The sequence below is a fragment of the Carettochelys insculpta genome, chromosome 22, assembly GCF_033958435.1.
Source record: "Carettochelys insculpta isolate YL-2023 chromosome 22, ASM3395843v1, whole genome shotgun sequence".
Taxonomy (NCBI): Eukaryota; Metazoa; Chordata; order Testudines; family Carettochelyidae; genus Carettochelys; species Carettochelys insculpta.
Genome location: NC_134158.1, coordinates 6,838,143 through 6,977,870, shown reverse-complemented (window position 1 = coordinate 6,977,870; position 139,728 = coordinate 6,838,143). Strand labels below are relative to the sequence as shown.

Here is a 139,728-nt window from a genome sequence, read left to right as displayed (position 1 = left end):
GTGAGCTGCCCACGGAACCCCAATGACATGGGAGAGAGAGATGTCTATGAAATGTAAATTGCAGTGGGGCATTGCTGGTGCATCATCGTCATCATCATCAATAACCGTGGGCTCAGTGCCCGTTGGTGTCTGATGCCTCTCTCACTACTTCCTTCCATCTTTCCCTGTCCAGTGCCGAGTGGCTTAGTTTCTGTAGACTAGCTCCGCACCAATCCACTACATTGTCTACCCATTCTCTGTGGGGGCTGCCTCTCCCATTCGAACCGTCCGTTATGCCACATACCAGCGTCTTGATTTTTCATTCGTTGTTCATTCTGCAAATATGCCCAAGCAGTTGTCACCTCCATTTTATAACCTTCTGCAGCAGGTTCTGTTTCGGCTGTATCTTCCTATATAATTCCTCATTGGTGACCTTCTGCATCCATCCTATTCTCAGAATCTTTCATAACAACTCCTTTCAAATGCCAATATTCTTCTTTTTGAATCTTTCATTATCACCCATGCCTCACATCTGTACAATATGCTGCTGAATACACATGTTTTCAAGAGGCCCAGTTTCATTCTTAAGATAATTGCTTTGTTTTTCCAGATCTTATCCATCGCCTTCAAACTTGCTCTTGCTTTCGTTGTTCTAATCGCTACTTCCTTCTTACAGGCTAGATCATATGTTGTGTTGCTCCCCAGATATGTGAACTTCTCTGTTTTCTAGTTCAATACCATCAACACTGATCTTCCTTCCCATTTCCTTATCTCCGAATACCATTGTTTTTGTTTTATCGATGTTCATAATCAGTCCATACCGCTTCCCTTCTTTGTTAACACCTACACCATTTTCGCTAGCTTCTCCTCATCTTCCTCAATGATAACTATATCATCCGCTAGCCTCAAGCTGTTAATTCTTTTCCCGTGCACAGATATCCCTTCTACCTCTTCCTTGATCTTGTCCATCTCTCTCTCCAGATGTGCAATGAAGATACTTGGCGATATTGAATCTCCTTGTCTTGTACCTCTACTTGTTTTAAACCAACTTCCCAACTCCCCACATGTTCTCACCACTGCCTCCGCATTATCACTGATATCCTTCGACAACCGTATCAGTTTGCTATCCAGTCCGTATGACTCCAACACCACCCAAGTCACTTTCTGATCTATATTGTCAAATGCCTTTTGAAAATCAACGAAGGAAGTGTATACATTGCTGTTCTTTTGTTGAGCTTTCTCTGTTATCAGTTTTAGTGCCAATATCTGCTGTATGGTACTTCTATCTTTTCTGAAGCCTGTTTGCTCATCTGCTATATGTTCTTCTACCTGCGATTTTAGTCTCTCCGTCAGTATCATCATCAGCACCTTACCTAGATGACTCGTTAGGGCAATCACTCTGTAGTTCTTGCACTCCAATGTACTTCCTTTCTTGGGTATTGTCACTAGCACAGATCTTGTCCATTCCTTAGACACCTTCCCTTCTTTCCATGCTGTTACATAGTCGGTGTGTTTCCTGAATCATGCTCTCTCCACTGTATTTGATCATCTCTCCCGTGATCTTATTTCCAGGGCTCTTGTTGTTCTTTAGTTGTTTCATTCCTTTTTCTACTTCCTCCTTTGAAATATCGCTCTCGCTTTCAATGCTCGGGGGAGATATTTCTTTCAGTTCTTCAGTCAGTCTCTCTGAGACACTTGGTGCAACTGTGCTTTGTATAGATCGGAGCAATATCTCGTCCATCGCTACACAATCCTCTCCCTGTTCATGAGCACTTCTTCGTTCTCATCTTTGATCGCCATCTGCTTTGGTTGCCATTTCCTATTAACATTCCTAATTGTCTTATACACCTCCCTGCTCTTACACTCGCCGTAATACCTCTTGATATCTTCACATTGCTCCTCTAACCATTTCTCCTTATCCTTTCTGGCTGCTTTCCTTACCTCATTGCATTTTACCCTATATTGCTGTTCTGCCATCTCAGAAATATCTCTTCTGATCATCAACACTCTCTTCTCTTGAACCAACTTCAGTGTCTCCTGGGTAATCCACTTCTTATTGATATTCTCTTCTTCTGGAACAGTCTGCTCAATTGCCTCTTCTTTAGCGACTCTCTTATCTAAGTCTTTCTCTGTGGCAATATTCTTAATTTTCTCTTTGGGCACTGCTCTGTATGCATTCTCTGTTTCTCACGTAGCCTCGCCACATCTCTTCTTTTCTTAAACTGTGTCTTACATTTTCTTTTGAGTTTTAATGTGATGTTTGCGATCACTAGACTTTGGTCTGAGTCTATGTCCGCTGCTTGGAAAGTTTGGCACTGCTGTACTGATGTTATCCATCTTCTTATCACAATATATCTATCATGTTCTTGGACCTCCCGTCATTCGATCACCATGTCCACTTCCTACAGTGCTTTTGTTGGAATCTCATATTGCAGATCACCATCTCATGCTCTGTAGCAAACTCTAACAGTTTCTCACCTCGTTCGTTTCTTTCTCCATATCCAAACCTTCCCATGACTCTCTCCCAACCTTCATTATCTGTTGCAAACGTACCTGGTTCTAATAACAGAAGTTCTAGTCTGTTTGTAAAACTCTGAACTATTTTTCCAGATGCTCGTGGCACACCTGAAAGTTGTTCATGGAATATCAACGGTCCATGAAATATAGTTTAAGAAGTAACACTGCTGTAAGATGATTCGCACACAAATTGTTTCCAGCTGAAATGGAAATCTGCGAGGCCAGAGCTGCCCTTGGGCTGAAATGCATCAAGAAAGCATGAGCCTGAATGGCTGCTACCACTTAGGTATCAGCAAACTGGGAAGGAGGGTGCATGCAAGAAATCAACACCTACAGTAGCTATCAAATTCCAAACTGGCCCAGAGAGATAGAACTGGAGAGAGAAAAATCTTATTCATTGTTCAATGTAAGGCATGGGTCAGCAACCTTTCCGAGGCGGAGTGCAGAAATTTGACCTTTTGACCTCTATGTACAGGTGCAAATGCCAGTGATACTTTTTAAAGTCACTAATAGTCTTACTTACAACAGCTTCATTCAGAAATAAACGACGATGTCGAGCTTTACCACTGGGGTGGTGGTTGGTAGCATTAGCTGGTCTTTTGTTGACCCACAGGCTTTGGGCAAGCTCCCGGCTGCCTAGGGGAGAAGGGACGGGACTGAGCTCCTGCCTGGAGTGCTTAAGCAAATTGGCTCTTGGGAAGTTGTGAGAGGCTGGAGCACTTGAGATTGATATATCAAGTTCTAACACCACCTTGATAGTGTAATATGGTTTCTTTTGTACCTTAAAGATTATATATGGCCCCTTTTCGTCTCGAGAGACAGCGGTTAGCAGTGGCTGTGAGGATCTATGGGCAGTGTTTAACTCTCGTGGCTTATCCGTCCAATATTGGATCTGCACGGCCGATTGCAATCGCCGCAGGCCAGTCTATTTCCAAATTCTTGCGTCTGCGAGCTATTCCTTCTGAGATGAAGTTCTTTCGCGTGGCTTGTGCATACGCTATCGAAGGATGCTGTGCCCTACTGTAGCAATTGTCGCCAGGTATTTCGATCCGATCATGTAGATTCCCAGGACTTTGGGTCAATGTTGAACTTCTTCATGACTTTTTTTGCATGTATCCTTGAATCTTAGCTTTGGTCTTCCTCTTGGTCACGCCCCACATGACAGTTCTTCAAAGAGGATTTCTTTGGGAAGACGTTCGTCACCCATTCTTCTCACACGAGTCAGCCATTGTAGTCTTCTGCTTGTTGAGGATCGCTATGAGGCTGTTTGTTTATTAGGCAATGAGCTTGCGTGGGTAGGACTCCCTGCCTCAGATTTGGTGCAGAGATTGAGAATCCAGGGTCTATATTGTTGGGGGTGGAGAAGGAAGAGGAAAAAAAAAAGTGGGGGTCACCCGTCATTAATAGGACCTTTGATAGGGAGTGAGGGGAGAGGGCACAGTTTGCTGCATTCCTCATTCCAGCTGGGGAGCGCAGGGGGCAGATGAACCTGGACCTGCCCCAGCCGGGGGACACGCACCCCCTCCCCCAGCTGTGCCCACTGTAGCAACAGTGGCCTCTCACCCAGCCCAAGCTACCGCAGCGAGAGACCCTTGCGGCAGGCTTCTCTCCCCTGGACAGCCTCGTCCAGAACCCTGATCCCCAGCCCCGCCCCAAGCGACGACTGAAATGAAGGAAAACAAACACGAATTGAGTTAAGGACCTAAACAACGCTGGGGAGTCTTGTATTATTCTATACAAAAGCCATATGCCCTGTTGGCCAGGGGCTAACGGCCAGCTCAGAGTCCGTCTGTCCTTGCTACCGGCACCGTGCGATTTGCTTTTGGAAAGGGTCGATTCCGTTGGTGAAAATAGCCCTGGCTGAGCTTTGTCTACCCCACAGAGCCCCACTGACCCTCTCTTCGCCAGATCAATGAAAAACCAGCATGAGAATTCATGGGGAGACATTCAGGTCCCCGGAAGCGGGGAAGCAAGCGGAAGGTGGCACGGCTGGAGGGGCGCACCCCCAAGAGGGAGCCACGAGCCGGGGAGCAACTCGGGTCCCCGGGAAGGTGCGCAAGTGGCTGTTAGACGCCGCTAAAGGAAGAGGGCCCCATCTGGGCTGGGGTTTCACCAGCTGCCACCAGGGGTCAGCAATGGGCCTGCGCAAGAGTCGGCAGTGGAAATGGAGGGGCTGGGTTAATTTCTACCACCCCCCAGGTCCCTCACTAAGTGTTGTCAAGTATCAGTTGCACAAGGTGGTGTTAAGTCCTGACTGCTGCATCTGTAGCTCGTAGTCCCTCAACCCTGGGCTTAACCTAGCTCCTTTCCCCCCAGTTTTACCCGTCAGCCCCTCTCCTGCACCTGTTTCCAGCGGTTTGATACCCCTACCACCCACCAGATACACCCCTGGCTCCGGTTCAGACCCTGCCTACCCCTCCTCTGATTGGCTCCTTTTCACCCCAGGTTTTCACCCCAGGTTTTGCTGCTCCTGAGCCAGAGGAATCCAAGCCAGGCAGCAAAGGCTGGCCGATAGCAGGGTGGTGTGGCAAAGGGGGTGCCGAAAGCAAACTTTGGGGTGATTATAACCCCCCCCCCACACAGCGCTGTCTCAGCTACGTATCCCCAGGCACATCCCCCGGGTCACTGCCATCTCTGCCAGCAACACAGCTCTCATGGCACCTTGTCCCCCCCGCTCCAGTCGGCTGGCTTCCCGCAGGCTGTCCCTCCTCAGTCCTGCAGTGGCTCAGCCGTAGCCTGCACGCAGCCGCTCTCCTCCTGAGCCAGCCTGCAATGAGCCCCTGAGCATGTTCTGGGCTGTTTTTGAATGCTCCCTGCAGGCGCCAGCTGGGCGATGGCCAGGCCTGAGTCATCAGAACCACCACAGACAACGCCGGGGGAAGGCAGGGCGCTGAACACCTTTTTTTGTTTTCTAACCACACGCCGAGCTCTGGCCTGTTTCAGGCAGGAAGAGACAGAAACACAGAATGTCCCCTGGAAAGTGAAAGTAACTCTGCAGCACAGGGCAAGACAATCTAGAGAGGAGCCATGTTAGTCTGCAGCGCCACCCAAAACAATAATCCTGTGGCACCTCTCAGGCTCACAGTCGTATTTACTGGGTCACGAGCTGTCGTGGGTCAGACCCCCGGTCTTCAGATCTGCTGACGTGACAAGTTTCACGAGATTTCAGGCCAGAGAACAGAGTCCCCCCACCCCGTCCTAGCTTCCTGCCCACCCGCCCCCAGACGGGACACTAGGAACCCACACCCCAAGGCTGGGCTCCAGGCAGAAGAGGGGAGGACGTGGGGCAGAGACTGAGCTGGAGTGGAACGAGGGAGAACTAAGAAAACGGGTCTGAGAAGAGAAAATAGGAGAAACAGGTGGGGAAGTGGGGGGCTGGGGTAGAAGGAGGAGGAAGTAGGGAAAAAAAGGGGGCAGGAAATCAGAGGGAACAGGGGGCAACCCCCTGTGACTGCTAAAAGACAACCTGGAGCTGGGAATGAAACCTTCAGCCCCGTTCCCTGGGATCTAGGCAGCTCTGAGAGGCAAATCACTGATGAGATTGCTCCACTCAACCTCTCTCCTGGCCCTGTGCGCCACAGAACCTGGACACCAGTTCCCCCCTCAGCCTGGAACCAGCAGGCATTTGCTGCCAGGCAGAAGCACCCCGGTGGGAGATGCCAGCAGGGGTCGGGATGAGGTGTGGCCTGTGTTTGTACCAGGTTAATACCCACCCCAGAGTGAGTGACGCATGGGGTCGGGGTGGGCAGCAGAACGGGCAGAGGCTGGGGTGAGATACAGGAGCACTGACTGCCCCCAGGAGCTGGGAAGTGGGGGGCCAGGCACCCCAAAGCAACTGCATGCTGGGTAAATGGGGGGGATGCACCCTGCAGGGACTGTGCTCAGGGATCAGTGCAGGGGGGTTACAGCCCCCCAAGGTCACTGTGTAACCCGGCTGGGGCTTATCAAATGTGGACATGAGCAGTGGAGTGTAACCGGGGGCGGGGGGGAGAAGGCTCTGCCCACAGCTGGTGCCCTTATCAGCGAACACTCCCGCAAACAGCCTTCTGGTTATCATCAACAGAGCCAACGACCTATGAGGACGCAGCAGCAGGAAATCCACCACACTACCCCAGCTCCACCCCGCTCCACCATGTCCCCCCACCCTGCCCTGGGCATGGGGCAGTCATGTGGCTGGTGCTCCCCTTGTGTCCCTGCCCGGCAGTGGAGAAAAGAGAAGGGGGAGCAGAGGAAAACCAGACAGGGAAGGCAGGTGGGAGCAGCCCCCTGCGCCTGCAAACAGGAAGTACAGAGCTGGGAACTGGGGATGGGACCAGTAAACATGACCCTTAGCCACAGCCCAGCTGGGCTGGCCTGGCCTGGCCCCCCGCCATGCGCTATGGAACCTAAAACCAGCTCCCACCACCACCCCAGCCTGGAACCGGGGAGGTGCACCCCCTGCCCCCTCCTCCGCCCCACTGCCTGTCACCCTGTGCCAGCAGATAATGCTGCCAAAAGAGGGGGGGGGTGCAGGCCCCATAGGGCAGGAGCTGGTCCTTAGGTAATAGATTTATTTAAAATATTTTACCCCCCCACCTCTCTACTTCGAACGTTTGAGGCGGCTTACAAAAATTTTAAAGATATAAAAAATTAAAATACAAGACCCCCAAAGGGACGTAAAACCTCCTACGACCAGGAGCTGCTGCCCAGTTTGTGTCTGTGCCAGGAGACCTGCCTTTCCTGGCAGCTACAAAGCACGCGGCGGGGAACCGGCAGGTCCTTCGGGGGGAAGGGCACCGGGGGCCCTCAGCACACGCTGCTGTTAGCAGAGCCGGCCCAGCAGTGCCACAGCCATGCTGAGAGTTGCTGCTCACAAGAGCTGGGGAACGTCCTGTAAAACACACGTAGTGTAATCCACAGGGTGAGTCAGAGCTTCCTGTTTCCAGCCAGGCTGGTTATTTTCTACCCATCCGGGCAGCAGCCGAGTAGCTAGCACTGAACTTCTCCCCCAAGACAGTTGCACAGTGACACAGCTGCTCGGTGCTACTCTAGTAATTTTCCTTTGCTTCATTTCTTCTAACCCTCCGGCCAGAGCGCACGATTCCACCTGCCTGGCCTGCCGTTCACCCCAGCTGCCCTCCCCTCGTCTTCCTACAGAGCACAGTGGGGGTGGGGGCAGGGCTGCCCCCAGTCGGGATGGGGCAGATGAGCCCGGCAGGGATAGTACGGTGACTGTACAGAAATTCACCCTGCGGGCTCTGACCCACCCCAGATCAGTGTGGAGTGGGAAGGGGGATGCTTTGCAGAGACGGCCGGGTGGGATCCTGTCCTCCCTGCAGATGGCAGAGGTGACTAATGCCCCCCCCGAGAGCCAGCGCTGGCCATGGCAGGAGAATGGGCCCTGCCTGCGGTGGGGGTGATACACAACAGCGCGGGCAGAGCTGAGGGCAGGAGAGACACCGGAGCCAGGGAGCACAGAGCCCAGGCGGAGCCTGGAGGCAGCTGATCCCTGAATTCCATGTCGGGCGAGTGACTCACATCCCCGGCCTGAGCCCGGCTGAGCTCTTCGCTGGCTGTGCCCATAACAACATTGGTCGAGAGCTAGAGAAATTTCACTGCCCCTTCCCCAGCCCCAGCTCTGCCCATTCACCCCCCCAACCCCATAGGTTCCTTCCCCTGCTCAGTGCATTCATCTCCCCAGGCCCCTGCTCACCTCACCCGCCCCACCCCCTCAGCCCTGTGCACCCAGCGCCCCACGTCCTGACTCTCCAGTGCCACCCAAACTGGGCACTCGGCAGGCAGGCAGGTGCTGCTCTGTGTCCTTTGTGCTGCAGGGAAGGGACCAGGTGTCTGACGGGCACAGCCCCGGAGCTGGAGACCAGAATCGTTCGCGGGAACTGACTTGATCCTACACGTTAGTGACTAACCCAGAGGAGCCAGCCAGGCCCCGAGGAGCTGGAGGCCTCTGAGCACAGCCTGGCACCCAGGGAGCAGCTGCCGGTGACTGGCTGCTAGCCAGGGGCAGGGAGCCAGGGCCGGAGAGCAAAGGTGGATCTCAGGGAACGAGAACAGGTTCTGCAGGGCTCCGATTTCAGCCAATCGTCCCTGAACCCCAAGGACGATTTATTTATCCCTTTGCGCTGCCTCGCCCCAGGGAGGAAAAGCCTCAGGCAGCCGCTCTGTGCCTGACTCGCTGGGCACAGCTGTGGCGACGAGCAGCTGCTGGAGCCCACAAGCCTGGCTGAGCTCATGAGGCTCTGAGGTCTGCCCAGGGGAACAGCCTGGGCCCTGCCCGCGGGGGCTGGCAGACTGAGGGGTTACACCAGGGGAATGTTCAAAAGCCAGGGCAGAGCCAGGCTGGGACACCCCCAGGCCAGGTACACCCAGTCTCTCTCCTCCTGGGGTTCTATGCATCCCCCATTCACCCCTCAGGGGCTGTGTGTGCCCATCCCCCTGCCAGCCCCCCAATTTCCCTCCAGCAGGGGATCCACCCGCTACCTCCTCTCCTTAGACCAGGTTCCTCCCTCCTTTCTCCCATGGCAGGGGCTGGGTGTGACCCTCTCTGCTCCTCCCTTGCCTGCCCCATCTTTGTTTCCTCTTTCCAACTTCTCCCCCATGCTGTGTGGTTTCCTTTCCCCATTTCATGCTTCCTCGTTCTCCCCCCGAGCTCTGTGCGCGCTTCCCTGCCACATACCCTTCCCCTCCCCACAAAGCAGGGCCCTGCACCCTTCACTTTCTTTTCTAACAGGGGCTCTGCTCCCCCCACCCCCTGGGTTTATAAGGCGCACAGTTCTCTGGGACTACACCTGTGCGCACCGCCCCCCATGGGCTCATGCCGTACACAAAGGCGGATTGGTCTCGCCGACTCCTAGTTTGGCCTCCAAAAATGCCTGTTCCTCCAAAGAATCCCAACCAGCCGCCTTCCCCTTTTTTCAAGGCTGGAAGCATTCATGGCTCGCCTGGAATCCTGTGTTGGAGAGTGCAGAAGGATCAGGAGAAATGTGCCCTCAAGTCCAAGACTCCCAGTGATAGGCACTGTGGCCCCAAAACCCCACATTCTCCTCCTCTGAGGTCCCTGGCACCCCCTGTGCCTGGTGCCCCGTCTGGACAGGAAATAGGGGTGCATACAGGGCCCTGGGCTGAGGGGAAATGGAGGCCCAGGGTGTAGGGGCGAGATGGGTATGGAGCTCCCAGTGTGCAGAGGAAGGCAGGAGTGAAGCAAACAGCCGGGGAAGGAATTTACTCCAGCAGAGTTGGGTCTCAGCAGTCTGAGAAATCCCCCGCCCTGACTGAGGCAGGCAAAGCCAGGGGAACCCCCGGTGCAGCCAGGGCTAGGCAGACCCGAGATGTTTTCCCCTCCACAGAGCCACTGCCTCTGGTGGAAGCCAAACAGCAGAACTTCTGTAGCTGGGCTGGGCAGCCACAGCACTTCCCGCATAGAGGTTTGTGGTTATTGCACCCAGGTCCCAAAAGCAACAAACTCAGAGCGGGGAGGGAGGAGACCAGACTGCCCCTCCCACCCCGCAGGGACTGAGCGCAGACACACCCCAGGGGTTGTCACTGTTGCTAATCCACCTCCCCACAGCCTCGCCTCACTGTCTGGGCTGCTGAGGGGTTGGTTTAACTCAGAGGTTCCCAAACTTTTCAGTCTTACGCCCCTTTGAAAAACCCTCACCCGCCCCCGCCACCTCTTCTTTACCATCATCCCACCTCCTGAACAAAAAATTCACTTCACCCTTTAAAATAAAACACAAACTCGATACCAAAGTGCGATTTCAAATTACAAAAATAAGCACAAGTAGTTTTTCTTGGCTCCTTGCAGGTGCCTGAACCCCATTCCAGCCGCCAGAGCCGACCACAACAGCCACCTGCCTGCCTGAGATCTGTGCCGCTAGAACTGCCCACCCTAACCCCAGCTAGCTGATCCCCCTGCCACCTGCCCGCCAGCTGCCTTGAGCCCTGCACTTCCGGGACCAGCTACCTGCCTACCAGCCGACTGCCCCAGCCACGGGCCAGCTGCTCAAGCTGCCTGCCCAAGCCCCATTCTGCTGCCAGGTCCAGCCGCTTGCCTGCCAACCTGAGCTGCACAAGCCCCACGCTGCCGGGGCCGGCCACCAGCCCAAGTTGCCTGAACCCCCAAGATGCCAGAGCCAGCAGCCCAAGCGCTGCGATTCCCACAAGCCAGCTGCCCCACCCCCGAGCCCTGTGAGCCACCTGCCCAAGCCCCTCCCATCCCACAAAGCCAAGCACCACCAGCCCCTCTGCTCTTACCCCATCTTCCTCACCTAAGCCAGGCACCCCAGTCTCTCATCTAATCCCATCCTCCTCCCCTCCAGCCCACACTCACTCATCTTTGCAGGAGGCAGCTAGCTCCACATGGGTCTTTGCCAGATGCCTGCTTCTTACAGCGGCTGTGCCAGGTCATCCACATAAAATGACAGGGGCCGAGAGCCAGAAGCAAAGGCCGGCTCTTTCTTCAGGTGGAAGGGGATGGGGCCAGAAATTTCCAGCAGAATTTCTTCAGGGCCCCCAGTTTGGGAAACTGTGGTTTAACTAGATCAGCATTTCCCAAACTAACTGGGTTATGGGACACTACTGGGATTGGAATATATTCACACACACACCCCTTCATACTGAAAAATTGCTGTAGATAATGCTCAAAAGCTGATTTAAAATAGGTTTAGATTTTTTTTGTTCTTTGTAAAATATGAGAAAAATCATCTGAATGAACAGCTAGTTCCTTCTGATAGGAGGATGGTTAGCAACCCTGTCACTAAGTGTAAAAATTAAATACATACCCCAAACCAAACCTCACTTGAACAGCTGAAAGAAGGATGGTTAGTGTCATTCTTGTGTATAAGAATAGAAAGCAGGATATTGTTTATCTATAAAAATAAAAAAAACCCTGTCTTTCCTTCAAAAACATTTTTAATGGAGAAAAAGCAAAACAAATTAAGTATGGAAAAATATTTTTGAATGTGTTAGTTTTAAAGAAAACATCTAGAAAATAAAAATAAGTCACTTTTCCATGGGAAGAGGGTTTTTGCATCTCTGTTTTGGCATGAGTCACATAACTACGCTATTACGAATGTATCAGAAATATTAATATGCCTGCAGTCTAAACACATTCAAGTACACAATTTCTTATTCATTCTTCTAAAAACATTAAAAATCACTAGCATTGAAATATTTTCACAGACCACCTAGTAACACACAGTTTGGTAAACACTGAACTAGGTCACTCAGGGGTCCCCTGACCAGCGTTCCCTTTAAGCAGCTGCTCAGGAGAGATTCAGATGCTGCCCAGGTGATTAGCAGAGTGCCCACAGCCAGCAGTGTGTGTTTCTACCGGTGGTGCACATCACACATGCCTCAGTGCAGACAACAAAATTTATTCTGCCCTCAGATGGAAAAAATTAGAGGGAGCCCTGACTCACCAGGCACCTCCTTTAAGCAGCCACAAAAGCATTTAGTGGTTCTCTCTGTTTGTCAGCAGTCGTGCAGCGCTTCAAAAATAATTCTCTTTCAGCTACAAGACCACCTGTGGCACCTTGTAGGCTAACATATTTTGGAGCCTCAGCTTGCATGGGCAAAGACCCGCTTGGCCAGATGCTCTCTCTGATACATCTCTTTCGGCTGTGTCTTCCTATATCATTCCTCCTGGGTGACCTTCTGCATCCATCCCCTTCTCAGGATCTCTCTCTAACAGCTCCCTTCCAAAGCTCATACCCTTCCCTCAGCATAACCCGCACCCCAGGAAATACAGCCACACCTGATGCGGAATTTGCAGCCTGGCCCATCCCCAGTGTGACTCCTGCAGGCCAATTCCAGCCCCTCGTCTCTGTTTCTCCCCCCACCCCTGGATTTGGCTGCACGCGGAGTCACCCGGAGCTGGAAGGGGGCGGAGCAGGGCAGGGGCGGAGATCAGCTGGCGCCTCCCCATTCATGCTGGCACCGGCGGCGGCGTGAGTGCGCCAGGCAGGAGCCGCTTGGGGCTGGTCTGTGCTGGAGGATGCGCGGGGCTTGCAGCAGGCGGGGGCGGGTTCTCTTCATGCCCCCCAGCACGTGGCGGGGACCGCTGCTTCCCCGGCACCGGTGAGTGAAATCCCTGGAGCTCTGGGGTCTGACCCTGGCAGTGGGGCGGGGGAGACCAGCTGGGCAGGATTTAACCCCCACCTCCCCGCCTTGCAGTGCAAACGTGCTGGGGAGGGGGGGTGGATCTCCTGAGGCTGCCGCTCTTTTCTCCCCCTTCCTCGCAAAGCAGCAAGCTGCTCCCCCAGGGTACCTGCTCCTCCCCTGCCTTTGGGGTTGGGAAGGGAATCGGGGGGGGGGGGGGGAGAACAGAGCGATAGCAGCCAGGGATCCCCAAAGCTGCCCAGCAGCCCAGCTAGCACCAAACAAACAGTCTGGCTTGCAACAGGGGAGTCCCCGGGCTTTGCAAAGGGGCAGGCGCCAGACACTGCCCTGCAAAGCAGCAAGTGGCTGGCTCCATTCACGGGCCTTCCCCACACAGCCACCTTCCCTGCGCAGGCGTGTGGAGCATCCTCCTTTTCTGTTACCAGGAGGGTTTTTTCCTCCCTCCCACACCATGTGCTTTCACGCAGCGCAAGCTGAGTCTAAGCTTTGCAAGCAGCTGGGCAAGTCCCCTTGCACTGCAACACTGCAATGCAGCCAATGTCTCATTTCAGACCTGAAAGTGGTAAAGCCTGTGTCCTGGCTGCTTGGCAAATCTGGAGGATAGAATCAGACCTTCATTGGGTCCTAATTCCAGGGGGCTGGAACCATTTTCCTAGTGGGGTGCTCAGAGCTTTTGAGCCAAACTGGTGATCCTGCCACCCCTCATTCCAGCACCTGTACCCAGTCCTGGCTTTTTAACTCTTTATCTTGGCACTGAGCCAACTGTCCTCAAAAGGCTGTAGGTGCAGTGGCAATTAAAAACCAAGTCAAAAGTGCTGCACCAAACACAGATTAATTACAAAGGGAAATATACAAAGTTAGAGCCCTGGCAAGAATGCATTCATTTTAGTCTGGTATTGCTAGTTCTCCTGATTTCATTGCAGGTCTCATGGTAGTTGGTGTTTTTCTTGAAGGCCCATGGTCTAGAATCAGCAGATAGGAATAAGGGGCTTTTGAAGTTGGTAGAGTCCTTTAGAAAAAGGACTCCTGTCTGGGCGAGCTGTGTGGTAGCAAAAAGTGACAATTTCAAAGAGCAGTGGCTGGTGGCGTGCTAATGAGGTGCTAAATATTCATTTCAGTGCCTCCTTAGTAATCTTCAAAATAGCCATTTCAGAGATTTGGGCTAGTGTACACACAGCCATTATGTTAGAAAATGATGCAATATAAAAACTATAAATGTAGTTTAACCTCTGTGACTGCTTAAAAATGTGTCTAGGTACAACATATCCTCCTGATGAGCCTTGCCCCTTGACACTACAATGGATGCTGCTTTGTTGTTATCTGTAGTTGCAAATCAGTATATTTTACTGGTTACTAAACCATGAGAGCCCATCTTTCTTTGGGAAAATGACTAAAAAGTACAAACACCCAACAATTAAAACTTATTGTTTTCATCAAGGTCTGCTGTGATTTTTAAGTTGCTTTGATTTACATCAGTCCACCCTAATCCTACACCCTCTGCAATTTCTAGTCCAGCTCTTCCCCTTTCCTCTTGCACTTCACATTTTCCTTCTCTTCATTTTAAGGGGCAGATTTTGAAATGCGAGAGCCATGAGGGCCTGTGTTCACATTCGGAGCCCTGCATCGGTGCATCTAAATATTGCGTGGAGCATTTCCACAGCACCCCACAAATTATCTTGAAAGGACACTTATCTTTAAGGACAGACCTAAGGCCCCTTTGCTTCACACCAGGGTTAACACAGTCTCACTTAGGCACATGAATGTCAGTAGATTATTTTTCCCGAGTGTTCCCATGTAGATTGGTAAATGTTACCACTCAAGTACTTCACTTGCCCACTAGAGCCTAGTTCTGTCTCCAGTCCACACCCACCATGCTCTTCCCTTAGAGCAACCCCACAAGCATTCCATGGTTCTCTCAGGTTATCAGCAGACTCTCCAGTCCAGGAAATGCAGCCACAGGTGGAGTTCAGTTTGCAATCTTACTCATCAGCAGCACGACTCCAGCAGGCAAGTTCCAGCCTCTCTAATCTCTGCTTCTCACTCGTGTGACGCTGTCAGTCGTACACATTCTGCTCCTATCTGCACTCCAGATCCCCCATGGCTTTAAGCAGGACACTACACCCACTCCCCCTTTGTGTGGCTTGCACTCCTTATTGTGACATGGGAGTCCTCAGCCAGAAACCTGGGCTCACAGGCAGTTTCATCTCCACCACCAGCTCTTAAGAAGCTGGGTAACCTTGTCTGCAGAGCAGCCCCTCCTGACTGCTGCCTCAGCCCCAGGCAGAGCTCCCCCCCTCCAGGCAAGGCGGAGCAGTGACCCCAATGGGCACTGCTTTCTTATCCAAGCTGGACACTGATCAGGGTTCAAGCAGGGCTAAAGGGAGAATTTTAACTCTCTCCCTGTGAAGGGCTTTTAAAGGCCTCTTATGAGGCCTGCCTTGGACTCAGCGGGCCCCAGTTAGCCTGAGCCCTGTCCCACCAGCCCAGCTGCCCTGTGATTGCCCTGCAGGTGATCCGCAGGCCCTTCTGCTTCTTTGGGCTCCCTCTGAGGGGGCCCCTCTGCCCTGCCCCCCCCCACACCTCATGGTGTTAACTGGCACTGGTGGCGCAGACCTGGAGGTGATGGCCAGAGGGCTGGTGGCTCACGCTAGCCAACATGAGCATATCAGGGCAGCGTTTTGGGAGGGGGCTGGTGGCCACTGGGCACTTGTGGGGAGTATTTAGCAGCTGCCTGGAAGACCAGGGATTAGTTCTTGGGCTCAGGCCCTCCAATGGGGGAGAGGGGGACAGTCGCCCCAGGGCCCACCATGGCAATGGGGCCAGAGCTCTGGCTGCTGCCAGCGCCACGACTTCAGCAGCGATGGCAGCACAGGGTCCGGTCCAGGCCCCTTTGAAATGCTGGCGGTGACGCTGCGCCGACCCACGCAGCTCTGAGGGAATCTAGGCCACAGATGCAGGTTTGCCTCCCACCTTGCCCTGGCGCCTGCGGTTGGGCTGACTGGAACGTGAGCACCGCAGTGATCTGTAGTGAGAGGTGGAGTCAAACACCTCCTGCTGCCGGGCTCCTTCCAGAGCAGGAGACGGCAGCTATGGGGCAGCGGAGGAGACCTTGGGAACCGAACAAACTCGGGTCCAGAGGCTCCCAGAAATGAGCCGGCTTCTTTTAATACCATCAGAGTCCAGCTCCCCCCCCACCGCCACCTCCTTCCCAGGAGCTTGTCGAGGGCCCAGCTGGGCTGGCCGATCTTTTCTGGGGCATTTCAGATTTCAAATGTTCTGCAGCTCATACAGAATTTGGCAGTGCCAGTAGCAGCTGCTCCTGGTAGGTCCTCTAAGGCGGTGCAGAAACCAGCCACAGGAGGCTGTGTGTATATTTATCACCACTAACCTCAGTGCCCAGAAATAGAAAGGGGGACTGCCACGTTCTACAGGGGCGCCAGTGGTCTTCGGGAAATGCCTTGTACCGGCATGCTCTCTCTCTAGTCTCAGCTTCTTCACCTCCTCAGCTGAGGTGTGAAAAAATCATTAAGGTAGCACTTAGAGACCTCTGCTGAGATCAGGGCCCCGTTGTGCTGGGCGCTGCACAGACACACAGCGAGCAATGGGCCTTCCCCGAGGAACTTACATGCTAAGGCGTTGCCTAAACATAGGGGCAGAACAACAGCTGTGCTTAAAAATATCCGAGCCTGTAGTTTAGAAAGGGTTGAATACGCTTTAAAAGGGGCTGATGGGACACAGTCAAGACTAGTGGGGAAGCAGAGGTCTAAATAAGGCCTAAAGGTGGGAGGGTAAACTGAGCACAAAGAAGGGCAAGGGACGTGCCCAGGGTTAACCAGCAGGCTAATGGCACATCCAGGGATCCATCCCAGACACCAGTCTAGTGCCCTTTCAGCTAGACTGGGCTGCCTCACTGCTGCCAGGTGCTGAGGTGTGACCACACCAGCTGGCGCCGGGAGCTGGGCTGGGCTCCCTGGTAAAAGTTGCTCTTTATCAGCAGTCCAAGCAAACTGGAGCCAGAGCCAGACCCACGGCTCTCCCCTCAGTGCCTCCCTGGCTGGGATGGACACTCAGCAGGGAGCGGTGAGAGAACCGCACGGCTGCTTCTGTAACCACAGCAGCCTGGGCCCGGCAGTGGCTGGCAGGGCTGGAATCAGGCTGGGCTCATCCACGTGGCTGGGAAGGCGGCAGTGAATGAGACACACATACCACCCTGGTTAGAGCCCTAGATGGGTGAATCCCCCTCTGTAGGGCCTGGCCAGCTGAGGTCTCCTCCGACCCCTGTGTGCCCCTGAGAAGTGAGGCAGAGGGTTTCCCACTGACGGTGGGGGGAGGCTTCCTTCCCACTCAGCCTCATGGGTGGCACCTGACTCAGGCTGTGGGAGGCATTGGACTGGTTCCCTCTGAGCATGAGGACAGAAGGATCAGAAGCGCAGCAATGGCTGTGTGACAGGCGCCTGCCTCCAGGCGACGAGTGATATTGTCTGTATCATTTTGATCCAATAAAAGCTATTTTCTCACCTGCTTTGTCTCTCTCCTGTCCTAGGACCAACACTACTACAGCCCCACCGCACACAACACAGGAACAGTCTGCTTGGGCCCAATGGATATTTATTGATAGAAACCAGCAGAGCTCTGACAGGAGAGATACCGGACTGCCACTTGGGCACAGCTGGGACGTGGAAAGAGGTTCTACATCACAGTGGGGTTTCAGAACCACCGGGACATGGGGTGGGAGGGGGGAGATGAGGGAACAGCTGCAGCTTTCGGAAGGAAATCGAATTTCGAGTTTGTTTCAACAAAAGGAATAATTGTTTTCCAGTCAGCCCTCGTGCCAGGCCAGGGGAGCGGGCAGGCCAGCTTTGTCCTCCGCCGTTTCTCATCTAGCTCTTCATCCAACGCAGCGCCAAGTCTTCTCTGACTTCCTGCCCGACTCCAAACATCCTGCTCCAGAGGCTGTGACAATGGGGCAGCTCAGGGACCCCAGCAGGCCCCTGACATCAAGGGACAGGCCCAAGCGACCCTGTGTCAGTGGATGGGAGTTACACTAGGGTAACCAAGCGCTGCATTTCCCAAACCCTACAGCTGCGTGAACCAGGGACTCGCCCTAGGTGCTGCAGCACCGGCCTGTCTGCCACATGGGGCTGAGAAACTTGGACTCGGGGTGGCTGAACCCCTGAACTAACCGGACCTGGTGGGCAAGGAACCCCTGGCTCTGCTGGGCGAGAGCAGCAGCATTAGGTGAGGTCTCGGGGGAGGGGCGGTGCAGGGATGTGGACGAGGGGGCTAGATGGGGAGGGACAGCCAAGGCAGTGGGCGGGGGACGGCTGCAGGGAACAGGGCACAGCAGGGGCGGGGAGGTGCTGGCGGGGCGCTGCGCTGCAGCAGAGGGCGGGCGGGGAGCGGGGCTCCAGGAGGGCGCTGCGCAGCGGGCGGCGCCGCAAAGGGGGGGCGGGGGGCTCTGGGCTGTTACTCCGGCTGTGCCCCCCCCCTCGGGGGGGCGGACCCCCCGCGCTTGTCCCACACGCTGGCTCGGGATGAGGGGCCACAAATCCCTTCCCCCCCCCCCACCCTCGCGGCTCCTCCCTGGGAGTCTGGGCGCGGGTGGGCGCCAGGCGCTGCGGGGGCGCGGGACGGTGCTCAGCGCACGGAGCCGCCCCGCCCCGTCACGTGGTTTCCAGGAAGGGCGAGAGTTCCTTCCCCACTCGCGCCGCTGCCGCCCGCGCTCGGGCCGGGCCGGGCCGGGCCGAGCCGAGCCCCGGACGCGCCGCCCGCAGCCCGCTCGGGTAAGGGGCGTTCGGCGCGCGGCCGCCTGGGGGTGGGGGTGGGGGAGGGGGAGCGGAGGCGAGCAGCGCCCCCACCCCCAGCACTGTTTATAACAAAGGAGAAGGGGAGGGCGCAGCCTGTCTCCTTCCTGGCCCCGCCCCCCCCAGCGAGTGTGCGCCCCCGTGTGGCTGCTCGGGTCCCTGAAGCGGGGGAGGGGGATGCGAGGGGGCGTGTCGGGGGTGAACCCCCCCTCTCCCGCCCCCGGTGCTGCCTCCAGGCTGGGGTGCGAGACCCCCGCAAATCACCCCCCACCCTCCGGGGCTCCCGGTGAGCTGGACACGTGGGCGGCCGGTGCTGCCCCGCTGATGAGCCCCCCGCCTCCGGCAGCGGGGGGTGCGATGGGGGGTGCGCATCCGCTCACGCCTCGGCGGGGAGCAGCGTTTATTCTGCACCTGGGTGGGGGAAGAAATTGTGGGGTAGTTCGTGCCCGGTGCGCAAAGCTAATTCATCACACCGAGAGTAGAAGAGGAATCGTTATTTCGCGTGCCAGGTAAGGCGCAGGGGGGTCTCTCCTCAAAGCCTGCGCACCCAGCAGCTGGGTGATAGCACAGGTATGCAGCTGTTCAGTGAAAGTCACGCCCCACGCAGGTAATACACTCCGCCTTCCCATTATACAAGCTCCTTGTACTACGCAGGCGCGGGGGTCTCAGGGGGTCCTCTGGTGGTCGTTTTAGACAGGAGACCCAGGCCCTGAAATTTAAAGGTTACCCTTGGTTACATCTGGTTTGTTTCATAGCAATGAAGCGAAGCCGGGGGCCGTTTGTTTCATAGCAATGAAGCAAAGCTGGATGTGGGTTGTATGTTCCGCATTCTTGTTCTACTCACTTAACTCCCTTTTTTCTGGTTACAAAATTGAAAAGAACTTTGGCCCTGACCTGTCCTGTTAGGCCCTTCTCCGCTGTCAGCTCGGCCGGGGCGTCTGGAGCAGTAGGGAGCCAGGACAGGATCCCACCCAGCTGGGATCCCAGCCCAGCTCAGTGCCTGCAGCAGTGTCTGTAGCCTGGATATCACTAAGGAAGAGGAACAATGGGGAATGTTTCTGAGAGGAATGAAAAGTCAGTGGAGGCTCTTCATGGGAGCTGATACCAGCACAGAAAAGGAAATCGAGGTAATGGGCTGTCTGCCTGGGAACAGGCTGGCAAGAGACCTTGAGGCTGAACCACATGGATCCATGGTCTTAGTGGCAACAGCAGCAGCTGCCTAGGAAACCAGGGTGAATTTTTTTTTAAAGTGATTTAAAAAAAATAAAAACCAGTTTTTTTTATTTAAATCAGAGTTTTAATTTTTTTTAAAAAATAATCCATAAAATGCTAAATGTCTCATTTAAAATCATAGTTACAGTTAGATCTCATGCTACACAGACACTTACAGTCTCATAAAAATGAATTCATGTCTCTAGTCTGTACAAGCTAAATTACAGGCTGAACCTCTCTAGTCAGGCACGATCTCCTCTGATCGCATCTGTAATCTGGCATGACATTAGTTAACCGGATGACCACTTCTCATGGGTGTGGCCAAGTGTCCTGTGGTCCCATAAAGTTTGTTTGAAGCCACCAGTCCAGGCCCTCAGTGTTCTGTGCTGTTCTTTAGTTGTAATTTACCCTGAAACATCTTCTCAGGGCCCAGTAAGCAGTGAGAATGTTGGTAATGCTGCTAGACAATAGTGACCTCCCATGGTCTGGGAAATTCTGCCTTTCAGCACCAGTCAGGTCTTGAAGGTGCCAGATGAGAGAGGTTCAGCCTGTCCTACATCTTCTTGCTTGAAAGTTCTGGGCTTTTAATTTCTGTTTTTCAGCAAACAAAATGCAACATATTGGATAGTAACAGAGAGGGAGCCGTGCTAGTCTATATACTATCAAAACAAAAAACCAGTCAAGTAGCACTTCAAAGACCAACACAATCATTATACCTCCAGATTAGTGGAACTGCTATGGGCACCCGCATGGCCCCACAATATGCTAATATATTTATGGCTGACCTGGAACAACAATTCCTCAGCTCTTGTCCCCTATTACCCTCCTCTACTTAAGATACATTGATGACATCTTTATGATTTGGAGCCATGGTATAGAGACTCTAGAAGAATTCCACAGAGACTTTAACAATCTACATCCCACCATCAACTTATGCCTCAATTACTCCACACAAGAGATACATTCCCTGGGCACTACAGAACAGATCAAGGATGGCCTGATTGGTACCACACTCTCCTGGAAACCCACTGATCGCTATACTTACCTACACCCTTCTAGCTTCCATTCTGCACACATAACTAGATCCATTGTTTACAGTTAAGCCCGTAGGTACAATCACATTTGCTCTGATCCAACTGACAGAGACCAAAAACTACAAGATCTCTACCAAATATTCATAAACTTGAATTACCCACCAGGAGAAATAAAAAAACAAATTGACAGGGCCAGACGTATACCCAGAGACCAGCTACGCCAAGATAGGCCCAAAAAGCCAGTAACAGAACACCACTGGTCATTACCTACAGCCCCCAACTCAAACCACTGCAACGAATTATTAAAGACCTACAACCGATCCTTAATCAGGATGCCACACTCCAGAAGGTCCTAGCTGACAGGCCTGTTCTCTCCTACAGACAGACAACCTCCCAACCTTATGAGGATTCTAACCAATAGTCACAGTATATACCCCAGGAATACCAGTCCTGGGACGTTTCCTTGCAACAAAGCCCACTGCCAGCTTTGTCCACATATCTATTCTGGCGATACCATCACTGCACCTAACTAGGTTAGTCACAGAATCACGGGCACATTCTCATGTTCCTCAACTAATATCATATATGCCATCATGTGCCAACAATGCCCAGATGCTTTGTATATTGGACAGACTTCTAACTCTCTCAGACAAGAGTCAATAGGCACAAAACAGACATCAAAACATTCCTGATCCACAACCAGTTAGTCTACATTTTAATGGAGTGGGCCATTCTGTTCATGAGTTAAGAGTTTGTGTCTTATTGAAGAAGAATTTTCAGTCTGCTTTAGAAAGAGAACTCTCTGCTGAACTCTCTTTCATATTCAAATTTGACACATTAACACGTGGTTTGAACTGGGATGCAAATTTCCTGGGACACTATAGGGGCTCTTTGGCATACTTGGCTTAATCTAATTCTTGACTCTTCCCCCCGCCCCTCTGCTCTCTGATTTGCTCACCTTGATATTTTTGATAATTTTTTTCTGATTTGTCAACTTTGATTACTGTTTTTGTTCTCTGTGCCTTTAATACTGAGTCTGTTCTGGCGTGGCTATGATCTGAAGAAGTGGGTCTGTCCCACAAAAGCTCATCACCTAGTAAATTATTTTGTTAGTCTTTAAAGTGCTACTTGACTGCTTTTTTGTTTTGATAAAATGCAACATGTGCAAAGAAATACAGAAGTCAGGTAGGTTTGTTATTCTGGGCTTGGTGGACCTTGGCCAAACATGGCAGAGCAGTTAATTAAGACATTGTCTTAAGACAGAGACACAATATATAGCAGTGGTGTCCAAAAGAAATTGAATGGATTTCCACATGCTCCCACTCTGAGCCAGATGTTTCTCCACCTTCCCTCCACCCAAGATTACTCTCTGGAGCTGCTGTTTGAGCTGCCCCACAGCTGGGGCTGCCTTCACCGCTGCCACCACACACTTGTCCCACCAAGTGTGCACAGAGCAGCAGGAGGGGTGTCCCACATGAGCAGCTCTCCCGAGCCACATTTTCCACATCGCACATATTGGATACTATGGATATCTAGGAAAGAACAGAGACAGCATAGAAAAAAGCAGTGGCATGGACTAGAAAGAGAAAGGGAGCTCTTTCAGCGCACATATAGGTTCCTATATTCCCCCATATTGTTTTACAGTAGAGAAACTGCCCTGGTTTCTGGGCATGAGAGAAACCTTAACTGAGAATAGTTTGAAGAAGTGCATTCCCTAAGTGCAAAAGGAAACCATCAGGTATAAGCAGCGCACGAAGATGATGCAGGGCTTAGTTACAAGAATGAAACATCGTAAGGAAAATGGCTTATTGGGAGAAAATGATATGGATGAAGATGTGGATATGGCTGAGTGGCTCAGCTGTTTAGGAACTTGAAGACTGACTTATTGCCAAGTAAATTATTAAAAACTCTCTGGCCATTTCTGCACAGGCCACTTCCTTCGGAAGTGGCGTGCTCATACACGGAGTGAAAGGTGTTAATGAGGCAAGGATGCAAATTCCCTGTGCCTCATTAGCATAATGTCATGTGATTTGGAGTCCAGAAGACCGTTCTCCCGGCCTCCAAAATGCTGTGTAGAAGGGCGGCCCCGGGGGGGGGCAGGAGGGGGCTTCTGAAAGGAAGTCCTTCTTCCAGAGCCCCCTTCTTCCCAAAAAATTTTGGGAAGAAGGAGCCTCCAGAAGGAGGACTTCCTTCCAGAAACTCCCCCGGGGCCGTGCTTCTACACAGCATTTTGGAGTCCGGAAGAACACCCTTCCGGACTCCAAATCACATGACATTATGCTAATGAGGCATGGGGAATTTGCATCCTCGCCTCATTAGCATCTTTTGCTCCATGTATTATTAGCATGCCACTTCCAATGGAGGTGGCCTGTATAGAAACAGCCTCTGTGTGCCTTTTAATGCAAGTGTGTAAATCGCCGAGCTGTTTGCTGATTGGATGTTGCTTGCAAAAACAGTTTAACTAATCCTTATGGCTTATTGAATGAGTTAACTAAGTTTGGAGTCTACCACTCAAGTATGCAATACAGAAAGAGAAATCTAGAGTTGGCAGTTGCCACTGTTATTCAGTATTATACAATACACGTCCCGTATTTGGGCACACCCTGTCCACAGCCCATAATGGTGATGTCATCAATCCACTCCCTATTTCAGCATAACTCAGCTTTTACAAGAGAACCCCAATAGGGGTGTAAAGTCCCATTTAATCAGTTAACCCATTAAATGTTAAGTTTTACAAGTCACCTGGGATGGCCAGCGCTGCTCTAGCCAGCACCCACTCCACCCCCAGTGCTCCTGGGCTGGGCCCATCATGGAGAAGGGCAGCTCCGGCGGTGCTGGAGTGCTCCCACCAGTGGTGGGCCCTGTCAGACTGAAGCAGCCCCCACGTCCGAGGCAGGCAGGGGTCTGCTCCAGCCTCCCATCAGTTAGTAAGTCTCACCCATTTAGGGTGGGGCTGCCAGTCCATCATCAACGTTCCTAAGCCCCCTATTATACTTGCGTTCTCGAAAAACAGACATGCCCGTGACTTCAGTGGGGCTGACTCCAAATCGAGTGCACTCTAGGCACAGTCAGTCTTAGCTTCTACGGTGGCTGTGGGGCCCTGGGCTGCAGGGAGAGAGGGACGGTTCCACCAGCCCCAGCCTGCTTGGGCCTCTGGGCACCTCTCTGAGAGTGTCTGACAGGAGGAGCCTGGGAGACGAGGGACGCAATGGCGCCTGTCCTCGAGCAGCCCCAGCCCTGGTGCTGTCAGTGAGACGTGGCCTCACAGTCCTGGATGACAGGTGTCTCTGTTTCAGGTGATCACTGGTACTACGAGAAACATCCATTCACCCTCGGAGTCACCCTCGGAGTCACCCTCAGCATGATCTGCGGTGTCATCATCACTGTTATTGTGCTGCCAAGTGAGTTCTCAGCCCTCCTGCCCCCTCCCTGTACATCCCATCCCTGGAGCTGCCCCAGTCACAGTGTCTCCTCCTGGCCTGTCTGGTGTCTGCCCCTAGGACAGAGGGTCCCTGGGGGATGTTCCTCCACAACCCCTCTCCTGCTCCCTCCCGGCCCCTGCCCTGGGCCCTGGCTGTGGGGAGGGTCAGACTGACATCAGCTCCCCCAGCCCATCTCTGAGCACTGTGGGCCCCAGTGACTATTGCCGGGCCCCAGAGACAGTCGCTGACACCCGTGCAGAGGGGGGTGACTGACAGGGCCGGGTGCAGGTCAGCGGTGAGCTGGGCCTTCTGCCTGCAGTGTGTTGCCCTGAAGTACCCACCTGGCCTCCTGCATTGTGCCCAGGCCTGGGCTGGCAGGTGCTGCCCCATCACTGAAATGAGCCGTGGGATGCAGTACAGACGCCACTGTGCAGGGAGCTGGTTTGTCGAGTGTGGTTAAAGTTTACAGTGCGGTCTGTTGGGGGTTGTGTGTTGTGGGGGCCTGCTAGAAGTGTGTGCACTACCAAGGCACTGGTCTCCTGCCCTGGCGTCCTTGAGGTCGCCCTTCCCTTCTTTGTGAACGTGGGGCGGGCCTGACTTGGCAGAGAAAGGCTTAAAAGCCGGACACCCCGGCTGCGTCTGCACAGCACTAAAAGCCTCCGGTAGGGCAGCGGCTGGCCCAGGTCCGCTAGTTCAGGCTTGTGGGGTCAGACTGCAGAGCTAAAAACGGCAGCGTAGACCTTTGAGCTGAGACTGCCTTGTTCCAGGCTCTCCACTGAGCCAGAACAGCCACATGGGGGCTTTTCAGCCCCACGAGTCTGAGTCAGGTTACCCGGCCAATCACGGGTTCCTTCGCACCATGGAAGTGACCAAAGGGAGCTAGCAAACCGGGGAGTCTGGGAGGGACTTTGTAGGAGGGAGAAGGAATAAAATTAGCCCAGCTAAATTAGCATATGGGGATGTGCACCACCAGTGGGACTATTTGCTACCGGCGGGGAGCACTCTGCTAATCAGCTGGGCAGCAGCTGAATGTCTCCTGGACAGCCGCCCCAGTGCTCAGTTTACAGGGAATGCTGCAGACGACCTTTGTAACTGGTTCCATTTCTAATGACCTCTTGGCTACCTCACGTCTTTTGGCGCAGCTGCCAGAAGCTTAAGGAGTCTGAAACATGGATCTAATCAGATTGTTTCTGGTGGCTCTTCTGTGTGTCTCCAACCTCTTAACCCTGTGGTGTTTTGTTTTCAGTGTTTGTCACCAGAACGTCTTCATCTGATCAACGCTTTTCTGCTGGCCCTGGTCCAGATCCCACTGTTTCCCTCTCCTCTGGCCCCCCTTTTTGCTTCTGCCCGGGCTCCCATATTGTCCCCTACTGCCCAGACGAGTGGGTCGGATACCGAGGGAAGTGCTACTATTTCTCAGAGGAAGAAAAGGACTGGGATTCTAGCCAGCATTTCTGCTCTTCGTTCAATGCTTCCCTGGCCACGATTGACACCCGCAAGGAACAGGTGAGACGCAAGCTGATTGGAGACTACAGCTTTATAACTTCCTGCCAAGTTTTGAGTTTTCTTGGCAACCAGCCAGGGTGATTGGCACTTGTCTGCGAGACCCGGAGGATGCTGAGGGAGGGGAGAAGCATCAGCAAAGCCCTGGTGTGATGGAGCTAGGAGGATAGTTGTGGGCGGCAGCTGCTGTTGCAGAGGGGAGCCTGGGAGATAAGGAACCTCTGGGGTACTGCAGGACAGGGCAGAGTCTGAAAGAAGAGATGAAAGCCATTCTCTTTGGGGGTGCACATGCAGTATGGATTCTCTGGGCTCAGAGTAGAAGGGATAAACCCCACCCAAAAAGGAGAGAGAAGCTGAGCGTAGTCTGTACCAGAGGGTGCACCTTCTTGTAAGGGTGCTGCTTCTGGTTTCGTACCAGAATAGTTACATTGACGTACGCCATAGCGGAGGTGCGGTTATGCCAATGTGAAGGTGTCTGGGAGTGGTCTAGCATATTCCCTTTCCTGCATCCCCACAGTCACTTCTCTGTACCCATTTGTGTGCAGCCTGGCTCCTGGGGATTGTGATGCTGTCACTATACTGGTGTAACTCAAGCACTGTAACGCTTACATGGAGACAAGTCCTTAGTTATACAGCTCAGATTTCCTGCCGCACAGTGCAGCGTGCGGCAGGATCTGAGCAGCCTGGCAAAGCCTGATGTGTGCTGTCCTGTTGTTAAGGAGTTCATTAGGCGCTACGCCGGCCTTGTCGAGCACTGGATTGGCCTCCGAAGAGAACCCGGCCAGCCCTGGACGTGGGTGAACGGAACCCCGATAAGCCAGAAGCTGTGAGTCCATTCTTCCCTTTGCATTCCCGGGGATGAGTCACAAGTGAGGGAAATGCTCATTTGAGACAGGCCTGCAGCTTAGGCCAGGTTGATATAGAATACGCAACGCCAGCTACGTTCGTGATTTAGCTGGAGTCCACCTACCACAATTTGAGCTTTTTCTTTGTCTCCGCTGCAGGAGGTCAGTGGGAGCGAAGCTCCCGTCAACTTCCCTTAAACATGGTCAAAAGTAGGCAGATAAGTTGATTCTAGCTACGCAATTAGAACGCAATTAGAATACGCTAGAACTGTGTGTCTGTAATCTGCTTATTTGCCACCAGCTTACCTGGCCATCCTCACTATGCCCAGGGATCGCTTAAAACGTTTTCTTCAGTTCTGATCCCTGCGTCACCATCCACACACATGCAGGTGGTGGTGACTGACGCGGGTGGTGGCAGAAACATTCTGCTCCTGACCAGCTCCGTGATTTACATGGCAGGTTTAAAGTCCTAGGCGAAGGGGGCTGCGCATATGTGAGCGACGTCTTCGTGAGCTCTTCGAGATGCTACTCTGTGAGAAACTGGATCTGCAGCAAGCCTGATGCATATACGAAGGCACAGGAAAATGGATCATCATCAATAATCGTGGCCTCAGTGCCTCCTGGTGTCTGATGCCTCTCACGCTATTCCTTTCCATCTTTCCCTGTCCAGTGTGGAGTGGCTTAGTTTCTGTAGACTAGCTCTGCACCAATCTACTACATCGTCTATCCATTCTCTGTGGGGTCTGCCTCTCCTATTCGAACCGTCCATTATGTGAATACCAGGGTCTTGATTTTTTGTTCCTTTGTCATTCTGCAAATAGGCCCATATAGTTGTCGGTTCCATTTTATAACCTTCTGCGTCAGGTTCTCTTTCGACCGTATATTTCTACATAATTCCTCATTGGTGACCTTCTGCATCCATCCTATTCTCGGAATCTTTCTATAACAACTCCTTTTGAACGCCAATATTCCTCTCTTCAAATCTTTCGTTATCACCCGTGTCTCACATCTGTACAACATGCTGCTGAACACACACATTTTCCAGACGCTGTGCTTTGTTCCTAAGCTAATCGCTTTGCTTTTCCAGATCTTATCCATCGCCTTCAAACTCGCTCTTGCTTTCGCTATTGCAGTCGCTATTTCTTTCTTACAGTCTAGATCATACGTTTTGTTGCTCCACAGATATGTGAACTTCTCTACATTTTCTAGTTCAATCTCATCTACTCTAATCTTCCTTCCTATTTCCTTATCTCCAAATACCACTATTTTTGTTTTATCGATGTTCGTAATCAGTCTGTACCACTTCCCTTCTTCGTTTAACTCCCGCACCATTTTCGCTAGCTTCTCCTCATCTTCCTCAATGACAACTACATCATCCACGAACCTCAAGTTAATTCTTTTCCCATGCACAGATATCTCTTCCTTGATCTTGTCCTGTGCTCTCTCCAGATGTGCGATGAAGATACTTGGCGATATTGGATCTTGTCTTGTACCTCTACTTGTTTTAAACCAACTTCCCAACTCCCCGCATGTTCTCACCGCTGCCTCTGTGTTGTCACTGATATCCTTCAACAACCGTATCACTCTGCTATCCACAGGGAAATGCAATGGAGAGGAAGTAGAATCTCACTATGGATAGGATTGCCAGACATCCCACAGTCTGTGGGACAATCCCAAGTTTCCCTGACAAGTCCTGTGTCCCACATTAATGCAAAAACGTTCCATGCTGCCCAGCATTGCCCTATCTCAGATAGTAACAGTGATAGCCGTGCTAGTCTATGTACTTTCAAATCAAAAAAGCAGGCTAGTAGCTCTTTAAAGACTAACAACATAATTTATTAGGCAGTGAGCTTTTGTGGGACAGACCCACTTCTTCAGACCATAGCCAGACCAGAACAGACTCAATATTTAAGGCGCAGAGAACCAAAAATAGTTACCAAGGTTGACAAATCAGAAACATTGTAATTAAGGTGGGCAAATCGGAAGAGCAGAGGGGTAGTCGGGGCGGGGAAGGGGGAGAGTCAAGAGTCACATAAAACAACGTGTGTAAAAGAGTCCTTATAATGACCCAGGTAATTGGTGTCCGGGTTCAAACCATGTGTTAATGTGTTGAATTTTAATACAAAAGGGACCTCAGCACTCTCTCTTTGCAGGAGATTCTTTAAGTGCCTTTTCAATAACACACAGACTTTCAGGTCATTAACAGAATGCCCCACTCCATTAAAGTGCTGGCTGAGAAGTTTGAGAGTTACGAGCTGTTTGATGTCTGCTTTGCGTCCATTCTGTCTTTGTCAAAGTGTGTTTACCATTTGTCCTATAAACAAAGCCTCTGGGTATTGTTGGCACATATGATGTTAGTTGAGGAACATGAGAATGTGCCCGTGATTCTGTGAATAACCTGGTTAGGTCCAGTGATGGTATCTCCAGAGTAGATATGTGGACAAAGTTGGCAAAGTTCCCTGAGACTTTTGCCGCCCTCAACAACACAGGGGTTGTCTGAACTGAGGTGGAGCAGTTCAATAGTGTCATGGAAAGCCTCATCTACCTACCTCCGTACTGTCCATAACTCTCCCAGTTCATCCACCCTGGCCTCCAAAGCCTGTACGTGCTTTCTGAGGGCCAGGAGCTTCTTGCATTGAATGCACACGTACATCACCTGTCCATAGGGCAGGTAATCATTAATGCTGCATTGGGGACAACAAACAGGCTAATCTCCACTCTGCTGCTTGGTGTCTGTCTGCCTGCATTTCCTTCAGCAATCATTAGACTTTTGATAGGGTTTTTATTTGAATCAGGTAGTTTTGGTTTTAGTTTTGTTTAAAAGCCATTTTAAAGAATGCCAAGTGTGTGTAACCCCATTCAAAACTCCCCCACAAAACACTGTTTGCAGACTACCAAGCTTTATATAGCCCTGGGTGTCTTGATAGCCCCACTCCCCCAAGTTAAGGTTTGCCCAATTGCGGGGGGTGGTGTCTAGATTTCAAATCCTTGTGAAGAAGCTCCGCTTCCAACCGCCTGTGTCAACACACAGTCCTTCAAACAAAAAGCTAAGCACATGGCTCTCCAAGCAAATGCAAGCTCAGCACACAGTATCTTTAAGGCAACCAGCAAGTAGCCCCCAGCGCACACACCACAGACAAGACAGACAGAAATCACAGTGGATTGTGTGCAAAGAGGAATGTAGTATGTGTGTATGGTGTATATAGTTACACACAATCTATAGCTATAGTACACAAAATATAGTAGTAAAAATAATATTGCAGTGCATACACATAATAGTGTAAACCAGGTATATGCTGATTCTTCCCCAGAACCAGGCACCTGCCTGCTCCCTGCTCTAACCCAATCCTTGACCTCTGCCCCCCAGAGCCAGGTACCACCAACTCCCCACTTTAACCCAATCCCTCTCCTTCGCACAGAGCCAGGCACCCACTGCCCTGCCCTTCTACCCCCCCCCGCACTCTAACCCAATGACTGGGTCTCTCTGGAGGTGCCACTGCAGTCACAAGCTTCTCCCTCCAGCACATGCACAGAGCCACCAGGAGCAGTCTGGGTGCATGGCTCCGAACTAGCAGGAGCCACTTTTCTTTGAGCAAAACACCCAAGCCGTGGGTTGGCCACCCCTGCTGTACAGAGTCCCATAACATCCAAACGACTTACAGCTGAATTTTCAGGGACTAGTGCCCCTAAACATATACAGCTGATTTCTTTGGGTAGCACAGAATCTCACGCGGGGGTAAACAAACGGCATTTGTTTACCAAAATGGTTCATCTGAAGACACAGACACAGACCTGAGAAACTAAGTCACATGTTGGGCAAACAGATTTAGAGGCTAGTAATACAATTTTAGCTCACGAGCAAGAGTTCTTAAACAACTCTGCTTGTTTAAGCAAACCAAAACAGTACTGAGGTGTCTGAGCCTGGCTCTGCTATAGGCTTTGAAACAGTTTTTTAAACTGGGCCTCTGTCACCTAATAAAAAGGATGACCCCTGGGGCTGTAACCTAAGCTGGCAGGTAACACCTCTGCCCTGAACAAATAGCAGGAAGGAGCCAAGGGGGGTTTGAATCAGGACAGCAGTTAGAAGCTGCGGGGAGAGGGAGCTGGAAGGCAGCCAGCCTGGTGAGGGGGGAAGCTACACCCCTGAGGGCACCCCCTTGGGCTCCTTTCCCCAGGACAGGTTGGAATGACTGTATCTGATTGCTGCACTGACTCTTCTGTAAGAAACTGCCTCTGTCGCCTAATAAACTTCCTGTTCTACCTGCTCAGTGAGAGTCATTCCTGCCTGCGGATGGGGGTGCAGTGCTTGGGGACCCCCGAACCCCATCACACAAAAGAAGCAGAAACTTGCTGGCTTTTCAGGGCTTCCAAACAGCATCTCTTAACAACTAAGAAACTAAAGCACAGACAATGTTTTGAAAGCAACAAATCCTCAAAATTAAAAGAAACACAGACCCACTTAAAATCACGTTAGACTATCAATGCAGATGCTTTCGTCTTCAGTTCCATCACCACATGCACATAAAGGCACCGTTTATATTGGGAAAGTTTCTTTTTGGCAAATCCAGGTGAGTGGAGCACCACACATTTCAGAACGAATCTGATCCTTTATGATCACCCCACAGATGTTCTGTTCAACACGGCTGGCTATTGGGAATCTGTGGAATGAAAACAATTGTGTTATCAGTGGTTTAATTGTATGCCACAAATTCTATGACAGTTATTCATCTGTATTTGTGTGCCATGGATACACACATGTGGAACCTGTGTGGAGAAATTTAACAGGGTGGCCTCATGCTTTGTGAACTTGCCTTATCAGCAGTTAGGCAGAATATATGGGATAACTGCCTTGACTCCCTATCACAGGGCCGCCTGGGAAGTTGGACTGTGGTTTCAGTTCAAAAACTGAACAGGGGCTTTCCCCTTCGCCATGTTGTAATAAAAGTTTTGATTGCTACTAACCCACACAAACCTTGTGGCCTTCATATCCCAGTTCAGGTTTTTCCAGATGGAGTCCTCCAAGATTTTACACTCAGCATGTGTTGTTTACCTGCCCTGATAATCAGGAGCAGGAGGCCAGGAGCTTCTGACATTTGAATTGTCCCAGGGGATAGTCTCATTCTTCCCTACTCTCTCCTGACCCCACAAATTAATCTGCTGTGCCCTGCCCTGTGATAAGGAGCAGGGATTCCCTGCTCAGAATGCTCAGGTTACCAAGTTAATGCTTTGATTCTCTGATGAGTGTGGTATAGAAAAATCCAACGTATACCATAAGCCAAGTTACATGTGAAAGCCAAGCTCGTAAGGGAAATTACTTTTCTCATGACATAAAACAAAAAGCAGTCAAGTAGCACTTTAAAGACTAGCAAAATAGTCATGACATAAGTGATGGCTTTCAATTTCCAATAGGGCATGGCGCATTATCTTTTGTACATTTTAAATAAGGGTAAGGACTGTGGTGACTAATTTTAAGCACTCAGATTTGCAAGTGAGGGACTCCTATTTTCTGCCAACATTAGAAAATGAACATTAAATGTCAAGCGACACTCACAGGGTTTGATTTAATCGGGAGCCATCCACCCACATCCAGGTCCTCTCAGGGGATGGAACACTAAGTCCAATCCAGACACGTGTTTTTCCTCCTGTAACATGCTGTATGAAATCCTGTGAAGCACAGAGCAGAGGGAACTGGGTAAAAATCACTAAAACCTGCTGGAATTCCCTGTGTGCACCTGCACAGATACACCCTGTTTACCTTCAGGGCCTCAGGGCAAAATCTGCAAGCCTGCTCTGGGAACATGAGCCAGACATGCATCTCCTGCTCGTGGGGAAATGAAATCTCCATGTAGGAGTAAGGGATTTGCACAGTTGTTACAAGAAAAATCCATTTGTGCCTGAACTATCACTGTAAGAAATTTTTATTCCACGTACAAAACCAATATCTTAGGCACCCATCCCTTAAGACTGGGAAGTTGCATTGGTTATAATTCTCCCTGTCTGGTCCGAAGTGTAAAGAATGGCTTTTTTTTTAGCCTTAATACAAATGTTACATAATAGAACCTGCTCCAATGTGTGCAGCCATACGTTTACATATGGCTGATGCAAAAGCTTGTATTATATTATACTATAGGCCAGTTGATCCCAAACTTTTTGGCATCATGCCCCACCTTTTGATTTTTGAGAAATCCTCATGCCTCCACCCCCCCATCTTCTTTACCATCATCCCATCCCCTCTTTAACAAAAAATTCAATTCGTAATTTAAAATAAACACAAAAGCGTGATATAAACCTGTCATCTAAAATCAAAAGCAAGCACAAATAGTTTTTCTTGGCCCCTTGCGGACCACCAGAGCTGACCGTGACAGCTGCCTGCCTGCCTAAGACCTATGCTGCCAGAGCCACCCTCCCAAGCCCCGCGCCGCTGGGGCCTGCCACCCACTAGCCGCCCAGGCCAGCTGCCAGCCCACCTACTGTCTGCCTGAACCCCACCCTGCTGGGACCAGCTGCTCACCCACCAGCCATCTGCCTCAGGCATGGGCCAGCTGCCTGAGCCGCCCACCCAAACCCCATGCTGCCAGGTCCAGCCGCCTGCCCGCCACCCCGAGCCACCAGAGCCCCACACTGCTGGGGCCAGCTGCCTGAGTCCCACATTGCTGGGGCCAGCCACCTGCCTGCCAGTCCAAGCTGCCTGAGCCCTGTGTTGCTGGGGCCAGCCACCCACCCACCAGCCTGAGCCGCCCAAGCCCCACACTGCCAGGACCAGCCGCCAGCCCAAGATGCCTGAACCCTGCGATGCCGGGGCCAGCTTCCCAAGCACCGCGAGTTCCACAAGCCAGCCGGCCAGGTGAGCCCCATGAGCTGCCCGCTTGAGCCCCTCCCATCCCACAAAGCCAGGCACCACGAGCCCCCTGCTCTTACACCATCCCCATCCCCCTCACCTGAGCCAGGCACCCCCAGGCTCTCACCTAATCCCATCCTCTTCCTCCCCCCACCCAGCCCACACTCACTCATCTTAGCAGCAGGCAGCTAGTTCCACATGGGGCTTCACTGGCTGCCTGCTTTTACAGCAGCTGTGCCAGGTCACCCACGTAAAATGACGGGCTGAGAGCCGGAAGCAAAAGCCGGCTCTTTCTTCAGGTGGGGGGGAATGATGGGGGGGGGCTGGGTTGCTTTGCGCCCCTCCTGTAATTTCTTCACGCCCCCTCCCACCAGTTTGGGAAACTATGCTATAGACCCACCCCTCCAGCTGAAGAGTCAACCTGATATTATCTTTACCATCTCTTCTTGGTCCTGGATCATCAGCATTTGAGACGACTTCTCTCTACAGTCTTCAAAGCTCTCATTCCAGTGTTTCCTTTCCTTAGAGACCCAATAGCACTTTCCTCTATGCGACACCCAATCCCTGGGGCAGAGTTTGCACTCAGAGCCCTCTGGGGGAGGGGTGGGGGGAAGGGAAAGGAGGTGTCAGTAATGGTTTTGAAGATTTTAAATACCACTGAGTCTGTAGCCTTCGGACTCAGTATCCCTCCCAGGGTATCCCTCTCGCTGCTTTGTGTTTGTTGAGGAAAAGCTGGGTTCTTAGCAAGGCAAGACTGAGGTTCTTTGCAGAGCCAGGATGGGCAGGAGTGAGCTCTGGTATTTAGGTGTTTGAGTGTCTTGGCAGTTCCCTTGGGAACTGGACTAACACTGGCCAGGTGTCACTGTCCTCTGCCAGATTGCTGTGAGGGGCATCCAACCCCCCCCAGGTCCCTAAAACTCCCTAAAACTCCAAGGCTACGTCTACACGTTCACGCTACATCGAAATAGCTTATTTTGATGTAGAGACATCGAAATAGGCTATTTCGATGAATAACGTCTACACGTCCTCCAGGGCTGGCAACGTCGACGTTCAACTTCGACGTTGCGCAGCACCACATCGAAATAGGCGCTGCGAGGGAACGTCTACGCGCCAAAGTAGCACACATCAAAATAAGGGTGCCAGGCACAGCTGCAGACAGGGTCACAGGGCGGACTCAACAGCAAGCCGCTCCCTTAAAGGGCCCCTCCCAGACACAGTTGCACTAAACAACACAAGATCCACAGAGCCGACAACTGGTTGCAGACCCTGTGCATGCAGCATGGATCCCCAGCTGCCGCAGCAGCAGCCAGAAGCCCTGGGCTAAGGGCCCATAGACCATAGACCATGGGCTAAGGGCCCATAAGTGACCATAGAGCCCCGCAGGGGCTGGAGAGAGAGCGTCTCTCAACCCCTCAGCTGATGGCCACTATGGCGGACCCCGCAATTTCGATGTTGCGGGACGCAGATCGCCTACACGTGCCCTACTTCGACGTTCAACTTCGAAGTAGGGCGCTATTCCTATCCCCTCATGGGGTTAGCGACTTCGACGTGTCGTCGGCTAACGTCGATTTCAACTTCGAAATAGCGCCCAACAAGTGTAGCCTTTGTTGTGTTCGCGCTGCTACTTCAAAGTAGCGTGCACATGTAGACACAACCCAAGTGTTTAAGCCTCTCAGACCTGAACTAAGACCAGCCATTGCCCTGATCTTGGACACCCACTTCAGTTACAGTTAAATGCTCTCTGGAAGCTCACAGTAGCTATAAAGCATTAAATACACAAACTCTTTGTTAGAGGTGTGGAGTCTAGCAGAACTGCTCTGTTACGGAGTCCTACACCTGCTGGACGAATTCTGCGCTACTGCACATGCACATAATTAATGAGCTGTGCATATTTTTAAAGGTAGTTTTGTGCAGAAAACTTCTGATGAAATGTCGCTGCAGTTCCACTTTTTGCACACGAGAGGGCGATGGGACACAAGAACAAGCAAACCGCCACGTTATAATGGGCCACATCCACCCTGACTGAATAGACCTTGTCAGCTCTGGCCCTCCCCTTTACTGAGATTCCTCTTTAAATCCTCCTGTGAAACCCCCCACTCATGCATGTGGCTAAGCGGGTCTTTGCCCATGAATGCTCATGTTCCAAAATATCTGTTAAGCTATAAGGTGGCACAGGGCTGCTTCTTCTGTTTGCAGAAGAGCAAAACTTCCCAGCAGAAAATAATTCCTGTGGTTCCACCTTTTGCCCATCACCAGGGGGAGCTGCAGTGATAGACCTGCAGCTCCTGTCCAGCAAAGGAGCAGAAGGAGCCTGCAGAAGGTTCTTCATTGTGCCTGTTGGGCTAGGTCAGGAGACGAGGCCTATGGGAAGACAGACAGAGTAGAGCTGCTGAGGGGGCCACATGGACTCATAAGGAGAAGAGGCAGAAGTAAATTGGAGCGGGGGCTGAATGGGAGGGAGGCGCAGGGCCAAAGGGGGGTGCAAAGCTGCACAGGGATCGGAGAATGGCTGGTGGGGGGGGCACAGATACACATGGGCAGAGGTGGGGTGTGTATAGAACCACCTGGGGGTGGAGGTATTTGAGTGGAAGGGCATATGGACAGTAGTTGCAAGGATTCACAGGGGTGCAGGGACACATGGGGACAGGGGCAGATGTGCCGGACAGAATGGGAGAGGCTAGGGCTCAGCTAGAGTCTGGATGGGGGATGCTCTCTAAAAATCCCTTTCCGCCCTTGAAAACCTGTCCCGTGCTTTTCCCACCCACACCCACTAATGCTTCACGCCCAGGCTCCTTTCCAGCAGGTACTTCCAGCTCCCTCAGCTTTGCCCTGCTTCTAGCAACTACAGTCCTGTGTTGCAGTTTAAATGAATTATTACTGAGGTTCTGTGTTAATCTGCCTAGAAAGGAATTTATTTATCCAAAAACACTTCCTGACTCTTTGTTCTCGGTGGTGTTGCAGACATACTTGCTGAACCTTATTATGAAATAAACGACCAAAAATAATTGAAACTGGTGTGATTACATGGTGCTATTTTGGCAAATGTATAGAATTTTGCAGACTTTTAAAATATTATGTACAGGAGTTTTGATTTTTTGTTGCAGGGTTTTTTTTTTTGGTTCAGAATTCTCTCACAAGTGGCTTTCACTACCACTGCTGATGGCACTAGTTGAGGCCACATCTAGAATATGGTGACCAATTCTGCCCCCGCCACTTCATAAAAGGATGTGGATGCATTGGAGAGAGTCCAGCAGAGGACAACAAAAATGCTTAGGATGCTGCAGCACATGACTTATGAGGAGAGGCTGAGGGATTGAGGCTTATTTAGTCTACAGAAGAGAAGTGTGAGGTGGGGAATTGATGGCAGCTTTTAACTACCTGAAGGGGAATTACAAAGAGGATGGAGAGAGACTGTTTTCAGTGGTGACAGGTGAGAAAATGAGGAGCAATGATTTCAAGTTACAGTGTGGGAGATCTAGGTTGGAAACAAGGGAAAACTATTTCACTAGGAGGATAGCTTCACTAAGCTGGAATGTGTTAACTAGAGAGGTGGTGGTATCTCCGTCCCTACAGGTTCTTTGTCCTGCTTTGAATGGAGGGTTGGACCTAATGACCTCCTGAGGTCTCTTCCAACCCTGCAATTCTGAGAGAGTGAGGTTACCTGTAGAGTTGCTGTGTGATGAAACACAAAGCATTTCTTTCAGTTGAGACTGGAAATCCTCCAGGCGGGAGCCTTTGGTTACTACATAAGGATTGCGGGGCGGGGGGGGGGGCGGGGAGGAGGTTAGAAAATAGAAAATCCATTAAATACTGTACTGTCTGCCAAATTTATGATAGGAACAGAGACAATCATTTTCATTACACTTTGTAATGTATATTCATTCCACTTTTGCCTGCACATGTAGTGATGAAGCTGGTTTAGTCCAATCACACACATTTTACATATCAAGTTCTTAACTACATCTCATTAATGTGAAGTTTTGACTTACATGGCCCAAAGCGTCAAGTATTTCATTCACAAACAGACAGGAATCAAAGAGGAGATCTCAGGGGGATTGTGAAATTACAGAAGCATTCAAGGTGCACATTTAAACTGTTAAAACCTTCGCTAAGGGAATGGCTAAAGGATTGACTTACCAGATACATGTACAGAACTCAGTAAAACAGGGGCCTTCGGAGCTAATATAGTAGTAACAACAATAACATAAGGTCTGGAATGACTCACCCCAGACCCCCAGCGCAATCACAGCTCCTGCCAGGATGATGTTCCCAGCCCATCCAACTCCCAGAGCAATCCGATGCCAGTGTGGGCACTGAGGAAGACCTGCAAGAGTCAGTGTTTGGTGAAAATCCTTCAGCATCCCGGTATGTAGAACAGGAAATGATACAGCATATTCCCCTTTGAGCCCATTTAGTAGTATTTTGAGGATTTATTAGAAGGTTGCTTTGGGATAAAAAAAATCATCTTTGGCTCACATTTCCTCCAAAATGGCTGGACCCAGGAATTCCAGAGTTGGTGTCGTCTTGTCTATACCAAAACCAAAGTAGATGCCTCTGCTCCCAGGTTCTTGTAATTTGGGTATTGGGTTCCACGGTACAAGACAACCTGCCTCAGTGGCTGAGCTGTGTTTGTGTGTTCTCCTGTGTGCTGGCCCAGCTCTGCACAGACCGCCGGCATAACAGACCTCTAGTGAACCACCCAATGACCACAATTTCTGTTAAGGGACAAAGGCCACAGTCCAGGTTCATGGCCGACAAAACACAGTACTAGCACCTGACAGGCTCTGCGAGCATTCTGCAACATGCGTGCCTGTGACAATGGCTGCAGCTCACCTTGACAAAGACAATTACATCTTTATACTGTGATGCAGACAAGTTACGTGCTGCCCCCTGCTCGGGGTAGTTATTACCTGTCACCTCGTACCTTCAGTCAACACACCTCTAATACCATCTGTCATCCTGACCTCACCTTTTAGAAGGGGTCGGTGTGTTTCTGTTCTCCTTGGGGGGATATTTTTGTACCATCTTTGCTATCGGGATGTTCTGGTACCCCTGGATATCACGACGCGTTTGTGAAAGTATTTTTGTGCCCAGCACAGGGGTCAGCAACCACAAGAGGAAGGAGAGCTGGTAATTCAAGAGCTGCAGTGCATGCAAATACAAGACGGCCCTTAATAAATAACATGAAACTATACTTGATTAGCGCCTGTTTTAACAACAGCGCACGCATATCCCACAATGCACTGCACATATTAAATGGGGAGTTATCCAGCGTTTCCAGATCACATATCGTTTGCTATTTAAATAGGAGTTGTTTCATGTTGGACTTTTAGATCTTCACCAAAATACTGAAAATAATCAGAGAGGTTTTTGGTTTTGGTATTATAGCATCGGGAGCCAAAAAAAGTCCTTAAAGAGACGCATGTGGTTCCAGAGCTGCAGGTTGCAGGCACCTGGTCTGACACGTCTACAATATTAGCCCGTTTGTTGCCAAAGTCTGCGAGCAGGACTTGCCTCACCCCAGGCCTCTGACTCAAGGGCTTATGTCTCAGGCTGTCCTCCTACTACAGTTACCAGAGAGGTAGCTGAGTTAGTCTGTGTCTTCAGAAACAACAAGAAACTCTGTGGCACCTTATAGACTAACTGATATTTTGGAGCATAAGCTTTCGTGGGCAAAGACCCGCTTCATCAGATGCATCTGACGAAGCGGGTCTTTGCCCATGAAAGCTTATGCTACAAAATATCGGTTAGTCTATAAGGTACCACAGAGCTTCTTGTTGTTCCTACTACAATGTGGGTTTCAAAGACAGCACTTCTTCTTAAAAAGAAAGTGATTTACTTAGTTAAGACAAAACACAGCAAAATGGTGATTTACAGATATATGTTACTTGAGAACAGAATCTGACTCTTAAAATATTTTTTCAAGAGCAGACCATGGAGACCTATGTGAAAGCAATGCCTGAAGAGCATTGGTCTCGTTTGACAAAAGTTTACAGTTTAGAAAGCTAGATAAGAAAGGCCTTACACTAAAACAAAATAAAGTCATGAAAATATAAGCCAGTAATACAAGTCTTAAGGGTACTTCAGTAAGAATAATTTTCAGACCCTGTACAGTAATTTAATTATATTCATCTCTCTCTCTTTGTATGTGTGTAAAAAAGAAGATATTTTTAAATATACAGGGCATGTGTAAGTAGAAAATAATTATTTAAAATATGATTTCGCAAAAGAACATGATGAAGCAAGAATGGTTAAAAAAATCACCGCGATGAACTAGGATGATGTGTAGTACAGCTATGTTACATATCTGGTGTGTAAGTAGCTTGATAAAGAGTTGGGGATGCTATTCACTTAGCAAATTAAATATCAGTACACTGAAAAACATGAAGGCTCAGATCACCAGCTTAGTGTAGTTACTGCTATAGATCAATTACCCAGCTGTACTTACAGAAAATACACTCTGAAGGTATAAAATAACTCTCCTACTTCTATCTTTAACATCATCATCAATAACCGTGGGCTCAGTGCCTGTTGGTGTCTGATGCCTCTCTCACTATTTCCTTCCATATCTTTATCATAGTTTTCCCAAATCCCCAGGGTTTTAAGTTTTCAATTGCCAAAAAAAAGTTTTCAAAAATCTATCCTATGAGTTACATTTTCCAGCTTTTACTGAAACCTCACAAGTCTCCTCTCATCCTTACTTTCCTGCCCGCTCCGTTAATCTCCCCTAACTCACCGCTCCTTACACTCTAGCCAGCTTGCATGACTAGTTTCTCCATGACCATGCTCAGAAATGGGACCATCACCCTGACCTTGGAAACCTACTGTGACTTCCTGATTGTTTCAGAATCCTGTACTAATTTTCCATGTTCACGTTCATCACCCTCAATTGCCAGGTTCTCCTTCATTTCTGCAGCCCAATTTCCAAAGATAATAGACCTCTGCCTCTCTAGTTGCCTGTACCTAAAACCTATTAGACCCTTCTCTACATGCCCCCAGCTTCCAAGACCTTCTGCATCGAGCTGTTTCCATAGCTATTTTCAGCTCCCATCTCTTCTCCCTAACCTATGTTAAACTCCTGCAATAAAACAATGAAAACCTCCTACTTCTCAAGTCTCCAAGATTCCATATGTTCAGTCATTCTTCCCCAGACTTATCCAATGAATTGCTCTTAATGTACTATAGTGGGCAAGTCAGTACCTCAGCTTAAACACTTTAATTGTATCCATCAAATGTACACAAAAGATGTGCTGCTTAAGACCGCATTGCCCTGCGCTTTAATCTGTATGTAAAGAGACTGTCACTGGCTGTGAAGTTTTCTGTGACACCAACTGAAAAAACTAAAATAAAATACACTCTATTTTGATAGAGAGATTTACTTACAAGTTCTGATATTGGCAAAGGAATTCACATTCGCCAAGTCCTGCCACTCATCTGATACATAAAGCACAGACATGCACTTTATCTCTACTAAATGATTCGGAAGGAAAAAATGAGTTGAAAAATAGGCGCCCCCTGAAAGACAGAGAATATTTAGATATAAAACCAATAAATTACGTCCACTTACTGAGGTGCTGCGATGTATGTGGTGGTCTTGAAGAGGCTTCAGCAAAGTTTAAATCAGCATAAACTATATTTGCAGCCATGACCAGAGCAGAGGAAGATGTGAGCGCACAGAAGAGAGACTGTGTCTGAGAGCAACCTCGGAGGTACGCCTTAGCAGGATGACAAACACATCCAAAATCAGGAAGTGTTCTCTATTAGAAATTTGACTTACTTTTCCTGATAACATACCCAAGAAACCTTCGAAATACAGGTAATGGGTGAGTATGTCTCAGCTTGCTACCTGATGCAATTCTACTTGAGATCCAAAGCACAGTGGCTGTGATCTGCAGTACAGATTTTCTAACACACTATTGATCAAAAAGTTCTGTGTTTGCCTGAGCTGCGCTTAAAATGGCAAGAAATGCTTATGACTGCACAAAAACTGGGAAACAGTTTGAAAAATAAAGTTTAATTATGTGCATGATTCCTGAATTTTCCACACGGGGAAGCCAGACACAGACTTTGATGTCTGCCTGCAACTCTTGTCCATGCTGTGAAACAGATGGGTGCTTGCGATTTGAGGACCGAGTGACCTACTCAAGAGAGGGAAAGACCCCCTTCTTCCATATTAGACCCCAAACTTGCAAGATGTGCTGAGCAAGCCCAATTCTTCTTGAAGTCAGTGGGAGGTGAAGGCAATGCGCAACTCACAGGACAGGGCCCTGTGGTTAAAAGCAATCATGGTGCTGTCCTTGTGCCCCCATGAAGATAGTCTTGTTCCCATAATCAGACAAGATGATGTTGTGGTGCATGGACCTTGTTCTGTTCCTCTACATCAGAAATGGGACACCGAGGTTAGTGAGTGGACTGCATGAGTGGCCGTCCTTCATCTCAGTGGGCCACAAGGTTGTCATAACCAAGACAGTCTCTCGGAATAGGGTAGGTGTGCTAATTGCATTTGCTCAGCTAGAATTTGCTGTGGGTGCCAACTGAACTTGATCAGGGCTCTGATTGGATGCCGAGGGAGCACATGGCTCTCACAGGCAGTGTTGTGTGCAGTCAGCACACAGCTCACCTCCCAAGCCCTCGCTTCACATGCATTCACTTTAGTAACACTGGTAGGAAAATGCTACATGGATGGAGACCAGGAGAATCTGGTTGCTTGGGCAGAATGTTCTTGAGCAACGGTAAATGAACTGTCTCATGGGCCACACACAGACCCACGATGGGCCTCTTGCTGCCCACCACTGCTCTACACAGAGATGATTTTTATCCATAATGAGCTAAGCTACGGGAAGAACACCTGGGAGGGATCAGTCATTTACAGGCAGTGCATAGCAGGGGGTAGGGAGGTGCACTACACTATCAGGAGAAGTAATCCCAGTGATGTCACCGAGATGTAGGACCTCGGGTAAGTTATTTCCCCTCTCTGCGCTTCTATTTCCCTTCTCTATCTTCCCTACTTAGGTTGTAAACTTCTGGGGGTGTGGATTGTTACTGACAAGCAGGAAAGAAATGTATCATGCACGTTCCCAGGGAATACAAGGCTGGGACTCAAAACATGACCATTGATGTACATACTACAAGAGTGTCCCACAAGGTGCTTTCCCCTCCCCATACTTCTCCAGCAGATGAAAGAGCCAAGAAAGGACTTTGTTCCTTTAAATGTATTTCTTACCGTTGTATTTACAAATTGGTGTTCCACCTTACTGACCACTAGTGGTAAATTGACCAGTTCTCATCTAACCGGTGACTAGCTGTAGGTGAGGAGGGGGCAGGTGTGTGTGTTGATGGGCCGGGGCCAGGGCGGGGACCAGAGTTTCCTGTGTGGTGTGAGAACAACATTGTTCTGATACCATTAAAGTGACAGAAAAGGTGTTCTTTCCAGTGCTTCTTGTGAAGGCACTCTTCATCTTTTTCCGCAAAGAGAACCACTCGAAACATGACACATGCCCTTTTAGAATCAAAGCATCAAGAATATAAAAATCAGGAGCTGCACAACCAACAAGCCTCCAGGACCCTGATGTATATTTTTTCTGAGTAAATGTGATTATCACATGAATGAAGGTGAACAGTTTGCTAGTGACCACTGAAAACAGCATCACCAGCAGGCCTCCAGGCCTGATGACAAAGGCTAGGGCTGTTTCAGTCCCGGAACTTTGTATATTGTTTTGTAGAAAGCTTGTGACCATTTGCAGTCAGTAGAAATGCTTCTGTAGGAATGAGCTTGAGATAGGAGCTGGGCCCCAAACCCTTTCCTCCTAACCATGCGTGCAGGGCAAAGGCTAACTGGTTTGGGATTGATGGTCAATTCCTGTATTTTTTTGGGGTGGAGGAAGGATATGAAATCTGCTGCTCAGCCTGCTGTGTAGAGGCATCAGGTAAGATAGCTGTAAATTCCACAGCAGGGCCTCTCTATTTAATCTATGATCAAGTTTGGGTGTAACAATACCATTGTCTTTATTTCTCTGTGACGTTTACTATAAACTACCTATATATGGCTGGAGATGGGCAGTTGACTCATGTTAGGTCATGTGGTACCAATGGTACACAGGAAATAGGAGGCTCTAATTCAAAGCCGCAGTGCTTCCCCTGAGGAACACTTGTTGTTAACTGGCTGTTGAGAGGCTGCCAGAGAACTATAAAAATATTCCAGGGACAGGCCCTTTCATCTCAGATCTGCTTAAGTTTCTTCAAGAGTGGTTTGAGTCACAAGACTTGAGTCACCAGCTGGTATCACTTTATATGGAACATGGTCTGTCTATTGTGGACTAAAACCTAATGAACTGATTCACTGACCTGGTCAGTGGTACCAGATAGCAGAATGAGGAGCGATGGTCTGAAGTTACAGAAGGAGAGGAGTAGGTTGGATATTAGGAAAAACAACTTCACCAGGAGGGTGGTGAAGCACCGGAATGTGTTGCCTAGAGAGGTGGTGGATTCTCCATCCCTCAAGGTTTTTAAGTTCCAGCTTGACAAGGTCCTGGCTGGGATGACTTAGTTGTGGTTGATCCTGCATGAAGCAGGGGGCTGGACTTGATGACCTCCTGAGGTCCCTTCCAGCCCTATGATTCTGTGATCCTTTGGGATTAGTACAATTTTTTAAATGATGAACAAGATTTTTGGTGATCCTCATCGTATTTGACTTGGTCATCTGGATGGGTGCCCTACGATGGATTGCAACAGCAGCGCTCAACTTTCCATATGCCTGGGCCCCTCTGTAGATTAGAATTTGTCTTGTGTACCCCCAAATTCCCATCACTTAAGAAGGGTTTGCTTCCAAAATCAGACTTAAAAGCACTAAAGTGTCACAGCCACTAGGACTGAAAAACTGCTGACTTCTTATTTTTGCCACATAAATATAAAATAAACAACTGGAATGTAAATAGTGCACTGACATGTATAAAGTATAAACCGGTCACTGTCTGAAATTTTAGGCTGTACTGACTTTGCTAATGGCTTGCAGGTAACCTGTTGTCAAACTGGGCAAATCTCTACACGAGGCCACAGAGGGGTTCCTAAGATGTGTTGTGAACCAAGCTCCTTACCAGTTTTCACTAGTATTACACCACTGTTCTGTCTGACTACTTACTGCTAGTTGCCTGAGTCTGGAAGAGGTGTTCCACAGAGTGAAGCCAGGAAATTGTTCTGAAGAAGTAACCATTTGATTTTATCTTCCACCTCTGGTCGTACTGAATTCACTGGTCCACCCAGACCCTTCCAGCTGCACAACTGAACACATACATAGATCAGTCTATTCACATTCAGGAGTGTAAGGACATTCAAGGTCATGTATTCTATGCTGCCTGAAAATGACCCCCCTAGTTACTATTAAAATACCATATTTCCTATGCCAATCTCTTGTCTTTGTGCAATTATTAAACAAAATCATATTGTCTGTAAACAAGTCTTCTGTGCCCCTGCCCAGAGCAGTTTGCAAGACAAAGAGTGGTCTGTTTGCTTTGCAAAGGCAAACAGGAAACAAGGAGGAAGCACTGGTGGTTAACAAGTGACACCAGTGCAATGCGGACCACGGAAATTTTTGCTAAGTGTTGGTAGCTGTGACCCTGTTCTAAGACACAGAGAATGCCACGGTGCTTTTCATTGGATTGGGTTTTCTCCGCTAGGCTTTGCGGTTCTGAAGAGGCAGTGAGGCCGGAGGTATCACAGCTTGAAGGCTGAAGCTGTCCATTTCCTTTCTTTAAAAAAGGAAACTAATAGCAGAGAAGTTTGCACATTTATACGTAACTTGCCGTGGGTTGGAACACACATTGTAATGGAAAGTCCCGAATTCAGTAACAGACCTAGAGGAAGAGTTTAGTCCAAAAAGCAAATAATCTTGAAAGTGTTGTGGTCACATCAAGAACCCCAAAATATTCCTAAAAATAAATATGGAGCTTTTAATTCTCCTTTAAAAGTTAGCATTAGTCAGGGCACATAGGATGTACATTATTTGTTCCGATTAATGGATACAAAAAAGAAAAGTCACCTGTCTTTAGAACTGTAGTTACTGTTAGATTATATGTTTCAGTGATGGACAACCTCGGCCAGTGAGAGGTCTGCATAAATGGCCCTCCTTCGTCTCTGCGGATTGCAAGATTGTCAGACCAAGATGGTCTCCCAGGATAGGGCAGTTGGCTAATGTGTAACAGCTAAGTACCTTTGAGCTAAGTACCTCTTTGAGTCGTAGTCCCTCTATAGCCGTGTCTACACGTGCACACTACTTCAAAGTAGCGGCACTAACTTCGAAATAGCGCCCGTCACGGCTACACGTGTTGGGTGCTATTTCAACATTAACATCAACGTTAGGCGGCGAGACATCGAAGCCGCTAACCCCATGAGGGGATGGGAATAGCGCCCTACTTTGAAGATGAACGTTGAAGTAGGGCACATGTAGACGATCCGCGTCCCGCAACATCGAAATAGCAGGGTCCGCCATGGTGGCCATCAGCTGAGGGGTTGAGAGACGCGCTCTCTCGAGCCCTGGCGGGGCTCTATGGTCACCGTGTGCAGCAGCCCTTAGCCCAGGGTTTCTGGCTGCTGCTGCTGCAGCTGGGGATCCATGCTGCATGCACAGGGTCTGCAACCAGTTGTCAGCTCTGTGGATCTTGTGTTGTTTAGTGCAACTGTGTCTGGGAGGGGCCCTTTAAGGGAGTGGCTTGCTGTTGAGTCCGCCCTGTGACCCTGTCTGCAGCTGTGCCTGGCACCCTTATTTCGATGTGTGCTACTTTGGCATGTAGACGTTCCCTCGCAGCGCCTATTTCGATGTGGTGCTGCGCAACGTCGATGTTGAACGTCGACGTTGCCAGCCCTGGAGGACGTGTAGATGTTATTCATCGAAATAGCCTATTTCGATGTCTCCACATCGAAATAGGCTACTTCGAAGTAGGCTTCACGTGTAGACGTAGCTTATGTGTCCCAAAGATGGGTGAGTAGGAAGCAGTGATCACCACCGAGGTGGTTGTGAGGATGCAGTTGGCAGGAGTGCACAGTTCATAGCCACATATTCTAGTGGTCCCTGTGAGATGGCGTAATGGCTGCGAACGTACACCTGGAACACCGGGTTGCTGCTCAGCAGATGTCATGATAGGGTACCTCTGCCAGCATGGAAGAGGTAGTCAAGTGTGCCCATGTGGAGAATGTCATAATCCGGCTGGGGCAGAGTTGGGGGAGAGGGGGTGTTGGACAGTACCTAACACTCTCAGATGCATGCAGAGACCAATTTCAAGATGCATGGGAAGGTGGGGGTGTGTAGCTCAGGACCTGTCTGGGGTGGCCACGCAGAGGCATGGAGAGGTGCAAAAGGCACAGGTTCTGTCAAGGTAAGACATCAAGTAAGTTCAGGTCCTGCCCCCAGCAGGGCCTGCGGCTTAGGATGGAAGATTGGGAGGTGACTGGACTCACTAAGGTGAAAATCCAAGATCATCTCTGAGCGAAATTGGGGGTGAGGTTGTCAGGAAACCTTGTTTTAACCTGCCAAGCAGAAGCGATAGGTGAGAAAGATGAGCTTCTTGAATGGGAGAGAGAGAACATGTGGCTAGGAGCAAAATGGGGAGGAGGGACTGGTGAGGGTGGAGCGTGCATGGCTGAGATTCCAGGGGAGTGTGGCTTTGAGGGCCAACAGGAAACTGCTCATCAGTTAGTTCAGAAAGTGGATGGTGATGGGGTAGTGAACGGCATTCCCTGTAAGCTGAGCGCTTGGGCAGCCACCCAGGAGAGATTCAGATGCCTCCCAGTTGTTCAGCAGAGAGTCCACAGCCACCCACAGTAGGCAACATGTATTTCTACTTGCATGCGCCTTGGCACACATAAAATTTACTCCACCCATGGATGGAGGGAGCCCTGGCGGTCAACCCCTAGGGGCCATCCAGAGATGGCAGGAGGGCACCAAGGGCCACCAGGTAGACCCAAACAGAGCTGAGGGTGAGGCCTGAGGTTCAAGGAGATAATCCATGATGGTAGGGGCAGAGATGTCATCAGTGGGGTGGTGATAATATTGAACCCGGTAGGTGAAATACTTCCACATCGCTGAATAGCAAGCCTGTGTGGAGGCTCCCCTGCATAAGGATGTGTGGCACTGGTATGGAACAGGCATTATTCATGTGCAAGTGCTAGACAAAACCCAGGCCAGTGAAGACCCGCTTCATCGCATTTGGGGCAAATATGATAATACAGGGCATGTAAATAGCAGGAGTTGGGGAAGGAAGAAGGGGGGAGGGAAAGCAGGGGTGGGAGGGAGAATCACCAGTCATTCATAGTATCTGTGAAAGAAATAGCTTAAGTGGGAGGGTGCCATTCCTGCAAATATCAAAGGAGGGGAAACTGTCTGTGTAATGCTTAAAATGACTTAGATCCCTGCTGAGTCCAGTTCAAAAGTATCAAACTTGCAAATGAATTCCAGTTTAGATGTCTCCCTCTGTAATCTGGTGTTTACCCATGAAAGCACATTACCTAATAAATAAAATGGTTAGTCTTTAAGGTGCTATAGGAAGGTTTGCTTTGTTTCGCAAAGATACAGACTAAGAACATAAGAATGGCTAAACTGGGTCAGACCAAAGGTCCATCTAGCCCAGTATCCTGTCTGCTGACAGTAGCCAATGCCAGGTGCCCCAGAGGAGGTGAACCGAAAACAATGATCAAGCAATTTGTCTCCTGCCATCCATCTCCTGCCTTCGACAAAAGGCTAGTCACCATACCTTACCCCTTGCTAACAGCCATCTATGGACCTAACCTCCACATATTTATCGAGCTCTTTTTTAAACTCTGTTAGAGTCCTGGCCTTCACAGCCTCCTCTGGCGAGGAGTTCCACAGGTTGACTGTGCGCTGTGTGAAGAAAAACTTTCTTTTATTAGTTTTGAACCTGCTACCCATTAATTTCATTTGGTGTCCTCTAGTTCTTATATTATGGGAACAAGTAAATAATTTTTCTGTATGCACTTTCTCCACACCATTCATGATTTTATATACCTTTATCATATCACCCCTCAGTCTCCTCTTTTCTAGACTAACACAGTGACCCCCTCTGAGATGATTAAGGCTTTCTAGGATTGAAGCCTAAACTGAATGGTTTTCTTTAGAAAGAAAAGGTCCTGCATCATTGGGCCTCTCCAGGACCTTGGGGCATCTTTCTATAAGTCACAGAAGCACTTGCCTGAAGTGCACTATGAATGCACATACACTTGCAGGATCATAAACTGAACTGAGGCCCTGCTGTAGTATTTACAAGTATCTTACCTGGTGTTTCTACACAGCAGGCTGAGCAGAATCTGAAGAAGTGGGTCTTACCCACGAAAGCTCATCACCTAATAAATAGTATTGTTAGTCTTTAAGGTGCTACAGGATGGCTTCCTTTGTTCTGCAGCTGATTTTCCACCCTGAAAAGCTGCAGGAATTGACCATCAATCCCAAACTAGTTAGCTTTCCCCCTGCATGCACTGCTAGGATGCAAGGGTTTGGAGCCCATCTCTCACCTCAAGCTCATTCCCACCGAAGCATTTCTACTGACTGCAAATGGTCACAAGCTCTCTACAAAACAACATACAAAGTTCCAGGACTGAAGCAAGCTCTAGCCTTTGTCATCAGGCCTGGAGGCCTGTTAGTGAAGCTGTAATTAGTGGTCACTAGCAAACTGTTTACCTTCATTTATGTGAGAATCACACTCGCACTGAATTAGAAAAAATACAAGCCAGAGTCCTGGAGGCTCTCTGCTTTTGAAACTCCTGACTTGTTTTATACACATTTCTGTAGCTGGGTTCTAAAAGGGCTGTTGTCATGTTTCAGAGTGGTTCTCTTTGTGGAAAAAGGAGAAAGTCTCCACAAGAAGCATGGGAAAGAACATATTTTCAATTACTTTGATGCCGCCAGAACAATGTTTTCACACCACACAGGAAGCTTCCTTCCCCCATCACCTCTTCACCCAGACACAACAAGTCACCGATTACATGGGAACTGGTCACTTTGTCACTGTGGCTGTGTCTACGCTTGCAGCCCTCTTTCGAAAGAGGTATGCAAATGAGGTGCAGATTTGCATATCTGACACCTCATTTGTATATTCTTATTTTGAAATAGCTTCTTTCAAATGAAGAGAACCAGTGCGGACACCGCTCTTTCGAAAGTAAGCCCATCTTCGAAAGAATCCTTCTTCCCTTTTTTGTAATGGGAAGAAAGATTCTTTCAAAGGTGGGGTTTACTTTTGAAAGAGCCATGTCTACACTGGTTTTCTTCTTAAGAAAGAAGCTATTTCGAAATAAGAATATGCAAATGAGGTGCCAGATATACAAATCTGCACCTCATTTGCACTTTCAATATACCTCATTTGCATACATATTTCAAAAGAAGAATGCAAGTGTAGGCACAGCCTGTGTGGTCAATATTTCCCCATAAGGTGGACCAACTTACAAATACAACAGTAGGAAATACACTTACAGGAACAAAGTCTTTTCTCTTTCATCTGTTTGAGAAGTGTAGGGAAGGGAGAGCACATAGTGGGACACTCTCGAAGTACTTACATCAGAACAGGTGATGTGAGTCCCAGCTTTGTATTCCCTGGGAGCAGTCATGATCAATTTCTTTCCTGCTTGTCAATAACACACAGCAACGGCTCAAAAAATGCAGTCCTTATTTTCAGTTATACACATCTATTTGTAAATTCCGTTAGTTTCTGCCACTTTCCATTCACATAGTTTTTTTCCCACCAGTGTTGCTTAAGTACCAGAGAGGTGGCTGTGTTAGTCTGTATCTTCGAGAACAACAAGAAGTCCTGTGGCACCTTATAGACTAACAGATAATTTGGAGCATAAGCTTTCGTGGGCAGAGAACTGCTTCATCAGATGCATCTGACCAAGTGGGTCTTTGCCCACAAAAGCTCATGCTCCAAAATATCTGTTAGTCTACAAGGTGCCACAGGACTTAGTGTTGTTTAAGTGACACGCACGTAAAGCAAGAGCATGGGATGTGAGGTGCATGCTGACTGCACACCTGTGAGAGCCGTGTGCTCCCTCTGCATCCATTCAAAGCGCTGGTATGGTTCAACAGGCACACCCAGCAAATTCTAGGTGCACAGACGTAGTTGGTAAAACCGTTCAATCCCAAGAGACCATCCTGCAGCCCACTGAGATGAAGGATGGCCACTTATGCGGTCCACTCACTAGCCTCCACTCGGTTGCCCCTCACTAATGTAGAAGGACAGCAAAAGGCCCATGTACCACAACACTAAATTTTTGATGGACAACACTTCATGATTCTGGATGTGTCTGTCATCCTGCGAAGGCGCACCTCTGAGGCTGTTCTCAGACGCTGCCTCTCTTCTGTATGCACACATCTTCCTCTGCTCTGATCATGGCTGGAAATGTAGTGTCTGCTGATTTAAACATTGCTGGGGCCTCTTCAAGACCACCACATCCATAGCAGCACCTCAGTAAGTGGACTTAATTTATTGGTTTCATATTTAATACCCTCTCTCATTCAGAGGGCTCCTATTTTTCAACTCATTTTTTCTTTCCAGATCATTTAGAGAGATTCAATAGAAATAACGAGTAGGTCTGTGCTTTATATGGCAGCCTTCATATTTTACACTGTATCGATATTTAATTTGCTAAGTAAATAACATCCCCAACTCTTTATCAAGCTACTTACACACCATATACATAACCTAGCTATACTATACATCATCCTAGTTCATAGTGGTAAATTTTTTATCATTCTGGCTTCATCATGTTTTCTTCTTTAATTGTATTTTAAATAATTATTTTGTACTTACACGTGCCCTGTATATTTAAAAATATTTTCATTTTACACACACACACACACACATGAATATAATTAAATTACTGTACAGGATCTGAAATTGATTCTTATTAATGTATCCCTTTAGACTCGTATTAATAATTTATATTATCATCACTTTTTTGGTTCAGTGTAAAACCCTTCTTATCTAACTGCATAAGCTATGAGCTTTTATAAAACTAGACTGATGCTCTTCAGGCATTGCTTTCACATAGGAGTGCATGATCTTCTCTTGAAAAATATTTTAAGAGATGGATTCTGTTCTCAAGTAACATCAGAAGTCACTGGAGTTACTTCCAGCTTGCATCAGTGCAATCAAAAGCTGAATTTGCCCCTCAAATTATTCAATTGTTTCTTAGCTAAAATTAGGCTGCGTTAAGAATTGGCTACGTAAATAATTTGGCACTTACTTTTTCCAGTATCACAACTACTCTGCAAACATTATTGAACAGACAGCTTACTACCATGAGTTGTCCTGGTGGTTTTATTCCCTAAACTTGAAATAAAAATTAACGTCAACTTAATAGTAAGTAATAAACCCAAACGCAGTTTTCAGTGTACGCCTGCTCTAGAATTAGTGTCTGAATTTCTACTAACCATACAAAAATGATTCTTTTTAGTATGACATGTATATGTTAGTCTGTAGCTAGACAAGAATATTCTTAGAAAAGTTTGAAGTAAACTCAACAACCATTTATTTTTTAATGGTTGGAAAGGAGAGAGGGAGACAATTTTTCACATCTTGGAAATTGTTTTACTAATTTTCGGGGTGCGGGGAGGACCTTGCCTTGGACCTTGCCTCGGGGCCCAGCAAGTCTCTCTTCAACCCTCTGTTCAGAAGTGATGAGGGGGGGACTAGTCACTTCTGAACATAGGGCTGAAGAGAGACTTGCTGGGCCCTGGGGCAAGGTGGAATGGGCCCTGGCTCCATATCCCCAGCAAAAGTGGGGCGTCTGGCAGAAGGGGCAGACTAGGGCTAATATTGCCCAGCCAGCCCTTCACGGGTGCCCAAAGTGTCCAGTGTGCACTTTATGGGGCTCTGATGGTGATTTAAGGAGCCTGGGGGTCCACCCACTGCTACAGCAGCAGTGGGGGCCAGGAGATCTGGGCTCTTTTAAATTGCTGGGTCCCAGGACAGCTGCCCCTTTTGCCCATCCCTGTCAGCAGCTCTGCCTAAACAACTTCATTTGCTCAAATTGATAGTATTATGGCCACGATCCTGCCAATGCTCAAGTGCATAATGTGAATAGTATGCAAAGTAAAGCTTGTGTCTCTGTGTTCAGAGGGACATGTTCTTATCAGTGTTCTCTGTAAGTGAAGCACTTGGGTGGCTGCCCAGGACAGAATCAGGTGCAGCCCAGCTGATTAGCAGAGCATCCACAGCCATCCACAGCTGGCAGCATGTGTTCCTGTTGATGGTGCGTATCCACTCTTGCCTTGGTGCACATAACAAAAATTATTCCACTGATGGATGTCAAAAATAGAGGGAACACTGCACATGATCCCAACAATAATGCAAATACAGGTACAATTTCTGAGCAGTGGACTAACATTTTTTTAAAGTTACTCAAAGGGCCAGCATGCAGCTAATACAACTCTAAACCAATTAAGGAGGACTCTGAGGCATACCATAGGCTGTGACCAAAACCAGTCACAGAAGGATTGCTGCTTTTTAAGAGAATGGGAGTTGGTTTGCACCTTTTCCAGAAATTTATGTTTGTTTATAGTCAAGAAGAAGCTGAGAGCAGACATGGGGCTGTTTGTAAATCATCCTTTTGCTACATTTTGTTTTAACTAAGAAAATCACTTTGTTTTTAAGAAAGAAGTGCTGGCCTTGAAACCCACATTGTAGTAGGAAGACAACCTGAGACATAAACCCTTGAAACAGAGGCCGAGTGTGAAGCTGGTACCACTCACAAAATCTGGCAACAGCAGGGTTCATATTACAGGACTGCACAAGAATTGTTAGGCACAAGTACTCACACAAGCACATCCTAATATCAAGTGGTACTAGAACATCCCGATATCCAGGATGGTACCAAAACATCCCCCAAGGATAGCAGGGAACACACTGACCCTCCTGAAAGTTAAGGATGACTATCAAAACAAAAAGCAGTTAAGTAGCACTTTAAAGAGTAGCAAAATAGTTTATTAGGTGAGCTTTCGCGGGACAGACCCACTTCTGAAGACTATTTTGCTAGTCTTTAAAGTGCTACTTGACTGCTTTTTGTTTTGATAGTGTATACACTAGCACGGCTTCCTCTCTGTTACTATTCAAGGATGACTACGTAATAGAGATGTTTTGATTGAATATGTATGAGGGATGGGTGATGAATAGCTCCATCAGCTGGCAGAAACTAACTGTGTCAGAGAGGTAACAGACAGAAAGACATGCTAGTCTATGTATTATCAAAACAAAAAAGCAGTAAAGTATCACTTTAAAGACTAACAAAATAATTTATTAGGTGATGAGCTTTCATGGGACAGACCCACTTCTTCAGATTATAGCCATACCAGAACAGACTCGATATTTCAGGCATAGAGAACCAAAAATAGCAATCAAGGCTGACAAATCAGAAAAAAAATTATCAAGGTGAGCAAATCAGAGAGTAGGGGGGGGGGGGGTAATAAAGAATTAGATTAAGCCAAGTATGCAAAAGAGCCCCTATAATGTCCCAGAAAATTCACATCCCGGTTCAAACCATGTGTTAATGTGTCGAATTTGAATATATTTGTGTCAGAGAGGCAGCACATTAAGTTGTTCGCACCATGGTATAAAGATGTGTCTCAGAGGAACTATCTTTGTCCAGATGAGAGGGAAATGAAAAGTCCTGTCCTTCATTGCGCTGCAACCAATCTGGTGAGCATACATGTCTGAGTAACCTTGTAGCATCTGCCAGGTGCAACTCCCATGCTTTTGTTGGCACGGGAAACGTTATTATATTCTGATCTCATAGAGACATTGTTTTGTAAATGAATGCTTATTGATGTTCTCATAAGGTTCAATATTGAATTTAGCATTGTTAGTGAATCCTCCTTAATTTTCACTATTGTTTTGTTAATGAGATCCTGTTCATGTTCTATACGACCGAATAACTCTACCTTCCTGTAATTTACTTTTTGTTAATAATCTATTGGTACTTGACCTCCTGCTCAATAGGGAATTACCAGAGCGGAATGGCATAAGACCAGTAAGAATTCAGTTTGAGCTGGGGGAGTGGATAAGGGAATTATGAGAGACTCTCCCCTGGTTTGTGGGGAGGGGGTGAACAAAGGAGGAGAGAGGTATAAGTATTGCACACTGCTTGTTGCAAGGTGTGCAGGCTTTGAGGAGAGATCCCCCTGCACCTTACTTGGCATGCCAAATAAAGATTCTTCTTCCACTCTCGGTGTGTTATTGGGCCAGCGTTGCATAATGGGCATGAACTGCCACTGTGCCACCTTAAGAAGGAGGCAACAGTTTTGGCGTCCCTGGGTGGGCACTCTAAATCAAAGCCTTGCCCGGCTCGCCTCTTGGCGGGGGTAGCGGGAGACGGCGTCGGACTTCCAGCGCGCACCGGTAATTTTACCGGGGAACTCGGCGTCTGGGTTCCGCAGCCCCTGCTGGGGACGACACAACGGTGCAACGCAGCAACGTGGAAGAGAGAGAGGAAACAGAGGGTGGAGCGGCAAGAGCCGGACCTCTGGACAGGTAAGACCCAGTCCCTTTTTGTGAAAGGGACTTCTGGGACGCCAGACGGCCAATACAGGGTTGGGGCCATAGGTTGTGATAAGGATGGGACTAGGTCAAAGTAGCCCCAAGGATAATACTCCCTTGGGTTGTGTTTTGAAACATTGGAAAATTATAGCGGGGGACCCCACGATCAAATCTAGACTAAGGAGACTGTGCACAGTAGAGTGGCCACAGTATAACTTAGAAGGGCAGGAGCGGTGGCCACCAGAGGGATCCCTAAATTATAACACCATATTGCAGCTGCTTTTGTTTTTACAACATACCGGTAAATGGGAAGAACATAGTATGGCCAATATTTTGAATATCTTAAAAATAGACAAGACCTGCAGGAAATGTGTGGATTATCATGTGCAGTACAACCAGCTGTAAATAAGCCTAATGTAAACTGTCACCAGGACCCCCCTTCGGCTTCTGCACCCACACCCCCTCCATACAGGGAAAGGGTTTCCCATAATTTGGGAATAGCCCTCTTAGTTAAACTGTATCTATTAGTGACTGAAATAGTGGTTGACAGACCGGGAGCTGCAGATCGGCAGGCTACTACTATGCAGGTGTATTCCCATGTGCCCTTTAATCTGATCGATTTGGCAACTTTTAAAGCCCAAGCCGGGGAGTTTTCCACGGATCCTAGCCGCTTTATTTCAATTTTCAAAGGGTGTTTAGCCAGTCACAAGCCTGATTGGAATGACTGTCAGGTCCTAATGAGAACCCTGTTGTCTGAAGTGGAGCGTAAGCAGGTTGTAACAAAAGCCAGGGAGAAAGCAAGAAAAAGGCATGAACTTGGCAGGAGCGAAAAAAAAAAGCAATTTGTCAAATCCCTAAGCCCAGCAATAGGAAACAACTGCGTGCCTTTTTGGGAACAGCAGGATTTTGCAGATTATGGATACCTGATTTTGGGGTACTGGTTAAGCCTCTGTACGAGTGTGTTAAAGAAAGAGAGACTTGTTCTGTTTTTTTTAAAAAAAAGAGGCTCAACATGCATTTAAAGCTTTAAAATTGCGTGTAATGGAAGCTCCAGCCCTAGGTCTATCAGATATTACTAAACCATTTCAGCTGTATGTGCATGAAAGGAAGGGAGTGGCCCTGGGAATATTAACTCAAAAGGTGGGAAGTTGGAAGCGACCTGTGGCTTACTTCTCTAAACAAATAGATACTGTTGCTAGAGGCTGGCCAGCGTGCCTGCGGGCGGTGGCGGCTGCAGCCATCGTCTTAGAGGAGGCAGAAAAACTCACTTTGGGAGGAGAAGTTGAGGTCAACACCCCACATGCTGTCCAAGCCCTGCTAGAGGCAAAAGGAGGGCTTTGACTCACGCAAGCCCGACTCACAAAGTACCAAGCGTCGTTGCTAGAGAATGCAGAAGTTAAGTTAGTAACCAGTCCAACTTTGAACCCAGCCACCCTTTTACCTGAAAAGGGGGCAGAGGAAATTGAGCATGACTGTTTAGAGACTATTGACACTCAATATTCGAGCCGCCCTGACCTTAAAGACCAACCACTTTTAAATGCGGACTTAGAGTGGTTCACAGATGGCAGTTCCCAGGTGATAAACGGAAAAAGGAGAGCTGGATATGCGATAGTCAGCCTGCACAAAACTATTGAGGCCCGTCCTTTACCAGTGGGTACATCAGCTCAGCTAGCAGAACTTATAGCCCTCATTCGAGCCCTGGAAATGGCTAAGGATCTGCAAGTTACAATTTGGACAGACTCTAAGTATGTATTTGGGGTAGCACACGCCCATGCATGGAATTTGGAGAGAAAGGGGAATGCTCACAGCTCAAGGGGAGCCTGTCAAATATGGAGAACAAATCCAGGCTTTCCTCCAGGCTATACAGGAACCAAAGGAGGTAACTATTGTCCATTGTCGAGCTCACCAAAGGGGGGATGGAGATGTAACTAGAGGTAATGCCCGGGCAGACCGAGAGGCCAAACGGGTAGCGAATACGGAAGATATTGCTCTTTTGCCTCTGATTCCCACTCTCCCAGATCCCCATGAGAAGCCAGAATACTCTGCCCAAGAACAGCAGTTAGCTGAGCAGTTACAGCTAAACCTGCGAGAAGGATGGTATGTAAGTGAAAAAGGACAAGTGTTGCTTCCCGGACCCTTGATAAGGCCAACGGTTCAAGGAACACATGCAGGTCAGAAGGCCCTAATCCAATTATTAGAGAAGTACTTTATAGGAGATGGAATAAGAAATGAAGCCAGACGGGTGGTTAGAGACTGTATGGTATGTCAGAAAAATAATCCCCGAGCAGGAAGACCCGTGGTACCCTCCCCACTACCATCAGCCCCGGGACCGGGACTCGTGTGGCAAATTGACTTTACTGAACTACCTCGCACCAGTGGGTTTCGGTACCTCCTGGTACTTGTGGACTGTTTCACAGGATGGATAGAGGCATTTCCATGTAAAAATTGTATGGCCAACACGGTTATCACTAAAATCGGAGTACCAGAATGGATTGAATCAGACCGAGGAACCCATTTCGCAGCCAGATGTGTGGAGAAAGTAGCAGATGGACTCAATATTCCATGAAATACCACACTCCATATAGACCGCAGGCCAGCGGAGTGGTGAAAAGAGGGAATCAGACTTTGAAAAGACATTTGTCAAAATTGTGCCAGGAAGCTCAGCTTAAGTGGCCAGAGGCCCTCCCCTTAGCCCTCTTAAGGACCCGAATATTACCCAAAGGGAGGTTAGGATTAAGCCCATTCGAAATCTTGTTTGGGCGACCATGGCCAATGAATGGGGTGCCTGGTACAGGTATAGAATGGGGGATAGGGGAGGGGTTTTTAAAGAAATATTTGCTGTCGCTGTCGTCTGTTATGTCTTCAATCCACAGGTTTGTTCATGACAATCAGCCCATTCCGTCGGACCAACCCCTTCACGATATTCAGCCAGGAGACAGCGTGTTGCTTCGGGCGTGGAAAGAGGAATCCCTTCAAGAGAAGTGGAAAGGACCCCACCTCGTTTTATTGACCACAAAAACTGCTGCTAAACTAGAAGGAGTCAAACCGTGGGTCCATTTCACTTGATTAAAGAAGGTCGAACCGGCTGAGGAAAAGGAGTGGACTGTGAGCCGTGTCACCCCAGAAGCTGAAGAGGATTTAGGACTGAAATTGTTGTTTAAGCGAAAGTAATTCTGTATGCTGTAGCAAAATGCGTTATTTGCTAATATGTAACTGTTTGTTAGGATTCAAGTAGGTTTGCCATTATTTAAAGGGTGTGTTGACTTTTTCCACCAATCAGTGGGAATGCATGTATTAAGAGATAACAAAATGGGAATGCTACCTATGAATCAGGTTTTAAGTAAGGAATATGAGAAGACTCAATATGGGACATCTTGAGTGTTCTCAAAGGGGGGAAATGTTGGCACGGGAAACGTTATTATATTCTGATCTCATAGAGACATTGTTTTGTAAATGAATGCTTATTGATGTTCTCATAAGGTTCAATATTGAATTTAGCATTGTTAGTGAATCCTCCTTAATTTTCAGTATTGTTTTGTTAATGAGATCCTGTTCATGTTCTATACGACCGAATAACTCTACCTTCCTGTAATTTACTTTTTGTTAATAATCTATTGGTTCTTGACCTCCTGCTCAATAGGGAATTACCAGAGCGGAATGGCATAAGACCAGTAAGAATTCAGTTTGAGCTGGGGGAGTGGATAAGGGAATTATGAGAGACTCTCCCCTGGTTTGTGGGGAGGGGGTGAACAAAGGAGGAGAGAGGTATAAGTATTGCACACTGCTTGTTGCAAGGTGTGCAGGCTTTGAGGAGAGATCCCCCTGCACCTTACTTGGCATGCCAAATAAAGATTCTTCTTCCACTCTCGGTGTGTTATTGGGCCAGCGTTGCATACCGGGCACGAACTGCCACTGTGCCACCTTAAGAAGGAGGCAACACTTTGCTGACACTCAAACTGGACTGGTGTCTTCATCCCGTAGCGGAAATTGCGGTTATTGGGCAGTTCACTGGAGGTCTGTTGTGCCAGCTGTCTGCGCAGAGCTGCGGCAACACACAGGAGAACACAAGAAAACAGCTGAACCGCTGAGGGTGGTTATCTTCTGCATCAGAGCCCATTAACCAAGTTACAGGAACCCATGAGCAGAAGCATCTACTTTGGTTTTGGATTTCCTGGGTCCAGCCATTTTGGAGGAATTGAGAGCCAAAGATTATTTTTTTCCCAAAAGCAGCCTTCCAGTAAACTTTCAAATTGCAACTGTCCGGGCTCTAAGGAGAACAAGGTGCCTCACTTCTTATTGCACACACTGGATGCTGACGGATTTTCACCAAACACTGACTTTTGCAGGTCTTCCTCAGTGCTTTGGGAGTCGGATGCCCTGGGAACATCATCCTTGCAGGAGCTGTGATTGTGCTGCAGGTCTGGGGTGAGTGATTCCAGGTCTTATAATATTGTTATTCTCGCTCTTCTCTGTACTAGAATTCTGTACATGTATCTGGTAAGGCAATCCATTAACAATACTCTTAGCCAAGGTACTCACAGTCTAAATGTGTACCTGGAATTCCTCTGTTACTTCACAATCCCCGAGATCTCCTTTCCAATTCCTGCGTATTTGTGAATGAAACACTTGACCCCTTGGGTCACACAAGTCAAAGCTTCACTTAAGATGTAGTTCAGAGCTTGGTATATAAAATGTGTGAGATTGGACTAAGCGAACTTAGTCATTAAAGGTGCAGGGAAAAGTGGAATGAATATTCATGACAAAGGAGTAAAGATGATTGCATCTCATAGACTTGGCAGACAGTACAGTATTTAATGGATTTTCTATCCTCTATCTTCCCCCACCCCCCACATGCTGATGTAGTAATCAAAGTCTCAATGGAAACAAATACTTCATGTTTCATCGCACAGCAACTCTACAGGTAACCTCACTCTCACTGAGGTCAGTTCCCCCATTTCACAGCCCCTGGAGACTAACAATCAAATTAGCCAATTCAAATGCTCTTGGTTTTTTTGTAGCAGAGATGTGTCACGCCCACGTGATCCTCTCTGTCTTTAGTTCTCTTATCATCAGTCCCACCTAAGGTTCAAAACAAAAAGCAGTCAAGTAGAACTTTAAAGACTAGCAAAATAGTTTATTAGGTGAGCTTTCGTGGGACAGACCCACTTCTTCACACCATAGCCAGACCAAAACAGGCTCAATATTTAAGGCACAGAGAACCAAAAACAGAAAGCAAGGAGGACAAATCAGAAAAAAATAATCAAGGTGATCAAATCAGAGAGTGGAGGGGTCGGGGGGAAGGTCAAGAATTAGATTGAGCCAAGTATGCAGACAAGCCCCTATAGTGACTCAGAAAGTTCCCATCACGATTTAAACCATGTGTTCATGTGCCAAATTTGAATATAAAAGCGAGCTCGGCTGTTTCCCTTTCCAAAACGGTGCGATAATTCCTTTTCAGTAACACACATACCTTTAGGTCATTGACAGAATGCCCCATTCCATTACAATGTTGACTAACTGGTTTGTGGAATGAGGTATCTTGAAAATGAGGTATCTTGAGGATTAATTTGCAATATGGGGAGAAGGAAAGAGAATCAATAACCAACAGTCAATGGAATAAAACACACGAAGTGGAACAGGGACGTCCCACTGGGCGGGAAGCCCAGACCCAGCCCAGCGCCCCTGCACACCCCATACGGTCAGTCCCCCGACTAGAGAGCCCTGCCCTCAGGCAGCACCGGGTGGCATCCGTCAGGGTGGCAGGTGCTCAGGACCTACAGCCGTTGCACTCCGGGGAGCCCTCAGGGGGCACTGAGGAGTCCCTGGGCGGTGGGACCTGAGGGAGGCAGCAGCTGGGCAGCGCTGGCAGGGGTGCAGATGGGGCATGAGGGGACAGATGGGCAGGTGGGAGGACAATCTCCTTCCCCTCCCTTGGCAGGCAGCAGCCGGCCGGCACTGGGCAGTGTGATGCCTGCACTGGCTCTTGACAGCGCCCGGTGGTTTCCCCCTGCAACGTGGTAGCCAACTGACGTGCGAGTGAGCCGGGGCCAGAACCCAGGGTCCTTGAGGAAGGGGGAGTCCCACCACCCACCGGCAGGAGGAGCAACACAGTCACTAAAGGGCAATGGAACTCCACCTAAAGTCCGCCCACTCCCTAGGAGGCAGGCACCCAGTCAGTGAGAGGGGGAACCGACACAGGTATAAAGGGGACTAGTAACAAGTTTATTAATAAGCAAAACACAAGAGCAACACAAACACGTAAACCAGGTCAACTCCTCTATTTTTGACTATACTTTAACTTACAACAATGGATGTGTGATCCATCCTGGGAACCGGTGGTAGTATATTTATTTCTCTGCAAAAGAAAACGGATTCCTTAAAAGGGGAGAAGTGGAAGGAGGGAAGGGAGACCTGGGCCGGGGCGCTACTCCCAGCCCAGATGGGTAGCGGCCGAGGCTACCAGGTCCTTTTGCTCTTAGATAACCTCCAAACCCCACCCTTTTTCCCAGGACCTTTAGCCCACTCAGGATGAATAAAAAATGGATGGGGAAAGGAACAGGAGAGAGATTATGGGTATCTTCTCATGGAATCTTTTATAGGTTTGTTAGAACTTCTCTTAGTTTAACATCCAAGTTAACAACACTATAAATTGATATATATAACCATAAACGATGTTTAACTACAATAACATATAACAGATCTTAACCAAGTACTCTTAATTAAGTGTGGTGGGCTCAGCAGGTCTGGCCTTGAGGGGTCAGACCCCCAGATGTTACCCTCCCCCCATCGAGAAACGGTACAATAGGAGCTGCATATCTCCTACTCCCCGCTAAGGGGCACTGGTGCCCACCAAGTGCCTTGAATATGTGTAATGGTGTTTATGGCCCGGCTATACCGTAGGTCCAACCAAATTACATGTCCTGTGAGATGGTGTCCAATCCAGTGTTTGGTCAAGTCCGATGAATTGTCCAATCCAGTGTAGTCAGTAAGTACCCCAGTACCAGCGCTGCTTGCATGTGTTGGCGTGGCAGGTGGAGCAACGATGATGTTGGTGGGTCCTAGGTGTCCCTCACCGGGCACGCAGTGCCTGTGGCCAGAGCCATGGGCCAGTTCACCACCCAGTGGGCTGAAGACCCACTTGCCGCTCCTCGATGAAGCATGGTGCTGGGGTGGGTGGAGGCGCTTATTTGGCAGTGCTGCTTCTTGCTTCCTCTTATAGGGGGCTGAAGCAGCAGTGATTAAGCTCTTTTAGCTGTTCTGCTTAGCAGTAGATAGCTCAGTGATTTTAGCAGCTCAAAACAACACCCCCTCTGGAAAACGAGTGTAGCACCAATGCCTCAGCTCTGAGACCAGTGATTATACAGCTCTTAGGCAAGGCCACCCAGAAGATGGCTGCCACAGTGATGTCACAGCTCTCTACCAAAGCCACCCAGAAAGATAGCTGCCACAGTGATTTTATAGCTCTGAAGCAGAGGCAAAACCCCCCTGAGAGAGAATTGCCACAGTGATTCAGCTCTGACAGAGCCACCTAGAGGACTGCTGCCACAATGATTTTCCCCACAGCTCTGCTCACAATACTGCACATGTCTTACTTGGAGTCCTCTCAGGATGAGTGTCCAGTCCAGGAAAGCAAAGCAGAATAACCCCAAATGGGCTGAGAGCCCTGGATTTATAGGGCATTTACATGATTATTCATAAGGTAATTTCCATATTCATGATGTGTGTTATAGGTTTCAATCAGGTCCTCTCTCTTGGCCAAAGGTTCTGGAAGCTGGCAGAAGCCCACTCCCTTTGACCAATCAGAGGGCTCTGTTTGAATCCTTGCTTCATGGATTCAAGTTACGGGGGGGGAGCTAACTGCTCCAAAATGGCCGTAGATGGGCCACAAAATGGTGGCCTATAAGCTTTTAGTTTGTCCATGTCCCTGGATAGATTTTACCTCAGCCAGAGGCTTGTTTCCCCTGACACACGGGGGCGATTATGTCCTAGAGATAAAAATCCCCGACAGCTCTGCCCTGCGCCAGACAGCGCTGCTGCTGCGGGAGTGGGGGCAGTGCTGGACAGCAGCCCGGGGACGTCCGTCCGTCACCGGCTCTGACAGACGCCTTGGGGGGAACCTGCCCCTCGTGCCCTGGGAGTGCAAACAGCTCTGAGGGGATGGAATGCTCAGGGAAAAGGGCGGGAAAAACCGGTTAGTTCCGGTTCCAACCGCCAGCGCCTGACCACCCAGCACAGCTGAGCCCCAGTGGGGTCCCAGTCAGGGGGTCCGACTCCATTGGGAATGAGACTACGGAATGATTAGAACCACAGATTCGATATTTAAGCCACATTTAAAGTGGCCTCTAACAGGGGTGTGGGCAGAGGAGCACTGGGGGTCAGGGCCCCTACACTTTAAAAGTGGTGCTAACCCCAATGCCCGTGGTAAATAGGAGCTCCAAGCCAATGTGAGCAGTAGCCCCTGTGGGTAGTGCAGGGAGGGGTGCTTGGAGCTGGGACCGCCACCACTGCCCAGCTACCAGCGCAGTGTGCAGACCTCCCTTAGGGGCACACAAGGTATAAATCTGGCCCTGTCTGCTCCTCCAAGTCATTTTCCCCAGACAAAGCCACATCTAGTGGGGTTAAGGCCCCGGCAGACAGTCCCAAAGCTGGGACTCTGCAGCGTCTACATTTCAAGGAGTTTGCCCTGGTGCTTAACCCGGCTCTGTCCAACAGGTGCTGTCCCCAGGGCTTCAGGGCTGAAATCCCAGCCCACATTTAAACCCTGGGGGCTTCTGGGGTTTGTATCACTCTGTTCCTTAAACCTGCTCAACACAGGTTGGTTGATTCATCCCCATATGACTCCAGTGTCCTGTTACGTGCTGTGCCACTAGTCACTTCATAAATACCAATAAAGCTGAGTGACAACTGAGATCTCTAATTACTAAAATACCTGAACTTGAACTGCTAACAAGGTGGATTACGACACACTCCCAGTCTGGTTAACAAGGTTTCATCTGCTTGGTGGCCCTGGTATCACAAAGTGCTTGGATCCCAAGTCATCTTGGGATTGGGGTGGGAAAACATCCAGCAGTACCGCCCCCACACATCCAAAATTTTGGGGAAGAAGGGGCTTCAGGAAGGAGGGTTTGCTTCCAGAAGATCCCTGAGGGCTGCGTGTCTGCATGTATACTTTGGAGTCCGGAAGAGCTTCTTCTGGACGCCGAACCATGTGCCAATATGCTAATGAGGTGCAGAAAGTTTGCATCCGTGCCTCACTAGCATTTTCCAGATAGCTCATTACTGTACCTCTTCTGGAAGAAGTGGCATGTGTAGACACAGCCATAGTCCTGAGCCAGCCAAACCCCCAGGGACATGACATCTCTAGGAAATACTTGAAGTCAGACATTTCCAGTGAGTGGAGAATTCCTGCATCTTCTGTGCAAGGGTGGGAACTTCAGGAGGAAGATGATGAGGGACATTTGTAGCTTGTGACTTTCCCCTATCATCTCACTCTAGAGCCCTGGAGAGATTCGGAGCTAACATAATCTGAGTTCTTTCCCAACACTGGGAGGTATGAGGGGGAGCGAGAGAGCCACGTACCTGCTCAAGGTGCTTCTGACATCCTACGGGGGAAGAGGGAAAAGAATCTCAGTCCCATACAACACACACAGGGATCCCAGGGCAGGGATTTTGCAAATATGGGGAGAATTGGCCCTGTCTTGGTCCCAGGGCCATGGATTCCCTGAGCTAATGGGGCTTTGCCATCTCTAACATCTCTGTGTCTGTAACTCTGCAAAGCACAATAGTCACTCACATGTCAGCACTGAACACCCTGAATCACACCCAGACCTCTGAATGCTGGACCCCAGAGCTTTTGATTCAGTAACCTCCCATCCCTGTGTAGGGAGCTGCAATGTTTCTCCCTCAGTCTCAGTCTCACCTGCAGGAATTCACTCGCTGGCCTCTGACACTTCCTCTCCATCTCACCGATCAGCTCACTGAGACGGGAAATCTGGGCAGAGAGTTCACTGACATTGTCATTCTGGATTCTCACAATCACCCCGTCCAGCTTCTCCAATTGGGCCAGCAGGAGTTGCTCTTGTTACTGCCACAGATGCTGAAATTCAGACACAGTTTTCTGCCTCTCAGTTTCTGTATGAAACAGGGAAAGGGCTGGTCAGGGACATGGATGGAGATTTTAATACAGTCTTATAAGAGAGAAAATTCCTGAGATATCTGTGCAGGGAGCAGAGCATGCGCTGTCAGGCTTACAGCCACAGTTGGAAGTCAGAAACTAAGGCCAGAGTCAGGATCTCACTAAAGATTGTGGCCAGAATCAACATCCAGAGTTATGACAAAGGCTGAAACAGAATCAGTGTCTCCATTCATAAGAGGGCAGAACTGGGGTCAGAGTGAGACAGTTGCAGCCAAGTGAAATGTTAATTCAGAATCAGACCCCAGTGCCACAGGTAAAACCTAATATCATTCAGTTGTACATACAACTTCCCTTGACTCCTTCCAATGTCAGCTGTGTATCCGAACATCTGGTCCAACCAGGAGCTTTGCAGGCAGAGCCTGTGGTGGGCCAGAGCTCCACTAGCCCATCCCCTGCTGTTCCAGACAACTGTTGGTTTGCAGTGACAGTCTGGGACCCATGGATTCAAGTTCAGAACCTGTGGTCCTTCAAAGCCTGACACTTCACTGTAGGTCGGGCTAACAAGGGAGAGGGTGTTTTTACAGCTGTGGCCCCAATTGCTCTTAAAGATACGTCTCCATACCTCCTGGGCAATAACAATGAACAGTTTGGGAGTTTTGTGAATGTTACAACGAACAGTAATTAACTCATTAATTAAAATCTTTTGTCCTGCTGAAGATGCTCCTTTCCCTCTACAGGGAAATCCTAGTGATATTTAGGAACAGAGAGATAGCCGTGCTAATCTATATACTATCAAAACAAAAAAGCAGTCCAGTAGCACTTTAAAGACTAACAAAATAATGTATTAGGTGATGAGCTTTCGTGGGACAGACCCACTTTTTCATATGATACATGCACACACATGCACGCGCACACACAGAATATCTTACGAACGCATGAGACCCCATTCACCAAGCCACAGACAAATTTAACAATAAACAACCCTCCAATTCCTTGTCCAAGTTGTTGAAGATCAATCAACACCTACCAGATACTGCTGTCTTCTGTTGTCATGGGTCATGTTAGAATTCCAGCACCTTCTCTCTCTCTCTTCCCTCAAAGTCTTCAGACTGACCTGGAGTGCTCCCGAAAAACCCAGATGATTCAGTGGTTTCATGTTGAGTGATGACTGTCTGTAGCAGGCATTTTTCCCACCCAAAATGCAAGGCAATTGTTGGTATTCCTAGATAGACTAGGTGAGGGGAGGCAATATCTTCGACTGGCCCAGCTCCTCTTGGTGAGAGCGCCAGGCTTTTGTGCTTTGGGAACATACTCTTTCCTGGACCTGAAGAAGAGCTCTGGGTAAGCCGGAAAGCTTGTCACTGACCTACAGCAGTTGGGCCACTAGCAATAGATTTCACCTACCCAGTCTCTCTAACATCCCAGAACCCACATGGTTATAATACTGTACATAGCAATGGGTCTGTTGAATGTAGGGCATCAGAGGCACCAAGGAAATGAAACCTTGTTCTTGGGAACTGGGTGTGTTTTCTATCGCGGCTGTTTGCATTTATATCCTTCACTTTCTCCACGGGTAAAAAGTTGTCCTGAGGCACCTTTGAGACTAAAAATAATTAAGTCATGAGCATTCATGCTTAAAACCCACTTCATGAGTTGGATTTGGAGTGGAAATAGAAAGCCCAGGGTTTATCTAGCAGGGAGCGGGGATGGGGGCATGGGGAGAAAGGAAGTACCTGTTGCTAGTAGAACCAGCTAATGAAATTATTCTGGATGCCTCATTGCTGCAAATGTCAAAGGTGGGGAAATTGTCTTTGTTACTCATACTTTGTTACTCAGAGGGCTCTAATGTTACCAGTAAGCTCCTTCCGGCTCAGCAAACAGACTGCGTCAGATCCAGGAAGAGAAACACCCACTTGCTGTAGCACATGCGCCTGTTCCTGAGCTCAGGAAAGTGAAACTAACCCTGTTCCCAGGCCGGAGGGAGCCATGGCTGCCGAGAACCCCGTGGGAAGTCTCCAGGAAGAAGCCACATGTCCCATCTGTCTGGAGTATTTCACAGCCCCGGTCACTCTGGAGTGTGGGCACAATTTCTGCCGAGCCTGCATCAGCCAGTACTGGGAGGGACCCGACACAGCCGCCTCCTGCCCTGCGTGCAGAGAGTCTGTGCAGCAGAGAAACCTCCGGCCCAACAGGCAGCTGGCCAATGTTGTAGAAATAGCCAAACAGCTGAGTTTGCAGGCAGCGAAGGGAGCAGGCGGGGACGGGGTGTGTGGGGAGCACCAGGAGGCTCTGAAACTGTTCTGTGAAGAGAATCAAACCCCCATCTGTGTGATCTGCAGAGAGTCCCAGGCTCACCGCACTCACACTGTGGTTCCCATCCAGGAAGCTGCCCAGGAGTACAAGGTACAGAGCTGCTGTCCAGGCTAACGGTGATAACTTTGCGTTTTACTAACCAGTTAATGGCATCGTTCCGGTGTGTGCAGCCCTCCTGGCATCAAAGTTGCTGTACAAATTAATGCTGCTCCAGCCTGGCAAAAAGGCAACAAAGGAAGTTGTTAAGTTTGTCTTGTGATGAAACATGCCCACCCCTGATGCTTTCGGGGAAATGAGCGGTGACTATAAATATGCATAACTTAGAGATGTTTGAAACAAAAGGTGTTCTGTAACCGATTATTTCCAACGTTATAACCGGCTGAATGTGTATAGTTTATGTGTGGTTGGAAATATGCAGCTTGTGCTTGTTTAGAGTGTTAAGGGGGCTAATAACAGCCATTACTCAGGTTTCTGGAGCCACCCAAAGGATGGGGTTATATTTCCTAATGACTGATCAATTAACCTGAGGGCTTGTAAATGGCCTTTTTTAGTTCTCTAGGTCTGGGAGGTGATTGGTCTAGAGCTGCAGTGTCCAATACGCTCCCCATTAGCCACTGGAGATTCTGGCGAACGTGGGGCACCTCTGCAGCCACTCCATGCATGTACCCCACCATGTGGCGGCAGGAGTGGAGGTGGCTTTTCCGGTCCCGGGGGGCTTGTGTGGTGCGGGGCGGTTTGCAGGGCGCAGCATGGCTCCATCCTCAGGGCAGCTCCAGTGAGTAGCCTGGCTGGGAGGGGTGCAGTGCTTGTGGGGGCTGAGCCAAGGGGGACTGGTGCAGGGCGGCGAGGGGTGGTGGTGCCTGGGGGGTACCTGGGGAGGCAGTGCCTGGGGTGTGTCTATGGAGTTGAGGGGATTGTGGCAATCTACAATGTTTGTTATATATATTTCTTTTGGACACCACTGATGTAGAAAGACGTGATCCTGCCACCTGGTACGGGTCTACATTTTGGAATCCAGGTTCTTTTCATTAGGGGACGATGTTTAAAGAATGCTTGTGGAGGGAGAGAGAGAGAGGGAGCCTATTGAAGCAACAGGTATTTGTCTGCCTAATGCTTTTTGGCCTTCTTTGCCTTTTGCTTTTTGCCTGCCTTGGAAATTGCCTGACACCCTAACGCTGTGTCTACACTGCAGGTTTTTTCAGAAATAACTTATTTTGACTTTCTAACTTGTAAATAAATTACTTCTGAGAAGAGCGTTCACTCTGCCAGAACATTTTGAAACTGAGCATTCACACTAGAGAGCCCAGTTTCGAAATAAGAGCAGTGATGGGATGTCTCCCCAGAGGCCACTTAAGTTGTAATTTCCTCTGTGTAGTACACACTGAGTCAATTTCAGTATTGAAAGGGGGAGGGGGTTGGTGAAAGTCATTCCTTTTGGTGAAGTTACTATTTCAAGTTAAATGCTCTGTTATTCCAGACTAGTAACCTTTCCAGTGTGGAAGCAAGGTGGTGGGTTTTGTTTTGTTTTTCTTTTTTTTTCTCTCCCCAGGAAAAAAAGGCTTTTTTTTTTTGGGGGCAGGGAAAAAAGAAAAAAAAAAAGGTGTAGAGAAGCCCTAAGAAACACAGACAACTTTCCTGGAGACACAGGTTGGGATAAGATTCTTTTTGACCTAAAGTCTGCATCTACTCTAGCAAGTCTTTTTGGGAAAGTTGGACCTTTTTCGAAAAAACCCATGGAACTTCTACACACAAAATTTGCTCTTTCGATCTGAAATCGAAAGAATGCGGACCTTTTCCCAGCAGCCCTCTTTCTCTCCCAGATGAGGAACAGCATCTTTTGTCCGAAAGATTCTTTTAAAAAAAGCAAGTGTAAACACTCCACAGGCCCTTGTTTTGAAAGAGCAGTACTCATGGTGCCAGATTTTTCGATCCCTGGCCCATTCTTTCGAAAGAACAGGGGCTGTGTGGACTCTCTGTGTCGAAAGTGTGGATTGATCTTTCAATCCGCTTTCTTGTGTCTGGACCCAACCTTTCGAAAGAAGTTTATTTTTGGAAGAGCTCTTTCGAAAGAACGGCTTTTGAAGATCACTGTAGTGTAGATGCAGTCTGGAAGAGGAAGAAGGCTTCCAAAAAAAGGGACTCATTCTTTTGATCTCAGATCAGTAGAGTACGTTTTGTGTGTAGACACTCCATGGGTTTTTTTCCGAAGAATGCATGGCTTTTCCAGAAAAACTTGCTAGTGTAGACACAGCCAAAGATTTTACCTGATCTAAAGGCAGCTGTTTAGATTAAGAACTAGATTTTCAGTTTGGCTGATGTGGGTTTGTTTTTTTTTTTGTGGTTGTTGTTGTTTGATTTGATAACTTACTTTAACTTGCTTTTTTCTATTTATAACCACTTAAATTCTACTGTTTTGTTTAAGAAAAACATTTTTGTTTCTATCAAAACAAAAAGCAGTCAAGTAGCACTTTAAAGACTAGCAAAATAGTTTATTAGATGAGCTTTCGTGGGACAGACCCGGGTCTGTCCCACGAAAGCTCATCTAATAAACTATTTTGCTAGTCTTTAAAGTGCTACTTGCCTGCTTTTTGTTTTGATAGTGTATAGACCAGCACGGCTCCCTCTCTATTTTTGTTTCTAATTAATGCAACTGGTTTTGACCTGCGGAGGATTACCACTGTGCGTATCTCCCTTTCATTGGTAAAGGGGGCTTACCTAATGAGCCCTCCCTATGCATATCTTTGTACAGAGAGATACAGAGTTATTTAGCATTTTAATCCCTTCTGGGGTTGATTCCCTAGGTGCTGTGCCCTAGAACTGCATCCACAGAGAGCTGTGGTAAATCAGTATCTCCACTGCTCCCCAACTCTGAGCCTTGGCTGTGGGAGATCAGAGGATCTGGCTCATCAGAATAGGGTGCTGGGGAGCCCTGGAGAGCAAGGAGGTGGGTGTCAGTGACATGATCAGCACACTGGGGAGCATCCCAAGGGGCCTTCTGTGACCACACCCGTCACATGTCTCTGAGCAGTGGAAGACGTTTCAAACCCTGCTCCCAGCAGTGACCTACGGGAACTCTCTACACACTGGAAGCTCTTAAAAGATTGCTGAGGTTCAACTCAGAAGATCCACAGGCCAGCCTAGGTGAGAGAGCTGCCTTCAGGCTGGAGAAGGGCGAGTTACACGCTGTGGCTGTTATTACCGATTCTGTCACAGGGTTTATTGTTCTTAGTGGCACCCCAGCAGTGCCTACAGGCCCCAGATGAGATTTATGTTTCAATTGTGGGGGACCTGGCACAGAACTTAGTGAGGGACAGTCCCTGCCCTGAGCCATTTACAGTCTAACTCGACAGGACACATAAACGATGAGAGGAGAAACTGAGGCACATGGAGGGGAAGTGACTTGTCCAAGCCCACTCAGCAGGTCAGTGGCAGAGCTGGGTATAAATCCTGATTTCTCCAAGCCCAAGTCCAGTGTCCTAACCACTAGGCTGTACTGTCCCCTCACTAGCACTGAGCAGTCATGAGGTGCAGCCATTAGGAGGGAAAGATGCCTTGCTGACAGCCCCAGGCCCAGCAGGGAGAGGAGGTTTCCACAAGGATGCTGAACTTTGTGGCTCCATGAGGGATTAAACTCAGATGCTGTGGCTGGTACAAGAGGAGGTCACTGGGCATATATTGAGTCTGTTCTGGTCTGGCTATGGTCTGAAGAAGTGGGTCTGTCCTACGAAAGCTCACCTAATAAACTATTTTGCTAGTCTTTAAAGTGCTACTTGACTGCTTTTTGTTTTGGGCAGAACACTGTGTGGGCCTCAGATGCCTTCAGCCCACCCACAACAGGGCTCAGATGGAGCAGTTGATTCATCCCCCTGTGACCCCAATGTCCTGTAATGTGCTGTACCACTAAGCAATTTGGAAGTACCAACAAAGCTTGGTCATAATCCAGATCTCTCAGTAATTACTATAAAGACCTTATGTGAATTTGTAACATGTCTGAATATGACCAGCCCTCAATCTGCATTAATAAGGTTTCACAGCAACCTTGAGGCTTTTTTTTTTTTTGGAGGACAGTGGGATAGGAGAGGGCAGAAGGAAATACCCAGCTCCACACACTCCTCAACCCAAAGCAGAACCTCCCAAATCCTTTCTGTTTCCTCAGGGAAAAATCCAGGCCCGTTTGAAGACTCTGAGAAAAGAAAAAGAAAAGCTTCTGGGACTGAAGGTGACAAGAGCAGGGAAAAGCCAGGAGTATCTGGTGGGTGCCTCTTGTTATGAATGGGCAGAGACTGGCAGGGGGAGGTCTCTTGGGAGGCAGACTCCTGTGTGGCCTTGGCAAAGGTGGGTCTGTGTGTATTTCTCCTTGATCATGATTTGCTGGATTAGATTCATATATATAGACACGCCCTAAGCATCCATTGAAGGGGTCAGTAAATGACCAGCCTTTGTGGCTTCCCCAGAAATCCCCACAAGGGAGCTGAATGTCCCCAAGAAGTGCTGTCTGTCATGTCTAGTCATTTTGTCAAACACATTTGCTTCTTTTTTCTCCACTTGCATCTCTGTGAAACGGTGCTGAGTCTGGCCTCCTGCTGCTCTGAGTCTGAATTCCCAGAGGCCGCAAATAACATGAGTTGAGCATGACAGGCCTGGAAACCTCCCTTTCAGAGATAAGAGGTGCCAGAGGGAAAGCAGAGAGAGAATCAAGGGCCTAGTACCCACAGGGTAGTGTCCAATATCAGAAATTTTACATTTTTCCAAGAAATTCCCCCTCCTGCACACTCAGCTCTCCATGACAGGGCCCCAGGCTTCATCCAAGTCCCTGACCAGCCCTTTCTCTATTTTTATACAGAAACAGATACAAGCCGAGAGGCAGAAGATTGTGGCTGAATTTCAGCAGCTGCAGCAGTTCCTGAAGAAACAAGAGCAACTCCTGCTGGCCCAGCTGGAGAAGCTGGAGGAGGAGATTGTGAGGATCCAGAATGACAATGTCAGTAAACTCTACCCGCAGATTTCCCGTCTCAGTGAGCTGATCGGTGAGATGGAGGGGAAGTGTCAGAAGCCAGCAAGTGAATTCCTGCAGGTGAGAGTGAGGAAGAAACACAGGCGCTGACTCTGTGTGTGCTCCGGAGCAGAAGAATAAGTTGTTGCTTAGCACTCACCAGCCACAGCTCCTCCACTTCTCCCCGCACATCCTGCCTGCCACAATCAGCTGTGGAGGTCGGAGTGGGGAAGGGTCAGGTCCAGGGTGTGCTTGGGACAGGGAGTGGGTAAAGGTGGGGGAGAGGAAGTGTGGGGGCAGGAAGAGGTGGGGCAGAGTGTGGCATTGCCAGAGGGGGTGGAGTCGGAGTGAGGTGCTGCATCCCCTGGGAGAAGTGGAAGCTGGTGCCTATGGTTACAAACATCCCAGCTCCCCACACAGGGAAGGGAGGCTCCTGAATCATAAGCTCTGGGGTCCAGCAGTCAGAGGTCTCGAGTTACAGACACAGAGACGTTAGAGATGGCAAAGCCCCTTTAGCTCAGGGAATCCATGGCCCTGGGGCCGGGGCAGGGCTTCTCTCCCCTATGTTTGCAAACTCCCTTCCCAGGGATCCCCAATGTGTGTTGTGTGGGACTGAGATTCTTTTCTCTCTTTCCCCTGTAGGACGTCAGAAGCACCTTGAGCAGGTACGTGGCTCTCACTCCCCCTCACACTGCACAATGCTGGAAAAGAACTTGGAGATGATGTTAGCACCAAATTCCCCTGATGTTAGGGGCCAGCAGTTACAGGAAGGACACATGCTGGGCACAGATCTCTCTGATCCTCTTCAGGCTGAGGGTCTCTCTGTAATTACCCATTCAGTGGCAAAGTCTGACCTCAAGTATTTCCTAGAGGTGTCACCTCCCTGGGGGACCAGCTGCCTCAGGACTGTGAGGGTGTAATGTGGGCCTGTCCCTGCTGGGCACTGGTTAGCATTCAGCCCAGGGCAGCAGTGCCCATGAGTCTCTCCCAGCTGAGGGCTGTTTAGAGACCTGTGTGGAAGGAGCTGGGGAGGGATGAAATGGCGTCTTGCTCTAGTTCCTTGTGGGAAGATTTCTACAGGAGTTCATCTGGGAGCCTCCCGTCCCTCAGAGCCGCGAGGCCAAGGAGTGAAGTGGCCATGGAGACTCAATTCCCCTTTTATCCCCAGAGTTGGTGTCTCCAGGCCGTATTTCTAGAATATTGACAGGGCCATCCAGGGGAATGTTGTAGGGCCATGGGCTGTGCTGCACCTGCTCTCAGGCTGGGAGAAGCAGAGGAATTCTAACTCCCAGCCCATTAGAGCAACAACTCACTAGCAAGAAGTGAACAAACCAAGTCACTAAATGCCGTATCACCATCTGACGTTGTTTCTGTCCAGGTGTGAGAAAGGGAAGTTCCAGCAGCCAGAGGAGATTTCTCCTGAACTGGAAGAGCAAATCAGGGGTTTCTCCCGGAAAACTCTTCTGATATCAGAGAACCTGAGGAAGTTCAAAGGTACCTAGAAGGGACTAAAGGGGAGAGAATGGCACAACGTTGGGGTCCAAGACATTCGGGTTGATAAATTCAACCACTTCCTTGTTCCAAACGCATGCTTTGTAATTCCAGTGACTGTTAAGTGTGAGAAATGGCAGATGTGCTGAAAGAAATACTGCCCAGTTACCTTCTCCTGGGGCGTAGGTGGCTCATGATGCATTTCTCCCCTGATGCTCCATATGATGTGTGACGTTATGCACAACCAGATTACGTATTGATTAGTTGTCTTCCCATCAGCTTTGTGTGTTACGCATAGGAAGCATCTTTTGTAACTCCAATACTGCACACAGATGAAGTTTTACATTGTCAGAGCTTTTGCTGTCCAAGCAATTTTCAAGTTATTCTCTTTCCTGATTTACTCATTACCACTAAGTACCCACTGATGTGCACAGATCACTTCTCTGCTTGGGGATTTCTGAACTTTGCTGCCTGCTCCTTGGCTGTTTACTTTGGGTGTCTGTTGTCTGAAAGCACCTTGTGTGGTCAAGGGCAACTTAGGAACTCATCACGGAATAACTAGGTCAGTTACAGCAACAGTTTTTCTTACGTCATGTAAACTGCTAGCCAGGCCAGAGCCCAGTCATTCCATATAAATGCACAATCTCAGTTTCTCCAAACTTAAGAGTAAAAATGACACTTGTATGAATTCTCAATACTGCAAAGCACAGAAGTGGAGCCAATGTACCCAGGGCCCAGTGTCCGGATGTCTCACATAAATTGATGAGTTACCAATGATCACAACTTTCAGGTGCAAATTCATCAATATCGCTTCATCTGGGGTCCCTGAGTTTCTGCAGGGCAGGTGCTCCAGAGCTGGGTAACTTCCAGAGCTGCTGGTGGAGTCAGTGGGGGCTGCAGGTGCCCAGCCCCTCTGGAAACCAGGCCCTGGGGCCTAAAGGTTGGCACCTAAAATCTGTACCCTAAATGAAAGGTCAGTTGTTAAAACCGGACCCATCTCATCACTGTGCTCTGGCCTGTACGGCCACTAGTCAGGGCCAGTGGGCATCAGGGAAGGAGAAAGCCACTTCCCCATGACAAGAGATCCCTCCAGCACAGGAACATCTTGTGCCTTCTCCCCAGCAGCTGCAGGCAAAAGGCGTGTTCCTGAAAGGGTTGGGAATGGGGTGGGGCTAGGGAGGGCAGGTGTAAGAGGGAGGGGGTGGAGGAGAGAGAAGAACCTGGGCAATGCTGGGCGTCTGGTACTGTGCTCCCTGGTCAAGGCACATGGGGCCGTTGCGTATGGCAGATGAGTCCCGATCGTGCTGCTCTTTATCGAGGTGCTGAGTAAACAGACCCCACAGCTCACAGTCAGATCCAGGCCTTTTCCAACTCTGAACATCCTATTCAGTGTCCAAGGGACCAAAGTGGGAAAAGAGAATTTTATGCCAAGGTCTTTGCATAATGGGGGTCTAGGTAATGCCAAAAGGAACTAAGTCAATGGACCAAACCAAGGGGAGTGTGAACAGTGAGAGGGGATGAAGAGGGAAAATTAAATCTCACAGCCTGTCTGGCCTGGGATGGGTGTGAGGCTCAGGGATGTTGGTTCCATTGCAGGGAGATGCCGGAATGAGAGAGGAAATGGAGGCATTCAGACCTCTTCATATTATGTATCTGTTTCTCTGTAATAATTAAAACACAGCTCTGTGAGTTCACAGTGAAAGCCTGAAATCTCACCTCTCTTATGCTTACCCCCTCCAGACACTTTGCCGTCTGCACTGGAGACACGAGCAGAGGAACCCCCAGGAGTGCACAGACGGGGTGAGGTTGCAGGTGGAGATTGTCTGAAAATGATGAGATGATCCCAGTGAAATCACTGGCATGGGATTATAGTTAAAGTTACTGGCCAAACCGCCAGCGGCCACAACACACACAGCTGCACAACTAACACACTGAACAGGGAGTGGATCCAGGGGTACTCGAATGGGGGACCAGGAGGCCGTGAACTAAGTTCTGTCTAAGCTGCACCATTGTGCAGATTCCCGTGAAACCCAGGGCAGCAGCAGGGAGAGATACCTTTCCCCAGGCCCCAGCACTGCTGTGGCTGGTGGGGGGAAGGTGTCTCTCCCCTGACCCCAGCAGGGATCTGTGCAGTCAGGAAAGAGGAGCCTCAACCCCTAAACCTGCACCCCCGCCCCAAGCAAGAGCCCCCCCCCCGCCAAGACACCTCCTGCATCCAAATTTGTTCCTAGCCTTGCCTCACACCCCCCTCCTGTACTCCAAAACCCTCACCCATCCTCCAGGCTGGAGCCCCCTTCCGCGCCCAATCCTCTCATCCCCAGGCCCACCCCAGAGCCTGCACCCCTAGCCAGAGCTCTCACATTGTCCTGCACCCCAGCTCACTGCCCGAGCCTCGTGCTTCCACTGAGAGCTGAGCTTCCATTTACAACCTCACCTCAACCCCCTCTGCGCCACCCTGGCCACACACTGTCCACGTTCTGCCACATATCAACTCCACGTCGGCGCACGTAACTGGTCAGCCCACATGTCGACATAACAGTTAGAGGGAGCACTGGCCATGCCCCAGCCTTTTAGAAGTGGGTGGCCAGACCCCTGGGAACAATTTGGGGGCAGAGGGGCACATTTCCCCTCCCAGCTCCAAGCCTGGGGGCGGACATGGACCTTTGCAGGCAGTGACTGTCCTCCCCACGTTAAGCACAGACCCTGCTTGGGGCGCCAGCCTCTTCCGGGTCCTTGACCGTCCCGGTTAGCTGCACCTCTTCCCCCAAGGCCCTGCCCCCAGGACGGGCCAGAAGCCAGAGCTGGGCTGCTCCCATTGATCCTGGGATGTATGGATGGGCCCTGGGTGCTCCACCTGCCCTGGGTGGCGCTCTGAGGAATAGGGGCATGAACCAGAGTCTGCTCTCGGGCCCTCGGTCCTTGGCCCAGAACAGATATAGCTGGAGGGCCACTCCACAGTGGCCAAGGCTCCAGCCTGGCCAGGGGTGGGACCTCACTTTAGAAGAGGGGCAATAGGGCAGTCATGGAGGGCCTGGGGCAAAGGCTGTGGGAACTTGGGCCCCCCTCAGTTTTTGGGGGAACTCCTCAGAAATCCCAAGCTGATGTCACACGCACTCCTGACGCCAGCCCTGGTGCTGAGTTCACGCCCATGCTGCTGTACAGAACCCGCTCCCTGAGCAGCGCCTCACAGAGCCCTCTGCCCTGCAGGGTGACCCCTCCCTCAGCTTTACCCCATTGTAGGGGGTCTCCCCAGTGCTCTTCTCCCACCTGCTGCCTTTCCTCTGGGCCAGGCTGGGCTCACCCGGTGGAGCTGCTCCCTGCTTCCTGCACTGGGGAGGTGCTCTCCTTGGGGTGCTGGCAGCTCTCCCTTCTCTCTGGGCCCGGGATGGGCCCGCACCCAGCGCCACCTCTGACTCTCTGGTGCTAAGGAGCTCTTCTCCAGGGCTGCACCTTCGTCTGTTCCCCGGCCTGGGAGTGGAGGCTGCGTGAGGGGAGGGGGTTTCCCTCGGGGGTTAAAGCTGGTACCTGCCTCCCCTGCTCCTGCCTCACTAACCCCTTCTGAGCCATGTCCGATCCTGGGAGTGGAGCAGCCCAAACTTGGGGGCAGGAGGCTGAACCCTCTGCAGTCAGATGAGGAACTTACGAGGTGGGTCCCATTACTCTGAGGAACTGCAGTGTCAGCTCTGCTCAATCTCAGGGCCCAGGACAGGGGCAGCTCCCTGGGGTCCAGGCCTGTCCCAGCCAGATCAAGGCTGCTGGGGAGTGTGAGAAAAGGCCCAGCCTCCCACTGGGCTGAGCTCTGCCCCTCACACTCTGATTCTCCGTCCCCTGTAGCCAATGTGACTCTGGATCCAGACACAGCTCATCCCAACCTTGTCCTGTCTGAAGATGGGAAGAGTGTGAGATGTGGAGACACAGGACAGGATGTGCCCGACACCGTGGAGAGATTCGACACTGTGCCCTGTGTGCTGGGGTCTGAGGGGTTCACAGCGGGGAGACGTTACTGGGAGGTGGAGGTGGAGGATGGGCGACTCTGGGCTGTGGGGGTGGCCAGAGAGTCTGTGCTGAGGAAGGGATGGATCAGCCTCAGCCCTGCGGAGGGGATCTGGGCTGTGAAGCAGGGCTGGGATCGGTTCCAGGCTCTCACCTCCCCTGAAGAGACCCTTCTGCCCCTGAGCCAGGTCCCCAGCAGGATCCGGGTGTGTCTGGACTGTGACCGAGGGCAAGTGACATTTATCGATGCTGGTGCCCAGGCACCGATCTTCACTTTCCCAATGAGCTTGGTCCCTGGTGAGAGAATCCACCCATGGTTCTGGGTGATGGGATCCCAGCTCAGACTGTGCCCCTGAATCCTGGGCAGGGGCTGCCGGCCTGTCACAAAATCCCACCAGGCTTCCACACAAAGCTTGCTTCCCAGGTGCTGGGGGTGGCAGCACATCCGTTTGCACTGACCCTCTGTTCCCCTGTCTCCTGCTCCACCTCCGGCTGTTGCTTACACTCAACATGAGCCCCAGGGCTTCAGCACAATCCCTGGCTGCTGGCCACACTGACTTCTCAGCTCGGGAGAGACCTCCTCCTTGTCCACCTCTGCCTCATCAGCAAGAACTCCTGGGTATCCTCCAGGATAAGTCCTGTTTCTTCTGGCTCTGTGCCCGGGGAAGTATCCAGAGGGCTCTTGGTTGTGGACGTGGGTGTGGACATCCTCACCCAGGATTCTTTATAAAACCAGCACATCTTGAGTGCAACACCAGGCTGGTGGTTTGCCTCTTCCACCTCCTGGTGGAGCTTCCTGGGTTCCTTAATCTTGGCTCTGTATTGCAGGGTGCATGGCTCACACAGGCCTCGAGAAATGTGGCTATATGTGTCCCAGTTCATACGGGTCATTGGTAGCTGTGATTGCACTGATCCTTTGCCCAAAACACCGATTAGGTCCAGAAGCTCTGGGGTGCTCCAAGCGGGAGAGCTCCTTGAACGCCAGCCAGCCCTGAGTCCCGGAGCAGCCATCATGAGGTGTGCCAACCACCCGGAAATGCGTTTTAAAGTTCCTGGACTTGAGTGGCGGAGGGGCGTTATTTCTGTTTACCTGTTTATGTGGCTGCAGAGCAGCAGAGTCCAATGTGCTGGCCAGCGTGGTTCATCGGGCATTGTGGGAAACATCGTGGAGTTCAATAAAGGTGAAGAACCCTCCTGTGAATGCAAGCTACAGTTGTCACCTGCAAAAGGCTGGGGAGGGGAAAAAATGCCCGTGTGGAGCCGGAAAGTTTTTATCACAAACTGGGGGAGTTTTGCTGCTTTTGAAGTGTGACCCTGCACCAGGCTTTGGTGTCAAAGAGTGGGTTTTGGTGACAGAACATGCCAGCGTAGACAGGCCTCCTGGACTCAGGGTCCTTTTCTCCTGCAGTGTCAGTGGCTGGGATACAGGAGGTGCTGAGTTTGACATGGAGACACATTCCCGGGGGGGGGGGGGGGGGGGGAGTCACTGGTCCCTCAGCATTGGATTTGGCCTGGGAGGAGCCAGGCCAGGGCCCTTCAGTGGTAGGCCTTCTCTATGGCATACTAGAGGTAAGGTTCCAGGTGACCTTTGACCCAACACACCCTCACCATACGGTGTAATCTAGTGAAGGAGCCACTGAAAAATACCCACACGTAGAGGTTGCTTTAGGAATTTGGTCCCTCACAAACATCCTTCTCAGGGGAAAGTCACACCCAGGCTACCTCACCTTAGAATCCTAGGGCTGAAAGGGACCTCAGGAGGTCATCTAGCCAGCCCTCTGCTTCAAGCAGGACCAACCCCCACTAAGTTATCCCAGCCAGGACCTTGTCAAGTCGGGACTTAAAAACCTCCAGGGATGGAGAATCCACCACCTCTCTAGGTAACGCATTCCAGTGCTTCACCACCCTCCTGGTGAAGTATTTTTTCCTAATATCTAAGCTACACCTCTCCCTCTTCAACTTCAGACCATTGCTCCTTGTTCTGCCATCTGACACTGCTGAGAACAGTTTCTCACCATCCTCTTTCGAGCTCCCCTTCAGGAAGTTGAAGGCTGCTATTAAATCACCCCTAAGTCTTCTCTTCTGTAAACTGAACAAGCCCAAATCCCTCAGCCTATCCTCATAGGTCTTGTGCTCCAGCCCCTTAATCATTTTTGTCGCCCTCCGCTGAACCTGCTCCAGCACATCCACATCGTTTTTATACTGGGGGGACCCAAAACTGGACACAATATTCCAGATGTGCCCTCACCAGTGCCGAGTAGAGGGGAACAACCACTTCTCTAGATCTGCTCAAAATGCTCCTCCTAATGCGTCCCAGTATGCTGTTAGCCTTCTTGGCTACAAGGGCGCACTGTTTACTCATATCCAGCCTTTCATCCACCATAACCCCGAGGTCCCTTTCCGTCATACTGCTGCTGAGCCTGTCAGTCCCCAGCCTGTAACAATGCTTAGGATTCTTCTGCCCCAGGTGCAGGATTCTACACTTCTTGTTGAACCGCATCAGATTTCTTTTGGCCCAGTCCTCCAATTTATCCAGGTCACTCTGGGTTCTCTCTCTACCCTCCAGTGTATCTACCTCTCCCCCTGGTTTTGTGTCATCTGCTACCTTGCTGTGTAGCAGCCAGTATCTCCATTGGGCAGGCCCTGCCAGTGCTGGGCCCAGGTGATTTTACAGCTGCCTGAAACACAGACCCACAAGTTGCATTCCCAACAGAACTCAGACTGTGCACCTCACATAATCCAACCCATCTTCACTCAGACCTCTCCCCATCTAAATACTGGGGGAAAGCTGGGAACAGCCACGTTCATTCTGTCATCGCCCCTCGAAGCCTACAGGCAGGAGAACTTCTCCTCTCTGTGCCTCTCCTACAAACTGAGACAGGCTCCTGCCCCAGAGAGGACTTGGGGCATAGGGGTTGATGTCTTTGCACTCGTCTAAATGGCGAGAAGTGGAAGCTGCCAGCCTGGGCTGGGGAGCCCTGTGTCTACCCGCATGTGTCTTGACAGGATTCAGCTGGGAGGCTGCCCAGAGGCCTAAGACTTTGGAGGGAAGAGGCAATGGACCAAGTCTAGTCCTGGGCCAAAAACGAGGAGGAGGAATGAAGAGTGAACTGGAGGAAAAAAACCTTTAAAAAACACATCAAGCCCTTTGTTCTGTGCAGCTGTGGACGTTTTACTCTAGAAATAAAGAAAAATGCTGAAGGAGAAACACCAAAGCTCCCCCTCCAAACAGAGCAGTGAATTCTGCCCAGACTGGCGGCCCCCTTAGACACACAGCCCCTGCCCCTGCCACCACCGCCACAGGGGGAGGCTGACGTCCGTGGGAAGCCTCTGTGAGCACAGGTGACGGGAGGTAGCACTCCGGAGATGCGCTGCCCCCACCACAATTTTAACTGCTAAATGGGTGTCCCCTGCCCCTCCCGGCCCCCCTGGGTGGCCTCCCTGCCCCCTCCCCCGCAGGCACCAGTACCCCTGTCAGCGACTCCCCCACACCTGAAACTGGCCCTAGTGGCCCCTTTCCCACAGCAGCCTCCAGGGCTCCAATTTCAGAGCGGGGCCTGTTAGTTTGTCTGAGTCAGAACAAGGAGGAGGCTGCGGCACCTGAAGGACTAACAGATTTATTCCGGCTGCCCACGAGCGCTTAGGCCAAGTCAGTGAGCTGGTCTAGGAGTCCCAGGGCTCCAGCGTTACCAGGCAGCTCCTCCCAGCCCAGCAAACAGCCTGAGTCAGATCCAGGAAGAGAAACACCCATTTGCTGCAGCGCATGAGCCTGTTCCTGAGCTCAGGGAAGTGAAACTAACCCTGTTCCCAGCCCGGAGGGAGCCATGGCTGCCGAGAACCCCGTGGGAAGTCTCCAGGAAGAAGCCACCTGTTCCATCTGTCTGGAGTATTTCACAGCCCCGGTCACTCTGGAGTGTGGGCACAATTTCTGCCAAGCCTGCATCAGCCAGTACTGGGAGGTACCCGACACAGTCGCCTCCTGCCCTCAGTGCAGAAAGATTGTGCAGCAGAGACACCTGCAGCCCAACAGGCAGCTGGCCAACGTTGTAGAAATAGCCAAACGGCTGAGTTTGCAGGCAGCGAAGGGAGCAGGCGGGGACGGGGTGTGTGGGGAGCACCAGGAGGCTCTGAAACTGTTCTGTGAAGAGGATCAAACCCCCATCTGCGTGGTGTGTGATAGATCCAAGGCTCACCGCGCTCACACTGTGGTTCCCATAGAGGAGGCTGCCCAGGAGTACAAGGTACAGAGCTACTGTCCAGCCTGATGGGTAATAACTTTGCATTTTACTGACAAGTTAATGGCATCATTCTGGTGTGTGCAGCCTTCATGGCATCAAAGTTCCTGTGGAAATTAATGATGCTCCAGCCTGGCAAAAAGCAACAAAGGAAGTTTTTAAGTTTGTCTTGCGAGGGACATACCTTCCCATTATGCTTTACGGAAAATGGGCTGTGACAATAAATATGGATAACTTAGAGATGCTTTGAACAAAAGATGTTTTGTTACCGATTATGTTTAATGTTCTAACCTGCTGAATGTGTAACTGTTGTGTGTTGTTGGAAATACGCCGTGTTTGCTTGTTTAGAGTTAAAGCTGCTCGCAACAGCCATTGCTGGAGATTCTGGGATTAGTTTTCCTCATGACTGAGCAATTAACCTGGGGACTTGTAAATAGCTTTTTGTTCTGTAGGTCTGGAAGGTGGTTTGTTTAAAGACATGTAACTCTGCCACCTGGTACAGGCCTCCATTTTGGGGGGATGCTTAACGAATGCCTCTGGAGGAGTGGGGAGAGAGGGAGCCTATTTAAGCAATCGGCATTTTTCAGCCCAGTGTTTTGGCTAGCTTCAATTTTTGCTTTCAGCCTGCCTTCGAAATTGCCTGACATCCCCTGAGGCTACGTTTGCTCTTACTGGGAATGGTGATGGCTGCACAACTTTAGGTACACCAATTGCTTACCTAAAATCAATTTTGCAGCCGTTGACTTTGGTTCCTGTCCTCGCTGCCGAATGTCGATGGGAGCGCTCCTCCAGTCGGCATTCCTTAATCCTTGGGGCTTGCAAGGAGTTCTAGGGTCAACCTACACCCCAGATCGTCCCTTCCGTGACCTGTGTAGACCTGCCCTAAGGCTGTGTCCACAATGGAGGGTTTTTCAGAAATAACTTATTTCACTGTTCTAACGTATAAATAAGTTATTTCTGAGAAGAGCGTTCACACTGCCAGAGCATTTCAATGTGGAGCATTCACACTAGAGAGCCCAGTTTCAAAATAAGAGCTACACTGAGATGTCTCCCTAAAGGCCAATTAAGTCTTAATTTCCTCTCCTTAGTACACACTAAGCCAGTTTTAAAATTGAAAGGGGGAGGAGGTCAGTGAAAGTTGGAGTTAAAAATGCCCTGTTAGACCAGACTAGCAAGCTTTGCAGTGTGGACACAAGGGTTTGTGGGATCTGCCCTCACGCCCATAAAGGGGCTTTTCTGGAAAAAACAAAAAAACAGTGTAACTAGTCCTAAGAAACACACAGAACATTACTGGAGACCCAGGCTGCGATGAGATTCTTTCTGACCTAAAGATTTTACCTGCTAGAAAGGCAGCTGTGATGCTATCATGCCCCTCTCACCAGCACTGAGCAGTGAAGAGGTGCAGCTGTTAGGAGGGAAGGACGCGCTGCTGAAGGCCCCAGGCCCAACAGGGAGAGGAGGTTCCCACTGGGAGGCTCAAGTCCTGTGCAGCTCCCTGAGGGATTAAAATCAGATGACGCTGCTGGCACTAGAGGAGCTCGCTGGGCTAAATGCTTTGTGGGCCTCCGGTGCCCTCAGCCCACCCACAACAGGGCTCAGATGGAGCAGTTGATTCACCCCCATGTGACTCCAGTGTCCTGGAATGTGCTGTACCACTCAGCAATTCGCAAGTACCCACAAAGCTTGGTCATAATCCAGATCGCTTGCAAATTACTAAAAAGACCTAACGTGCATTTGTAACACGTCTGACTTGACCAGCCCTCGGTCTGCATTAAAAAGGTGTCCTCTCCTGGGTAGTCTTGATGTCACAAAGATTAATAATTATCTTGAGTTCTGGGGGGGAAACACCCACCTCCACCCCCTCAACCCAGAGTAAAACCTCCCAATTCCTTTCTGTTTCCTCAGGGAAAAATCCAGGCCCATTTGAAGACTCTGAGAGAAGAGAGAGAAAAGCTGCTGGGACTGAAAGGGAAAAGAGAGAGGAAAAGCCTGGAGTATCTGGTAGGTGCGGATTGTTATGAACTGTCAGGTGTTGGCAGAGGGAGGTCTGTTTGGAGGCAGACTCCTGTGTGGCCTTGGTCAAGGTGGGATAGTGAGTGTCTCTGTGATCAGGGATTGCTGGGTTAGAGCCATGTGTATCATAGAATCATAGAATACTAGGACTGGAAGGGACCTTGAGAAGTCATCGACTCCAGCCCCCTGCCCTCATGGCAGGACCAAGTACTGTCTAGACCATCCCTGATAGACATTTATCTAACCTGCTCTTAAATATCTCCAGAGATGGAGAATCCACAACCTTCCCAGGCAATTTATTCCAGTGTTTGACCACCCTGACAGTTAGGAACTTTTTCCTAATGTCCAACCTAAACCTCCCTTGCTGCAGTTTAAGCCCATTGCTTCTTGTTCTATCCTCAGAGGCCAAGAAGAACAAGTGGTCTCCCTCCTCCTTATGACACCCTTTTAGATACTTGAAAACAGCTGTCATGTCCCCCCTTAATCTACTTTTTTCCAAACTAAAAAGCTCTAAGCTTCCTTTGCAGTTAGAGTGTAAATGGCTCAGGGCAGAGATTGTCCCTCACGAGGATCTGCGCAGGGCCCCACACAACTGAGGGCAGATCTCATCTGAGGCCTGCAGGAGCTGCTGGGGTGCCAGTAACAACAATAAACCCTGGGACAGAACTGGTAATAACAGTCATAGCTTGTAACTCGACTTTCTCCAGCCTGAAGGCAGCTCTCTCACCTAGAACAGCCTGGTCTAGCACAGCGGTTCCCAACCTTTTCCAGATGGGGACTCATTGTGACATTTCAGAAAGACTTGGTGACCCATGGTGATTCAAACACGGGGGTTGGATAGGGATGGGCAAAGCCCTAACTAGCTAATCTTGTACCTGAATATAAAATGCTTTAAATCCTTTTATTCTATGCAGCTGTGAATGTTTACTCCATACAAAATTGTGCCGCCTCACGTTTATATATTCATAATAGTTATTTCACAGAATAGGGGAAATGCATTAATAACATACAGATACTCTAGTTAACCAGAGCTGTGGCGGTGGAAAGACACTCATCCCCAAACCGCTCCCCCTCCGGCTTTAACCCCACACTCAGGGGCTTGGGGAGTCACACTCAGGGGCTAGGAGTCATTCAGGGGCTGGAGGGGGCTAGGGAAGTCACAGGGATCCCCAGCTGCCACAGCTGGACGGCAGCTGGGGCACAGAGCCCTGACCGACTCTCAGCCCCAGTTGCAGGCATAAGCCTCCCAACCCCACCCTCCCCCTCCCCAGCTACCTCACCTGAGCTGGGAACTGCTCCTCTGGTTCCCTAAATCTCTGACCCATTGCTTTTTCACAAGCAAGAGGGCAGTTCCCTGCCCTGCAGGGCTGAAATGGTGCTTATTTTAATCGATTGGTTTAACTGCCTAATGGTGACCCCTTTCAGATGTCATAGGTTGGGAAACCCTGGTCTATCCCTCCTGCCTTTCCCACAAACCCTCCCCAAGGGAACTGACTGTCCCCCAGGAAGTGCTCCCTGCTCTGGCTGCTCGTTTTGTTGAAACACGTTTGCTTCTTTTTTCTCCGCTTGCATCTGTGTCAGTGCGGTGCTGAGCCCGGCCTCCTGCTGCTCGGGGCCTGAACTCCCACAGCCCAGGAATGACAGAATGTGCTAACATGGCAGCCGTGGCAACCTCCCTTCCAGAGACAACTGGGAGCAAACTGTGAGAGACTCTTCCGCCTTGTGTGCACAGAACAGGGTCAAAAGTCAGATATTGGGATTTTCACAGACGTTCTCCCTCCGGCGCACTGAGCTCCCCATGACAGGGCCCCAGGCTCCACCCGTGTCCCTGACCAGCCCTTTCCCTGTCTTCCTACAGAAACAGACACAAACCGAGAGGCAGAAAATGGCGTCTGAATTCCGGCAGCTGCGGCAGTTCCTGAAGGAACAAGAGCGACTCCTGCTGGCCCGGCTGGAGAAGCTGGAGGAGGAGATTGTGAGGATCCAGAATGACAGTGTCAGTGAACTCTCTGCGCAGATTTCCCGTCTCAGTGAGCTGATTGGTGAGATAGAGGAGAAGTGTCAGAAGCCAGCGAGTGAATTCCTGCAGGTGAGACTGAGGGAGAAACAGAGACTCTGTGTGTGCTCCAGGGCTGCAGATCCCTTAGAAAAAATTAAGTTGGTGCTTTTCACCCACAAACCACAGCTCCTCCACTTGTCCCTGCACATCCTGCCTGCCACAATTAGCTGGGGGAGAGATGTGGGTTGGGGAGGAAAGGATCAGGTCCAAGGGTATGCTTGGGAGAGGGGATGGGCACAGGTGGAGAAGAGGAAGTGTGGGGGCAGGAAGAGGTGGAGCTAAGTGTGGCACTGAAGGAGGGGTTAGAGTGGGAGTGGGGTTCTGCATCCCCTGGGAGAAGTGGAAGTTGGTGCCTATGGTTACAAACATCACAGCTCCCCACACAGGGAAGGGAGTCTCCTGAATCCTAAGCACTAGGGTCTGGCAGTCGGAGGTCTCGGTGTGGCTCAGGATGGGCATTGCTGAGATGTGAGTAACTGTTGTGCTTTGGAGGGTTACAGGCACAGTGATGTTAGACATGGCAAAGCCCCATTAGCTCAGGGAATCCATGGCCCTGGGGCCAGGGCAAAGCCTCTCTTCCCCACGTTTGCAAAATCCCTTCCCTGGGATCCCCTGTGTGTGTAGTATGGGACTGAGATTCTTTTCTCTCTCCCCTGTAGGACGTCAGAAGCACCTTGAACAGGTACGTGGCTCTAACTCGCCTCATCCCTCACAGGCTACGTCTACACGTGCACGCTACATCGAAATAGCTAATTTCGAAGTAGCGACATTGAAATAGCCTATTTCGATGAATAACGTCTACACGTCCTCCAGGGCCGGCAACGTCGATGTTCAACTTCGACGTTGTTCAGCCCAACATCGAAATAGGCGCAGCGAGGGAACGTCTACACGCCAAAGTAGCACACATCGAAATAAGGGAGCCAGGCACAGCTGCAGACAGGGTCACGGGGCGGACTCAACAGCAAGTCGCTCCCTTAAAGGGCCCCTCCCAGACACACTTTCATTAAACAGTGCAAGATACACAGAGCCAACAACTAGTTGCAGACCCTGTATATGCAGCACGGACCCCCAGCTGCAGCAGCAGCAGCCAGAAGCCCTGGGCTAAGGGCTGCTGCACACGGTGACCACAGAGCCCCACAAGGGCTGGAGAGAGAGTATCTCTCAACCCCCCAGCTGATGGCCGCCATGGCGGACCCCGCTATTTCGATGTTGCGGGACGCGGATCGTCTACACGTCCCTACTTCGATGTTGAACGTCGAAGTAGGGCGCTATTCCCATCCCCTCATGGGGTTAGCGACTTCGACGTCTCGCCGCCTAACGTCGATTTCAACTTCGAAATAGCGCCCAACACGTGTAGCCGCGACGGGCGCTATTTCGAAGTTACTGCCGCTACTTCGAAGTAGCGTGCACGTGTAGACGCAGCTACAGTGTCAGGAAAGAGCTTAGAGATGATGTTAGCACTGAATCTCCCCAGGGCTCTACAGTGAGATGTTAGGGGAAGGTCACATCCAAGCTACAAATATCCCTGGTCATCTCCAGCCTGAGGGACTCACCCTTGCACAGAAGATTCTGCAATTATCCCCTCAATGGCAAAGTCTGACCCCAAGTATTTCCTAGACATGTCACCTCCTTGGAGGACCGGCTGCCTCAGGGCTATGAGGAGGGAACATTGGCTTGTCATTACTGGGCACTGGGTGAATTGGTGTCTGAGTCTCATTCCTAGTGGGCAGATTTGTACAGCACTTCCACTGGCAACATCCTGGCCCTCAGAGCCTGGAGGCCAAGGAGTGAATCGGCCATGGAGATGCAATTCCCCTTTTGTCCCCAGAGCTGGTCTCTCCAGGCCATGTTTCTAGAATATGAATGGGGCCTTCAAGGGGAATGTTGCAGGGCCATGGGCTGTGCTGCACCTGCTGTCAGGCTGGGAGCGGCAGAGGAATTCTAACTCCCAGCCCATTGGAGCAGCGACTCACTAGGAAGAACTGAAGAACTGAGTCACTAAATCCCCTATCACCATCTGACGTTGTTTCTGTGCAGGTGTGAGAAGGGGAAGTTCCAGCCTCCAGAGGAGATTTCTTCTTCACTAAAAGGACAAGTCAGTAGTTTCTCCCAGAAAACTATTGCATTGTCCAAGACTCTGAGCAAGTTCAAAGGTAATAAGAAGGGATCTGGGAGGGAAAGTGAGTTAAGTATCTGTACAATGGAATGAAAATGCTCTTGTGAATTGGTTCACAATTTGGTTATACTTCGATTAAATCGTAGGATGGGAATGGAACAATCTTGGGGTCCAGCACACTCAGGTTGATTAATTCAAAAGCTTATTTATTCCAAAAGCATCTTTGCAATTCCAGTTACCATTAGAGTGAGAAATGACAGACACACGGAAAGAAATACTGCCCAGTTCCCTTCTCCCAGGGCACAGGCAGGGCATGACGCATTTCCTCTGTGATGCTCTGACTAACCCTTACCATATCTGAAATTTTATACACATCCTGATTGTGTATTTGACTAGCAGATTTACCCTGCATTGCTCAGGTCCTGAACTCAGTGAGGGGGTTGTTTGAAAATAAAAGGATAAGGTACATGCTTTATTTAAATGATTGTATTTTTCAAAACTACAGTGTTGTTTTGATTAAGTTAATTTTTCTTTTGGATTTTTTTATTTCCATTTAATATTTTAGTAAATGTTATGAAGGGGAATGTCAGGATGTGTGGGTTTTTCGTTGCTATAAACCCTTTTAATTCACTATGTTTTAATGAAAAAGGGCAGCAGTTAATGTGGCATCCTGTAACATTTTCTTTCAGTTTTCATTGAATTAGTTGTGCCTAAACAGAATACTACTCCAAATTTCTGTAATGTTTATTGAGAGACAAGCCAGGTTCATCCTATATTTTCTGGCCCATCCTGCTTCAGTTTCTTTCCACATTCACTCATTTATTTTAATTTTGATGACTGTCTTTGACTTGGTGATTGTGTTTGGTATAATGAGAAGACATGCGCATCTATGTTATATAACATTTATTTCTCTTCAGTTTCAGACAAACTAAATGAAAAACTAAGTAAGTACCTTTCTTCCTCTGAGAAGTTTCTGTGTGTAATTTGGACCCACCCGTGGGAGTTTCTTTAACTGTGTGGACGTGTTTGTATTGAGTTTAACTTGTTCCAAGAGACTCCTCTTTTCTGTTTGTTTGCTAACATGATTTTTTATTATTACCATTCTGTTTGGAGCTGTGGGTTGTTTTTAGTGTAACTTTGTAAAATGTGGGGAATGACTAAACCAGATGAATTTCCCACCAAAAGCTAATCTGAAAAACTGATGGACAGTTCACTAACAGAGTCACAGAGCGCAAGGCCAGAAGGGAGGATGAGAACCTCTCGTCAAGTGATCCCCAAACAGTGGGACCCACCCTCCTAGGGGTACACAAAGGAATGGTGGGGGGGCCCCAAGCCAGCCCACATGGGGGTGGGGAGGGAGCACCACGCACTCCCATTCTGCCTCCAGTCCCGCCCTGATCCCAGACACGGCTCCACTCTGCCCCACAGTGCAGCTCCCATCCCAGTTGTAGCTCTGCACCTCCCCGTCATCCGCTTTCAGCCCAAGCTCTTATGCGGAGCCAGCTGTTCAGTAGTGGGGAGTGGGCCACATAGGGATTCCATTACTGGACAGGTGCAGGGGCAGGAACAGGACAGGACAGCCTTAGGGCACCACCAGTCTAGTCTGAGCAGCGTCTTGAGGAGTGTGTAGAAATAATTTCTCAGACTGAGCTGTTGTGGTGATGATAAAAGGAAGTAAAACATAAGAAATGGGAAATCTTAATCAATGGTATGTGTGTCTCTTTCAGCTTTAGGCAAACCAAGGAGACATACTGGTAAGTGTCATTCTTCTTCCACTGACAAGAAATGTTTTGTACCAAACCAGATCCTCCTGCAGGAGCTTATTTGACCAACCTGTGGTGATGCAGCCTGTCACTTCTCTGTTCTTTCCTTCCTCTTTTCTTCTCTGAAGAAAGCCATGAGCTCTGCAGTGACCCCCACCCTGACGGGGTGAGCAGGGACTGTGTCTGTGGGTGACCCCTGCTGCAGACTCAAGCAGAGGGAAGAGCCTGGATCACAGCCCGGGGCTCTTCTGGGGCCATTATAGGCCCCTGGGGAGCTCCTGTGACCAGAGTTGGGAGCTTTGTTCTTTTTGCCTCTCTGCATCCACCATGATCCCAGCCTGCTCCTGTCTCTGGTACACAGGACATCACTTTCCCTCCCATCACTAGCATGGCCCTCTCCCTCTTTCCACCAGCCACCTGTTCTACACTCCCCCTCACCCTGCAATGGTTAATTAGGCACTGGGAGAAAAGGGACAGGCCCCAGGGCTGATTGTGGGGCCCAGCAAAGATGTCCATCAATGCACTAGGGCCAGCTCTGCCTGCTGCCCTCCCAGCACTCCTGCTAGAGAGCAGGGTCAGGGCTTGGTGGCTTGCTGGGCTTGTCCTGTTCCACCCACCGAGCACTCCAGCCATGGAGCGCAGTCAGGTTGCTGGAGCTGCCCAGTCTCCAGCTGGTATGTGTAATGGGACGTGCCCTGTGCTCTGACCCCATTCCCATGACAGAAGCATGAGGAGTTGGGGAACTGCAGCCAGGCGGGGGGAGGCCCCCCCCCATGTTCTGGCCCAGGGCCCAGCAAAACCGTAATCTACCTTCTCCCCCAACCCTTGTAGCTTCTGTCTCATTCCACCATCAAACCCCTTTCCTTGTGCTAACCTCCCTCCCTGCCCCAGGCTAATGGACTCTTCTGCTTCCACTGCTGCTAATCAGTGATATTCAGAGCAGGTTCTATCTTGGTAGCATGTGGCCTGTTATTCCCTGAGCTGTGACATTTCCCAGCAGGCCGGGTGCAGTGGGGAGGCCTCAGAGCAAAGTCCAGCCCAAGGACAGCTGGGACACAGGGAGATTTAAGGTGTGGGGTGGGGGGAGGGGAGCTCTGCCAATGGTCACTGAGTTGTACCATCTGCTGGGGCTCCCAGAGTCTCTAGTCCCTCCCCAGGGAGAGGTGGGGGCAGGAGGGAAAGATCCTGAGCCCCAGGCCTGGCCCAGCCGATCCTTTCACCCTGTCCCTGACCCGTCCCTGCCTGTGAGTGACTCTCCCCAGCTGTCGGGCGCAGCCTGGCGGAAGGAGATTCCCTGAGTCACTCTCCAGCTGGACCTGGTTCTGTCACTGACCCCATCAAACCCTCCCCCAGGGCTGAGCTCTGCCCCTCACTCTCTGATTCTCTCTCCCATGCAGCCAATGTGACTCTGGATCCAGACACGGCTCATCCCCGACTCATCCTGTCTGAGGGTGGGAGAAGTGTGAGATGGGAAGAAATTGAACAGAATCTGCCTGACGGCCCGGAGAGATTCGACACTGCGCCCTGTGTGCTGGGCTGTGAGGGGTTCACATCGGGGAGACATTGCTGGGAGGTGGAGGTGGGGGATGGGCAATACTGGGCTGTGGGGGTGGCCAGAGGGTCTGTGAGCAGAAAGGGAGGAATCAGGTTCAGCCCTGAGGGGGGGATCTGGGCTGTGGGGCGGTGTGGGGATCAGTTCCAGGCTCTCACCTCCCCTGTGACCCTCCTGCCCCTGAGCTGGGCCCCCCACAGGATCCGAGTGTGCCTGGACTGTGACCAGGGGCAGGTGACATTTATCGATGCTGGTGCCGAGGCCCCGATCTTCACTTTCCCGCCGGGCTCCATCCCTGGGGAGAGAATCCGGCCCTGGTTGGGCACGTGGGACGATAGATCCCCACTCCGACTGTTTCCCTGAAATCAGTCTCTCTAGCCTCAATCTCCATGACCTTGGAAGACTCCCATATACCCAGACCCTGGCTCAGCTCTGTGACCCCTGGATGTTCCTTCCCCTCCCTTTCTGCAGCCCCAGGTATAGAGGGGGGCAACCGATGAATCCCTGGGGCTGCAGGAGGGGCCCCGAGGCCAGATGTGGGGCTAGGCAGGGGCAGAACTAACTGCTGGGTTGGGGGCCAGGACACAGAATCAATTAAGGAGAGTTGGGGGGCGGGAAACTCCGCAGCCTTGGGAACGTTTTGTACCAATCTGTGTCCTTAGATATAAGTGGGGTCTCCCAGCCAGAGCTCCTGCTGCAGAGTCCAAAGTCACCTTCCCTGGTAACTTCTGGGGAGCTGGTACCCCTGTAATTGTCACACCCCTGGGGCTGGGCAGGGGGAGTTCTAACATCACCAGACAAAGCCGGACACATAATGTGTTGCTTTGAAATTCCAGTTTTAGGGGGTCAGTGTCGGTTCTGACTCATGATTTATAACTTCTGGGGCTAGCAACACTTTGAGAGTCAGAGGGGCCGGGGAAGAAGGAAAAGATAAAATAAAACCAACTAACCAGAGTGTCCTGGAGAAAGGGTAAAAATCAATAGAAAACACTGCCAGGAAAACCTCCTACAGAGGAGAAGCGGCCAGAGGCAGTAACAGGGGAAGAGAGAAATCCAGGAGAAAGATTGTAGAACAAGAGGGGAATGTTCCATGCCAGAGATCACAGGCAAATGGAGAGAGACAGAGAAATACAAAGGGCTGGCCGAATTAGTCTGTATCTTCCAATACAACAAGAAGTCCTGTGGCACCTGACAGACTAATAGATATTTTGGAAGATAAGCTTTCGTGGGCAAAGACCCGCTTCGTCAGATGCATAAGGGAGGGGATATGAATACTGGAGAAATCGTGCTGGAGCAGGACGGTCTCAACCAACTAACCAGAGGGTCGTGTAGAAAGAGTAAAAATCAATAGAGAACACTGCCAGGAAACCCCCCTGCAGAGGAGAAGCGGCCAGAGGCAGGAACAGGGGAAGGGATAAATCCAGGGGAAAGACTGTAGAACAATGCTGGTGCCCTGTGCAGCCCAACACAGCCCTGCAGTGGGGTGGGTGTTCCAGGGTGAAGTGAGGAGTTACAGAGACAGAAGCTGTGGGGCACAGAGGGTTGACTCCATTGCATCACATGGGGCCGAGTCTGGGAGAGCAGGCAACCCTGGAGCAGGGCAGGGAGGGAGGCTCACCTGCAGCCTCAGGGCAGGTGGCTGGAGATTGGGATGGCGTGGGCAGCATCTGGAGGAGCCAGGGGGAGTCTCATATCCCACCAGAGTGATGCTGTGCTTTGAAAGGGAAACTACCGCTTCCCTCCAGCCACCAGCTGTGCAGCCACCACCTGCTCTTCTGGAGTCCTGCAGCCTGTGCTCGGTGCTGCTCACCACCAACTGGTGAATGGGGGCTGGGCACAACCCATGGAGGGCTGGGCAAAGGGATGAGGCTGGGGGCTGCTGGGGCCCCAGTGCTGAGCACTGGGTGAGGGTGGGGGCTGCCGGAGCCAGCCCTGCCCCTGGCTGCTTTTATCATTCCATCCCTAGGCACACCCAGCACAGAGCACCACTACCTTTGGGGCACCACATGGCCTAAACACAGCCCTGTGCGAGAGGGAGAGAGGTTGATAAAAGGTCACTGAAGGGGAGACTGTCACTCAGTCATTTCACACGGCGCTGCCTTGAGTTTGTCGTCATTTCAGTGTCATTACAAAAACATATTCCCGAAATCTGTGGGAGTCTTTTCTATTGCTGTGGTTAATGAAGGTGCATCTCAGCACCTTGTCTCTCTGTCAGGTATTTTCAGTAAATAAAGGAGGAAAGACAATTCTGACATTTCTTTTTCATTTCCCAGCATCAATTGTTGGGGCCAGAGTGGTGGGTTTGGGTTCCTGAGTGGTTGGGTCCCCCCAGCCCTGACAGGGAACAGAACAAAATATCCCTGTGCTGAGGTGGGACATTACTACAGTGTAAAATGAACATGCAAAATATGATTGCAACCACTCTTCTCTGTTTGTATTAAATCTTTTGCCAACTAGGCCAAGGGAGGTGTCTGGTGATTCGCTGAATCTCTTTATTCGGCTCAGATGTTTGTATCATTGTTAACTGTGGATTAGAAGTATTGGCTCTGGGATTGTATTTGAAATATTAAATTTCTGGGACAGCACAATCGGAGGCATGGGGGCGCAACCTATTATGAAAGGGGTCTTGGTACTGAGAAGAAGTGTGACTGCGTCTACACTAGCAAGTTCTTTCAAAAGATTTTTGAAAGAGCCCATGGAGCATCTACACACAAAACACATTTTTTCGAAAGCAAATTGAAAGAATGTGGAGCACCTCTCAAAATCAATCCTTCTGTCCCGTTTCAGGTAGAGGGCCCCTTTTAAAAGCTTCTTTCGAAAGCCAACGTGCACCAGGCCTTCTTTCGAAAGAATAGTCTTCAGTTTCAATCCCTGGCCTGTTCTTTTGGAAGAGTGGGGGCTGTATGGACGCCCTCTTTCAAAAGTGCAGATCACTCCTTTGATCGGCTTTTTTGTGTGTGGACGCACCCTTTCGACAGAAGCTCTTTCAGGAGAAATCTATGAGAAGAGCGTCTTTCAAAAGATCTCTGTAGTGTAGATGTAGCTTATGTGACTGAGAAAGGCCCTTAATAGATTCCAGTCCACATCTGCAGAATTTGGCTATGGACCTGTAACCCAGGAAACAGGCAATGGCAGATTGCCCAACAAGGCCATGGGCAGGTGACCTGAGCCTTGTGAGAGAGCAGCCTATTCCATCACTGCTATGAGCCGGCCTCAAGCACTTTCCAATCGGTGTGTGTCATTCAATTGCTTTAACAATTTCACTCTCTCCCTGTATTTCTTTCTTTCTTTTGGTTACTAAACCTTTAGATTTTAGATTCTAAAGGACGGGCCCAGCTGCTCTCTGGATAAGAGCTGAGGTGTACATTGACCCGGGGATGGGGCTGGTCCTTCGGAACTATCGAGGATGTGAGTGACGTAAGAATAAATTTGAATATTGATTAGGCTAAGTCAGTCACACCAGAGCAATGGACTGGACTAAAACTGAGTCCTTACCAATGCTCCCAGGATTTTACCCCGCGACCCTGCTCGCCGTCTACGGTGGGTCTAATCACAACGGGGTTTCAGGGTGTGTGAACTGCGCTGCTGTGGTGTGTTTACCCAAGGAAGAAATACAGACAAGGTGTTAGGTTCAAACAGGGAGAAAGGGTTTATTTAACAAAGTAAAATTGTGGATTATGGTAAGATAAGTGACACAAAATATATGGACCCTTGTTTTTCTGAAATAAGCACAGGATTTGAATACTAATTGGCTTATAGCCTTAAACAATAGGTAACTGCTATAACAGCACTGCTATCTAACCCCTTAGCTACTTACTGTGCTTCCGGGATGGGCCGTGCAGCCTTCGATGCGTGCTGTAAAATGGAAAGGATAACTTCAGAGCTGAATATTGTATTTATTTATTCCTGGATCTTCCTGAGGTTCACCAGGTCGCTCAACCCTTGGCCGACTACCGCGGGGAGCAGATCTTACTTAGAATAAGAATTTGCCTGCGCTAAGCTAGGTCAATTCTCTAGTTAAGTGGGTTGCCCTGCTGGCCAAGCAGGGGAGAGCCCAGTATATGCAGGGTTTCCTTCTGAGAGGTTATCCCCTTAGTTAAATGGTGGGGTTTTCCTAGTTAAAGGTTATCCCCTCAAAAAGGTGCTGCGTATTTCGACCACCTTGTTATGGTAGCCCTTTATTGCAGACCTTCATTACCCTTAAAGGGTTACTAAGAACACCAGGGTTTTCCCTATATAAGGTTATCCCTGACCGCTCTACCCTCCTAAATAGGAAGGAGCTTATAGCTCTGGATTTTAATTATAAAGCAGTTTGCCTAACTATTCTTCTGTGTGCATGTAATAGTTTTAGGCTACACCAATAGCATTGGCCTCCTGTGCCTTTACAAAGAGACAAGGGGTACAAAATACAAGACGCAGATCATGGACTTGGGGAAGTCCCAATCCACTCTCTGTTACAAAACTATACAAAAACATTAACTGCTCACCTAATTACTTATATTAGCCTTAAACCCAGACCACAAATACCTCCTTATTCCTGCTCCGTAATCCAGGCGCTGGACCTGTAGTTCTCTTTGAGCTAGAAAGTTATGACCCTCAAGGCGCGCTGGTACGGCAGCCGCGTCAGGTCAGATAGTAAAGGAGGAAGAAAGAAAAAGAGAGAGCCAGAAGGAAAAACTGGCTTGGTGTACAAAAACCTGGATTTTTTTAGGAATGACCGTGATATTTCACACACCGGCCCGAGCTAAGGTTGGCAACTGGAAGGGCAAGGTCACTACTGCAGTTTCCCTGTGCAGAGCACCGTTGTTTAGGCAGTGCAGTCTGCCAGGCAAACCCTCCGGATAAAAGAACCGGAGCCTTACTAGTGATTTTTGCTCTTTGTAGACTGGAGCTCTTCTGTTTTTCGTCAGCCCACCGCGGCTAGCGAGCGATGACTGACACGCAGGTCAGCTTCAGCTCTTCCACCAGCGATGTTCGGCTACAGGCTCAGCCCAGCTCTTAGCTCAGTCCTTTTCTGTACTCTTCTTTCTTCTTCATCTGTTCTTCTCTGAGGTGAGGTCTGGAATGCCCCAAGCAGGGCTGCTCTCCTGAATATATACTGCCTGGGTGGACCTGTTTGACAACTTCTGCCTGCTAGGTCCTCCTCAGTGCCACAATGTATCAAAGGGGCATTTGACTACTATATATGTATAAGGATTCTAAATTGACCAATCAGTTTGAAACATTTCAAACCATAACTTCGTACATATTCATAGCCTGCCGAATATTAATTGCAACTGTCATTTTCCAGCGGCCATTTTGTGTGCCTAAACACCATTTTAACAGTAAATACATTTTACAATTTATCTAATTTTGATGTGGTTTGTGAGGGAAATATGTCACCACTGCTGGCAAAGCAGATTATAAAATTTAAATGCTTAGCTTAAAGGCTGTTTGGTCAGGATGCAGGGCAACCACACAGACACCACAGCTCATGGACAGGGACATATAAATCACCTCAGAAGAGGATTTTTCTACAGGAACTGGAAGAACCTCTTTGGATTTGGTGAGATGAGTTTTCATAACCTCTCCCCTGTGTACGGTGTGGGCCGGCTGTGGCACAAGGGAGGCTGGAGAGTTCAAGGGAATTGCTTGTGTGATGTCCTGCTGGCCAGTGTGGGGACAGAAGTGCTCTGTGTGACCGGTTTAGTGCCTTGTCGTGCAGGGCCCCCGCTCTGGGGCTGTCAATAGCCCTGTTTTAAGCAATTTGCCCTGATTCGGCTCTCTTAGCACTGCCCAGAAAACCTCCAATATTCCACCTCCTACTGGGCTGATCCCTGATCCCTGCAGCCCTCCTGCCCCCCACTGACTCTGGGAACTACAGTTCCAATCCCTGAGGGCTCCCCCACTTCCCACTTAGGAAGCAGGGAGCTGCAGCGCTGAATGCCCAAGCCCTGGCAACCCCTGAGGGGCTGAAAGCAGGAGCCATGGGGCTATAGTCCCAATCCTTCGTCCCTACCCCCATCAGCAGCTGGGCTCACTCCCAGATCCCTGGTGCTCCCCGGCAGCAGAAGGCCCCTGAGCCCCTGGGCAGAACTGGGGGCACTGGGGATGTTGCCACCCACAAGCTTCAGTGGAATTGCAGGGTGGTCCTGGGGACAGACTCACCCTCCTGTCACCTCATCCCTTGGCCAGCTTGGAGGGGGAAGCGGGAGCCAGGCAGTGTGGGGCAGCTGCTCCTCCGGCTGGTGTCATGGTGCCGGGAGAGTGGTGTTCCTGCCTCTCCTGCTGCTGCTGCTGGTGCAAGGTCTGAGCTGCCTCCCAGTTCCCTTTGCTCACAGACCCAGTAATAGGCACAGGGGTGGGGAGCAGCTCCATGGCTGGCAGAGCCCTCAGGGAACAGGGGACAAAGGGGATCCCTCCTGGCACAGCCCTATTTACCCCCTCCCTGCCCCCTCAGCTGCCCATTGCCTGCACATAGATAGCCCCAGCTACCCCCTCCCTGCCCCCCTGCTATCCACTGCTGCACATAGCCCCTAGCTACCCCCACACAGCACCATCTGCTAATCACTGCCCCACACAGCCCCTAGCTACCACTTCCGTGCCCCCTTAGCTCCCCATTGCCTGCACACAGCCTCTAGCTACTCCACTAGCTGCTCAGCATTTCTACCTACCCACTGGCGACACAGAGACTCTAGCTACCTCCTCTCTGCAGCCTGGGCTACTCCCCGGCTACACACAACCCAACAACCCCCTGTTGCGCCCCCCCAGGTACACCCACCTGCACAGCCCTTAGACCCCCCACCTGCACTCTGAGCTAGCTGCCTATCAGCACATCAACCCCAGCTACCCCTCCCCTGCCCTCTGTGCTCCCCACCTGCCCCCATGCAGCCCCTCGCTCCCTGGCTGCCCCACACGGCCCCTAGGTGCTCCTCTTTCCACACCCTGAGCTGGTGCCCGCTCCGGGTGAATTGTAATTTTTGGTTGGTGGTACCAGGGTTTCTTTGACCTCAGCCCTCAGCCAATGTCTGGGCCCTTGCTGGGTTCCTCCACTGGCTGGGGATACTGATAATAGAAGTCAGGTTATTTCTTTGGTGCAAACTTTATTAGTTACAAACAACGTCTGCACGTGCCTGTACCCTGAACAAGGTAGAAACAAACAGCAGACTCAGAACCCCAATATCTGCCCTTCCAGGGAACCCTGAACCTGAGGCAACCTCTGTCTGGGTGTCCTGCAAGGGTCACACTCCCTCTCTTGACTCCCTGCCTCACACTTGCAGAGCTCTCATCTAATCTCTCAGCTTCTGTTTCCAGCCAGCACCAGGGAAACCTTCCTAGGCCTGCTCTGGACTTAACACCAAGATCAACCTAGATCAACCTAGTGACCTCACTCAGGGCTGGGAAAAAATTTCTGAGCTGATTGCCGCAGCTCCATGGACCTGACTCCCAGGGCAGTTAATGGAATTCCACGGGTGACCTGGCTGCCACCTCTCAGGGGGATTAACTGGGATGATGGAACCCCGCAGGCAGCCCAGCCAGCGGGACTCTAGACAAGGGTTGGGGGATTTCCCTGAAAATTTCCATGTCCCTCCTTTACACAAAAATGTCCGGCAGCATGTGGGATTTGTCAGATAATTTGGGGTTGTCCTGCACATTATGGGAAGTCTGGTAACCCTAGTTAGGGGCAAAGCTCAGCCCTGGGAGAGACTGGGTCCGTTTCTCACACTCCCTCCAGTCCTGTTGTGGCTGGGACAGGCTTGGATCCCAGGGAACTGCCTCTCTCCTGGGACCCTGAAACTGAACAGCGCTGTCGCTGCAGTTTCTCACTCCGTGCAATGGGAGCAACGTCGTAAAGTTTCCCATTTGTCTGCAGTCTTTGGCCTCTTCCTCCGCAGCTCAGGCTTCTCCATTCCCAGTGTCAGGCCCAGCGTGGAAAGGTTTAGTGAGGCGGGAGCAGAGAAGGCAGGTGACAGCTCCAAACTCCCTCTCATTATGCAAGCTCCATTCCCAGGCCATGGAACACAGAGGAAGACAGAGCACAGGGCAGAACTACTTAAGACCGGAGAGTACGAGGTGGCCTTGCGTGGGGTCACACGTGGTATTTTCACTGGAACTTCACTGGTGAGGCCACATCTGGAGTGTTGCGTCCAGTTCTGAGCCCCCCCCTAGTATAGAAATATGTGAATCCATCTGCCAGGGTTCAGCGGAAGGCAACCAGAATGATTTGGGGTTCGAGCACGTGACCTACAAGGAGAAGCGATGGGATTTGGGCTTATTTAGTTTGCAGAAGAGAAGAGAGAGGGGCCATTTGATAGCAGCCTTCGACTTCTTGAAGGGGGGCTCTAAAGAGGGTGGAGAGAGGCTGTTCTCAGTGGTGAGGGATGGCCGGGAAAGAAGCGATGGTCTCAAGTTACAGAGGGGGAGGTGCAGATTGGGTATTAGGAAAAACTGTTTCACCGGGAAAGTGCTGATGCACTGGAATGTGTTATCTGGAGAAAGGGTGGAATCTCCATCCCTGGAGGTTCTTAAACCCCAGCTTGACAAAGTCCTGGCTGGGAAGATTTAGTTGGGGTTGATGCCGTTTTGGGCAGGGGGCTGGACTCAGTGACCTCCTGAGGTCCCTTCCAGCTCTCGGCTTCTATGATTCGATGTGAGGTGGGAGGGTGGGGGGGGGTTGCCCATGGGGCTGCAAGCACCCCGAAGGCGGGAGGGGCCAGCCATCAGCAAGAGCATTCACCAGTAGTCATGGGGAAGAGGGAGCAAGGTGTCTCCAGCTCTTGCTGTTGTGCTCCAGGGGAGGGACAGAACCTCTCCAAATTCCCCAGCCAGAATAGGAGCAGTGGGGTCAGGGAGCAGCACGAGCTGGAGCTGTTCTGCACTGCTTCCCCATGGCCCCGCCGCCACTGGTCTTACTCCTGCCATGGCCCTGCCTCATTCCTCTCTTCCTGCAGAGTCCCTGCCCCCTAACCAGCCCGGGAGGCCTGGCCACTGTGGGGAGCCTCTGACTTTCCCCTTGACCTGAGTCAAGGACAGAGAGGCCTGAGATCCCCCAGCCCATGTCTCCCCTCCCTGGAGCGTCCAGAGATCTTCACAGCAGCTCTGGCTTTATGGCCTGGCCGGGAGCAAGGCCTTGGGAGAAGAGGTGCTGGAGTGGGGACATTGAGAGGGGCCGGCACAGAGAACAGGCTGGTTCCCAAAGCTGGGGCTGTGCAGACCGGAGGCCCCACCACAAAGCACAGCCAGTGCCTGCAAAGCTCCAGGCTGCCCCAAGGCTTGCAGTTTGTGGGGACAACCTGGCCCTCTCCCATAAACTAGCCCCATATGAAGACATAGGAAGGGGGCCTGGCCATCCCACTTCTTAAAGGGGACAGGCCCCATACCCTTGGTTCCTTGATCTGGAAAATACAAACCAGCCCATGTTCAAGAAGCACACAGGGGAAGAATGCAGAAAGACCTCCCCAAGCCAGTCTCTGCTGGTTCATAATGGGCACCTGCCAGTTACTTTCCACTCTCCAGTCCCTTTCAGTCCCAGAAGTTTTTCTCTCTTGTCTCTCACAGTCTTCAGAGGGGCCTGGATTTCTTCCTATGCAAAGAGAAATGATGTGGGAGATTTTACTTAGATCTGACGGGGGGTGTGAAGCTGGGTGTTTTTCCACCCCAAACCCAAGATGACTGTGGTCCCAATCACTTTGTGACATCAGGGCCACCAAGCAGAGGAAGCCTTATTTACACACATTGAGAGTGTGTCATAGTCCAACTTGTTACCAGTTCAGGTATGTTAGTAATTAGTCGAGTGAGATCTCAGTTCTCACCCAGCTTTCTTGGTATTTGTGAAGTGATTAGTGGTACATCACAGAACAGGACTCTGGAGTCACATGGGGATGAATCACCAAGCCGGTGTTGGAGAAGGTTTGACTAACCACGTGATACAAACCCCAGAAGCCACCAGCGTTTAAATCTGGGCTGAGGATTCAGGCCTGAAGCCCCGGGGACAGCACTGTTGGACAGAGCTGGACTAAGCATCAGGCAAACCCCTTGAAATGTAGGGCGGCCATTTGTCTGGTTTGAGGCTGCATTGTCCCTGTTTTGTGGAGCTCTGTCCCTGGCTGGCAAGGCCTTAACACCACCGCATGTGGCTTTGTCCAGGGAGAATGAATTGGAGGAAACAGCCAGATTTATACCTCTTGTGCCCCTAAGGGAGGTCTGCACACTGCCCTGGTGGCTGGGCATAGTGGGAATCCCGGCTCCAGGTACCCCTCCCTTCACTGACTGAGGCGCCACTGCTCATATTGGCTCAGCTCCTATTTACCACACACATTGGGGGTATTTGGCGGTCCCTGATACGCCCACATCCCTGGTCAGAGGCTGTGCCAAGCATGGGTTAAATAGCGAATCTGGGGTTCTAATCTTGTCACACTGAAATGGAATCGGACCGCCTGACTGGGACCCCACTGGGGCTCAGCTGTGCGGGGTGGTCGGGCGCTGGCCGTTGGAACCGGAACTAACCGGTTTTTCCCGCCCTTTTCCCCGAGCATTCCATCCCCTCAGAGCTGTTTGCCCCCCACCCCAGGGCGCGAGGGGCAGGTTCTCTCCAAGGCGTCTGTCAGAGCCGGTGACGGACGGACAGATGGGTGGACGGACATCCCAGAGCCACTGTCCGGCACTGCTCCCCCACAGCAGCAGCACTGTCTGGCCCAGGGCAGAGCCAGCGCGGGCGTCACACTGCCCAGAGCCGGCTGGCTACTGCCTGCCAAGGGAGGGGAAGGAGGAGATCGTCCTCCCACCCGCCTGTCTGTCTCCTCACACCCCATCCGCACCCCTGCCAGCACTGCCCAGCCGCTGCCTCCCTCAGCTCCCACCGCCCAGGGACTCCTCAGTGCCCCTGAGGGCTCCCCGGAGTCCAACGGCCGTAGGTCCTGAGCACCCGCCGCCCTGACGGACGCCACCCAGCGCTCCCCGAGGGCAGGGCTCTCCAGTCAGGGACTGAGTGTATGGGGTGTGCAGGGGCGCTGGGCTGGGGCTGGGCTTCCTGCCCACGGGGACGTCCCTGTTCCACTTTGTGTGTTTTATTCCATTGACTGTTGGTTACTGGTTCTCTCCCCCTCCCCTCACACTCAGACAGGCCGTGTGTATAAAGATCAGACAGAGTTTGCTGCGGTGATGGGCTCTTTCAGTGGCAATGCCATCTGGATGGGTACCCACTGTCCCACACCCTGGCAAATGACCTTGAAGCAGTGCATTCTGGGAGACGCCGAAGGCTGCCTGGTGGGACTAAGGAAACCACGCTGCCCGGTCCTTCCCCACACTCACACTAGGACAGCTCAGACTGGCACGGGGCAGGTCCAGCCTGGGGTTAGTTTTGCTACACTCCAGTCTGACCCCAGTGACACCTGGCACAGCCCTGCGCTGTCTGGAGCCCTGCTGTGGGGGGGCTCAAGGCACTTGGGGCCCACACTGCATTCAGCCCAGCGATCTTCTCTTGTGTCGGCCACGGCATGTGAATTCAACCCCTCATGGAGCTGCCCAGGAGTTCAGCCTCCCGGTGGGGACCTTCTCTCCCTGCTGGGCCTGGGGCCTTTAATCACAGCATTTCCCCTCCTAATGGGCAACTTTTCCACAGTGTGGGTCTACTGGTTAGGACCCAGTCTTGGACTAAGGTCCTATGCTGAGCTCAGCCACTGACATGCTGGGTGACCCTGGGTACCTCACTGCCTTGTTTTGTGCCTCAATTTCCCTTCCCACTCTGTTTGTCTCCTCCATTTTGACTAAACTCCTCAGGGCAGAGATTGCCCCTCAGCCTGTGCTGTGCAGAGCCCAGATCTCATCTGGGGTTTCTCAGGGCTACTGTGATGCAAGCCCAGGGATTAATAATAAACTCTGTTGTACAAATCAGTAACACCAACCATAGCTCCTCATTTCCCCTATTCCAGTCTGAAGGCAGCACTCTCCTGTAGACATCCCTGCTGCTCGTCACATAAATTGCTGTGGCAGTGCCCTCATTTCCCCAGCGTGTGCTGGCTTTCAGAAGGTTTTAGTGCCTCATTCCCATATCCAGTGTCTACAGATTTGATATTTTGCCTCTGTTCACACGGCGAGAGATTGTTTATTTTATTATAGCATCTCCTCTACCATGACAGCTTTACAGAGCAGAATAATGAGTCACACCTGTGTCAGGAAAGTGTCAGTGAAATTAGCCTGTAATTAAAAATCCAAAGGTTTTTCTCAGTAAACTTTACAGCAATTCCTGACCTTGAACTCCTGGGCAGCCTCCTTTATGGGAGCCACCCTGTGAGCTTGGTGAGCCTGAGATTTGTAGCAAACCGCAGAGATGAGATTTTGATCTTCTTCACTGAACAGCTTCAGAGGCTCCTGGGGTTCACCACAAACCATCTATCCATCTGGTCCTTTTGCTGCCTGCAAACTCAGCCGTGTGGCTTTTCTACCAAGTTTGCCAGCTGCCTGTTGGGCTGCAGGTTTCTCTTTTGCACAGTTTCTCTGCACTGAAGGCAGATGGCTGTATAGGGTCCCTCCCGGCACTGGCTGCAGCAGGCTTGGCGTGCCCACAGTCTGTAATCACTGAGTCCTTAAAATACTGCAGATAGACAGGACAAGTAGCTTCATCCTGGACACTCCATGAGGCTCTCTGCAGCCATGGCTCCCTCTGGGCTGTGTAACAGGGAGGGAACAGGGCCAGGGTAGGAGTCTCTTGCAGGAGCAGGGGGTGGATGCAGAGTCCAAATGGAAGGGGACAGGAGAAGGGAGCAGGAGCGACGTGGGGGCCATGCTGGCATAGAGGGCTTCCCCATGCAGAGCTGCTTCCTTCCCCTGCCTGGGAGAGCCTGTGTGCCAGATCTGGCCCTGGGTCTCCTGGATGGGGCCCACAAGGCTTTAGCCTCCCCACCAACATCTGCCTCAGAGCAGAGTCAGCGGCGTTGCTCCAGCCATGGCATGCCCCGTCTCTCCCGCATGGCTGGAGCACCAGCACTTGCACTCCTCTGTGGGGGTAGATCCCAAGCCTCATGGGATCCAGTATGCTGCAGGCCAGATCTGGCCCACGGGTCACGGGGTCCCAACGCCTGGTGTAGAGACTCTAGGTGCCTAAGTCAGGCTTTCGGGGAGTGGACCGGACAGGTAGGGACATTGAGAGAGATGTGGGTAATGGCTCCCCAGTCTGACCTGAGAATCTTTAGGTTCGACCTCCACCCCAGACCTCAGCTCCCAAGAGCTAGATGAGCTCTGTGACAGGAGGTAGTTCTCGGGACTTCAGTGATCACACACGCAGTATTCCAGCCATGCAATTTTATTACAGTCATTGGATTCTACACAGTTAAGCACATGAGATAATATTTGCATACAAATTAGGTTTCGCTGATTACATAAAAACAGTTTGCATCTACAAGTATATCTGTGGCTTGCATCTCTGCCTAGCAACCCACCGTACTCACGCTCCCCTCTGAGAACCTGAAGGACCCACCTCACTCTGCTGGTGGTGAGAAGGGGAGAAGTATAATATGGTAGAGAAAAACTGAAAAGATGTAAAAAGAGAGACTAGTTGCAGCAGAAATGATAAAGGATTTTAGGACCATGGTAGAGATTTTTTAGAAACCCTCTGAGAGCTCCGTCCACACCACTTGCCATAGGGCGTCACAGGCATCCTTACATCACGTTGGCCCAACCTCCCAATACCAAAAGTAGGTTTCTGTACCCTCGGATTTTTTGACAGTAAACGTATCTGGTTGGTGGAATTAAGCTAAGACACCTCTCTGAAAATGCATACGAGCTTATGTTGCAGCTTCAGGAGCAAATTCTAAGAATGGGCATCAGTGGTAAAATAACAAGAGATGCCACCTGGTGACTTTTGCCTCTAATTTTTAGTAAACAGGATAACTGATGTACCTGGGCCAAGATACTTTTGGGCACCTGCTGAATCTCCATAAGACGATGACTGCCTTTTACCTCAGCATGTGGTTAAGATAGCGAAGCTGGAATATTAAATATGTATATTTGTATGCTCAACTTATAGGATATTTATACACTTAAATACATATGCATAAATATCTACCTACAATAGTAACACCTACCTAACATGGAAACAACGGTTAAAGCTAACTTCTTACAGAGTGTGAGCTCTGTAGGCCATTTGCATTACTGCTAAAATAGGACAGAACAGACTAAAATGGGGTAACTAGAAAAATAGGTCAGCTACTCTTGCAAGCTAGAAATCCAATAAATGTATAAATATATAAGCTGACAGGCTACAGGGGTCACAGCGTTCTTGTGATTTTTCAGGAACCTAAAAATTAGAGTAGGTGATACTCTGCATTGCAACACCTCTGCCCCTGCACAGATCCCACCCAGTCTTTTAAATTAGAAGCTCAGAGAAAACAAAGTCGCAGCCCTGGCTGAGTGTGGGTTGGCTCCTTCCTCACCATTGAGGGTCTTGGCTTTAACTCATGTCCAGCCGAGGAGAAAGGTTTGTTTGTTTTTTTCAGTGTTGTACCACATATGAGGCAGGGATCTCACTATACCGGCCTAGTGGGGATAAGATGAGTAATGGTTTCACCTGTGTAATGGCTAAACTGACCAAGCACCCTCCAGCCCCCAGAATTTTTCTGATCACTGACACTGAAGTGAAAGCACCACCTGCCTAGTTTACACACAGTTTGCACAATGCGGGGCAGAAACCTGCAGCCTAGTGTAGACACTCCTGAGAGACTGTCTCTGGGAACAGGTCTCATCCCACAAACACCTCCTTGGACACCACTGTGATTCCTGATGTGCAAAAGAAATGTGAGCAACATATTTCACACACCTTCAGCCTCCTTCTCACAAATTCCACACCTCAAAAAACACTCTTTTCCCTGGATTTATCCCTTCCCCTCTCCCTGCCTCTGGCTGCTTCTCCTCTGCAGGGGGTTTCCTGGCAGTGTTTTCTGTCGATTTTATCCTTTCTCCAGGACACTCTGGTTAGTTGGTTTTACTTTATCTTTTCCTTTTTCCCTCCATTTCCCCCACCCCCAGTCCCTATGACTCTCGCAGTGTCACCAGCCACAGAAGTTACAAATCATGAGCCAGAATCAACACAGACCCCCTAAAACTGGAGTTTCAAACCAATCCATTATGCCCGGCTTTATCTCGCTATGTTAGAACACCCCCTGCCCAGCCCCAGGGGCGTGACAATTACAGTGTTACCAGCTCCCCAGAACTTACAGGGGAAGGAGACTTTGAACCCTGTGGCAGGAGCTCTGGCTGGGAGACCTCAGTGAGATCTAAGGACACAGATGGGTGCAAAACACTCCAGATGCAGTAGAGCTTCCAGCTCCCTCCCACTGACCCTCATTAATTAATTCTGTGTCCTGTCCTTCCCCACTCAGTCTCGTTCTGGGCTCAGCTGCCCACACCACACCTCCCCCAGGTCTGTTTGCCTTCCTTGGGCAGGACACGGCATCGGATCTCTCTGGAGGAAGGGAAGAGAACCAACCCCACAAGTTACAAATCATGTGTCAGGATCAAAACTGACACCCCAAAAATGCAGTTTCAAAGCAATGCATTGTACACTCCTCTTTGGTTATGCTAGAACTCTCCCTACCCAGACCCAGGGGCATGACAATTACAGTGTTACCAGCTCCCCAGCAGTTACAGGGGAAGGAACTTTGACCCCTGTGGCAGGAGCTCTGGCTGGGAGACCCCAGTGAGATCTAGGGACACAGATCGGTACAAAATGTTCCCACTGCTACAGGGCTTCAGCTTTACCCCCAGCCTCTGACCCTCATTAATTAATTGTAACCAGAAGTCCTGTGTCACGTTATAGACTAACAGATATTTAGAAGCATAAGTTTTCACGGGCAAAGACCCTCTTCGGCGGATCCAGCTGATGAAGTGGGTCTTTGCCCACCAAAAGTTATGCTCCTAAATATCTGTTAGTCTATAAGGTGACATAGGACTTCTTGTTGTTTTTGAAGATACAGACTAACTCAGCCATCCCTCTGACAATTAATTGTGTGTCCTGCCACTGGCCATCCTCTGCCTGTCCCCAGCCCGGTTAGCTCTGCCACTGACCAGCCCCACATCTGCCTCTCAGGGTCCCCCTGCAGCTCCAGGGGTTCTTCCCCTTCCTATCCTAGGGGCTGCAGAGGGGGAGGGAGGGAAAGGAGCTTCCAAGGATCATACAGCTGAGCCAATGGCTGGGTAGATAGGGGTCCTCCAAGGTCATAGAAACTGAGGTATGTGAGGTTAGAGAGGCTGATTTCAGGGATACAGTCGGAGCCAGGATCCCCACTCCTCCCAGAGCCAGGGCCGGATTCTCTCCCCAGGGATGGAGCCCGGCGGGAAAGTGAAGATCAGGGCCTCGGCACCAGCATCGATAAATGTCACCTGCCCCCGGTCACAGTCCAGACACACCCAGATCCTGTGGGGGGCCCGGCTCAGGGGCAGGAGGGTCACAGGGGAGGTGAGAGCCTGGAACTGATTCCCACACCGCCCCACAGCCCAGATCCCCCCCTCAGAGCTAAGGCTGATCTCTCCCTTCCTGCTCACAGTCTCTCTGGCCACCCCCACAGCCCAATATTGCCCATCCCCCACCTCCACCTCCCAGCAATGTCTCCCTGAGATGAACCCCTCACAGCCCAGCACACAGGCCCAATAGTCAAATCTCTCGGGGTTGTCGGGCAGTTCCTGCTCAATCTCTTCCCGTCTCACACTCTTCCCAGACAGGACGAGGTGGGGATGAGCCGTGTCTGGATCCAGAGTCACACTGGCTGCAGGGGAGAGAGAATCAGAGTGTGAGGGGCAGAGCTCAGCCCTGGGGGAGGGTTTGATGGGTCAGTGAGAGAATCAGGCCCAGCTGGAGAAGGACTCAGGGAATCTCCTTCCCCCAGGCTGCGCCCGACAGCTCTGAGATCTCAGCCCAGGGCTGTGGAGAGTCACTCACAGGCAGGGACGGATCAGGGACAAGGTGAAAGGATCAGCTGGGCCAGACCTGGGGCTCAGGATCTTTCCCTTCCTGCCCCCACCTCTCCCTGGGGAGGGACTAGAGACTCTGGGAGCGCCGGCACATGGTACAATTCAGTGACCATTGGCAGAGCTACCCCACACCCCACACCTGAAATCTCCCTGTGTCCCAGCTGCCCCTGGGCTGGACTTTGCTCTGGAGCCTCCTCACTGCACCCAGCCTGCTGGGAAATGTCACAGCTCAGGGAATAACAGGCCACACGCGACCAGAACCTGCCCCGAATATCACTGCTCAGCAGCAGTTGCTGCAGAAAAGTCCATTAGCCTGGGGCAGGGAGGGAGAGGGTAACTCAAGGGAAGGGGTTTGATGGTGGAATGAGACAAAAGCTAAGAGTGTGCGGGGACTGTAGCCAGACAGCCAGCCCCCTCTCAGACCAGCATTGCTGGGAACACAAGGGAGCCAAAACAACAGGGCACTTAACATAAATTCCAGCACAGCCTTTGAAGCTGTGAGAAGCACAGGTGTGCTGCTGCAATGTGCCTCTGGGAACATATGCAACGATTAGGCTCACAGCAGACAGAGAAGCTGTGACAGACATGGCTCTTAGCCCCTACTAAATAACGTGATGCACACACACCCACATCCTAGGTGGGAAAATATTTACCCTAATAAAAGAATGTCCAGTAGTCGAAACTTATTGTTTCTCTCCCTTGCAAGTGTAAACTACTCTTGCGAGAGCTGGCGTCACCCAGACAGACCAGCCCCAATTTGGCATAAGAAAGGAGAAAGAGAATAAAGGAGTACAGAGGTATAAGTATGGGACCTACAGCACCATGATTTTTGAGTGCTTTTCACTATCTATCTGCTGGTCAGATAAGTGACAGCCTCCCAAGGCTTCTGCAGCTAAGAGGGTCCCTGAGCCTTGTCCCTTATTCGTCTTTCCGCGGAATTGAGTGACCGATCCTGGCTTGGCACCGTTGGAATCGAGAGATGCAAGGAGGGTAAGAAGCACCCACACCTGATCTCCTATCTTTAGTGTACACATATTTTGAAATAGACTCTATACTTTGTTTTCTTTCTTTGGGATCGTGGCTTCAGCTTTGTAACTTGTTTGTGTAACATCTATACATTTAAATAAGTAGGCACTAGCAATTTTGTAACCACATGATTAGAATCTAGTTTAATAAATTTTGGTAACCATTTGTGCATAAGCCTGACTTGTTTCTCTGGTTTACTGTAAAGCAGCCAACACAATTAAAGAACCTCAGCCGTTTTGGCTATAAAGCCTGGCCATTAGGTGAGAGTACTAAGAGCCTAGCGTTGAGTTGTGCCGCCTCCACAGGGCAAACTCTTGGGGCGCCTGTCAGTCAATCCTGACTGCCCACTGCGAAGGAGCTCTGAGCTCTAGCAGTTAAAGTCACGGATGGTATAAAACGGGCATAGCTGGCACCTCACCAAACATCCTTGGCCATCGGCTAACAGGGGACAAGGGGTGGATTAGGTTTTTGTGGGGCCCAGGACCAGAATATGTGGGGGGCCTCTCCCCTCACCTGTCCGCAGGGCCCCCGCTTCTCATGCTTCTGCCATGGGAATGGGGTCAGGGCACAGGACATGTTCCACACCACCTACCTGGCGCTCCAGCTGGAGGCTGGGCGACTCCCTCAACCTGACCCCGCTCCATGGCTGGAGTGCTGGGTGGGTGGAGCAGGACAAGCCGAGCAAGCCCCCAAGCCCTGACCCCGCTCTCTAGCAGGAGTGCTGGGAGGGCAGCACGCAGAGCTGGCCCAGGGACATAGATGGCTATTTTTCCTGGGCCCCACAACTGGCCCTGAATCCTGCCCCCGTTCTTCTAGTGACTCATTAACCATTGCAGGGGGAGGGGGAGTGTAGAACAGGTGGCAGGTGTTAAGAGAGATAGGACCATTCTAATGATGGGAGGTGAAAGGGATGTCCTGTGTACCAGAGACAGGTGCAGGCCGGGATCATGGTAGATGCAGAGAAGCAAAAAGAAACAAGCTCCCAGCTCTCATCACAGGAGCTCCCCAGGGGTGTATAACGGCCCCAGGAGAGCCCCGGGCTGTGATCCAGGCTCTGTCCCTCTGCTTGAGTCTGCAGCAAGAGTTGACCCCAGATACAGTCACTGCTCACCCCGTCAGGGAGGGGTCACTGCAGAGCTCATGGCTTTCTTCAGAGAGGAGGAGAAGAGGGAAAGAACAGAGAGGTGAGAGGTCACATCAGCACAGGGTGATAAAACTATTGCCCCCGTGCCCCCATTCCAATTGAGTGCGTCCTCACAATCGAACAACTTACACTAGCCCCTGCAAAAAACAGAGCAGGTAAACGAACAGACAATGTTCCATACTGCAACAAAATTGTAAAAGTTACATTGAAAGTGGAAAAATTCCACAAAAATGAAACAAGCTCCCACAGGTGGATCGGACCTGTTACAAAACATTTCTTGACAGTGGACGGAGAATGACACTTACCAATTCCCACATGTAGTTTGCCTAAAGAGGGAAGAGACACACACATACCATTTGTTAAGATTTCCCACTTCTTATGTTTTACTCCCTTTTATCATCACTACAAACAATTAAGACTGAGAAATTATTTCTGTACACCCACCTCTGAAGGAGCTGACAAGCCCAGTGGGGCCCTAAGGTCTAACTGTCCTGCCCCCTGCCTCCCGCCCCCCACACTTTCCCATATTGGAAACAGTCTGTGCCCCTCCCCCTACAACTCAACAACTGGCTCTGCAGAAGAGCTTGTGCTGAAAGCAGACCATGGGGAGGAGCAGAGTTACAACTGGGGAGGTCGCTGCACCGGGAGCAAAGTAGAGCTGTGACTGAGACTGGAGCAGGGCTGGGGACAGAGTGGGAGTGAGTGGTGCTCCCTCCCTACTCGTATGTGAGCTGGCTTGGGGATTTGGGGATCACTTGACTAGAGGATCTCATCCACCCTTCTGGCCTTATGCTCTGTGATTCAATTGCTCATCAGTTTTTCAGATAGGCTTTTGGTGGGAAATTCATCTGGTTTAGTCGTTCCCCACATTTTACAAAGTTACCCTAAAAAACAACCCACACTTCCAACAAGAATTATAATAGTAGAAAATCATGTCAGCAAAACAAACAAAAAGGGGATTCTCTTGGAACATGATAAATTTAATGCAAATGGCTCCACACAATTAAACAAACTCCCCCAGAAGGATCCAAATTTCATACAAAAACTTCTCAGAGGAAGGAGAATGACACTTACTTATTTCTTCATTCAGTTTGTCTGAAATTGAAGAGAAATAAAGGTTATATATAATATACATGCATGTGTTTGCTAGGCATTTCCCCTTTCTTATGTTTGATTTATCCTTATCCTGAAGACAACAATGAAGACGGAGAGATGAACACCCCTTCAGGGAGACAGACAAAAAAAATTCAGTGGTCACTTATGATCTTAAGCTGTGTAACTCTATTGACTACCAGTGTTTCAAATTAGCTTTTGGTATGAAATCGATCCTGATTAGAGCTTCCCCACATCTTCTACTGTATATTTTAGAGAGTTTGTCTGTCTTTTTGATCAACTCCTCCTCCTAAATGGGAAGAGCTAGGACCACCAAATTTGCTATATGGCTTTCTCTAATCAGAACTTAAAACAATATTAGGGTTTGGTAGTGCTGGGAAAATGAGATATGCCTGGAATGGGATTTCTTCTCATAAGCACAAACAGAATCACCAAGTCAAGGACAATCATCAAAATTAACATAACTGAGTGAATGCTGAACAGTGACACAGAGATAGCCGTGTGAGTCTGTGTTCTGTCAAACAAAAAAGCAGGCAAGTAGCACATTTGGTTAGTCTTTAAAGTGCTACTTGACTGCTTTTTTGTTTTGAGTGAATGCTGAAAGAGCAAGATGAACCAGAAAAAAAAGAGGATGAACCTGGCTTGTTTCTCAATGAACCTTAGAGAAATTTGGAGGAGTGTTCTGTTTTTGCAAAACTAAATTCAATGCCTAAAGTTTGAAAATTAAAAGAAAATGTTATTGGAAAGCACATTAATTGTTGCCCTTTACTGTTAAACTATAGTGAATGAAAAGAGTTTATAGTGACAAAACACATATGAACGGTGAAATATTAAACGGAAATATGTTAACAATCCCTTTTTTACAAAAATCCAAAATAAAAATTAACTTAATCAAAACACTGTAATTTTGAAAAATGCAATTATTTAAATAAAGTATGTACCTTTTCCTTTTATTTTCAAACAACCCTCTAATTGAGTTAAGGACCTGAGCAATGTTGGGTAAATCTGCTAGTCAGTATATAATTGAGATGTGCATAACATTTCAGATATGTAACAGAGAGGGAGCTGTGCTAGCCTATATACTATCAAAACAAAAAAGCAGTCAAGTAGCACTTTAAAGACTAACAAAATAATTTATTAGGTGAGCTTTCATGGGACAGACCCACTTCTTCAGATCATAGCCATACCAGAACATACCTGTTCTGGTATGGCTATGGTCTGAAGAAGTGGGTCTGTCCCAAGAAAGCTCACCTAATAAATTATTTTGTTAGTCTTTAAAGTGCTACTTGACTGCTTTTTTTTTAATTTCAGATATGGCAAGAGTTAGTCAGAGCATCACAGGGGAAATGCATCAAGACCTGCCTATGCCCCTGGAGAAGGAATTGGGCAGTATTTCTTTCCGTCTGTCTGTCATTTCTCACTCTAACTGTAACTGCAATTGTAAAGCATACTTTTGCAACAAAAAAGCTTTGGAATTAATCAACCTGAGTGTCCTGGGCCCAAAGTGTGAGTCATTCTCACCCCGCGATTAACTAGAAGCATAACCTAATTGCGAACCAATTGACCAGAGCCTTTTGCATTTCATTGTCGGTGATGCTTAGCTCACTTTCCCCTTCTAGATCCCTTCTAGGTACCTTTGAACTTGCCCAGAGTCTCAGAAAGTGCAATAGTTCTCATGGAGAAACCAATGGCTTGTCCTTTCAGTTCAGGAGAAATCTCCTCTGGCAGCTGGAACTTCCCCTTCTCACACCTGGACAGAAACAACATCAGATGGTGATACGGCATTTAGTGACTTGGGTCTTCAGGTCTTGCCAGTGAGTCACTGCTCCAATGGGCTGGGAGTTAGAATTCCTCTGCTTCTCCCGGCCTGAGAGCAGGTGCAGCACAGCCCATGGCCCTGCAACATTCCCCCTGAAGGCCCCATTAGTATTCTAGAAATACGGCCTGGAGAGACCAGCTCTAGGGACAAAAGGGAAACTGAATTTCCATGGCCCATTCACTCCTTGGCCTCCAGGCTCTGAGGGACAGGAAGTTGCCAGTTGAAATGTTGTACAACTCTACCTAATAGAAAGTAGAGTAAGACACCAATTCATCCAGTGCCCAGTAACAACAATCCCATGTTCCATCCTCATAGTCCTGAGGCAGTCGTCTGGGCAAGGGTGAGACCCTCAGGCTGAAGACGGTCAGGGATATTTGTAGCTTGGATGTGAACTTCCCCTAACATTTCACTGTAGATCCCTGGGGAGAGTTGGTGGTAACTTCATCTCCAAGATTTTTCCCAACACTGTGTGATGGGAGGGAGAACGAGAGAGCCACGTACCTGTTCAAGGTGCTTCTGACATCCTACAGGGGATAGAGAGAAAAGAATCTCAGTTCCATACACCACACACAGGGAATCCCCGGGAAAGGATTTTGCAAATATAGGGAAGAGGGGCCCCAGGGCCATGGATTCCTTGAGATAGTGGGGCTTTGCCATCTCTACTATCTCTGTGCCTCTAACTCGAGACCTCTGACTGCCAGACCCCAATACTTATGATTCAGGAGACTTCCTTCTCTGCGTGGGGAGCTGAGATGTTTGTAACCATAGGCACCAGCTTCCACTTCTCCCAGGGGATGCAGAACCCCACTTCCACTCTAACCCCTCCTTCAGTGCCCCACCTCTTCCTGCCACCACATTTCCTCTTCCCCACCTGTGCCCATCCCTTCTCCCAAGCACACCCTGGACCTGATCCTTTCCTCCCCTGCCGCTAACTGTGGCAGGCGAGATGTGCGGGGAGAAGTGGAGAAGCTGTGGCTGGTGGATGCAAAGCACCCACTTATTTTTTTTTTTTTTTACAAGTATTCCAGCCCGGGAGCACACACAGAGTCGATGCCTCTGTTTCTTCCTCACTCTCACCTGCAGGAATTCACTCGCTGGCTTCTGACACTTCCCCTCCATCTCACTAATCAGCTCATTGAGATGGAAAATCTGCATGGAGAGTTTGCTGACATTGTCATTCTGGATCCTCACAATCTCCTCCTCCAGCTTCTTCAGCTGGGCCAGCAGGAATCGCTTTTGTTCCTCCAGGAACTGCCACAGCTGCCGGAATTCAGATGCAATTTTCTGCCCCTCCATTTGTGCCTGTTTCTGTATGAAGACAGGGGAAGTGCTGGTCAGGGTCATGGTGGAGCCTGGGCCCTGTCATGGAGAGCTAAGGTCTTTGGAACACTGAGTAGCTGACTTTTGACACTATTCTGTGCATACAAGGCAGAGGATTCTCTCACAGTTTCCCCTTTGGCCCCTATTATCACTGTAAGGGAGGTTTCCAGGCCTGTCACACTCAACCTATTATGTTATTAGAGGCCTCTGGGAGTTCAGACCCTAAGCAACAGGAGGCCGGGCTCCGTACTGCACTGACAGAGATGCAAGTGGAGAAAAAGAAGGAAGTGTGTTTGAACAAAATGAGCAGACACAGTTGCCAGCACTTACTGGGGACACTCCGTTCCCTTGGGGAGGATTTGTGGGAAAGCCACAAGGGTAGACATTAACTCATCCCTGCAATGGAAGTTTAAGGCTTGTCTACACATGGCTCTAACCCAGCAGTCCCCGATCCCAGAGACCCTCACCATCCCACCTTCACCAAAGTCACACAGGAGTCTGCCTCCAAACAGACCTCCCTCTGCCAGCCCCTGATTGTTCATAACAAGGGGCACCTACCAAATACTCCGGGCTTGTCCCCTTTCCAGGCCCTTTCAGTCCCAGCAGCTTTTCTCTCTCTTCTCTCAGAGTCTTCAAATGGGTCTGGATTTTTTTCTGAGGAAACAGAAATTTTTGGGAGGTGTTACTTTGTTTTGAGAGGGGTGTGGATCTGCGTGTTTCCCCCTAGAACTCAAGATAACTGTTAGTCCTATTCACTCTGTCAAGACTACACAGGAGAGGACACCTTATTAATGCAGACCAAGGGTTGGACATATTACAAATTCACATTAGGTCTGTTTAGTAATTTGCGAGAGATCTGGACCATGACCAAGCTTTTTGGTACTTGCAAATTGCTGAGTGGCACATTACAGGACACTGGAGTCACATGGGGGCGAATCAGTTGAACCATCTGAGCCCTGTTGTGGATGGGATCAAGGTACCTGTGTCCCGCACAGCATTCAGCCCAGTGCCCTTCTCCAGTGCCGGCCACAGTATCTGAGTTTAATCCGTCGTGGAGCTGTACAGGAGGTCAGCATCCCAGTGGGAACGTCCTCTGCCTGCTGGGCCTGTGGTCTTTATCATGGTTCTTCCTAATGGCTGCTCCTCATGACTCATGGCTGCTGAGAGGGGCAATACTACCTAGTGGTTAGGACACTGGACTTGGCCTTGGAAAATTGGGGGTTTATACCTAGTTCTGCCACTGACCCACTGCATGGGCTTGGACAAGTCACTTCCCCTCAGCGTGCCTCAGTTTCTCCTCCCACCCTTTGCCTGTCTTGTCCAATTAGACTATAAATGGCTCAGGGCAGTGACTGTCCCTCACCAGGTTCTGTGCAAGGCCCCACACAACTGAGGGCAGATCTCAGCTGGGACCTGTAGGAGCTGCTGGGGTGCCAGTAACAACAATAAACCCTGTGATAGAACTGGTAATAACAGCCAAGCTTGTAACTCCACCTTCTCCAGCCTGAAGGCAGCTCTCTCACCTAGAACAGCCTCCAGCTCTTGTGAGTCAAACCTCACCAATCACTGATCAGCTCCCAGTCTGTAAAGAGTTCCCATAGGTCACTGCTGGGAGCAGGGCTTGAAAGGGATCCCACTACCCAAGAGAAAACTTTCCCACAGCAGACATGTGACAGGTGCAGTCACAGAAGGCCCCTTGGGATATTCACCGGTGTGCTGATCATGCCAGTGATACTCACTTTTTTGGTCTCCGGGGCTCCCCATCACCCTGTACTGCTGGGCCAGATCCTCTGGTCTCCCCCAGACAAGGCTCAGAGTTGGGGTTACTGCCCCGCTGCAGAGCAATGCAGGTGCTGATTGACCAAAGCTCTCAGTGGATGCAGTTCTAGGGCACAGCACCCAGGGAAGCTACCCAGAAGGGATTAAAACCCCCAATAAATTTGTCTCTCTCTGTGCAAAGATTTGTACAGGAAGGGCTCATTAAGTAAACCCCCTTTATTGATGGAAGGGAGATATGCGCAGTGGTAATCCTCCCCAGACCACAATCAGTTGCACTGGGCTTAATTAGAAACAGAAAAAAAAATTATTGAACAAAACAATAGAATATAAGTGGTTATAAACAGAAACAACCATATCAAAATAAGTTACCAAATCAAACAGAAGAAAAGCCACATCAATAAAACTAACAGTCTAGTTCTTGCCCTAAACAGCTCCCTTTGTAGCTGCTAAAATCTTTAGATCAAAAAGAATCTTACCCCAACTTTGGTCTCCAGTAACATTCTCTGCATTTCTTACTGCTTGTGTACACTGGTTTTCTTCCCCTCAGAAAAAAGTCCTACCTATAGTTTAAAGAGGCTTCCCTGCCTCCCCGCAGGCATTCTTTAAGCATACTCCCAATGAAAAACAAAAACATTGCGTCCACACTCCAAAGCTTGGTACTCTCATTTAACTCTAAACAGTAACTCCATCAAAATGAACAACTTTCACCAACCCCCTCCCCCTCTCCAATTTCAAAACTCACTCAGGGTGTACTAAGCAGAAGTAATTGTGACATAAATGGTCTCCAGGGAGACATCCCATAATTGCTCTTATTTCGAAACTGGGCTCTCTACTGGGAATGCTCTGGCAGCGTGAATCCTCTTTTCAGAACTAACTTACTTCAATGTTGAAATAGGTTCTTTCTGAGAGCCCTGTAGTGTAGACACAGCCTTAGGTTGTGTTAGGCAATTTCAAAGGCAGGATAATAGCAAAATGTGAAGCAAGGCTGAACAATGCCTATTCCTTAAATACGCCCGCCAACGAATAAAAAGAAACATGATTTTCAAAAAGGAGGCCTCTACCAGAAGGCAGGGTCCCAGATTTTCTAGAAGACCAACCACCTCCCAGACCTGCAGAACAAAAATATCATTTACAAGCCCTCAAGTTAACCGCTCGGTCATGAGGAAAAATAACCCTGTCTTTTGGGTAGCTCCAGATTGTATCTCCAGTAATGATTATTATTAGCACCTCTCAAACTCTGAACAAGCACACATTGCTTATTTCTAACTTCACATAAAAATAGACAAATTCAGCAGGTTAGAACATTAAAAACATTTTTTCTTCAAAGCAACTGTACATTATACATATTTATATTCACAGCTCATTCTTCATAAAGCATGGAGGGGATAGGTTTGTTACAAGACGAGCTTAAAACTTTCTTTGTTGCCTTTTTGCCAGGCTGGAGCATCATTAATTTGTACAGCAATTTTCATGCCATGAAGGCTGCACACACCGGAATGATGCCATTAATTTGTCAGTAAAACACAACGTTATCACCCATCAGATGGACAGCAGCTCTGTACCTTGTACTCCTGGGCAGCCTCCTCTATGGGAACCACAGTGTGAGCGCGGTGAGCCTTGGATCTATCACACACCACGCAGATGGGGATTTGGTCCTCTTCACAGAACAGTTTCAGAGCCTCCTGGTGCTCCCCACACACCCTGTCCTCTCCTGCGCCCTTCGCTGCCTGCAAACTCAGCTGTTTGGCTATTTCTATAACATTGGCCAGCTGCCTGTTGGGCCGGAGGTGTCTCTGCTGCACAGGCTCTCTGCACTGAGGGCAGGAGGCAGCTGTGTCGGGTCCCCCCCAGCACTGGCTGATGCAGGCTCGGCAGAAGTTGTGCCCACACCGTGTAATCACTGGGTCCTTAAAAAACTCCAGACAGACAGGACAGGTGGCTTCTTCCTGGAGACTTTCCAGGGGACTCCCTGCAGCCATGGCTCCCTCTGGGCTGGGGAACAGGGCGAGTTTCACTTTTGTGAGCTCAGGAACAGGCTCATGCGCGGCAGCAAGTGGGTATTTCCTTTCCTGGAGCTGACTCAGGCTGTTTGCTGGGCTGGGAGGAGCTGCCTGGTAACGCTGGAGCCCTGAGACTCCTAGACGAGCTCACTGACTTGGCCTAAGCGCTCGTGGGCAGCCAGAACAAATCTGTTAGTCCTTCAGGTGCTGCAGCCTCCTTGTGGCTGAAATAGACTAACAGGCCCCGACTGAAATTGGAGCCCTGGAGGCTGTTGTGGGAAAGGCGCAACTGTTGTATTTCTTTTTAGTGACAGGTCCCAGAGGTGCGATACCGCGAAGGATGAAAGACAAAGACGAACATAGACAGCAGGGGGCCAGCAGTTCTATAGTCTGAAGGCCCTGAGTTTATTATTCTCACAGCTTTTATAACCAAGTGAGAGCACATTATTATGAAAAAAGCAGTCAGCTACAATATAACTGGCTCAGCACTTCTATCTCTAAAAAAGCCACATCAATCCTCCCAGTCCTTGAACATGAACTCTCGAAAACACCTAAATAAAGCAACACAGCTCCTTGCGGTTTGCCTACAAGAGAGAAGGTGTTTCGTTTGCAAAACATGTTATGCTGCTCTAGATGCCAAGAGCCCAGCCGGGCCTGGGAGACATGTGGGGGGGAGAAGGCAAAACTCCTTCACGCAACTAGGGCCAGTTTCAGGTGTGGGGAGTCACTGACAGGGGTACTGGTGCCTGTGGGGGAGGGGGGCAGGGAGGCCACCCAGAGGGGCCGGGAGGGGCAGGGGACACCCATTTAGTAGTTAAAATCGTGGTGGGCAGCGCGTCTCCGGAGTGCTACCTCCCGTCACCTGTGCTCACAGAGGCTTCCCATGGACATCAGCCTCCCCCTGTGGCGGCAGGGGCAGGGGCTGTGTGTCTGAGGGGGCCGCCAGTCTGGGAAGAATTCACGGCTCTGTTTGGTGGGGGAGCACTGGTGTTTCTTTGTCAGCATTTTTCATTATTTAGGGAGTAAAATGTTCACAGCTGCACAGAATAAAGGGGCTTTTTAGAGATATTTTTCCTCCATTTCACAGTGTTGGGAAATATTTGGGGGCTAAGACAATCGGGCGTCAGGGAATCGTTATTCAGCAACAGGAGACACTGACATGCAGAAAGTTTAAACTTTATCTCCATTAAATCCCAGACTGTGACTCTCACATGTCAAACAGACACAGTCACTCTCCTTACAGCGAACTCTCACAAGTTCTCATGCAGCCTGGTGGCTTTTGTACCTCTCTGTGCAGTGTGATGGGCCTTGGTGGAAATACGGTTTGTGTGTGTGCAATTAAATCCCCCGGTTACTGACACAATCTAAGCCCTGCAAACCGAGTGCTACTGAACTCACCACATGGGTGCACGCCCACCACACCCAGCCCCTATGTCCTCCCCCCGTGCCCACCACTACATCCCCACCACGATTTTAATTGCTAAATGGGTGTCCCCCTGCCCTGCGCTCCTTAACCTGCTGCCAGAGCCAGTCTGGGTGGAATTGAAGGTGGGGAGCTGGGAAAATGAAGGCGCTGCTGCACTTAGCTCCCAGCTCCCCACTACTCGCGGGAGCCAGGAAATCAACCAGTGCAGCAGCGCCGCTCAGTTCTTGGCTGGTGACGTGGGAACCAGGCAGCAGGGTGAGCGCTGCCAGCAGCGGGGGGTGCAGCAATGCCCGTTGGGGAGGGCACAGAATGGGGGGCACAGAGAACTGTGGGATAGGTTCCCACAATGCACCCCTGTCACAGGCGATGTTTGGCCATTGAAACAAAAAGCAGTCAAGTAGCACTTTAAAGACTAGCAAAATAGTTTATTAGGTGAGCTTTCGTGGGACAGACCCACTTCTTCAGACCATAGCCACACCAGAACAGACTCAATATTTAAGACACAGAGAACCAAAAACAGTAAGCAAGGAGGACAAATCAGAGAAAGATAATCAAGGTGAGCAAATCAGAGAGTGGAGGGGTGGGGGCTGGGTACTTGGCTCAATCTAATTCTTGACCTTCCCCCCCACCCCTCCACTCTCTGATTTGCTCACCTTGATTACCAGAGCCACCAGTCCTCATGACCTGGGATCTCGCTGGGACCTCACCCTCAGTTCAGGCTGTACTCACGCAACTGTTGGATACCCAAACCCAACATTCCTTGGCCAAGAACCCCTGAACTGTAAGAGCAGCTGTACCTTCACGTCACGCTCACAGCCACTCATAAAGAGCGGCAGCTAGAGCCAGATTCCCTCTCTATCTGTTAGGCAGTCAGACTCATGGCATTCAAGAGCTCTCAGATTTAGGGCTGGGCACTGTAGCAGACTCGGCCTGCAGTGGGCACCCCTTCTAGGCAGTGCAGGCCACCGCAGCTTGTCCCCTCGGCCTCCGGCCAGCCCTGGGGCCTTGTCCCCTTTAATGGGGCTGCTCAGGGCAGGTACACAGTTAGGAAGCCCGGTCCTGGTCCAGGGCAAGGCGGCAGGCACACAGCCACCAAAGTGGGGTGGCTCAGCAGAGGCGAGGGGCTGCCTCCCCAGGGGTGAGGTAGGGGGACGCAGGCCCTTCCACTCCACTGCATCCCAGCCTGGGGCCCTAGCAACAGCTCTCACCCTGAGCTTGGTAGTGGGGATCCAGGCTGCAACGCACCACCATGAGCTCTGGTAGAGCATTCCCCAGGCCACTTCCTATCTCCGCCTCCATCGATGCTGGATCCTAGTTGGATTGTGCAGCATGTCTAGGGAGGTGGGTCTCCTCCAGGTAGGTAGCACCCGGCAGGTCCAGCCAGTGGGGCATCTCGACATCGTTCAGGTTGTCTGCCGGGGGCAGGAATCTGGGCTCCAGCCAGTTGGAGGCCTCAGCGCCACGGGAGACAGGCAGGGCTCCAGGAGCATGCTCGCCTGGGACCCCGGGGTAACTGGCCACAGGCAGTCTTTCTAGCTCTGGCGGGGGACCTCGGGGGTGCAGTCTGCAGCAAGCCACAGGGCAGGAGTAGATCAGGGAAGTCTGGGTATCGGGCCAACAGCAGGCTGGGCTGCAGCCCTCCAGGTTGCACTGGGCAGCTTGCCGACTACTCTCGCCGGCCTGGCCCAGGTCCCCTGGCTCTGGCCCCCAGCAGCCTGGTCAGAGAGCTCTGCCCTGCTTGGAGGGAAGTCTTTTAATGGGCCTTGAGCCCCGCCCCTGGTCCTTCTGGCCCTAGGTGCTGCTCTCTGGGGGGGCAGGGCACAGATGTTCTGGCTCAGGGCCTGCTCACCAAGTTCTCTGAGTGGCCTCCTCCACCTCCAAGTCGGGGAAGGCCACAGCACCTTGCTATGAGCACCTAAATACTATTGAAGATTTAGGCCTTGCTCTCTCCCACCTCTGATCAATGAAGTAAACTGGTTTGTAACCTCCTGTAGAGCAGCCAGGCCAGAATCCCAAGGAGCTGTTCACAAGGGAAGCCACTCAGCTGATCCCTGTCTGTGTCAGATTCCTCACAGATTCCCAGCAGCAGAATCCTCCTTGGTAGTCAGATAAATTGATGGAGGCTTCATGAGATAAATGGTGAGCTGAACCTGAGGGGAGAGAGCAGAAAGATCCTCTAAAGCATCAATGGTAACCACAGGAGCCAAGGCTGGGATGAGAGTTTGAGCAAGAGAGGAGTGACAGGATAATACTTATCTGATTCAGCCACGCCTGGGAAAAGTCCCTCAATAGGCCCCCAGGATCGTTCCTGCGAAGGAAGTAACGGAATGTAAGTGTGAAAAAGCTCAGACTTCAAAGCTAGACAGTTCCAGCACCAGCATCTAATCCGACCTCCCACAAACTGCAGACCACAGAACCTGCCCTGGTCACTCCTGTGTGCAAGTCAAACAATCAATTGGAAGTTCTGGTTTTGGATGCAGCTGGGGAGGAAAGGCTGCTTTAAGGTGTGTAGCACAAAGTAACCGTATCCCCCAAATCATTAAAACTCTGGATAAGCACAGACTGGCAGGATGAACCTTACCATGGCTCTTTGTAATGCTAACTCAGGAGAGCGACCCCTACCTCACTCCCACGTACCATTTTAGTCACACTGTAGGCCTTGCCAGAGCCCCAAGTGTAACTAAGAGAACAAAGCAGGTGTCAGCTAACCAAGGAAGCAAGTTCCTGACCTTACAGGATGGGACAGAAACACAGCCCGCTAAGTAACTATGTGAACGCATTCCTGAGAGATAGTCCACATGACTGCTGGTGAAGATGACAGGAGAGTAACCAAGGATGTTTTGAGGTACAAGCATAAGGGTGCTAACAAATGTGGATCTTCACATACCCACGGGGACTCCACAGTTATACCATTATGAACAGTATCAGAGAGATATCTGTGTCAGTCTGTATTCTAACAAAACAAACCAGCAGTCATGTAACACTTTAAAGACTAACAAAATAATTTATTAGGTGATGAGCTTCCATGGGACAGACCCACTTCTTCAGATCAATCACATTTCCAATATGGACTGGCAGTTGTATAGCACAGAGGTCCAAAAAAAAAAATTAAGTAAGAACTGACAAGTCAGGTATATGGACCTGAAGGTGGGAAGGTGAGGGGGAGAGATACAAAGTGACTTGCCTGAGATCATTACAAATACTAAAGGAAGGGAAACAGTCTTTGTAATGCATGAAATAATTGCTGTCTCCACCGTGACCAAGTGTTTACGTATTGAATTTCAGCATGAACCCCAGTTCACATGTCTCCCTTTGTAATCCGCTGTAAAGTCTCTTTGTTGCGGGACACATATTCTCAGGTCTTCAATAGTGTGGCCCACTCCATTGAAATACTTACAGACAGGTTTATGTGTATTCAAATTCCTAAAGTCTGCTCTGTGCCCATTCATTCTTTCCAAGGTGTTGGCCCAGTTTGTCCAACGTACATAGTAGAGGGACATTATGCTATCATGTGCCAGCAAATAATATTGATCGAGATACAGAAGAATGTGCCGCTGAACCTGTAGTTAATGGGCCCAGAGACAACCCTCTCCTATAGACAACCCCCTAACCTAATGCAAACTTTCACTAACAACCAAAGGCCATACCACAGTAATACCAATCCTGGAACTTTCCCTTGTAACAAACCCCCTTTGCCAACTTTCTCCACGTATTTAGTCTGGAGATTTCCTGTTTTGGGTGTTTAAGTTTCAGTCACCACTCTAACGTGCTTCAATGCAGTTAATTTTTTGCTCCTGATTTATCGAGTAAATGATGCTTATTTACTCTTTAATATACTAAAATACACAACAAGAATATCATAACATTAACCCATGGAATTGCTTAACTAAATGAATATAGTTATAGTGCTCTCCTTTGCTGCAGCTCTTTGGTACCAAGATCTAGCTTAAAGATCCACATGTTAATGGTTCTGTCAACCAGTAAGAGGGCACCTTTCTTACGAGAATAAGTGAAGTATAAACAGGGAAGCTGATAAAAATCAAACATTTAAAAACAGAGGCTTGATGATATATCACCTTAATTTAAATCTACCTCCCCTGTGCACTGGCTACTAATTTTGCGGGGGGGGTGGCGACCACAGTAGATGTGTGAGGTCAGGATACAGGGTACCGGACTGGAGAGGTTAATTTACAAATTAAGCAAACTGCATAAATTATTTAAAGATACAACTGCAATCTAAACCTAGCCTGAGTGACATCTGGGGAGCTGTACCGCCTGTCTTCATCCTTCTGCTGCAATTCTGGGAGCGTCCAGAAAGTGTCACCATTATACAGCACATTCCCCTTCTTAAGCATTTCTATCTGCAACTCCAAGACTTGTATTTTCTGCCCTTGCAGAGAACCCCTTATTCACAGCTCTCCAGGTGCTTTGTGGGGAGCCTGCTCACACCCACCTCAGAGAAGATGAAATTCAGACACAGGAAATAACCAACACCAGCCTGTCAGAGTTACACAGACAGAAGCTGTTGAAACAGAATCCACGTGCTGGACTCAGTCTTGCGTTAACTATTCTGCCTTTCTCCGAGAGCTGGGCTTCAGAGTGTGCTCCTGAGAACCAGCCTTCCTTTAGTCACAAAGCGGACCAGTAACTCTCCCAGGATCACACACAAACCAGCAACTACTGGAGGTAACATTGTATATTTGCTCTACAAAGCCAGGTGGGCCCTTCATCTCTTCACCTGGGGGAGGAAGGAGAGAAAAATTCTGCTCCTTCCCACTTTTCTAGAGTTGCCATATTAAAAAAAAGGAGACCCCTGAGAAGGAGGGTATCTGTATTAGTATCTACTCACTCACGTTGTATTGATGTACTGTACTATAGGTACTAGGACTCACCAATACAGGGTGAGTGGGTAGATACAGATACGCTCCCCCTCTGGGGTGTCCCTTTTTTGGGAGCACAAACAGGGTAACCCTCTCTCATTTGTCTTCCCCATATCACCCCAAAAGGACATTTCAGAGCAATTTCCCTCTCCACACAGGTAAGGGAGGGAGGGGAAGGATGAATCGGGATGTTTCTGCCAGTAAGAAAAAACACCGACAAGACAAAGCTGGGGAGCTGAAGAGCCTCCTGGGCTCCTCCAAACACTCTGCGGTGTGTGTGGGGGGGAAGCACCACCTGTTCCACTGAGATTTGGCATTTGGACGCAGCTTCCATTCAAATCAAAAGGACGGGGCGCGCGACAGGGCTGTGACATCAGCTGGGCACAGCTGCAAGACCCTGGTGCGCCTAAATCCCCTGCGCCGCTGGGACAGCCTCGCACCCCTGTCAGGGTCACACAGCCGGCGGCAGAGCGCCGCTCCCTGCCAGGTCAGGCCAATTCCCAGCACAGCCGGTCTCACAGCTGCGTGCGTTGGCGGCACCGGCTGTTTCCTCCCCGAGTATTCGGTGCGGTGCCGCCCTGATCCGGGGTCCCTGGCCCGGGCTGCAGTCATGGGAGTGGTCGTGGGGGCGGGGGGCGCCCACGTGAGGGGGATTTGCTAAAACGCCCAGGTGAGATGGGGCAGGAATTCCAGGGGACCCTGAGTTCTCACCTCCCTTAACCCCTTGGCCCCTTGAAAACACACACAAGGCCCTGCAGCACTTTCAAGACTCAGCAAATCTGGAGCTCGGCGCTGCGCTGCGCTGCGCTGCGGCGGGGCACACGCCCCCCTTCAGCTCTGGCACTAGCGCTGGGGCGGACACAGCGCCCAGCCGGGCAGCGAGCTCCCCGCCGAGCTCTGCGCTGAGCAGCCTTTCCAGCTCCACGCCCGGGGCTGGGCTCAGGCACTACTGCGCCACCGCCAACACTGCCACTAGCTTCCCCCGGCACCACCAAGCAATTAATTAAGCATTCCAAAAAGAAAGGGTACAGAGAGTTTTTTCTTTACCTTGCCTGCTTCTAGGAACTGTTCTCCAAAATAGAACTCAATTTCTGTGAAACAGGGCTTAAATCTGTTGGATCAAGAATTGAGACATGTTAGCTGCGTCTACACGTGCACGCTACTTCGAAGTAGCGGCACCAACTTCAAAATAGCGCCCGTCGCGTCTACACGCGTCGGGCGCTATTTCGAAGTTGAAATCGACGTTAGGCGGCGAGACGTCGAAGTCGCTAACCCCATGAGGGGATGGGAATAGCGCCCTACTTCGACGTTCAACATCGAAGTAGGGACGTGTAGACGATCCGCGTCCCGCAACATCGAAATAGCGGGGTCCTCCATGGCGGCCATCAGCTGGGGGGTTGAGAGATACTCTCTCTCCAGCCCTTGCGGGGCTCTGTGGTCACCGTGGGCAGCAGCCCTTAGCCCAGGGCTTCTGGCTGCTGCTGCTGCAGCTGGGGGTCCGTGCTGCATATACAGGGTCTGCAACTAGTTGTTGGCTCTGTGTATCTTGCACTGTTTAATGAAAGTGTGTCTGGGAGGGGCCCTTTAAGGGAGCGACTTGCTGTTGAGTCCGCCCCGTGACCCTGTCTGCAGCTGTGCCTGGCTCCCTTATTTCGATGTGTGCTACTTTGGCGTGTAGACGTTCCCTCGCTGTGCCTATTTCGATGTTGGGCTGAGCAACGTCGAAGTTGAACATCGACGTTGCCAGCCCTGGAGGACGTGTAGACGTTATTCATCGAAATAGCCTATTTCGATGTCGCAACATCGAAATAAGCTATTTCGAAGTTGGGTGCACGTGTAGACGTAGCCGTTGTTTTCTAAAGTGGGGTTTGAAATGGCGCCATTTTATGTTATTGACAAGTTTCCTCAGCCTGAAAATCCGGACCTGATTGAGAACTGTCATTCGCGCCATCTGTAGTTGGCACGCTAACTCAGTATGAAGGGCGGACCTAATTGAGGACCGTGGTTCTTTACACAGCACACAACATCTGTGCTCACGGCAGGCGACTGCCCGGAGAGTATATAAGGAGGAGGTTTGAGCCTCGTGTAGGTTGCTTTTCTGTCAGTCATCTCTTGACGATTGAAAAAAGAAGAAAACGATATTTCTGGAAGCAGAGCTGAAAGCTAAGAAATCAAGTTGGAACTGCCCATCAGTGGTATGTGCTTTGGTATCACTGTTAGGTGCTGTTAAGTCCTGATACATCTATGCAGGTACTGATCATGCATTAATTACAAGCAGAACACTGGCTGTCAGAACGAACTGTTTCACATGAGCTGATCACGTGTCTGAACTTCTTGTCGGTTTTTGGTTACTGTCGTGCTGTTTCTTGATGCAACCTTATCGTTCCTGCAGAAAGTAAAGCTGCCCTATGTTATGTTTGTAGTCACCGTCATTGTTCCACATCACCATTCGCTGTGTTCCATCTGCCCAGCATTACCTAGCGTCAGTCCCACTATACTGCCAAAGCTAGGTGCTATCACCACGATTAGCAACATCGTGGGATCACCTCACTGTTCTTTCTTTAAGGGTCTGAGGAGTGATGGAGTGGAAGTTTATGAGCCTCATTTATATACTGGAAAGTATTAAATGCTGGGTTCTGAGGGCTAGAGTTTGGGAGCGTAAAGGTTGTTTCAGGTGACGTTTATGTGTGTTGATGGTTAAGTTCATTGCCTTGTTTCCAAACGGTGTTAAAATGGGTCTTTGGTTACAATATGGAGAGCGGTTTTGTTCAGATACAAATTACAGTTTACAACATAACTGAATATAAATTATACAAATATAAATAAATACAACTATGAATAACTAATTTTTTTACTGATTAACCCGACCACAGGAAGGGGTTCAGGGTGAAATGCTGAGTTTTCGGGGGTGTCTCTGACATGTGACCGGAGTCTGGGGTAGACCCCTGGGTGCTCCGCACGGACTCTCAGCGCCTTGGAGCTCTCTGCTCCCGGCGCTTTCTGCTAACCGCCTTCATTCGCTTGTACAAGAGATTCTGCACTTGTGCTGCCTCCGCTCCGTCCCGCGCAGCACCGAGTCCCTGGGCAGCAAGAAGTCTGAGCCACCGGCGGGCTGTTGGAGAAAGTCCCGGGCTTGGCCCGGAGGTGCCTTAACGCAGCCCTTCTGGTGCGCCTGGTGCAGAAAATGCTGCCCCACGCGGCGCGGGCGGCCTCTGCCAGCCGCCAGGAGTCCATGTGCCAGAGGCCCCACAGGCTCTGCCAGAGCAGGAGTCAGGCACGCCGCCATCTGCTTCTTCCGTTCGCCCTCCTCCGTCACCTCCATCTCCTCCAGCTCGCTGTTGCTGCTGGGTTGCTCCTGCAGCTCGGCCCCTGCTGCTGCCCAACAGTGAGTGGCTGCCGTGGGCTCCGATTCTTCCTGGCAGCCAGGCTCCTTGGGAAGCAGGTCGAGAGTGAGTCGCCAGCGCGGAGCGCCAGTCGCATTGTTCTCCGTGCTCAGGAAGGGTCCTGGAAAGCGAATAGTCATCGCATCCGGCGTGTGTGTGGCTCCCCAGCCAGGAGCGCGCCCTGCAGACTGCTGGCTGCGGGCAGAGGGAGAATGTGTCAGCTCCAACTCCACTCGCCATGGGGGTCCGAGAGCCCCTGAGAGCTCCAGCAGCATCGTGGCCCCGCAGCAACAGCGCGTTTGCTCTCCTAGTGTATGCTACCGTAAGGTATAAAGTCGCCTGGTAGCGCAGGGCCTTGTACAATATCGCCTGCAATTCTACCGTATGGTGTAATTTGGCCTGGTAGTCTCTGGTATCGTATAATATCGCCTGGTCTCCCAGCGTATGGTACGATATCTCCTGGTATCGTACCGTATGGTATCGTATCGGGTGTTATCGCCCGTTATCGTACTGTGTACGATCGCCTGGAATTATATGGCCTTCTATAATATCGCCTGGTATTGCACCATATGGTATAAAACCGCCTGGTGTGGTATCGTACAATGATGGTCTCGTATGGCACCGTGTGGTACAATATTGCCTGGTCCGGAATGGTGTAATATCTACTGGATAATTTGGGCTGCTCTGGTAAATTCTTGGCAGCTATGTGAAGTGGCTCCCCATTGGGAACGCTGCGAGGCTCAGTTGTGGGAACCTCTTTTCGAACTGCCGGTATTTATCCCTGCTTGGACACAGCCCCGCGCCACCCACTGGCTCCGGGCCATGCACAGAACCGGCTGTGCCACGAGCTGACTCCACCCTCCCCGAACGGGCTGACTCAGCGCCCGCTGCCGCCTGGCTCCGGCACTGAGGGGTGGTTATTGTACAAGACGCGCGCCCTGTTCCAAAAGTTCCTGTGTTCGCGACAGCGAGTGCGCGGGGGACGCTGCTCCGCATTCTGCCCTGCGCGGCCCGGCGCTGAGGAGCGGCGCTATTGGCTGTGCTGCGGCCTATCAGAAAGCCGCTAGTGGAAGCTGGGGGGTGTGTTGGCGGTTGCGCAGTGGTGCCTGAGCCCCGCCCAGAGCGTGGAGGGTTCCTCAGCGCAGAGCTCGATTCCCGGCTGGGCGCTGTGTCCGCCCCAGCGCTAGTGCCAGAGCTGAAGAGGGGCGTGTGCCCCGCCGCAGCGCAGCGCCGAACTCCAGATTTGCTGAGTCTTGAAAGTGGTGCGAGGCCTTGTGTGTGTTTTCAAGGGGCCAAGTGGTTAAGGGAGGTGAGAACTAAGAGCCCCCTGGAATTCCTTCCCCAACTCACCGGGGCGTTTTAGCAAATCCCCCTCACGTGGGCGTCCCCCGCCCCCACGACCACTCCCATGACTGCAGCCCCGGCCAGGGACCTGGGATCAGGGCGGCACCGAACCGAATGCTCGGGGAGGAAACAGCCGGTGCCGCCAACGCACGCAGCTGTGAGACCGGCTGTGAAGGGAATTGGCCTGACCTGGCAGGTGCGGCTGTGAGAGGTGCCCAGCGATCGCCCGGCGCTGCTGCCGGCTGTGCTCTGCCGTGAGGGCAAAACGGAGGCCGAGGGCGGAAAGTGGAGCTGGGGTCCTACCCACAGTACAGCTCGGCAGGGAGCCAAGGAACTGAGGCGCGAACGACCCCCCAAAGTTCCTGTGCCAGAGGGGTGAGAAGGAGACTCCGTGCCACGGCCGGAGAGAGGAAGGAGGCTCCCTGGTACTGGCCGTGGGGCGGGTGGGAGAGGAGCTCTGTGCGGGGCCGGGAGAGGAACCTGGTCCGCGGCCACCCGCTCTCCTGCTCCTGGCTCCTGTGCGATACCCCAAGGGCAGAACTGGGAAGGGAGCTGGGTCCGACCCGCAGAGAGCAGCTGGGCAGGAAATAACAGAAGAAGGGAAGAAATAGTGTGTAGACAAGTGAAAGCCCCCGCAGGGCCGGTGCCACGTCACCAGGCGTTGAAGTCAATTAGGGAAGAGAGGTCTGTTACCCTGGCGTGTAGCTGCACCAAACCTTGTGCCGTGTGGGCCAAGTGAGGAGTCTAATGAAAGCTGGGAGGTGCCTGCACCTGGCTACGCGGCTTGTATGCCTGTTGCACGGTGCTTCACAAGCTGGAGATGTTGGCTATCCAGCTGGCTTAGAAATGTGTTCGGGATGAATTTCACAAGAGGAAGTGAGATGCCCAGCCCAGCCGAGATGACGCACTAAAAAACAAAGGCTCAGAGGTGGACTCCACCTCTCAGGAAGGTGGGACTTGTCAGGGGAATGCAGCCCACTGCTCGTGTGCCATAGGCTAAACCATGGTATTGAAATGAGAGGGCCAGACATCCAATTCGTCGGGCCATGTAAATGACTGGGGCGGGCTAACAAAGCCAGCCGCCAATGGGAGTTTGAGGCACCAGCTCACCCGGCTCAGGTGACTGCCCCTGCAGAGCCTGCTGGCGAGGAGGAAGGGCTTTCCCCGCCACTTGGAAAATGGCCCTGGCCGTGAGCACCTCGGCTCCAGTTCCAGAACTCAGCGTTGCAGAAGACAAGGCTGCGGGGATCCGGTCACTAAGCCTCTGTCACCTGGAATCGAACCCCTTCTGGGGCGGACTGTCAGAGACTTTGAAGCAGCTGCGCAGAACGTCGCTGGCCTGCGCCAATAGCGGTACCGGATGGGTGACAAGTACCACGAGAACAATTTCTCTCTCCCTTGTTCTTTCTTTCTTTGTGAATAAACGTTTCGATTCCAGCGCTGAAGGTCTGGCACGGGGGTGGTGATCTGGGAAAGATCCAAGTACATCTGGACCTGGGAGCGTGTCTGGACCCTTTGGGGCCCCGAAGAACCTGCGTGGAGTCGGTGCAGTAGGTCTGAAGCGGCTCTCAGCTGAGGGGGGCTGTTGGCCTGGGCGTTGGGAGAGCGCTGGGAAATCGGCGGGTTTCCTTGTGTGGCTTCTGGCTGGCGGAGGGGAGGGGGATGGCGCAGACATCTCGTGGCTGGTTTGATTTGCCTTCGCGCGAAGCAAATCGCAGCCTGGGCGGTAGGCGGCCCAGATTTCAGCACTTTTCCCCTGGCGTGATGTGCTCAGCCGCGTCCAGAGCCCCCCTCCCCCGTCGTGTTGCGGTTGGTGCCTGCAAAGCTCGGCCCGTCCCAATCCCCCCTGGCGGGGCCCGGTCCCACCCGGCCCTCCCCGCTCCCGATGGCGGCCCCGCTGCGGCCACGGAGACTCTCCCTGCGGGCTGTGCGCGCCGCTGGGCTGGGCCGGGCTGGGCTCTGCGCTGCCGCTGGCCAAGAGCTTCCCGGCTCCGGCGGGCTCCGCTCTGCCCCGCGAGAGCCACAAGTGTGAGCCTGGGGGCGGCGCCGCGGGACTGCCCCGCCCTGGGCAGCTGGGGTCCCTCGTGGCGGGCTGCGTCGCGCCTCGCCCCGGCGCTGGCAGCTCAGTTCCTGCGAGGGGGAGCCCCGGGGAGACCCTGCGCTGCTGCCGGGATTTCTCCCTCCCCGGCCCTGCTCCCCCCGTGAAGAGGCCCAGGCACCCCGGAGCCCGGGTGAAGACGGCGCCGCAGCCCAGCGGACACACGCCACGCGGGCGCGGGGCTGTCACGAGTGTCTGACGTTGCGTGTCCTGCAGCGACCCCAGGTGGGTGCCTCGGTTTCCCGCGGCACAGCTCAGGGCAGGCTACTGATGGGAGGGTGTTGGCTTCTCCCGGGGGGCAGCGCCCCGCCCTGCTCCTCGGAACTGAGGCCACCAGGTGACACCTTTCCTCCCCGGGACCCGGGACAGAGGCGGCAGGAGGGGCCTGGGTGGCTGGAATTGGAAGCGGGCTGTGGAGTGGGGTGGTCGCGTGTGGCTGCAGAGGAGTGGAGAGAGGGGTGGAGGGAGGAGGGTCCAGGCTCCGGGTCGGGTGCGGGGGCAGCAGGGGACCCCCTCTGGCATCTTCCTCCCTCAAATGCCTTGTCCCAACTGCCCCTGGTTCCTGTGCTGACAAGTCTGTGCTAGTCTGTGGCCCTGTCGCCTCATAAGCCTCCTGTTCTCCCTGCTGAGTGAGAGACCCCTCTGCCTGCGGGTGGGGGCGGAGCCTGGGGACCCCCACCACACACAGAGGCCGGCTGACATGCGCACAGTACGTTACTGAAAAGTACTGCACGGGATGTTTTCAGGGGAAAAGGCAAAATGCCGCATTTATTGGTAATTCACATGTAGAAATCAACACATCATATATATATGATACATCCTATCCCCATTCACACACACACACACACACACACACACAAGCACACTCCTGTTTTGTTGCTGTTACCAATCATTGCTCCCCATAATTGCACTGGCCAGGTGAGTTAGATGGGGGAGGGGTGGAGCCGGGCTTCTGCCCATCTAGATCGGTGCTCCAGTGATGACAAGACTAAACCCGGGGTCCCTGTGCAAGATGCCTTCATTTATACAGGCCTCTCTCTCAGACAGGCTGCCACAAGTTAGCCATCTCATGCCTATGTATAATCTGGGAGAGCAGTGTTAAGAATACGTATTTAGCACCTTTTTCCAGGTGGTGCTTCCCAAGGCGTCCCTTGCTGATGAGTCCCAAGGGGTCCATGTGTCCAGGCTTCTTTCAATGGGCCCCACTTCAAAGGCTCCATTGTTCTTCTCACTGGGTTTGGATCTACCTTCTCCATACCTGGAAGTGCTGGTCGCCCACCTTTCCACCCGCACCTCATTCACTCAACAGGGCAATCAATTAAGCACTCCAAAAAGAAAGGGTACAGAGAGTTTTCTCTTTACCTTGCCTACTTCTAGGAACTGTTCTACAAAATAGAACTCAATTCCTATAGAACAGGGCTTAAATCTGTTGAGTCAGGAAGTCAGACATGTTGTTTGCTAAAGTGCGGGGTTTGAAATGGCGCCATGTTATGTTGCTGCCAAGTTTCCTCAGACTGAAAAGGTGGACCTGATTGAGAACTGTCATCCGCGCCATCTGTAGTTGGCAAGCTAAGTCAATATGAAGCGTGGAGCTAATTGACAACTGTGGTTCTTTACACAGCACACAACATCTGTGCACATGGCAGGCGATTGCCCGGAGAGTATATAAGGCGGAGGTTTGAGTCTCCTTTAGGTTGTTTTTCTGTCAGTCCTCTCTTCAAGGTTGAAGAAAGAAGAAGACGACATCTCTGGAAGCAGAGCCGAAAGCTAAGAAGCTAAGTTGGAGCTGCCCGTCAATGGTATGCGCTTTGACACCACTGTCACTGTCAGGTGCTGATAGGCCCTGATACACCTATGCAGGCACTGATCAGCCATTAGACAAGCACGATGGTGCTGTCAGAACGAACTGTCTCACATGAGCTGATCACGTGCCTGAACTCCTCGTCGTTTCCTCGTTACTGTCGTGCCGTTTGCTGATGAAACGTCATCGTTCCTGCAGGAAGCAAAGCTGCCGTACGCTACGTTCCCAGTCACCGTCATCCTTCCACGTCACCGTTCACTGTGTTGCAAGCCGTGTTCCACCTGCCCAGCGTTACTTAGCGTCAGCGCCACAATACCGCCAAAACTAGACGCCATCAGCACGATTACCGACATCGTGGGATCGCCTCACTGTTCCTTCTCCAAGGCTCTGAGGCGTCGTGGAGTTGGAGGTCGTGAGCCTCGTTCATATCCTGGAAAGTATTGAATTCTGGGTTGCGAGGGTTAGGGTTTGGGAGCGTAAAGGTTGTTTCAGGTGACGTTTACGTGTGTTGTGTGGTTAAGTTTATTGCCTTGTTTCCAAATTCTTCTCCAATACATGGTTTGGCCCTAACTTCTGTGTCAAGTACTAATATATCTACCGGTGATAGAGATGCGGGAGGGAGTCTGATCCCGATGTACCTGAGCTGAGGTGTAGTCGAAGTCCGTAAACTATTAATACGTTTAAACAAAGAAACATCTCAATACAAGCCTGATATAGTAGCCCGATTGCAGCTGACTCTGTTTTACTAGACTTGAAGATTGAAGAAAGACGACGACGACAACGACATCTCTGGAAGCAGAGCTGAAAGCGAAAAAGCCAAGTTGGAGCTGCCCATCAAAGGTACATGCTACGGCGCCACTGTCTTTGTCAGGTGCTGCTGATACACCTATGCAGGCACAGATCAGCCATTAACGACAAGCACGATGGTGCTGTCGTAACGAGCTGTCTCACACGAGCTGATCACGTGCCTGAACTCGTCGTCGTTTCCTCGTTACTGTCGTGCCGTTTGCTGATGCAACGTCATCATTCCTGTAGGAAGCAAAGCTGCCGTACGCTACGTTCCCAGTCACCGTCATCCTTCCACGTCACCGTTCACTGTGTTCCAAGCCGTGTTCCACCTGCCCAGCGTTACTTAGCGTCAGCGCCACTATACCGCCACAACCTAGACACCATCACCACGATTACCGACATCGTGGGATTGCCTCACTGTTCCTTCTCTAAGGCTCCGAGGAGTCATGGAATTGGAGGTCGTGAGCCTCATTCATATACTGGAAGGTATTGAATTCTGGGTTGCGAGAGTTAGGGTTTGGGAGCGTAAAGGTTATTTCAGGTGACGTTTACATGTGTTGTGTGGTTAAGTTTATTGTCTTGTTTCCAAATTCTTCTCCAATACATGGTTTGGCCCTAACTTCTGTGTCGAGTACTAATATATCTACTGGTGATAGAGATGGGGGAGGGAGTCGGATCCCGATCTACCTGAGTTGAGGTGAGGTCGAAGTCCATAAACTATTAATACGTTTCAACAAAGACACATCTCAATACAAGCCTGACATAGTAGCCCGATTGCAGCTGACTCTGTTTTACTAGACTTCAAGATTGAAGAAAGACGACGACGACAACGACATCTCTGAAAGCAGAGCTGAAAGCTAAGAAGCCAAGTTGGAGCTGCCCATCAAAGGTACACGCTACGGCACCACTGTCTCTGTCAGGTGCTGTTGATTCACCTGTGCAGGCACAGATCAGCCATTAACGACAAGCACGATGGTGCTGTCGTAACGAACTGTCTCACACGAGCTGATCACGTGCCTGAACTCCTCGTCGTTTCCTCGTTACTGTCGTGCCGTTTGCTGATGCAACGTCATCGTTCCTGCAGGAAGCAAAGCTGCCGTACGCTACGTTCCCAGTCACCGTCATCCTTCCACGTCACCGTTCACTGTGTTGCAAGCCGTGTTCCACCTGCCCAGCGTTACTTAGCGTCAGCGCCACAATACCGCCAAAACTAGACGCCATCAGCACGATTACCGACATCGTGGGATCGCCTCACTGTTCCTTCTCCAAGGCTCTGAGGCGTCGTGGAGTTGGAGGTCGTGAGCCTCGTTCATATCCTGGAAAGTATTGAATTCTGGGTTGCGAGGGTTAGGGTTTGGGAGCGTAAAGGTTGTTTCAGGTGACGTTTACGTGTGTCGTGTGGTTAAGTTTATTGTCTTGTTTCCAAATTCTTCTCCAATACATGGTTTGGCCCTAACTTCTTTGTCAAGTACTAATATATCTACCGGTGATAGAGATGCGGGAGGGAGTTGGATCTCCATCTACCTGAGCTGAGGTGTAGTCGAAGTCCATCAACTATTAATACGTTTAAACACAGACACATCTCAATAGAAGCCTGACATAGTAGCCCGATTGCAGCTGACTCTGTTTTACTAGACTTGAAGATTGAAGAAAGACGACGACGACAACGACATCTCTGGAAGCAGAGCTGAAAGCTAAGAAGCCAAGTTGGAGCTGCCCATCAAAGGTACATTCTACGGCGCCACTGTCTCTGTCAGGTGCTGCTGATACACCTGTGCAGGCACAGATCAGCCATTAACGACAAGCACGATGGTGCTGTCGTAACGAACTGTCTCACACGAGCTGATCACGTGCCTGAACTCCTCGTCGTTTCCTCGTTACTGTCGTGCCGTTTGCTGATGCAACGTCATCGTTCCTGCAGGAAGCAAAGCTGCCGTACGCTACGTTCCCAGTCACCGTCATCCTTCCACGTCACCGTTGACTGTGTTCCAAGCCATGTTCCACCTGCCCAGCCTTACCTAGCGTCAGCGCCAGTATACCTCCACAACCTAAACACCATCACCACGATTACCGACATCATGGGATCGCTTCACCGTTCATTCTCTAACACTCCGAGGAGTCACGGAGTTGAAGGTCGTGAGCCTCGTTCATATGCTGGAAAGTACTGTATTCTGGGGTGCGAGGGTTAGGGCTTTGGAGCATAAATGTTGTTTCAGGTGACGTTTATGTGTGTTGATGGTTAAGTTCATTGCCTTGTTTCCAAACGGTGTTAAAATGGGTCCTTGGTTACAATATGGAGACTGGTTTTGTTCAGATAGAAATTACAGTTTACAACATAACTAAATATGAATTATACAAATATAAATAAATACAACTATGAGTAATTAATGTTTTTATTGATTAACCCGACCACAGGAAGGGGTTCAGGGTGAAATGTTGAGTTTTCGGGGTGTGTCTGACGTGTGGCCGGAGTCTGGGGTAGACCCCTGGGTGCTCCGCACGGACTCTCAGCGCCTCGCTGCTCTCTGCTCCCGGCGCTTTCTGCCAACCGCCTTCATTCGCTTGTACAAGAGATTCTGCACTTCTGCTGCCTCTGCTCCGTCCCGCGCAGCACCGAGTCCCTGGGCTGCAAGAAGTCTGAGCCACCGGCGGGCTGCTGGAGGAACTCCCCGGGCTTGGCCCGGTGGTGCCTTATCGCAACCCTTCTGTTGCGCCTGGTGCAGGAAATGCCGCCCCACGCAGCGCGGGCGGCCTCTGCCAGCCACCAGGAGTCGATGTGCCAGAGGCCCCACAGGCTCTGCCAGAGCAGGAGTCAGGCACGCCGCCATCTGCTTCTTCCGTTCGCCTTTCTCCGTCACCTCCATCTCCTCCAGCTCGCTGTTGCTGCTGGCTTGCTCCTGCAGCTCGGCTCCTGCTGCTGCCCCACTGTGAGTGGCTGCCGTGGGCTCCGTTTCTTCTTGGCAGCCAGGCTCCTTGGGAAGCACGTTGAGAGTGAGTCGCCAGCACGGAGCGCCCGTTGCATTGTTCTCCATGCTCGGGGAGGGCCTCGGAAAGCGAATAGTCATCGTATCCGGCATGTGTGTGGCTCCCCAGCCAGGAGCGCGCCCTGCAGACTGCCGGCTGCGGGCAGAGGGGGAATGTGTCAGCTCCAACTCCACTCGCCATGGGGGACCCAGAGCCCCTGAGAGCTCCAGCAGCATCGTGCCCCGCAGCAACAGCGCGTTTGCTCTCCTAGTGTATGCTACCGTATGGTATAATGTCGCCTGGTAGCGCAGGGCCTTTTATAATATCGCCTGCAATTCTACCGTATGGTGTAATTTGGCCTGGTAGCCTCTGGTATCGTATAATATCGTCTGGTCTCCCAGCGTATGGTACGATATGTCCTGGTATTGTACCGTATGGTATCGTATCGGGTGGTATAGCCCGTTATAGTACTGTGTACGATCTCCTGATATCGTACTGTATGGTATCGTATCGGGTGTTATCGCCCGTTATCGTACTGTGTACGATCGCCTGGAATTGTTGGCCTTCTGTAATACTGCCTGGTATTGTACCATATGGTATAAAACCGCCTGGTGTCCTATCGTACAATGATGGTCTGCTATCGCACCGTGTGGTACAATATCGCCTGGTCCGGAATGGTGTAATATCTACTGGAGAATTTGGGCGGCTCTGGTATCTTCTTGGCAGCGATGTGAAGTGGCTGCCCCGTGGGAACGCTGCGAGGCTCAGTTGTGTGAAACTCTTTTCGAACTGCCGATATTTATCCCTTCTTGGACACAGCCCCGCTCCACCCCCTGGAGCCGGGCCACGCCCAGGAACCGGCTGTGTCACGAGCTGACTCATCGCCCCCTGCCGCCTGGCTCCGGCACTGAGCGCTGGTTATTGTACAGGGCGCGCGCCCTGTTCCAAAAGTTCTTGTGTTCGCGGCGGCGAGTGCGCGGAGGGCGCTGCTCCGCGTTCTGCCGCACGGGGCCCCGCGCTGGGGAGCGGCGCTATTGGCTGTGGTGCGCCCTGTGAGAATGGCGCCGGGAGAAGCTGGTGGGTGTGTTGGCGGCTGCGCAGTGGTGCCTGAGTCCCGCCCCGGGCCTGGAGCTGGAAGGGCTGCTCAGCTCAGAGCTCGCTGCCCGGCTGGGCGCTGTGTCCGCCCCAGCGCTAGTGCCAGAGCTGAAGAGGGGCGTGTGCCCCGCCGCAGCGCCGCGCCGCGCCGCACTCCAGATTTGCTGAGTCTTGAAAGTGCTGCAGGGCCTTGTGTGTGTTTTCAAGGGGCCAAGTGGTTAAGGGAGGTGAGAACTCAGGGTCCCCTGGAATTCCTGCCCCAGCTCCCCGGGGCGTTTTAACGAATCCCTCTCACGTAGCCGCCCCCCGCCTCACGACCACTCCCATGACTGCAGCCCCGGCCAGGGACCCCGGATCAGGGCGGCACCGCACCGAATGATCGGAGAGGAAACAGCCGGTGCCGCCAACGCACGCAGCTGTGAGACCGGCTGTGCTGGGAATTGGCCTGACCTGGCAGGGAGCGGCGCTCTGCCGCCGGGGCCGCTGTTCCCTCCCTCGGCAAGTGCGGCTGTGAGAGGTGCCCAGCGATCGCCCGGCGCTGCTGCCGGCTGTGCTCTGCCGTGAGGGCAAAACGGAGGCCGAGGGCTGGAAGTGGAGCTGGGGTCCCGCTCAGAGCACGGCTCGGCAGGGAGCCAAGGAACTGAGGCGCGAAAGAGCCCCCGAAGTTCCTGTGCCAGAGGGGTGAGAAGGAGACTCCGTGCCACGGCCGGAGAGAGGAAGGAGGCTCCCTGGTACTGGCCGTGGGGCGGGTGGGAGAGCAGCTCTGTGCGGGGCCGGGAGAGGAACCTGGTCCGCGACCAGCCGCTCTCCTGCTCCTGGCTCCTGTGCGATACCCCAAGGGCAGAACTGGGAAGGGAGCTGGGTCCGACCCGCAGAGAGCAGCTGGGCAGGAAATAACAGAAGAAGGGAAGAAATAGTGTGTAGACAAGTGAAAGCCCCCGCAGGGCCGGTGCTACGTCACCAGGCGTTGAAGTCAATTAGGGAAGAGAGGTCTGTTACCCTGGCGTGTAGCTGCACCAAACCTTGTGCCGTGTGGGCCAAGTGAGGAGTCTAATGAAAGCTGGGAGGTGCCTGCACCTGGCTACGCGGCTTGTATGCCTGTTCCACGGTGCTTCACAAGCTGGAGATATTGGCTCTCCAGCTGGCTTAGAAATGTGTTCGGGATGAATTTCACAAGAGGAAGTGAGATCCCCAGCCCAGCCGAGATGACGCACGAAAAAACAAAGGCTCAGAGGTGGACTCCACCTCTCAGGAAGGTGGGACTTGTCAGGGGAATGCAGCCCACTGCTCGTGTGCCATAGGCTAAACCATGGTATTGAAATGAGAGGGCCAGACATCCAATTCGT

The 139,728-nt window shown here is 50.6% G+C and overlaps 5 protein-coding genes across 6 annotated transcripts; 3 read left to right on the top strand and 2 right to left on the bottom strand.

Moving 5' to 3' along the window:
* The first annotated feature begins 18,141 nt into the window (after positions 1-18,141).
* Positions 18,142-58,660, top strand: LOC142024965 (C-type lectin domain family 2 member D-like). Its single transcript, XM_075017357.1, has 6 exons — positions 18,142-18,395; positions 23,959-24,063; positions 25,331-25,590; positions 26,307-26,413; positions 40,913-40,979; positions 57,671-58,660. The coding sequence occupies exons 2-6, from the start codon at positions 24,024-24,026 to the stop codon at positions 57,680-57,682; spliced, it is 486 nt and encodes a 161-aa protein (XP_074873458.1). The 5' UTR covers positions 18,142-18,395; positions 23,959-24,023; the 3' UTR covers positions 57,683-58,660.
* On the bottom strand, positions 27,066-38,917 carry LOC142024981 (killer cell lectin-like receptor subfamily B member 1B allele C). The gene is made up of 5 exons (XM_075017378.1): positions 37,496-38,917; positions 36,932-37,012; positions 33,708-33,862; positions 31,984-32,096; positions 27,066-31,090 (listed from the first exon to the last, which is right to left on the bottom strand). The coding sequence occupies exons 1-5, from the start codon at positions 37,629-37,631 to the stop codon at positions 30,967-30,969; spliced, it is 609 nt and encodes a 202-aa protein (XP_074873479.1). The 5' UTR covers positions 37,632-38,917; the 3' UTR covers positions 27,066-30,966.
* Positions 58,661-66,802: 8,142 nt separating the features above from the next.
* On the top strand, positions 66,803-78,923 carry LOC142024862 (zinc finger protein RFP-like). Of its 2 annotated transcripts, XM_075017153.1 has the most exons (8): positions 67,213-67,335; positions 68,216-68,340; positions 71,402-71,497; positions 72,089-72,319; positions 72,881-72,903; positions 73,617-73,732; positions 75,470-75,529; positions 77,564-78,923. In XM_075017153.1, exons 2-8 carry the CDS (start codon positions 68,284-68,286, stop codon positions 78,076-78,078), a joined length of 1,098 nt encoding a protein of 365 aa, XP_074873254.1. In that variant the 5' UTR covers positions 67,213-67,335; positions 68,216-68,283; the 3' UTR covers positions 78,079-78,923. The 2 variants fall into 2 exon arrangements, with proteins under 2 accessions (XP_074873253.1, XP_074873254.1); XM_075017152.1 differs by lacking the exon at positions 68,216-68,340 and having other exon boundaries at positions 66,803-67,335.
* A 2,623-nt stretch (positions 78,924-81,546) lies between these two features.
* LOC142024864 (zinc finger protein RFP-like) lies at positions 81,547-91,951 on the top strand. The gene is made up of 8 exons (XM_075017155.1): positions 81,547-81,963; positions 83,863-83,958; positions 85,829-86,059; positions 86,689-86,711; positions 88,067-88,182; positions 89,063-89,089; positions 89,873-89,899; positions 91,306-91,951. Exons 1-8 carry the CDS (start codon positions 81,547-81,549, stop codon positions 91,821-91,823), a joined length of 1,455 nt encoding a protein of 484 aa, XP_074873256.1. The 3' UTR covers positions 91,824-91,951.
* Positions 91,952-104,732: 12,781 nt separating this feature from the next.
* LOC142024822 (zinc finger protein RFP-like) lies at positions 104,733-118,581 on the bottom strand. Its single transcript, XM_075017083.1, is given in 9 exon segments — positions 104,733-107,723; positions 107,726-108,196; positions 110,877-110,897; positions 111,646-111,666; positions 113,319-113,434; positions 114,005-114,027; positions 114,581-114,811; positions 115,382-115,477; positions 118,165-118,581. Coding segments are annotated over 9 exon segments (1,560 nt in total). The 3' UTR covers positions 104,733-107,559.
* Positions 118,582-139,728: the final 21,147 nt, after the last annotated feature.

Bases quoted from the DNA above. Each gene is read 5' to 3' on its own strand.
- LOC142024965 (XM_075017357.1), top strand. From the start codon at position 24,024: ATGATCTGCGGTGTCATCATCACTGTTATTGTGCTGCCAA. The intron at 25,591-26,306 runs GTGAGACGCAAG...CCTGTTGTTAAG, and splicing joins TTGACACCCGCAAGGAACAG to GAGTTCATTAGGCGCTACGC. The intron at 26,414-40,912 runs GTGAGTCCATTC...CTATATTTGCAG, and splicing joins ACCCCGATAAGCCAGAAGCT to CCATGACCAGAGCAGAGGAA.
- LOC142024981 (XM_075017378.1), bottom strand. From the start codon at position 37,631: ATGCTGAAGGATTTTCACCAAACACTGACTCTTGCAGGTCTTCCTCAG. The intron at 33,863-36,931 runs GTAACCTCACTC...CCCCTCCCCCAG, and splicing joins ATCACACAGCAACTCTACAG to AGGGCTCTGAGTGCAAACTC. The intron at 31,091-31,983 runs GTGAGTGTCGCT...TTCATTCCACAG, and splicing joins TCCCGATTAAATCAAACCCT to ATTCCCAATAGCCAGCCGTG.
- LOC142024862 (XM_075017152.1), top strand. From the start codon at position 66,919: ATGGCTGCCGAGAACCCCGTGGGAAGTCTCCAGGAAGAAGCCACATGT. The intron at 71,498-72,088 runs GTGGGTGCCTCT...ATTTTTATACAG, and splicing joins GGAAAAGCCAGGAGTATCTG to AAACAGATACAAGCCGAGAG. The intron at 75,530-77,563 runs GTGAGGTTGCAG...CGTCCCCTGTAG, and splicing joins CCCAGGAGTGCACAGACGGG to CCAATGTGACTCTGGATCCA.
- LOC142024864 (XM_075017155.1), top strand. From the start codon at position 81,547: ATGGCTGCCGAGAACCCCGTGGGAAGTCTCCAGGAAGAAGCCACCTGT. The intron at 86,060-86,688 runs GTGAGACTGAGG...TCTCCCCTGTAG, and splicing joins CAGCGAGTGAATTCCTGCAG to GACGTCAGAAGCACCTTGAA. The intron at 89,900-91,305 runs GTAAGTGTCATT...TCTCCCATGCAG, and splicing joins CAAACCAAGGAGACATACTG to CCAATGTGACTCTGGATCCA.